Genomic DNA, 144,179 nt, shown 5'->3' with positions numbered 1-144,179 from the left:
TATATATATATATATATATATATTTGTCTCCCATCTCTCTCCTCTCTCCTCAAACTTTCAACTTCTCTCTGCTATCTCTCTCTCTCTCTCTCAACTTTTTCGGGTCTTTACTCTCTCTCTCCTATATATATATATATATATATATATATATATATCATCTTTTGCTGCTCAAAGGAAAAAAAAAAAAAAAGATTCAAACCAAATTGATTGAAGAAAAACAAATCTACTCCTACTTTAAATTCTTATTGTTAGATTGGGAAAAGAATCGATGGCGGCAATAGTGGTGTTAGATTTGTGGCAGTGGTTTTTTAATTTTGATTTTTTTTTTTTTTTTTTTTTTTTTTTTTTGTGTGCGTTTTGATTGTGGTGATTGTTAGGGTTGAGATTATGGCATTGGTTTGGGGTGACCGGGGGAGGATGGTGGTGGTTGGTGGCTGTTCATAGATAGAGGATAAAGGGAGACCAAAAATATTATCAGTTTGAGAAATACAGATGGTAACAAAGAGAGATTTTTTTTTTTCCACCCAAAGAGACATGATTGATTAAAACAAAAAGCAAAACAACGAGAAAGAAAGAGAAAGGAGAATGAAATTGTTTTCCTGGACCGGACGACGACGGTTTGCCGGTGAATGGATCACCGGCGGGTCTCTGGCAGCTTTCTCACTCTCCTCTCTTTTCTTTGCCGGAACTAATGAAGAAGAAAAAAAATGATAGGAAAAAAGAAAAGAAGCTAGAGAGAAAGAGAAACAGAGAGAGTCTGAAAGTTTGAGGAGAGAGAGAGACGGAAAGTTTGAGGAGGGAGGAGAGAGAAACGAAGCTTGAGGAGAGAAGAGAGAGAAGGGAGACGAGAAAAAATAAAAATATATATATATTTTTTCCTGATCTCAAGACCTGCCAATCTACAGTTCATATGCGAGAGCGCGCCGCTGCTGTTGCGAGAGCGCTCTCGCAGTAGCATTACCCATATCTAAATATACAATATACATATACAAGTAGCATTCCCCATATCAAAATATACAATATACATATACATATACTGGACGGTTGTTTAGGAGCTCAATGCCTGCTTAGGAGCAAGTTGCAAGGTGCAAGTCAAAAGTATATATGTACCTGTGCACAATTGTCATGCAGACTCATTTTTTAATGGGCATTGACCAGCAGCCTTAATTAAGTTGCCAGTCAAGAGTATATATGTACTTCTTTTCTTTCTTTTTTTTTTTTTTTTTTGAATTTTTGAAAGGTAAATGTTAAAGGGTTAGTTGATGTCGAGTTTCGAACCTATGCGCTCCAAGAGTCAAGAGGCATCTTACCAGCAAGGCTAGAAGACTTTGGCAGTATATATGTACTTGAGCACATGAATCCTCATCCGGACGGCTGTTTAGTAGCTCAATGTCTGTTATTCCTTGTAACTTAATTTGACAAGACAAGAGAGAAACAGACCCAAAATCACGTGCTCAATAACTGCTATATGAAGACATATTACCCAATGGCCCAAAGACGGACGTTAAATCTCTTTTGTTGACATGCTGATTTGCAATATCCGCTTCTGTTTTCTATGTAATCTTGGACGCTCAAACTACACGGCATCAAGTACATTCAAAAACCAATGTCGCTTTTTCAGATCAAAAATAAATTTCGCCATCTAAACTAACCTATCCAACCTTTATATATAGCGTTTAAATTTACTAGACTTGTCAACACCATCTTCAACAAAACCCATTGTTTTGCGGTGAAATTTGCAGAAGCATTCTGGAATTTTAGGTGGAGAATTGTAGATGCATTCGACCACAGAAATGAGTGGCCAAAGCAGGTCTTAAAATGTGGCATACTAAAGTCAGCAAGTAGTAGTCAAGCAATTCAAAAAGAATCCAAATTCTAGTGGCCGCTCTGTCACCAATTTTCGGTATGACACACCTCGCCGACGATAATCGAACTTCTCAAGGCACTTCCGTTGAGTTTTTTTTTTTTAACGAACATTTCATTACATTATATTATAATGTTCAAGAGCAGAGAAAATTGGCCTAAATTGTTTTTCACTACTATAAATCCACCACCCCACTTACTGAAAAATCACAAGCAACCTTCTCATACTAAAATGAGATACAGAAGATATATATAATACTTTGTTTGTACACATGTCTACTGCACCACCTAAACATGGTCAACCTCTCCATCTGCACCACCTAGAACCTTAGTGCCTTGTCTCTATGGTTTTTGGTTATTTAACCATCTTTGGTTTCATTTTCCACTGTCTCCCACGTTATAGGGTAATAAGTTTTTTAAGTACTGGCCATTAATTGGCCGGGGGTGTATTTCCCCGTCGAGATCTTACAAATGATATGTGTCTCATTTTAAGACTTTGTAAACCATAAATGGGCCCTCCCAATTTGGTGATCGTTTTCCATATTTTTGATCATTCACTCCTATTGGGAGGACAGTTTTCCAGACCAAGTCACCTTTGCCGAAGGTTTTGGCCCTAACTCGCTTGTTATATGCCCTTACTATTCGCCTCTTTTGAACTTGTATATGATCGAAAGCCCTTAACCTCACTTCATCTAGGTCTTCCATTTCGATTAGCATAGATTCATTATACTCCACAGGAGTCAAATTATTTTGCAATGCGAATCTCATCGACCGCACAGTCACTTCCATGGGCAAAACTGCATCATGGCCATAAGTGAGCATGAATGGAGTTACACCCGTGCTTGATCGTTGAGAAGTCTTGTATACCCAAAGTGTTTCTGACAACAGTTCATGCCACACCCTGGGATTGTCTTCCACCATTTTTTCAATGATGCCTTTTAACGTCTTATTAGACAACTCGGTTTGACCATTTCCTTCTGCAAAGTGCGGGGTTGGGCTTAGGAGCTTGATCCCGTACTCCGCTGTAAATGCCTTCACTTCTTTAGCAATAAGGGTTGATCCTCAGTCATGATTTGACTCTGGGATCCCAAATCTATGAATAATATGTTGTTTGATAAATCGAATCACATCTTCCTGGTGCACCGATTTCATGGGCACCGCTTCGACCCACTTTGTAAAGTAGTCAGTTACCACAATGATAAAACAATGTTGTTTAGAAGAAGGTGGATAAACTTTCCTTATCAAATCCATAACCCAGCCTCTAAAAGGCCCTGGTTTTATGATTGGCTGTAACTCAATCGCCGGGGCTCTATGGATTGGCCCATGCCTTTGACATGCTTGACATCCTTTGGCATATGTGATGCAATCTTTAAGCATCTCGAGCCAGTAATAAGCATACCTTCCAATCAGCCACTTCATTTTTATTCCAGCCTGGTGAGCACCACATATCCCTTCATGGGCCTCTCCCATCACTTTCATGGCTTCTTTCTTGCTGGCACACCTTAATAGTAGGTCATCTTTGATGCTTTTCCTAAATAGGTCTCCATCGATCATCACAAACTTAAGAAATTTGATCTTTAGCTTCTTGTCAACCTTAGGGTCTGGATTTTTGAGAAAATCAACGATTGGTGTTCTCCAATCATTCTCCTCTATATCCTCTTCCACCTCGATTGCAAAGACCTCCGCCAACAATTTTTCCCTCACTATGACTGAGGGTAATGATCTTTTTTTTTTTTATTCTGATCAAATTCTCCATTATTCCTTCTGGCACTCTAACGCCAGATACTATTTGAGCCAAATCATTGGCCTCTTTGTTATGCGATCTATAAACATGCTTGACCTTTATATCTGCAAATTCTTGTACTAATTGCATGGCTATAGAATGAAATGGTTTGAGGTGCTAACTTTGGCACCTAGAATTGCTGGACAACTGACCGATCACTGGACTTGAATCACCTATGATCTCAACGGTCTGTGCCCCTATTTTAAAGAGTAATTCAAGACCGATAATCAGAGATTCATATTTTGCTTGATTATTAGAACATTTGAAGTCTAGAAAGAAAGAATATGTTGTTTTCCTTCCATTCGGAGCAATTATTACAATTCCGGCTCCTTCGACGTCATTTGCACTTGATCCATTAAAGATTAGAGTCCAAGGAATTAGTTGAATAGCACACGACTCCATTGCATCATAGACTCCCGGATCAACATTCAAACATGGATGGTCGGCTAGGAAGTCAGCAAGTGTTTGGCCTTTACAGCCCTTTGAGGCACATATTGGAAACTGAATTCCATGAGGGCCAATGATCACTTGCCTATTCGTCCCGAGATTATTGGACGAGAAATCATATACTTAATTAAGTCAGTGGCACAAATCACATAAACTAAAATAGGTAGGATATATATTCTCAATTTGTGAGCAGCAAAATACAAAGCAAGACACATTTTTTCGATTGGCGTATATCGACGCTCAACCGGTATCGGAATACGACTGAGGTAATACACTGCCTGTTCTTTCCCTACTTTATTATCTTGGGCTAACAAACTTCTGATTGACTCATCTGCAGCTGAAATATATAACTTCAACGGCTGCTTCTTCCTTGGCGGCATGAGGATAGGAGGATTAACAAGATATTCCTTGATTGATTCAAACACATGTTGGTGATGTTTTTCCCATCGAAAGTGTTCCTCTGATTTGAGCTTTAAAAGCGGAGAAAAAGTATGGATCCTCCCAGCACGGTTTGAAATAAACCTTTCCAAGTATGTGATTTGACCAATCAGTTTTTGTAACTCCTTCTTATTACGAAGTGGTTGAGCTTCGATGATCGTCCTGGCTTTATTCTTGTCGACCTCAATACCCCTCCAATGCACCAAGAACCCTAGAGAGTTCCCTGCTGTCACTCCAAATGCGCATTTAAGTGGGTTCATCTTCAAACCATGGGCTCTCATTCTCTCAAATGATCTCCTCAAGTCTGCCAGATGTTTCGCCTTTGTCGCTGATTTCACCACCACATCGTCAATATACACTTCCATAAATTTCCCAATCATATCATGGAAGATTGCATTCATAGCTCGTTGATAAGTAGTGTGATACCCCTCGGATCCGAGACGCGGGTTGATCAGTTCCGAGCCCAAACTCAAGGGATATCAAATAATTAAAGTATTTTAAATCGAACACGGAATACAAAGTGAAATAAGAAATAAAATTAAATAGCTGGAAGAAACTAAAATAAAAATCTATATTCCAAAACCTCCATAGTTTATAACTCGTGAATCCTTCTAGAGAACCCCTAATAAAAAGTCTCGAACTGGAAATAAAATATAAAGCTAAACATAGAGAGTCGTCCTACGTAGTCGGTGGAATGGAAGTCTGTATATACTTTACACGATTAACCTCTAATTCTAGAACTGCCGAGCACCTGAAAAATAAAGGAGTGGGTCAGGCCCACATGCAAGTCCTGATCTACTACGATCCAAATAGTAATCTGATACGCAGATACATCCTAGAAAGACTCAACACTATCTAGAGTAGTCCATATATGTATATATATTACACACTATAGGACGCTCGCAAGTCCAGTAGGTCTGTCTCAGCTTGAATAGAAGGCAACATGCGAATACGCACCCGAAGGTGGACATGAATACCTAAACCTACCAGGGAACAACACCTATGTCCAGTTATCCATCCTAGGCGATATACGCGCCCTAACCATGGTCCTAAGATTCAAGCTCATATCATGGCATATATAATAAATATATAAAGTCCGTACTCCTAATACAAAATATCATCCATCTGTATAGTGGTCTGATATATGTATAACAAATCCATCCTGAAACCATAATAGGTCATTCTATTTATTTGATTGACATGACACAAGTAGGTGATGGACTTAACCTTTATGGTTAATGCATACCTTAATCCAAATTAGGTAGGACTTAGTGTTTTGAACTAATCCATTCCCAATATAGGTAGGTCTTAGTGTTTTGAACTATGCCATCCCTAATATGACATTGTCCCATACCGGTTCATATATATCCATATAAGTAGGACTTAACCTTTTTATGGTTAATCTAACTCATTCCAAATTAGGTAGGATTTAGTGCTTGAGCTAATCCATACCTAGTATGTCACCGTCCAATACCGGTACATACAATCCTCCAGTTAACATAGTTGACGCAACAATATTAAATAGTCATCAACCACATTCCATAATATGCATAAATACCATTTAATACATATAACAAGTCAATAGGAATTATTACAGAATCCAAACATCACATTTTAATCATTTAAAATGCTAATACAAATATATCAATTTATTCCCAATCAAGAATAGATGATTTCAAGCACTTACTATTCTTATACTTCTGTTTAAATATAATTAAACAATAAATTATGTAATACAGAAATTCCAAACTCCAGTACATAGTTTAATGTTCAAAACAGTCGATAAATCGATACAATTATAATAATTTGAGTATCCAATTTAAACCCAAACTAGGTATAGTTAAATATAAGTAATTCACAATACTTATAATACTGGAATAATATTCAATTATACATATTTAGATCATATATAAAAACCTTACCAGATTTCAGTAATTAAAACCAACAAGACAGTGTGCAAGCTACCAGTTTTCTCTTAGGTTCTTCTTACTCTATTCTTCAATCCAATTATGAAATTATATTTTCCCATCATAATACAAATTTTATATAGTCCTACACATCACTTTAAACCATTTAAACAAAGTGTAGAATCCAGTTTAGCCCAAACAGCCTTTAAAATAATCAAAACTGTGCGTTTTAAAAGAGAGCAGGCTCTAGAAAAATTGGAGCCTGCTCTTTTCCATCTAGAGCCGGCTATAGACTCTTTAGAGCCTGCTCTAGTACACCAAGAGCTGGCTCCACCTTCCTAGGAGCCGGCTCTAAGGAAATTGGGAGCCTGCTCTCCCTCCTCTTAGCAGCCTACGTCCGTTTCATCTTCGTCTTCTCCAATTTTTGTGAGTACCAGTCCTCTGTAGTACTTTTAAATCCTTGTTATAGGTTCAATCTTAGTCCTAGATAAGTTTAAACCACTGAGATCCAATCCTAACATGTGTAGGAACATAAGTTTTAAAGCCACGTTTACAGAACCTCCGTTAGAAATTTTTAAGCAAATTACAACAGATTTAATTCAGAGTAATTTAGTGAAATTAAATAATGTTCCAAGCACTTGTTTTAGAGTTCAAACTCAGTCCTAGAGTGATTACAAGGCATCTAAACATCCTACTAATCTCAATTAAAATAAAGCTTAACCGTAAACCACAGCAAGAACAAATAGCAAAATAACAACAATTTTTGCAAAGCAGTTAATTCACGAGAGTAAACGAAATTCATACATGCATATAATACTTGTTATAAAGTTTATTTAAGTCCATTTTATCCTTGTTTTAATCCCTGGAGTCTAACTAGGCATGCACAGAACACGAATTAACGGGAAAGAGAAAAACAAAGACTTGCCTTGAGACTTTGGATTAAAATCTCTAACTATCGTCTCTATCAACTCCGGCAACGTCGGTTGTGTTAAAATACCTCTGCTGCTCCTAATTTAGTCCCGAAATCCTCCTTGAATCCCTCCTTTAATCTCTCAGTTGCTCTCTGTATCTCACGGTCTCTCTGTTTTTACATAATTTGGCTTAGTTTTCTAAAACCCTAAACCACCGTATTGCTTATATTTATAGGTGAATCATGATAACCCTAATCCATGTATAATTAGAGACTAAGCCTTAATTCCAATCCTAGCCGGCCCATGAAATCTATGTCGGCTAAAACAAAACCCTCAACCACATAAATCCTAAAGAATTTACGTATTCTAACCTAACTCACTTAAGGCCATTTATTTATTTATTTCTTTTTTAAAAAATAACCGTGACATCAATTGAGTTAATTAACAAATAAGTAACAATAATTAAATAAATAACAATAAAAAAATTAAGTAATAACAAAACAGTTATATTAAATTAACAAATAAAACAAGTAAATCCAAATAAACAGGAAAAACTACAATTAACTTAATTAAAATGCAATTAAATAAAATAAATAAATTCCAGAACTGTCTTTTTAAAATTAGGGGTATTACAAGTAGCTCCGGCATTCTTCAAACCAAAGGGCATTACTACCCATTTGAAAGTGCCTATGGCTCCCGGACATCTAAATGCCGTCTTGTTAACATCATCTTCTGCTATGAATATCTGGTTGTATCCTAAGTGACCATCCATGAATGACAGAATCTTATTCTTGGTGGCTGCATCAATCAATTGATCGGCCATGGGCATCGGATACTCATTTTTTGGGGTAGCTGAATTTAAATTCCTGAAGTCTACGCATACCCTTATCTTCCCATTCTTCTTAACCACGGGAACAATATTGGATAGCCAATCACAATACCTCGTGGTTCAAATGAATCCTGCCTTGAGCAACCTCTCAATCTCTTCCTTTACTTTCATAGTCACCTCTGTTGACATACGTCTAGGCATTTGCTTGAAAGGTATAAAACCTTCTTTTATAGGAAGTCGATGCTCGACTAGTTGCCTTGGTAATCCCGGCATCTTAGTGTAATTCCAAGCAAAACAATCCTTATATTTTCTAAGCAACAAGATCAGTTCAGCTTTAAAATCAGGTTCTAGAAGGTCACTTATGTAGGTTAGTCGAGGCTTTTCTTCTGATCTCAAATTGATCTCCAACAAAGGATGCTGAACATCGGCCTTCAGATCCTCTAGCTTGGATGGAGCTGTATCTAACTCTTCTGACTGAATAACATCTCGACAATCCCCTGACTCATCTTTTTCTATGATTTCGGCCATATTGGCCGACATATCACTCTACAACATTGCCCATCATTCAGCGAGATACGCTCTCAGCCGTGCCATGCTAGTTTTAAATGCAAGCATTTTCTCATTCTCCTTTTGGGCTTGGTCCATTAACAACCCGTTGTTCATCAACTTCAACTATTGACCTTGGCTCACAGATAACATTTGGCCTCGATAGTTCCTTGAATAAATCAGATAAGTCCCTGTCTATCAGATTTTTCCTCATCGTCACCTTACCAAGCTTGCCATACTTGTCACACCCAATGAGCCTCACAGGACCCATTTCCTCCTCATATAAAACTACATCAACCACATGGACCTGAGCTTCGAAAGGCTTATTGTCTCCCTCCTTATATGACTTGAATTTCATCCCCATCCCAGAAAATCATGAACTGGTGGAGGGTAAAGGGGATGCAGAAATGTTGGTGCAACCAGTCACGCCCAATCAAAGCGTTGTAAGCCGCCCCTACGTCGACCACGAAGAATGCCGTCATAGTCCTACATTTTCCAACTGTCATTTCCAGGGTGACCATACCCTTGGTCCTAGTTCTGCCCCCAATAAAATTACTGACTGTCAAGTCAGTGGGAATCAAGTCATCTTTCGTTTTTTGCAGCAACCTCATGGTGTTCATCGGAAGGATATTGACCGCAGAACTATTATCTATCAGTGCTCGAGACATTGGCATCCCTTCTAGGAGCACCCTGATATAGAGTGGTTTCAAATGTTGAGACATTGCGGTAGAAGGCTTCTCAAAGATCACCCTGACTGCCTGATCCCTCCCAATAGTCACCAACTCATCACCGTATTGTTTAGCTCTTATCACAGCAACTTTCTATTTCTTATCTTAGGTGATCGACTCAGATGGGTTTTCGATGATCTCTGGAACTTCCTGGCCTTCATCCTCAATCACCTCAATGTCTCTCTCCATGGTGAAGGGTTGATCAGGCTTAACCTAAAAAATATGAGGTAAAGTAAGAACCATGTTGCAGTTTACAATTCCTTCAAATGAACCAAACTTAATACCCTTTGAACTATCATCCTGGTCATCTAGGTCGAGTTCATCATCACCAAATCCTGCTTCATCTTCAGCTTCCTTCATGGACGAAGACGCACATTTCTCTTCCGTGCCCCCATTTCCATCTGCACTATCTTCCTTAAATTTTCCTTTCGGATCACTTTTTGAATCTTGCTTAGCAGGTTATCTCCTAAGCAAAGTCACATTCTCTGGCTGTGGAGCTGAATATTTCTCTTCCATTCTCCATAACTCAGTTTTCATCCGCTGCCAACGTCTCACTTGAGTGCGAGACATGAATGCTGGCGAGATATCCCTGGCCCTAGAGAACTTTGGATGACTCAACCTTGACCATCGACCATCGTCAGTGGCCGGTGGCTTGACCATCGTCAGTGGCCGATGGCTTGACCATCCTTTGCCTATGGTTTGGGCGGTCAACTAATGTTCCAGCTTGGCGAGCCACATTTGAGTTAGGCTCCTTAGGCTTCCAGACAGCATGAGTTGGGTTCCTTGCCCGACTATTGGAGTTCACTTCTCGCCTTCGCTTATGATGCTCATTGGTATTAGATCTCCTGTCAGGCAATGTTAATCGGCTTGTCACAGACACCCTAGACAAGGGTAACCTAGGTCTATTTTCATAACGTGAACTTCCAGGGCGTCCCCGAGTATCGCCATGGATCCTCTCTCGGTCCCTTCCAATGTCTGTCTTGCACTTAGGGCATAATCCCTGCTTGATCAGTGCCAGTTAGGCTTCTCTCAACTCTTTTTCCAAGTCATTTTTAGACCTTGGAGTTTCCTCAACCATTGGTTTCTTTCCTTCAGCCTTGATTTCTCTGTTGGTCAAAGTATCCTCAAAATCAATTCTTCTTTGTGGCCTACTGGCCATGGAGATCTCGACCATATTACTGCTGACCAAGGCTGGGAATGGATCGCTGTCAACACTCATCACCTCTTTCTTCTTTTCTAAAAACTTCCATGTCCCCTTCTCGATCTGTGCCCGAATCACATTACAAAAGACAACACAATTATTAGTTGCGTGATTCCAGAAGTTATAATATTTGTAATCCTCTCGACCTTTGATCTCGTCAGCTGAGGGTATTTTATGCACCCCAGTGACTTTGATAATTTTATCAGACAGAAGGTGGTCAAAGATTTGTTCTGCTTTACTTATATCGAAAGCATATTGTTTGCCAGCCTCAAAGATATTCCTTTTAGCTGAAGATGATGAGGGTTGAACACCGCTAACAGTCTCTAAGGGCTTAGCTAAGGCTTTACATACATATGGTTTTTTTGAAATAATTTCAACAGCATCGACCTCTAGGTCGTCGTATACTGTGTTAACCATGTGTATTTCGTAATTAGGGTCCTTATAATAGGTCCCCCGAAAGGAGTTTTTCCTCTCGTTTTCTTCTCGTAGGATTTTTTCATACTTGGTGACCCTATCGGCTAATTGGAATAAATCTCCAAAAATGAGTACCCTCGAATTTCTTTCATAGTTCGAAGTCTAAACCGTTAAGAGCCAAGTTGACAAACTCTTCTTCAGGTAAAGTAAGTTGGCACCTATTTCGTGCCTTCTTAAACCTAGCAAAAAATGTCTTAACATCCTCATTTGGCAACTGATGGATCCTAGATAAGTCAGACATAGAGACTTCTGGTTCTTTCCTATAAAACTGATCATGGAACACATCCTGCATTTGTTGCCAAGTATGTATGGAATTTGGTGGCAAGTTTAAATACCACTTGAATGCAGTCTCAGTGAGAGTGTTGGAGAATAACTTCATTTTATACCAATCGTTGTTACTAAGCGGCCCACATTTTAACGTGAAATGGGCAATATGCTCAAGAGTCAATTGGTTGCCCTCTCCTGAAAAGGTTGCAAAGTTCGGCACCCAAAAATTTTGGGGAAGATCCATCCGATTTATCCAATCAGGAAATGGGTGCCTGAAAGTAGGTCGAGTGGCCCTTTTCAAAGCTGGTCCATATTGTTCTTGTATGACCTCAGCTAATTGCTCCCTAGTCATGACCATAGGGGGGGCTTGGTTCTGAAAAAGGACATTGGGCCAAGGGTTATGTCCTTCTTGCCCCCCCGGGTTCGCAGCCTGAGGTGGTAAGACTTGAGGTTGAAGATGGGGTGGTCGACCATTAGGTTGGTCATGATTTCTCCATCTTGGTTGTTGGTGACCATTCACTCCTGGCTCTACTGGATGGACTTGTGGTGGAATTAGAGCTACTAGTCGAGGACCATTAACCATGGGAGGTGGTTGGGCACCTTTTTCTGGTTGACTGACTTGTTGAGGAGGAAATTGGTCCATTTGTCTATCATTTTGGTTTTCTAACCTAGGCAGTTGAGAAATAACCTGCCTATCAATACGAGTCACTAAGGCATTAATTACCTCGTTCAGCTGTTGGAGCTGAGTATTAGTTATATGGGATGAAGCCACCAGCGGCTCCATATTTTTGTTGATCTCCCAAGCGACTTGGCATTGGGAAGCCTCCACTCTACCTTCAAATCGTGTCACTATATTGCTGACACTTTCGGCCTCCACTTGGTGGCTGGCCTGATGTCCCTCCTCATGCTTAGACGTAGAATCTTGTATGATTGGAGCAGGCTGATTTTCTTCCTGATCTTCCCTTTGAGGGTTAGCTTATCCAGCTGAAGTTTGAGTTTGTGACCTAGTCTCGATGACCATTCACAAATAAAACACTTGTCCCACCGGACGTGCCAAAGTTGTTTGGCTCACAAAGTGGTCTGAGGTCACTAGCCAATGAATGGCTGACCTAGAACGCGGGCGTGCCAGAGTCCTGATGGACTCGAATATTTCTTACCAAACTATTCCTATCGGGTCGGGTCACTGAACTAAGGTGATTCAGGTAAAAGTTGGGGAGTAGGAATGACCCTCTCCTTAAGGTTGCTATTGCCTTTAAGAAAGGACTTCAAACATTTAAGATAAATATCAATTAGAAGCAACTTAGCTGGACAATAAATATACCTGAATTTGCAAACCTTTCTTCATTGAACTTGACTGATTATAATGATGAATGAATTACAAACTCTTGATTGAAATGGAAACTAAAGTACTGAACGCATGAACTAAGTACTAAACTGATAGTGCTAAACTGAACTTGATGAAATAAAAGCTAAGTGCTAAACTGAACTTGATGAAATAAAAGCTGAGTGCTAAGTGATATGAATGCTAAAGGTTGATCTTTAGAAATGGTCTTGGACCCCTTCCTTGTGAGGCTTGAGTGGGTATTTATAGAGGCTTCCACTTGGTGTTGTCCTTTTCAAACCGTTTCTCTAGAAATTAATTGGTTGTAAGCTGAAAGTGACTCTTCTTAACCATCTTGCTGAACTGGTCAGGTTAACTGACTTACACATCCCTCTATAGGCAGACACAAGTATGTCTGACATATTATTTTTGACTAAATGGTGCCTTTTCTTTCATGCTTGATGATTTTGGTCTTCAAGCCATTTTCAGCTCTCTGCACCTGTCATGTCTGGCTTGATTTGTACATTGGCCTGGACTCATCTGATTACTGACAATTCTGACTTTCTTCATCAAATGTAAGTGAGAACATTCCATCTGTAGTTCTGAGCTTCTGACATTGCCAAGTTGTCCTTTTCTATTTCAAGTTCTCTTCACGTTTCCAGACCTGATTTGTTGGGTTCTTGAAACATTGGGATTCATAGCCAGTCTTCATTTGAATCACCTCAAAGATTTCTCAAGTGATTATGACCCGAGACTCCTGATCATAACCATATTTGGCTATGAGTCTTGATCATGGCCATAGTAACTAAGAATTTTGGTTAAGATTCGTGATCATGACCATTATGATCGAGAGTTTTATGATCATTGTGACCGTTGTTACTGAGAAAGTTGTGACTGAGAGGATTTTGGCCTAAACTCATGACCATGATGACTGAGAGAAATATATCGTAAACTCATGATCATTGTGACTGAGAGGATTTTGGCCTAAACTCATGACCATGATGACTGAAAGGATTTTGGCCTAAACTCATGACCATGATGACTAAGAAAAATATGGCCTAAACTCATGACCATGATGACTGAGAGAAATATGGCCTAAACTCATGACCATAGTGACTGAGAGGATTTTGGCCTAAACTCGTGACCATGATGGCTGAGAGAAATATGGCCTAAACTCATGAACATGGTGACTGAAAGGATTTTGGCCTAAACTCATGATCATGGTGACTGAGATAAATATGGCCTAAACTCGCTATCATTGTGACTGAGAGGACTTTGGCCTAAACTCATGACCATGATGACTGAGAGAAATATGGCCTAAACTCATGACCATGGTGACTGAGAGGATTTTGGCCTAAACTCATGACCATGATGACTGAGATAAATATGACCTAAACTCATAACCATGGCCATTGAGACTGAGAGTCTCAATCATGGCTGGTTATGAGCTCAATCCCTCATCTCAGTCGTAATGGCCTAAAAATTCCACTCTTCTTATTTCTCAGCCTTAAATCTTATCACCATGATTTAGAAATTAATCTTTCGCCCTGATGATCATGGGTTGACCCAAATTTCAGACCTCGTGGTTTCTAATCACGTGGCACATTTGCTTCGAATTATATTTTAGGTGTTAACAGTTATATTTCCATTTGAGAACTATATTGTTTGTTGCTTAAAGGAACAAATGTTTCAATTTAAAGCTAAATTGAGCTTGGTAAAAGAAACAGTCTCGGGACACGAAGGGGTGAAGTGTTCAAAGTAAAAGGAGGGTACGAGATACCCTAGGGTGAAAATCCTAAACCCTGCAGCAGTAGACCCATGATTTGGGTATTGGGAGTTGTTTCCACATTAATCGGTAGGGGAGTGATAGTGTAGGACGCTCCGGAATGATTGGAAGGTGTTCGTTGAATTGTACCAAAGAAAGGAAAAATGTTTTAAAACTCAGTTCTGAAAATGGGTTATCTCATTTTGTTACCTTGTTATTGATATTTTTCAACATGAAAAAGAATGAGTAATTTATGAAATGTCTGGCATTTGCATAAAACCTCATTGTAAGCATGATTACAGTTTCCCTGGGCATTGCTGTGATACCCCTCAGATCCGAGACACGGATTGATCAGGCCCAGGCCCAAACCCGAGGGAATATCAAACAATTAAAGTATTTTAAAGCGAACACAGATGACAAAATGAAATAATAAAGATGGAATAAAACTGAAAGAAACATTAATTATAAAACTTTCCATGCATAACTGAATAATAAAACTCCAATTCTCTAAAACTTCAAGGTTACAACTTGGGAATCCATTGGTGGACTCCTAACCAAAAGTTCAACTGAAACTGAAATTGAAAATAGATAATGCTAGAAACATCGAGAAAAATCCTACGTAATTAGATGAATGTGAGACTGTCCTCAACAAGCACGATCAAGCTCTAAGGCTGGAACCGTCCTGTACCTGAAAAGAATAATAAAGGAGTGGGTTAAACCCACAAGCAAGTTCTAATCTAACTGCAATCCATACAGTGACTCAATACGCAGATACACTGTAGACACCTCACAATATCTATCTAGTCCATACATATAAATATATCCACACTAAGGGATATTCACTGGTCTATAATAGGGGTCTCAACCTGAATAGAAGGCAACATACGAATACGCACCCAAAGGTGAACATGAGTACCTAGACCTAACAGGGTACACCTCAACCTATTATAACCAGTTACGCATCCACCACATATACGCACCCTAACCAACGAGTCTGAGACTCAAGCTCAGCTTATGGTACCATAAACATATATATAAAATCCATCCAAATCCAGGGTATGTAGTTCAAATATTTAATAAACTGACATACAACAAACCAACTGGTTAGTCACTCAACTTATTCAGTTGATATGTCTTAACCACCGTCCATTAATCCAGGAAGCCACTTAACTTAGTTGCAGTTGATATGACTTAATCAAGATTAGGATTCAATATTTATAAATCCATTCCTTAAATCCGTTAGTTTAGGTTTAGGTGTTTGGAGCTAAACCGTCACCAGTATGTCACCGTCCCATACCGGTGCATACAATTCTCCATATCCTTGTAAATTACATCATATATATAATAGTTTAGTAATTTACAATCCAAAATTAATATCCAAATAATTGCAGAAAGAATATTAACAATCTAGCAATTAAAATCCAGTAGTAATCCATGTAATTGCATCGAAGAATTAAATATTCTAACAATTAACATCCAACACATGCATAGTTCAAATTTAATAAAACAATGACCCTATCATGTATTTAAAATTTGTTCTATAATAATATTATAGTCCAATAAATCGCTAAATTAATTTAAGCGATCTAGTTCCCTCCATCCGGTAACAGAGTACTAAGTCATATACTTATATTTTGTTGTATCCTTTAGCACAGAGCCCTCACTATGCCACAAGTCCAATATATTACTTTAAAAAACTTCATCGTGCATCTAAAATAAATTTAAAATCATTTTATAGCACCCAAAACCGTTAGATTAAAATTAATCAACAAATCTCCTTTCAGCCATTAACTGTACGCAAAGTTGTCAAATAGCGTACTGTTAATTCTATTTAAAACTAAGGGGTAAATTTATGCAATTCAAGACCTTAGTTACATGTTAAACTTATTATTTAAAAAACCCAATTAAAATTTTAAAACTGTTCAATAACCCAGAATACCCAAACAGTGACTGAAAGTCACTTTTACGCACAAAACAAAGAAATAGCCTGCTCTAGAAAAGTGGAGCAGGTCAAGGTGACATAGAGCCTGCTCTACCACACCTTGGAGCCGGCTCTAACAGGTGGGAGCCAGCTCTTGGCATTCCAGAGCCGGCTCTCTCTCCCCCTGTGAGCTTCCTCTCCGTTTCAGCTTTGTTCTGACCTCTGTTCCAACTCCGGCCAACTACAACCCTTCTGTTTGGTTTCTTAAACTGATCTTAAGCATCTTATTAACACCCAAGAACATCCCAAAGGTTTGATAACAACCATTAGACCCAATCACAGAGATTAAATTTTGTTATCGAACTAACATACGATAGGAACAAATCTGAAACTATTTGATGAATTGAAACGGAACAAATTGCAACACATATTTAAAACAGAATAATAACAACCCTATGAGTTTTATATAACCCCAGTATTGTTCCTATATTTTGTTTACAGTAGTTGCAATCAAATACAGAGACTAAAGTTACAACAGAAACAACATGTTTGAAGGACTGAAAACTGGAACGAAACTTGTATGCACTGTAACAGATTTATTTTTAACACCACAGATCATCAATATAGCATAAGTTAAATAGGTAAATTCCAGTTACTGATTGATTAAACCCTAAAGATTATCTAGGTGCACAGAACACGAGCCAAAGAGAAGGAGAAAGAGAAGAACTTGCATGTGATTTCAGTTATAAAATCTCGGCGTCGTCTTTAAGTTTCCGGCAACTACTGAACACCGGTAAACCTTCTATTGCTCTGAATCTAACCTCAATCAACCTCCTTGGTCCTTTCTGTAAAATTCCCCTCAAGCCTTGCTCGGTTTCTCTTACGTCTCTGTTTTCTCTCTATGTTTCTTTCTTATCTTTGATACGTGAACAGGAGTGGTATAAAGACTTTTTAAAACCCTAAGTTGTCATAATGATATATTTATAGGTTTTAAACTAAAACCCTAATCCAAAATTTCTATCCAAGAAGGAAACACAAATACTGATATTCTCTACCTCAGTCAAAAACGTGAAACCCTAAAAGAAAAAAAAAACCTACGATAAACATTAATTTAATTAAATTTAATAAAACAAATAATTAGCAATACAATTAATTAACAAACCAATACAATCAAAATGTCAATTCATTCAAACAACAAGCAAATAAAGTTCAAATAAATTAACCAATGAAAACCAAACAAATAACACACACCATTAAATGATTAATTAAATAAAAATGCAATTAAATCAATTAAACAAATAAAGTTCAAATAAAATGCAATTTAAACAATAAATGAAATACCAGGACTATCCTTTTGAAATTAGGGGTATTATAATTGCTCACTCTTAACAATTTTTAGGGGTTGTCACCTGATGGTGGATACAAGGATACTAGCTTTGAACTTTGAAATTAGTTAGTGCTGGATGTGTTTTGCGTGAAACCGAGGTTGTTGTGCTAAAATGAAGATTATAGCATGCTCTATTCTATGAGTTTTGTTTCGTTTTGGTGTTGTACATAAATGTCCTACTACATAAATCATGCTAGGGTGTTAATGTATGTATATGGTTTGTTTGGGTAAGAGAGTTGTGCTATCTTTTGTGTATAGTTGGGTTGCTCTTCATATGTTTATCTTTTGTTTTGCATCTAAAGATGGTAACATGACCCTTAGTTGTATATGTTTTGCTGCTAATGTATGTATATATACTTAATGATGTATGTTGGAGGCTATTGCTGATGGGTTAAATCTATTTTGGAAACATGAAAGGTGTAATAACCCAGTTGTTTATAGATAGTCACATGCTTTTGTTGTTGAGAACACCATAGACTCTTTTGATGCTTGACATTATATTCTGCAAAACAGGGACCTCTATTTTATTGGAAAACAATATTTTATCAAGGGGTTTGTAATGATTCGATTGCTATGAAATTTTTACCACAGGTTCCTCTACACGTCTAATTACTCTCTGGAAAATTTCATAATTTTTGAATGAACGGTTATGTTTTAAAAAATTCAACAGTACTTGCTATTCATATATTATCGTTGTTGCGGAAGATTTTTAGGTGATTTATTTGATGAATTTTTTAGATTTTGTACCATCATGTTTACTATCTCAAAACAATATCCTTTCAATTTTCTCAACTCCTAATATTTTTTTTTAAGACCAAAGTTCAGTGTGACAGATTTTCGCACCATCAACGTAGTCAATTTCTGATAGGGGTGCAACTTGGGTTGGGTAACCCGAACCCAACCCGATTTTTTATTGGCTTAGGCAATTATTTTTACAATTAGGATTGGGCTTGGGTTGAAAAATCTCAACCCGAATTTAATTATGGTTGAGCTTGTGTTGAAGTGCTAGCAACCCGAATCCGAATTCTAATATTATTTTCATATGTATTTTTACTTTTAAATACATTATATATAATATTTAAACTATGATTACTTTTTTCTTTTCAACTTGTTTTGTTAAATCTTAACTTATTGTATGTTAACATTTAGGAGAATTAATTTTTTAAAAAATTGTTTGTAATTTATTAAAAATCTATAAAACATCTTTAAACTTTTTATTGTTTAAGAGTAATTTAATCAAAAACTAATTCAAAATCATATTAAATGTTCGGTGTAAAGATAAGTATTAACCCAAATTTTTTACATGGAATATAAACTCGAGTAGCAAGTCCAAATTTAAAAGTAGAAGGATGAGTTGGGCTTGGGTTGAGTAGTTAAAGTTGAGGATAGAGTTAGGTTTGGGCTTGGGTTTAGCATTTCATATGGTGGGTTGGGTTCAAGTTATACCTCAAACCCACTCGAGTTGCAACCTTAATTTCTGATCTAAAAAATATTTTCATTGGCATAGCTTTAGCTGCTGGGAAGGGTTCGGTCATGCTGCATTTTAAGTCTAGTTTCCATATCATTTTCGTTTACCCTATTTCGATTTAAAATGAATTTTCTACGGTTTTTTTTTATTAACCGCTACTCAATTTTCCTTCCAATTAGAATGAGTTGTCTTAACTTCTTTTGTAAATGTAATTTATCACGCCCTATCAAGGGCGGATCCAACCTTTATGAATGGGGTGGGCTAATTTTGGACTGGGCTAACTTTGTACTGGGCTACCATTACTATTATTATTATTTTTTTGGGCTGGGCTTAAAGTAGTATGGTTTTTTTTTTTGGTGGGCTGAAGCCCAACTTCGCCCACCCTTGGATCCGCCCTTGCGCCCTATAGTTTTGGGGTGTGACATTAGCATTGCTCATTTTTTTGATCCATTAATGTGAAACGTTTTGTTAACAAAGGAGTTAACTAGCGAGGTGACTTTGACTGTACGATGACTCGTGCTGATCTATTTGACAATCGTTTTCATTTTACGTTTATGTTTTTATCCAAGAAAACAAAGGGTTAGTCGGCCTCCTAATTGGTCCATGGCTGAAAATGAGATTTTATGTTATGCGTGGATGGCCATTAGCTCTAATGCAGTCATTGGTTCATACAAACAAAAGACGATGTTATGGAGTCAAATTCATGAAAGTTTTGAACAACATATTAGTGGTGATATGTAATACCCCTAATTTAAAAGGGATAAAAATTGGAATTTAAATGTTATTTTATGTGCATTTTTATTTTGTGGCTAAGTGTTTATGTGTCAAATTATTTATTTGTGTTTATTATTTGATTTATTTGAATTATTTGCATTAATTGAATTAATTGCATTATAGTGATTTAATTGAAATTGTTTGTTTGCATTTATTGACTTATTGGAATTCTAATGTGAATTAAACTACGTGAGTTTTTAAATATATTAAGTTATTTTTACTTACAAGTTTTGGGACGTCATCTGGTGTAGCCGACATAGAATTTAATCGTAGGCTTTATTATGGGTCGACTAGGATTAAGTTTAGGGCCTTGTCTTTATTATGACAAGGATTAGGGTTTTGGTATTAAGCCTATAAATATACCATTATACTTTAAGCTCAGGGTTTACGATATATCACATAGCATACACGTAGAGTTGTTCTGTAAAAACAGAGGGTAGAGGAACAAAGCATTGTAAAGATTGTCAAGGAGGAAATCAGAGAGGACCAAGGGAGAGTTATGGTGGATTAAAACAAAACCATGGGAGGCTTGAAGGTGGTCAGTGTTTGCAGGAAATTAGGAAGACGGCGACAAAGTTTTGAGACCAAAACTGCAGGCAAATTCTTCTCTTTCTCCTTCCCTTTGGCTTGTGTTCTGTGCATCTATATAGTCTCTAGGGTTTAATTGAACTTTAATTGGAAATTATATGTTTAGTACATGTTATATCAATGATCTGTAGGTGTTGATATCAATTCTATAAAACAAAATTTATGCATGCTTTCGTTTCAGCATTCTGTTATTGAAGTATGTTAAGTTAGTTGCAATTTTAGCCTCTGTAATTGTTTCCAACTACTGTAGATAGGCCATTGGAATGATACTAGGTATTCATAAGACTAGTAAGTTCAGTATTTAAGAGAAACAGAGGAACTGGAATGATCGGAGGTGGAGCAGATAGGCTGAAACGGAGCAGAACGGGGACGAAGGCTCTCAAATGAGGTGAGAACCGGCTCCATGGATGTGGGCAGCCGGCTCCCACACTTAAAGAGCCGGCTCTAAGACCTATAGAGCTGGCTCCAGGCTCAAAAGAGCCTGCTCTTTAAAACTTAGAGCAGGCTCTTTAATAGTGAATGTTCTGTAAACTTTTCTACGAACTGTTTCTTACTTTGGAGCATGGGAATGTTTCTGTTGATTCTGGGGTTTCACACAAGGATTAGAAGGTTGATTTTGGGTGTTATTAAGACCTTGAATTTATTAAATTTGATAAGGCTCCTAAGTTCAGTAGAATTGTTGTTGAAAAATAGTTTTAGTTTTGTTCTTAACACATGTTAATTCGGTAGCGAATTTAATTTCTGTAGTTGATTTTAATTGTTGTTTTCAAATCATTGGGCTGATCTTTGGTATTAATAAGACATTTAGGATCAGTTTTTGAAATCAATTGAATGGTGGAAAAAGGCCGGAAAAGAAGCAGAACGGTCGGAAACGGAGAAGTAACTGAACTGAGGCTCATAGGGGAAGAGAGACGGCTCCATAGAGGGAGGAGCCGCCTCCCCCATGAGTAGAGCCTGCTCTAGAGGAAGTAGAGCAGGCTTTACCTTTAAAAGAGGCTGCTCTACCTCTAAAAGAGCCTGCTCTTTTAGGATTAGAGCAGGCTCCCTTCATTTTGCATATTCAGTTACTGTTTTTACGAACTTTTTGCTACTGTTTGCGCACTTGGGGTTCTTGAAAAATTCTAGAACTTTAATGGGGGTTTAAATAATTAATTTAACATGTAATTAAGATCTTAAATTGCATAAACTACCCTCGTTGTAATAATGGAATTAACAGTGCGCTAATTAACAATTTTGCGTATGGTTAACGGCTGGAAGGAAATAAATTGTTTAATTTTAAATTTGACAATTTAAGGTGTTATATATGTTCTAAATTAAATTTTAGATGCATGAGGGAGTCTTTTAATTAATAAATTGGACTTGTAGAATAGTTTGTGGCTGGGTGCTTAAACAACAAAACAATATACAAGTATACAACCTAACTTGCTATTGACGGATAAAAGGAACTGAATTGCTAGAATTAATTTTTAGCAAATTCTTGGATAATATTATGATTTTAAATCTTATTTGAATGCATGATAGAATAGTTGTTTTATTAAAACTAATTTATTCATGCTTTGGATGCTTGTTGATGAACCGTTAAATAATACATGGTTTAACTTTTGGATTTAAATTGCTGAAATAATAAATATTCTTCTGCAATTGTTTGGAATGATTTCGGATTGTAAATTACTAACATGTATTTATATGTTGTAATTTACATGGTTTTGGATTTTAAATTGCTGAAACTTAAAACACTTTTCTACAAGGATATGGATATTTGGTTTTGGACTATAAATTACGTGCTTAATATTTATATGTTGTAATTTATATGGATATGGAGGATTGTATGCACCGGTATGGGACGGTGGCATACTAGGTATGGTTTAGCTCAAAACGCTAATTCCTACCTTATGGATTTTAATTGGTGAACAGTTTTATCTGTTTTATTAATTATATGGATTTTGTGGATTGTATGCACCGGTATGGAACGGTGTCATTCTAGGGACAGACTGATTCAAAATACTCAGTCCTACTTATTTTGGAATAAGGGTACGAATTATAAAAACATAATTCTCCTTATATTTAAGTCTGTGCAGTTGAATAAGCTGAACGACTTACTGGATCTCTTATATAAGTCTGTGCGGCTGAATAAGCTGAACGACTTATTAGATTTCTTATAAATGGATATGAATGGATTTTAAATATATGGTTATGGTACCATGAGATGAGTTTGAGTCTTAGACTCGTTGGTTAGGGTGCGTATATGCAGTGGATGCGTAGCCGGCTATAGTAGGTTAAGGTGTACCCTATTAGGTCTAGGTACTCATGCCCACCTTTGGGTGCATTTTCGCATGTTACCTTTTATTCAGGTTGAGGCCCCTACTGTAGTTCAGTGAATGTCCCTTAGTATGGATATATATAGAGATATATATATATATATATATATATATATATATATATATGTATGGACTAGATAGCTATTGTTGAGATATCTAGGGTGTATCTGCGTATCGGGTCACTGTTTGGATTGCAATTAGAGAAGAATTTGCATGTGGGCCTGACCCACTCTAATTTTTACAGGTGTTCGTTAGTTCCAGTCTTAGAGCTGGATCGTGCTGAGCAGATACAGGCATTCACTCCACCAATGCTGTAGGATTTTGTTTCATGTTTTAGGCTTTGTTTTTTTTTTTTTTTTCCAGTCATTTGAGTTCAGTGGGATATTTTAGGGGTCCACTAGATGGATTCCCGAGTTGTATAATTTGGAGAACGATTTGTATTCATGAAGTATCAGTTGTAATAGAATAGTTTTATTTATCAATAAAATTTTATTCTGAGGTTTCAGTTTTTGGATTATCATTGTAGTTTCTTTTCCGTAATTTATTTATTCCTGTTTTCTTAATTGTATTTTGTGTTCGTTAACTGCTAATTGGTTTGATATCCTCGGGTAATCGGGCGTGAGCCTGGCCAACCCGCATCCGAAGATCCGGGGGTATCACATGATGGTACACCTAAAAGAGTTAATAATGCTTGCTTGAATCGCTGGTCCTTCATACAACAAATAATTACCAAATTTTTGGGATATATGGCCCAGAATGAAAAGAATCACCCCAGTGGGCAAGACAACAAGTACAAGGTAAGTTATTTACTATTTTAAATTTAAGTGGTAAATATTTTAAAGATTTGGTTTTTAATAATTATTGATTGTTTAGATGGCAGAAGCTAAAGAACAGTTCACTCGTCAAACTCGCATCAAATTTAAGTTTGACAGTTGGAACATTTTGAAGAACAACTATAAATGGCATTTACACTATAAAAAAGAATCGGCATCCAATTACAAAAAGAAACAACAACCGAATAAGAGTAGAATCCACATTAATGATAATGAGCCTGTTGGTTACTAAAACCCATTTACTCCATCAAGTAACGCAGTAATGACACCAAGTTCGGCTAAATGATCAAAGCATATAGGCGAAAAGGATTCAACGGATGTTGAAGAATGTCAGTTACCATAAGGACGAAAAACGGTGAAGTAGAGACATAATAAGGATCTAGCCAATTATATAATGAATTTATTAGCAAATTCGATGATGCAACAACCCTTTATCAATCTCAATTTCAAAGTCTTGTAGTCGCCGAAATAGCACGAGAGACACACAAAACAGATAAAGAAAAAATAGATAACTGAGCTTAAAAATAAACTAAGAGAGATTCAAAACAAACAAATAGTTGAATAAATGTTAATCATGTAAACATATCAATTATCGATGCCAACACAATCCGCAAAAAACATGGCTAATTGAACGACAAAATGAGATATTAGAATTTACAAGTTCACGCATTAACTCAAGCTTCCCATATGATTAACTCAAGCTTTCCATATAATTGTTCTTTTTTCTTAGTTGATTTTAATAATGATATTGTATTATTATTATTTTTATTATTATTTTGTAAATTCATATCGTATTCTTTTAATTTTTATAATTCATAATAAATATTGTACTGTGTAGTGTTTAATTTTTTTTTTTTTTTTTGTATGATATAGCCTTCAGAAAAAAATTAAAAGAAAAAAATTATTAATTTTTTAAAAATATTAATATTTTTGGAGAGCGAAAACTCGTAATTAGAATACATGCAATAATTAAAATTTAGAGAGTTCAAAAAGTTGATGTGATTTTTAAAAAATGCTGACATGACAAACCGAGAGAGGCTAATTTTAGAGATGCTGTTGGACATGCTCTTAAAAACAAAATAGCTAGTTAAAAAAAGCTTTGCAGAGATTTTTTTGGTTAGTGTTACGGAATTGGGCCTCTTCGACAACACATGAAGTAAACGTATTTCGGATTGCTTTGCTACGCAACACTAGTCGTAACCAAAAATAAAAAATAAAAAATGCGAAACAAAAAAAAATTGCCAAACATGCAATTTGTAATTCGTCATCCTTTGCATCTACTATTATAAAGGGGCGTGAATCACCTGTAGTGAGGTTTCCATGCAGTTTCTTGCTGTAATTTTTAAGTGATCCATATTTGGCCACATTATTCTTTAGCTAACGGACACTAAAACCGTGTTTGGCCAATTACACCACTATTTATAAGTAACATTTCACCACCATTTATAAGTAACATCACAGAGTCTAAAAAGTAACATCACCATTTGTAAAAAGAAACATCACCACTTTTGTAACATTACCATTTGTAAAAAGGCAACATCACCACTTAAATAATAAACCATTTTCACCCTCAAAATAAAGTATGCACATAATGTAAACTAAGTAACATCACATATAAACATAACTCAATTCAACATATCATTTATGTTATTATTTGAAATTAAAAGTGGTGATATTTCCTTTTACAAATGACGATGTTATTTTTTAGACTTTGTGATATTACTTATAAATGGTGGTGAAATGTAAAAATAGTCTAAAAAGTAACATCACCACCATTTATAAATTTCATTGTCATTAATTCTCTCTGTTAAAACAAGTAGTACTCCTTTATTGAATTATTGTAGTTAATGCTTCTAAAAAAAATTGTATTTTTTGAAAATGCAAGCACTACAAGTAATTTCATAATTTGTTGAATATATGCTTAATTTGATTAATTTATATATGGAAATGCTAAAAATTATTCTGACCCTGGTTGATTTCTTAATTTTATTTGAATTTTCTTATTTGAGTGCTCAAAATAATGTCCAGTGTTAAAATTGCACAATTAGATCGATTTTTTCAATTGGGTGTCTAAAATTTAGGCCAAAACTTGAATTTGCTGAATTGGGTGTTACATATTTAGATATATATATATTTTTACATTTCACTACCATTTATAAGTAATATCACATAAGTCTAAAAGTAATATCACATAGTCTAAAAAGTAACATCACCACTGTAGGTGCAAAATTTCGCTCAACCAATAATGATTGAGAAAAATAAAACAACTCACTCAAAAAGCAATAGAAAATAAATAAGAACAATGTATAGAAAAGCGTATAATTCATCCATCCTTTTATTAGAGGTCTAGGCCTCTTTTTATACATAAAAATTGGTAGAATTTAGGTAGGACTCGCGTTACTTGTCCTCCAATTCTTCCCATACATGACTTTATTTACAAATAGAGTTATTTCTATTGTATAATATTTCCTACGTAGAACTTGCCTTGTATAGAACTTCCCATAAAAGAATTCTCCTTTTATGGTAAATCCTTCTACCGATAGGACTTGTTCAATCTTGGAAAATTGGACTGAATATACCTTGAACCAGTTAGGCTTGAATAACGGGCCGGATGTTTAATATTAACATGTTGGGCTGATAATCTCTTGATTCGGGCTACAACAGGGCTGAAGGTCAAATAACAATAGTATTGGGCTTGTGAACAGTGATTTTGGACTAGTATCAAATTCAATTTGGGCTTGAGCGAGGTGGGCTTTATAAACTTATCAAGGATAAGTTTATATTTATGATGACATGGATTATTTTCATTGGAGGGGATTTTTTGCCTCCACACTTTGCCCCCAATTCCCTTTAGTTTGACGTGGCAGTTATAACTAGAGGGAATTGAAAAATTGAGACAATATGCCCTGAAGGCAGTGACTTATATTTGTTTTCTTGGAAAATACGAAGACCCAAAATCAAGGCTTCTCAGGAGGTTGTAGTTGAGGTGTCCCCATGCTCAAAGATGATGGCGTCTTATGTTGAGTCTTCTTTTGTTCAAGCTATTGGTGCTTTCATTTTTTTAGATTGACGGCGATCACTCTTGGCGATTAGCTTGGGTGACTAGCCTAGATGAATAATGACGGTGATCGTCTTTAATGATCATCCTGGAGATCAACATAGTGTTTTTCTTGAACAATTAGCTTCAACTTTCCTAATTAGCATTCCGAGGTAATTTACACCCTCGACACTGCTCTGTGCTTCAGAGGATTTGATATGAAAACTTTAACTGTCGATTTCTTTGAGTTCGAGGTAATTTTCATGTCATTTTGTTCTGCGGTACTTTTGTGCCATGAGCCTAAGAAGAACAGTATTGTACCGGATGCTTGAGGTTCGAGGCGTGTAGTTCCTCGGCCATGAGTCAGAGAGGAGCTGTAATGTACCGGACTCTGGAGGTCCGAGGCATGTAGTTCCTCGGCCATAAGCCTCAGAGAAACTGTAATGTACTGGACTCTCGAGGTCCGAGGTACTAAGTTCCTCGGCCATGAGCCTGGGAGGAACTGTAATGTATCGGACTCTCGAGGTCCGAGGCCATGAGCCTGAGAGGAACTGTAATGCATCGAACTCTCGAGGTCCGAGGTAATAAGTTCCTCGGCCATGAGCCTAAGAGGAACTGTAATATACTGGACTCTTGAGGTCTGAGGTACTAAGTTCCTCGGCCATGAGCCTGAGAGGAACTGTAATGTATCGGACTCTCGAGGTCTGAGGTAGTAAGTTCCTCGGCCATGAGCTTGATAGAAACTGTAATGTACTGGACTTTTGAGGTCCGAGGTAATAAGTTCCTCGACCATGAGCCTGAGAGGAACTGTAATGTATCGAACTCTCGAGGTCCGAGGTAATAAGTTCCTCGGCTATGAGCTGAGAGGAACTGTAATGTATCGGACTCTCGAGGTCCGAGGTATTAAGTTCCTCGGCTATGAGCTGAGAGGAACTGTAATGTATCAGACTCTGGAGATCCAAGGCAGTAAGTTCCTTGACCATGAGCCTGATAAGAACTGTAATGTACTGGACTTTTGAGGTCCGAGGTAATAAGTTCCTCGACTATGAGCCTGAGAGGAACTGTAATGTATCGAACTCTCAAGGTCCGAGGTACTAAGTTCCTCGGCTATGAGCTGAGAGGAACTGTAATGTATCGGACTCTGGAGATCCGAGGCAGTAAGTTCCTTGACCATGAGCCTGATAAGAACTGTAATGTACTGGACTTTTGAGGTCCGAGGTAATAAGTTCCTCGGCTATAAGCCTGAGAGGAACTGTAATGTACTGGACTCTGAAGGTCTGAAGTAATAAGTTCCTCGGCTATGAGTTAAGAGGAACTGTAATGTATCGGACTCTCGAGGTCCGAGGTAATAAGTTCCTCGGTTATGAGCTGAGAGGAACTGTAATGTATCAGACTCTCGAGGTCCGAGGTACTAAGTTCCTCGGCAATGAGCCTGAGAGGAACTGTAATGTATTGGACTTTGGAGGTCCGAGGTAATAAGTTCCTTGGCTATGAGCCTGAGAGGAACTGTAATGTACTGGACTCTGGAGGTCCGAGGTAATAAGTTCCTCGGCTATGAGCTGAGAGGAACTATAATGTATCGGACTCTTGAGGTCCGAGGTACTAAGTTCCTCGGCAATGAGCCCGAGAGGATCTGTATTTAGGCCAGATAGTCTAGGCTTAAAAAAGAGAGAATATATTTTCTTTTCTTAATATCTCTTTAGGGCTGCTTATATTGCCCCCATTATGGAAGGTATTGCCCCTATGAAGAAAAGAAAAATATGTCTCGTTTAATGGCGGCGATGTAGATAATTTTCATATAATTATACGCATTGGCACTCTTTGTGCTTTACATGAAAATTTAACCTTCGACATATTTGAGTTCGAGGTAATTTTCATGTCATTTTATTCATCGACACTATTTTGTAATTTTCATGAAATTTTATTCCTCGTTGCAGCTCATTATGCGTTAAAGGAATTCTGAAGGCCTCGGACTCTTGAGATCCGAAGATAAATTTTATTCCTCTTTGCAGCTCTGTGTACCTTAGAGGAAGTTTGAAATCCTTAGCCTCTTGAGGTCCGAAGATGAATTTTATTTCTCGACAGCTCTGTGTGGCTTAGAGTAAATGTGCTGAACCGGACACTTAGGGTCCGAAGCCAATTGTTCCTCGGTGCTGAGCCTGAGAGGAAACGTGCTGAACCAGACACTTAGGGTCCAAAACGAATAGTTCCTCGGCGCCGAGCTTGAGAGGAATTATTGATTTGTATCGGACACTTAGGGTACGAAGCACGTAATTCCTCGGCTATGAGCCTGAGAGGAATTGTTGATTTGTACCGGACATTTAGGGTCCGAAGCACGTAATTCCCCGGCTATAAGCCTGAGAGGAATTGTTGATTTGTACCGAACACTTAGGGTCCGAAGCACGTAATTCCTCGGCTATGAGCCTGAGATGAATTGTTGATTTATATCGGACACTTAGGGTCCGAAGCAAGTAATTCCCCGGCTATGAGCCTGAGAGGAATTGTTGATTTGTACTAGACACTTAGGGTCCGAAGCACGTAATTCCCCAGCTATGATCCTGAGAGGAATTGTTGATTTGTACCGAACACTTAGGGTTCGAGACTTTTGTGGTTTTGGCTGCCCCCCACTTTTTAGGGCTCTGTTGCCATATATAGTATAATTGCATAATTGGACTATTTGCCACTCACTTGGGGATCGATCTTTATTACAATGCGAATAAATCAAACCCAAACATTAATCAACCTACGAACACGGAGCAAATGCAAAGTTATTCGTAAGCAAAGTTATCAGAAGCATGTAAAATGATTCACGTAGCATCTAGCAACTGATTAAAGAAAAGAAAGAATTTTAAGAACTTTTTATGTATCACAATTGAATTTATAATTAAAAATTTTAATTAGTATAAAGTATTTACTCATTCTTGTTTATCAAGTACATTGAAATTATTTAATGCATGTAATATTTTGGGACTTCAAGTAATAGACCAAATAGCATAGCTCGTGCATTCAACAATGCCTTTGGCCACGGATCTTTATGCAAGTATAAATTTTAGAAGTCAATGTAGAGGGTCAAACTTTTCTTGTAGTTGAGTAGTGATGAAGTTATGCATCTCTCTGAAGAGTCTGAACCAACAATATCAAGTGTTGTGGTCCTAAAGCTCTGATCAATTATCAACTTTCAGTGAACAATTAATGGATATAATCTAAAATTCTGATCAAAGTCAATTGTGAGCAAAACAGCTAGTGGATATAACTAAGATTGCAATGCTGAAAATCCTCGATGAGGGAGAAAGGGATGAATCCGTAGAGGATTATAATCGAAGAAAGAGAGACTAAAGAATCTGTTGAGTGTTGACATAAACAAAAGTTCAGGTGGTCTCTTTTTTATATCTTTACTCAAAAGAGTATACTGAATAAGCAATTTGAACTGAGTCATAAATCTTTATGTATAATGAGCGTCTACATGAATAACAAAATATGATTGCATCATGTGTAAATATATATATATAGTTAATATGTATTTAATTTTTAACAAAAATTCGTATCATGGAAAGCTTAACTCAGATTATAAAAATCAGAGTCGGAAAACTTATCTTATTAGAGAGATTTGCATCTGAAAAAGCCTAGGATGCTTGAAATGCCCGGCTGATGAGTCTGCTGAAGTTTGTGGCGTTGAGCAGCAACCCATCTTTAAAAAATTTCTGAAAGCCTTTATTTCGCCGTTAGCCTTGAAAAATGAAATGCTGGGAAGAACTTTGCCGACCTAAGAGACCGATTTCTTCAGGTTCTTGGAAGACCGAGCTATCTTGGAAGACAAAGCTTTGAATGCTCCAAAATAAGTCCCCAATTCAAATTGGCAATATAATTTTTTTTTTTTTTCCCTAGAACTGGGTTACCATAGAACCAGTTCTCAAATGAGGTTACAAAGTAGGCTTGGTTTTGGACTAATCCAAAACTAGGATAGCTTTGCTCTTGCAGCCAAACAGTGGCTATTAGGCTATATATAGTCTATATATATATATATATATAAACTTTCAGTCTACAGAGGAGGCGAGCAATGAGAAGCTCGGATGTGATGGACGACGGGCTATTCCGCTTGTGGGCGACGGCTAGGCGAAGATAAAGATGGCCGATGAGCTCGCGGTAGAGATGGACGACTGGTGAGATGAAAACCGCCAGCGATACAGATCCGTGAGCTTGGTGAGAACTTGCAGCCAGCGATGATGGAGATGGTCGGCGAGCTCGCTGCAAAGTTGGACGGTTGGTGAAAATGACAGTGATGGCTTGCGAGTGTGTCTGGACTTGATGGCAGCCGGCTCGGATGGATTTTGTTCCAGCGAATTTCGACTGAACTCGGCCGGTGAAAATGACGGTGATGGCCAGCGACTATGGCTGGGTTTGATGGCAGCCGGTGATCGGTGAAGGTGGCTGGTTTCGTTGCTAAGAGAAAGTTGAAGTCTCGGTGATTGGGCAGTTGCGTTGATGGGCAAAATGGGTTTACAAAGTTGTTTGTCATTGGCATTGTAGATGAGAAGGCCGAACTACTCGAGTTCAGGCCGAACTTTATTGAAAACCTGTTGCTTGAATGATTTTTTGCCGTGGAAGATCTCTTCCATGGTCATAGAGGCGGTGAGGACACAAGTCTCGCCCTCGATCACACCCAGGACGAGCTCTGTGACATGGTTGGAGTGCTTGCCATGGGGTGACATGAACCTAGCATACTTGAGCATGCTCTCATCATCCTCCACTTTGGGGCCGATGGTGAAGACCGCCGGGAGGACGAACGGAAGCTTCTCGACGCTCATGGCTTGCAATTCGAACGTGTAGTTCTCCCGAGTTAGGTCGACCTTGACACACTTCTGGCCAGGTCGTAACCACCTCTTCTTAGCAAGCCTGATGTATGAATCTATGATGAAAGATCCAGGGATGGCAAGGAGCTCAAACGGAGCAGCTGTGCGGTTCATGATGTGGATCTAGATCTAGAGAGAGAAACTAAAACAGGTTAGAGTAGCAGTATGTCTGCAGAGGGATTTTCCATTCCCGTGAGTGCAACATTGTAGCACGAAATAGTAAATCTACAAAAGGATTCTGAGACTCATTAATCATTCTCCCAAGCTAGTGCTTATATAATAATTATGCATGTTGGATTTGTTGCTCAATATCATATATATATATATGTAATATATATATATATATATATATATATATATATAGTATAATCAAAATTAACACGAAATCAAGATCAGAATACTTATCTGATTAATTTATGGCTTTTCGGACTCGGATAGACATCTGATTAGTAGGGCAAACATACGTGATGCCTCTTGGGTTTTCCATTCATCAACCTTGCTACGCATTATTGTCTGAAAGCATATTAAGCGACGTTGTTGATGGAAAGAACCTCGTAGGTCGGCTTGCGTTTTTGGACGTCGGCGCTTGTTACACCTTTGGCCATGATAGTAGTTGTTGGAGATGACTTCGGTTCAAATCCTTGATTTGAAGATTTTAATTTCAAGTCACGTTGCTGGATTTGGAGATTTTAATTTGCAGTGTTGTAACTTTGGTGGGGATATTTCTATACGATTCCCACAGACGGCGCCAAAGTGTAGGTGCAAAATTTCGCTCAACCAATAATGATTGAGAAAAATAAAACAACTCACTCAAAAAGCAATAGAAAATAAATAAGAACAATGTATAGAAAAACGTATAATTCATCCATCCTTTTATTGGAGGTCTAGGCCTCTTTTTATACATAAAAATTGGTAGAATTAAGGTAGGACTCGCGTTACTTGTCCTCCAATTCTTTCCATACATGACTTTATTTACAAATAGAGTTATTTCTATTGTATAATATTTCTTACGTAAAACTTGCCTTGTATGGAACTTCCTATAAAAGAATTCTCCTTTTATGGTAAATCCCTCTACCGATAGGACTTGTTCAATCTTGGAAAATTGGACTGAATATACCTTGAACCAGTTAGGCTTGAATAACGGGCCGGATGTTTAATATTAACATGTTGGGCTGATAATCTCTTGATTCGGGCTACAACAGGGCTGAAGGTCAAATAACAATAGTATTGGGCTTGTGAACAGTGATTTTGGACTAGTATCAAATTCAATTTGGGCTTGAGCGAGGTGGGCTTTATAAACTTATCAAGGATAAGTTTATATTTATGATAACATGGATTATTTTCATTGGAGGGGATTTTTTGCCTCCACAACCACGTTTTGAGGGTGAAGATACTTATAAATGGTGGTGATGTTACTTTTTAGATTACGTGATATTACTTTTAGACTTTTGTGATGTTACTTAAAAATGATGGTGAAATGTTACTTATAAATAGTAGTGCAATTGCCAAACACAGTGTTAATGTCTATTAAGTAGAGTAAAACGTGACAAAACCAAGTAAAAAATAGCATGGGAATCGCACAATAAGTGATTTGCGCCCATTATAAAAAGTGTCCAACCATGCAAAACACATTTTACTTGAAAGAAATAAATAAAAATTTATGTCACTCTGTTACTTAAAACACATTTTACTTTGAAATAGAGACACTGGTTATTTTGAAACAAAATGCGTTATATTTTTTAAGTAATAATTGTCAATTTTTAAAGTGTGGGTGTTTGTATGTGAATTTTTTTAATTTTATTTATTTATTATTATTATTATTAATATATATTTATTTATATACTTATTTTTTTTATGCACATGTGTGGGAAATGATGTGCCTTGATGCCACATGAGAAAAAAATAGGCGCCGTTGATATTTATGGATTGAGAAAAGGTAAGAGAACCCAAACTGCAAAAAACCCTAATGAGGGCGCCGCAGATATTTTCAATAAAAATATATATATTTATATAAATTATACTCTCCGAGTCTATATAACGCAGGCACTCGCTCACGACATACACTCTCTCTTTTTGTTTCCAAAACCCTAATTTTTTAGTTTCTTAGAGGTTGTAGCAGCCACCTCTAAAACCCTAGAACTTTCGTCGTCTCAGCAAGTCCAGTCTACTTGTTCAGATGGGTAAATCCACCAAGAAATCGGCCACCAAAGTAAACACTTACACTCGTCTCTCTTCGTTATCCTCCTTCCTGTCTCTCATGTTCTTCAGAAAAATCTACCAATCATGTCTTTATATATATACATGCTCGTTTTTGTACGAATAACAACCGTTTGATTTTGATGTAGGTTGCAGCTCCTGCTGCTGTAGCCCCACCTACCAAATCTGTAAAGAAAGGTTTGCTTTTTTTTTTTTGATTTCAGTTTACTATTCACTTGTTTTTGATGGTTTTTATTTTTTGTGTTTTTTTGATGGTTTTGAATTTGTGTTGTTTTTGATGGTTGTGAATATGTGTGTTATTGATGGTATGTACACAGGTAAGAGAGAGGCCGAAGAGTCGATAGAGAAGCAAGTGACAGCCAAAAAGCCGAAGATAGATGTTGGGGTAGAGCAGGCGATTGAAAAGAAGAAAAGCGAGGCGAAAAAGACAAAGAAGCCTATTAGCAAGAAAGAGGAAACCAGTTCTTCAGAGGACACCGATTCCTCAGATTCTGAGGAAGAACAGAAGGTTTAATTAACCACTCATTTAATTGCTTCCATGCCAATTTGTATGTTTACAGTGATTTTGATTACTTTATACGAATTCTACGTTAATTAATAGATATACTACTAGGAAATTAAAGCAGAGTTTGATAAATATTGCAATTTCATTCTAGAGTGTTTTTATGAAATACACTTCTGAATGAAAGGGTCTTGAATTTATTTTGAGTTTTTGTACTTAATTTGTTTTAGCTTATATGAGTTTATGCTTCATGCACTGCTTCTGGTAGCTTCACCAATGAAGATTTTAATTTTAATTTTCACGAATGATGCATTTTCCTATTTTCTTGGGTTTATTTATTTGTTTTTTAGAAGGTAGCTAGGGGGATTCATTTAAATTTAGCGACCCAACAAATACTGGTATAATATATATATATATATATATATATATATATATATATATATTTCAAAATAGAAAAAGAAAATGGAGTATATGAGGTAGAAGGTCATCTATGTAGGGCATGGTGCAGGCTTTTATGTTGACTGCTTCTGTCATTATGTTTTTCTTCTTTTAGTATATTTACTGAAGCAATGTTGATGTTTTAATGGTGCATTACCTAATACTTCAATACATGATCCCATTTTTTCAATGACAATATGATGCAAATGGTTTGTATAAATTATAAATTGTCAGGTTAAGGTCCCAGCTAAGAAGGTCACAATTCCAGCAAAGGCCGTCGTTAAAGAAGAATCTTCTAGCAGTGAAGAATCATCTTCTGATGAAGTAAGCCATGCATTGATTTATCACCAAACCCTCTTAGTTTTTAGAGGCTCATGTACTACTACATCACATGTTTTTAATTGTTTTAGCCTTCTTCAGAATTAACCTCGTTCCACTGTGGTTCAGGAACCTGCTGTCAAAATAGTGGTGGTGCCTTCCAAGAAACAACCATTGGCTGCGTCTAGAAACGGTGGCAAGAATTCTAGTAGTTCTGATTCTTCAGAAAGTGATTCGGAGGAGGATGAAGTGAGTATATGAGTTATGTCTGTAAGAAATGATCTCAAGTGTTTTTTGATATCGAGTATTTTGCTGGACTATTCTACTTATCTCATCATATGAAACATGTTGAATCCCATTTTGAATTCTTCTGACTTCTGTACAGGAGCCAAATGGCAAGGTAACAATTCCTTTTAAAAAAAAGTACCTGTAGCTACAGCTTAGAATGGCCTATTAGCAGAGGGATATTGAACAAAGGATCAGCCCTAGAATATAAAATAGGGTGTTCTGAGCAATTGAATATTTGGGTTCCACTGACATTCCTGGTATAGTGGATGCTATCACGCATAAAATCATACTCAATTCAATTGAGTTGTTTGACCTACCCTGGCCCCGTTGGTTCTGTTATTGGGAATATCCTTAAAAAAGGAACCTTTCCTCTCCTTGGTCATTTCGGATGTGAAAGTGCTTTTTATAAAAGCACTGCTCACTTTTCTAAGTTGTGAAGAGGGAGAGAAGGGATGTCATAACTGGGACTTTGAATAGAGTGACCCTTTTCATTTTACATATTGAAAAAGCAATAAGAATGGTAGGTGTTGAGCTTTTTGTCATGATCCTGTGTGGTTTCTGATATTAATCAAGTATTTTGCTGGAATATTTTACTTGTATCTAATGAACCATATTGTATCTGTAGTCTACATTTAGTTTTTAATTTTTCTTCTGACTTGTGTATAGGAGCCAAATAGCAAGGTTACAGTTCCTTTAAAAAAGGTGCCTGTAGCTGCAGCTAAGAACGGTCCATTTGCAGCTTCTAAGAAGAAAGATGCATCGAGTGATGATTCAGATTCAGATGACAGCAGCAGCGACTCAGATGATGTGAGTGCAGTGTTATTGGAGTTTGTTCTATTTTCATTTTGCTTATGAAATTCATCACTAAGAATGAGACTACTACTGTTTAAAAAGGTACGAGTCTAGTTATTCAAGTTCAGATTGCTCCTCAGATGGGTAAATCACGAGACTTGATCACATGTCTCGATCTAGTTTGGATATTATTGCCGGAAACTATATTAGTAACTGAAGAGAAACTTGGTTTAATTACCATTGGAATTACAGCTTTTAATTTATTGAGATTCTCATAAAAACTAATTGATCAGGATAAGCAGAAGAACACAGTCAAGGTGCCTTCGAAAGTGCCAGCCGCAAAAAATGGTTCTGTTGGGGTTCTTCAGAAGAAAGAAGAGTCAACTGAGAGTTCTGATGATGAAAACTCATCAGATGAAGAAGATGTGGGTATTAGGATTGCATTTATGTTTTGTCTGCTTATCTATTCCTGTATGCTGGTTTCACTGCATCTAGTACCTTCAGTTTAATTCCCAAATTTTGGTTACTAGATATGTATAAATTAGCTTGTTACTTGTGCATTGATGTAACTTTTTAGTTCTCACTTCATCTGGGCATATGCAGGAAGAAAATGTTGCACCACCAAAAAAGAAAGTGGAGTCTAGTGATAGCTCCTCTGACAGTGAGTCCGAGGAAGAAAAGGTGGGTTCCTCTTTGTAATTTTGTTGCAGCTACCAAATGAAAGTGATTTCTGTTAAACATTGCCTCCATTGAAATCTATAGATTTAGTCTGCAGTTTTTAGACCAAGTTTTACTTACTGAAATTCATTGTTAATACTTTGAATTATTATTCATTTGGCACAGATTTCATAGAGATGAACCATATCATTGCTAATACTTTGAATTATTATTCTTTTATTGTGGACCCATCATCTTCCATCCATATTTGCAGATTTGTCATCCTTGATAATGTTCTTTACCACTGAATCTCAGTTGATCATTGGCTGCATTAACAATATCTTAATCATCAGCTTGGCTAATCTTTACCACCATCACAAAGGTTGCTTGATTCATTTTCCAGTGATTTTGACTTGAGCTATCCTCACTGAAATTCATTGCTAAAACCACCAATACTGTATAGATGAGTTTCAGATCTAAAGACATCCATAATCACTCTGACAGTTAACTCGTCACATTTTAAGCATTTATGAATATCTCCTCCTCTCTCTCCCTCCTCTCTCAGTCCTTGTCTAATCTCAATGTTACTCCCCAGCACTCAAAATTTGTCTCAGGTTTACGTCAGTTTCTAAGTGTTGGACATAAATGTATATATGCCCTTAATCTCTAAATAACTGAGATACTTGTAAAGCTGCTTTCTGCTTCCATGCGCTATGGATAATACTGATTTATTTCTTATTATTTGTCAGGCCCCCGTGACAAAAGTTGTTCCTTCAAAAAGGCCATCTTCCACAACTGTAACAAAGGAATCAAAACAGGTACTGTCTTTCTCCTTGTTATACTTTTGTTCAGTGGCACAAAAGGGCCATGAAGCATATAATGGGATTGTGAATCTTGTGTTTGGCTTCTTTCGTTCTACTGGTTGTGTTGGGAGATTTATTACCCTTGTGATTTTTTGGGGCTGTTATCTTTGTGGTATGGTTTGTGCAGTAAATTTTTGTTGATAATACCCTCTTCTTGAACGACAGAAAAAGGCTAACCTTGAAGAAGATGACAGTGATGATGACAGTTCTGAGGAAAGTGAAGATGAAGAGCCTCAAAAGAAAAAGATGAAAGCCCCGGTATTTTGTCATGCACATTATATGTATTTATTATAAGTATATCAGTTATGTTTCTTGTGGCCTTGTTTAGTTTTGTTGTTCCTTCTAATTCATGCTCGTACTTAAATGCTGCAGCCTACCCCAGTTTCAAAGAAAAGCGACAGTTCTGAGGAGGGTTCTTCTGAGGAAGAGTCTTCCGAGGAGGTAGAAGAGATTCCTTCCAAGACTACAAAGAAAAATGTTAAGACCACTCCCTCAAATGATATGTAGTAAATTTTTTGAAGTATTTTATATATGATATTTTGTAGATAGAGCTGCTCAGCCGTATTGATAATCAAGTATGCTTTAAATTTGCTCTCTTCTGGCCAAATTAGGTCCCTATTTTATATATGATTTTTTTCTGAGAAATTGAAAATATTTTAACTGCAGATTTTGATATTTGAAGAATTGTAATTAATTCATGTTCTTCTCATTGTACTTAATTGTGGCAGCCTACCCAAGTTCTAAAGAAAAGCAGTTCTGAGGAGACTTCTTCAGGTGAAGAAGATTCCGAGGAGGAAGAGGAGCAGCAGCCTACCAAGACTCCAAAGAAAAATGTGAGGACCACTTCCTCAAATAATGTAGTTGAAATTTGAACTACTACATTGGACTTGTCGTTTTCCTTTATAAAATTTGAGAATGTTTGGCAGCTTCAGTATTAGATATATGCCTAAGAGTTTAGTTGATGATTGTTCGGTTAGTGTTCTGCTATAGTTTCACAATAAAAGATGTTAATTTGATAATTTGGTCTGATCTTATATATTTGCATAACACAATGAGGTGAATAAAATAATTATTTTGGATAGTGTTGCCAATCATATTTTTCAGATCGTCATTATTTTAGTGATTGAAATAGAATTGTGTTGATAATCATGCTTGAACATAATAAATGGCTTATAATCATACTTGTTTAAAAGAAGTGGCTGGATATTTTAGTTTGGCATGTTTTAAGATTGCTGGAACTGGACTTTGTGAATCTGTTGGTTGGCTTTAGAATACTTTCTTACTGGTCATGGTCAAACATGTACTTTTTTTTTTTTTGACAAGTGAATACATGCCTTTATACTGAACAAACTTACTTGAAGAATTTCTTGGCGCTCTTTGGTTTCACATTAAAAGATATTAATTTAATAATTTGAACCGATCTTATATAATCGCATAACAAAATGAAATGAATGAAACAATTATTATAGTTAGAGTTACCGATTCTATTGTACATATAGTCATTATCTTAGTGTGATTTCAACAGAAATTATTTTGGTAATCATACTTGAATATATTTAATGGCTTATATGCACAAAATGGTATGCATACTTATTTTTTTTCAAAAGAAGAGGCTGTTTTAGTTGTGCATGCTTCGAAGTTTGCTGAAACTGGAGTTTGTAAAGCTGTTGCTTGGCTTTAGAATTCCTTCACTTATTTGAAGAATTTCTTGGCGAAACAGGACAGGGATGTAGAAATGGTAGATGCTGCGCTGTCGAAGTCGGAGACCAAGAAAGCTGTAAGTATTGATTCTTTTGAAAAATATTTCTGCTTTGTTTATTCTGTTATCCACTTTATCATTAGTATGAATTATATGCCATAGAATTGAGATATAAATTGTCACAATTTTTTTATGCAGCCAAAAAGTCCTGCCACTCCTCAAGTTCAAAACGCAGAAGGATCAAAAACACTGTTCATTGGCAACTTATCCTATTCTATTGAACAATCTATTGTGTGAGTGTTAGCTTAGTTTTAATTTGACATAATTATCAGAACTGTTCTTCATCTGTCTACTATGTATTCCACAGGGTGGATTTCTTTAAAGACGCTGGAGAAGTTGTTGATGTCCGCTTTGCAGTTGATAAAGAGACTGACAGATTGAAGGGCTTTGGCCACGTTGAGTTTGCCACAGTAGAAGCTGCTCAAAAGGTATACTTGTCTCCTTTAACAACTCATGCTTACATGAAGCTTGTGGAAAATTTCTGATATGTCACTGTATGTGCCCCACTGGAATGGTGATATTTGGTTTGGACATTGACAGTTACTGTAATGGCTTTGTTGAATAGTGATTCCGCCCATCAATTTAGATCCTGTATATTGGTGTCCTGAATTTTTCATAATAAGAAGGTTTGTTGAATGGGTCTAAATATTCTATATGGTTCTCAGCACCACCACTCTGCTTTCCGTGACTAATGGTAGAGTCCACTAATTGGGCCCTGAATGCTTTTATGCTCACTTTATAATTATGATATTTGTATTTTTGCTGTTATCCCAGATACCTTCTAATTTTGTGTCCAGGCAAAACAAAAAAAACCCGCCCTTACTTCGAGCAGTAACTGAAGGCCCTGGATCCAAATATAGTCGTGTGGATTTAATTCATTTCAATAGAGCTACATTATGGTTGATAGTTTCAGTCATAACTAACAGACCTAGTAGCCTGATTAGATGGGTCACTAATGCTCCAAATTTATATTCTATATATAATGTTTTAGTCGTTCTTTGTGTGGGAACATTAGATTAAGAAATTTCCATACATTTTTGAAAAGTTTGGCTTCATTTAACACTTCTAAGGATCTAAATCTGACGCGTGTTAGGCACCAGCACCTTTCGGAGATTCTCTCATACACGTTCGAAGTTCCAGCTACTTGTAGAAACGAGTCTTGAGGTGTTGGATAAAAATTTCATTTAGCATAGAGAGAAATTATGATTCTTAAGGAAATCATATTGTTTATATAAAATTTATATACAGTTCAGCCATATTAAGGTGAAAGAGTACACTTGTAGTGGTATAGAGTTATCATATCATGTGTTTTACATGTACATTTTACATATACAAACACCGGATATATATATTTACTATGTTCTTATGTCTTTCTCTATGCGGAAGATCATTATTGTATAATTTTTAAGTGAAAAACAGCATGTTACAAACGTAGAAATTTTATTTTTCATATATATAGTGTAAAAATATATATTCATTTGTTTAAGCACCTATATATATATATATTGCTTGTATATGTAACATTATCGGGAAATTCCTTGATATCTTTGTTGTTCTTGATATGTTTGCTCGTAAAGAGGGATTTGAGACAACCAGTGTGGTGGAATGTGCTCTAATTTTATGGAATGTTTGTGCTTATGGTGGAATGTGCTCTAATTTTATGGAATGTTTGTGCTTATCACAGGCTATGGAGTTGAACAATCAAGATCTCTTAGGTCGTCCTGTGAGACTTGATTTTGCCAAGGAAAGGGGCTCGTACACTCCATTTAGCGGGTATAACTTGGGTTTTTGTGTTAAAAGTTGCCTGATCTACACTGAATATATTCATGATTTAATTTTTCATAACCATAAATTTTAGGAACGAGAGAAACTCGTATCAGAAGGGAGGGAGAGCTCAAGGACAAACAGTATTTATACGAGGTTTTGATAAAGAGGGTGGCGAGGATAAGGTCTGTTTTGCAAGCATATTTTCTGCTAGCGTTGGCCTTTCTTTACTTCTTCACACTTCAATATATTTGTCAATTTGTACTATTTATGAGTTGCAGATTAGGAGTGTGCTGGCGCAACATTTTGAGTCCTGTGGAGAGATTTCAAGGGTATCCATTCCACAAGATGACAATGGTGTTAAAGGGTTTGTATTCTTTTTCCAATTTAAATCTTGTTTGGTATAAATTGATCTTATTGATTATTGATATTCTTGTTCATGGATAGTTTGCAATATATATATTTTTTGAATAAAATTGCAAATCCGTGACAAAAAAATCCATATGTATATGATGCATTTTAAATACATTGCAATGTATTTGTTAATAATATCTCCATATTGTAGTTGTGGAAGATGAAGTAATATTTATTTATTTTTTAAAGCATACCTTGTGTAATGTACTACAATATGTTATGGATTCAATTTGAATCTTGCAAATACCTTGCTTTGACTATGCATCGAATGGAGTTCCTTCATAGAAGCCTTAAATGCAAAAGGTTTTCTGGAGGTTGAAATTGTTGTCAGGTATTAATTTAGTTTGTTCTTTCCATGATATTTTCTTTGTTAGAAAAAAAAAAAGAATCTAAGAATGAAAGTTCTTACTATTGACATGCAAAGCATGGATCTGCTATCGTGTGCATGAATTGTATGTGTTGTAAAATGTAATGGTGATGTAATAAATAGGGGTTATTGGGACGATATGGTATGTTGCAGTAAGTACAAAATTATTTTACCTTGTTAATTGAAGTAATGTGCATCATTAGTTTTTGAACCTCGTCTTTCAGAAAAGGAAAAAAAAATGAAGTGAAAAGTATGGTGATTGGTGAACTTGCAGTTTTGTTTGTGACATTTCTTTCAACTTTTTTTGAGTTTTTTAAATTTTTTTGGTGTGTGTTCTTTCTTTCCAAATTATTGTGAGATTTTGCTAAATTAAGAGTATAATTCCCAAGGCCTGCGGCCCAATGGTACTTCTCTCCTTCCAAAGTAGAATGTTGAGGGGTCCAAGTCCTCATATGGGCAAATAGCATAATGGCCATTGTATAATTTGTATGTGGGCAATAGTAGATCTCCCAACTCTTATGAAATTTCTTAACCCTTAGAATTAAATACAACTGAAAATTCAATATTCCTCTCTTAGTTATTTTTTCCAATCAGATAATTATATTAACTTGTTTGCTCACATGCCCTGAAGAACAATAACTTGCTTTCTCAGGAAAAAGTGATTTGGTTTCAGATCAAGTGTAATGTTAGGTGAAATGTTATAGCTTGTAGTTCAGTGAGTCTGTAGTTGTGGCCTTAGACAGGTGAAATAGGATTTTTGTACTACTGATCCACATACTTTGATTGAGACTTTAATTCCCAAGTGTAATTTTGATTATTATTTGCTTTTCATCATTTTTGACGGTTGCAGGACTGCTTACATTGATTTTCAAGTGTAATGTTGATTATTATTTGCTTTTCATCATCTTTTATGGTTTGCAGGATTGCTTACATGGAATTTATGGATGGTGAGGCTTTCAACAAAGCTCTGGAGCTTAATGGATCTGAACTTGGAGACTATCCTTTGACTGTTGAAGAGGCAAAGCCAAGAGATGGTGGTGGTGACAGAGGTGGTCGTGGTGGAAGGAGTGGAGGCAGGGATAGTGGTGGTCGGTTTGGCGGTAGACGTGGTGGTGGACGAGGTGGTGGTGGCCGTTTTGGAAGTGGTGGTGGCCGTTTTGGAAGTGGTGGTGGTGGCCGTTTTGGTGGTGGTAGTGGTGGCCGTTTTGGTGGTGGTGGTGGTAGAGGACGTGGAGCATTTACTAGTACAGGTATGCAGTTCTTGTACTTTTACAGATATTCCCTTGGAACACTTCTTCCATTGAATCTGCTTTGCTGTTCAGATTTGAATAAATTAATCTCGACTATCTACAAGTATAGAAAAGCGTGTCTAGAATTTTCGTCAATTGTCCTGTTTCTTGTCTGTTGTCGGAGTATTTCCTGCCTCCGGTTGTTTTGCTTTTTAAAAACTCGTCAAACGTAATCTTTGCAGGAAAGAAGACAACATTCGGTGATGATTAGGATCCTTCAAGGAGGGTATTGAAGATGCCTGTTCTGGTTTTGTTTACTAGTTTTTTTTTTTTTTTTTTGGTTCTCCTTATAGTACCTATTTTATTCTTTTCAAGTTTTGATGAGAGACAATGTGATATTTTGCCCATGTGGATTTGACTTCCACTTGGGTTTGCGTTCAGTAACTCTAGGGTAATATAGCCAAAATGTTCCTATTATATTTCGTTCTTGCATTTGGTATCTGTAGCTTTTGGTGATTATTCTTCTAAGCTATATGAGAAATTTTATGCCTGTTTTGATTATGTGGTGGTGTTACACGTGGGGTTTTGCTCAGCACCGCAGAGGGGTATATCAAGTTCTTGCAGTTTTCTATAGCCTTTGGTGGTCTCATGTTTATTTGTATTTTGGTTCCGATGGCAGGTTAAAATCCTTTTTCATTATAGTATTTGCACATCCATCAAATCTGACAATTGTGCCCTTTTACCAAGATTTTGGCGAGTTTTTACTTGAATGAATGTACTGATTATTTTATTGAAGAGTTTTGAGAAGAGTAGAAGACCAAGCAGCAAAGTTTTAACCAAATGACAATTTATTCGGTGCATTTTTACTGGTTATTTTATTAGAGAGTTTTGAGAGAGTATACATGGGGCAGCAAAGTTTTAACCAAATGACAATTTACTTGGTGCGTTTTTAACTACCATGATTTTATTGCAAAGGTTCTACGACGCTTCTTTCTCCCTCTCCATATGAATATAAGCTGAAAGCTATTTCCAAGCTTGCTCAGGCTCATGTTTCAATAATATGGCACTCTCTATAAAATTAAATTTAAGGATTTACTAGATATTACATTTTCTCTCCCTTTTAGATAACAAGTTAAGTAATTCTAGTAAGTATAGCGAAGGTATAATTCATAATCTGCAGATTTATCTGCATTGTTAAAAAACAACAACAATAAGAATAACCAATCCAAATCCGTCCGTGGAAATTTATCAGAGCAAATTTCAATCTAAATCCTCGTGGGCGGCTAATGGTAGCTTTGAACCAGTACTTTGGCTTGGGGACCCCCTTGTACATAAACAAAACTGCAATCTGAACCGGGGTTCAAGACCTTTAGCCATTGAGGAAGCTCATAGGTGCCCTTTTCTTGAGTTGGGGAGAGACCATATAGAGACCCTGTGAGGTTTTCAACTCTCAACTTCAGATTGGTGATTGGTTTCTGAGAAACATTCTTGATTATCACCTTGTGCCGGTAATAAGTTGTTCTTCCAATACTCCATGAAGATGAAATTGAGTGAAGGAATTCAACTGGGACAGCTGCAACAAATTTGGTTTTGTCTTTTTCAGAATGCCTAATAATAGTCATATTAACTTCTTTCAATTTCAGTCACAAAGCTCATTTGGTCCACTAGGAATAGTCCTTTAAAATTTGAATTTATGTATGATAGAAGCTAAAACTCGTTGTGTAATTCCCAAATTGGAGATTGGGGTGTATCCCATATACGGGCATATGCTAAAAGAGTGTGAGAGCGGGATAACATTTAAGTTACACAGAACGAGAGTGAGAATGGGAGCGGGCACCCATTTAAAAGAATTGTGTGATTTTGAAAACCTTTGGTCATGCAAGAACCAATTATGGTCAAGCAACTATCTACTAACCTGATTTTGAGTTGGATTGTTCACTTTCTTTGGCGTACAGACCTGTAAAATCAAAGGCAAAATAGATTTTATGATATGCTAATTGAAAAATATGTGCATCGCACATTTTATGGCACACTTATGGTTTTCATGAGAAAACAATTCCTTCCCCCATCCTCCTTTCTTTTCTTGTCTGCTTCTTTTTCACAGCAGCCAAACAGGGGATGCTGTCATTAGTGTCCTTTGACATGACGCAACATGAACTAATATGCATTGAACCATATATAAAAATATATGGGTTTATCCCTATTAAGTGTTCAGGACACTATGACATCGAGGTTTTCTGATACTCACTTGGTGTTGTTTGAAGTGGCATTGGTGAATTTTGATGATACACACTCTGCAACTTAGAGAAGAGGCCTACCAGAGGAGCACAGGCAGTAAGTGTAGGCTCGGTTTCTTCGTAATTGGAACGATCATCGGAGAACTCATCATTCTTGTTGGGACCTCCCACCAGGGCTCCATAAATGACATTAGGATTTCCCTCAGTGCGATGATACCATGTCTCGAATCCTTCCACACAACCAACTGATGCCCGGAGAACGGATATGGGGGCAATGGAAGCACCTCTATGGTGAACATGAAGAGGATAGTGTTGCCCATAACCAACCAAGTAGCTTATGGACTTGGGGTTCTTGCCCAGAAAATAATCAGCCTGCAGTAAAGAAATGCTTATGTTTTAGTGTTGAGTGGGCAAGACTAATCCCCTCCGGGACCCGAGTGTCGGGTAAGTCAAGAAAAAAACTATAGGATTCTTTAGGATGTAAGTACCTGTGACTTAGCAAAATTGAATAGCTCATGAGGTTGAATTTGGGCATCCGGACATCTGAGCACAGCATTTGCCTCGGAGAGATAACCGGAGTAGACAGCAAGAAGAAATGCAGCAGAGGAAGCATATTGCATGTTGTTCCATTCATGCAAGTACAGTAAGCCCCCTGATCATAAACATATATATATATGTATGTATCAGAACAAAAAGAAAAAAACTTAATTTCAACACTTCAACAAAAATGGCAATTGAAGTACTAACCAGGAGTCATGGGGACATTGTAGCCATCATTCTTTTGCATACAAGCACAAGCAAAAAAATCTGCTTTGGCATGATATTGCTGCAGTGTTGAAGTGTATGCTCCACCATGTCTCTCCAACAAAACCTGTAAAAAGCTTTGAATATGTTACTAAATTTTCTTAGTTGAATTAGATTTTGTACTTCTTTAGGCGTTACAGGATTGTGATTACCTTAGAAAGAAGAATTTGTACTCCAGCATATTTGTTGTCCCAGGAAAATTCTCTGACTGCCCATCCAGTTCCACCCATAGAGACAGCGTTCTCCGCGACATATCTCAGATAGTACTCGTCTTTGGTTGCTCGGAAGAGCCATGTAGCAGCCCACAGCAGCTCATCCTTCACCATAAACAATATTGAGAAAATCAATACAGAATATGGCAAGAATATTCAAGGAAGGAAGGAATGTTGAATGCATTAATGGAGTCATTAGAGACTAACCGAATAACCAGACGAAGTATAGAACTCCTTAGCACAGTCTATGGATTCATCATACAAGCCTCTAAATCTATCAGCAAATGAGAAAAGCTGCAGCAAATTGAAGAACAATATCAGTTGAAATTTAGAGTATTCTTTGAGGAATTGCTTAGAATTCAGATGGACTATTATAGAAATGTAGACACACACACACACATACATATACAGACACACAACATTATGAGCAATTCAGATGGACTAGTATAAAAATGTAGAATTCCATCTGGTTGCATTTACAAGTTATTTATATATATATATATATTATTGAAATTGTTTCTACATACATGATTAACTTATTAGTAAAATATTTTTATATATTAATATGAGAGTATCAAGTTCCTGATCATGACCTGTTTTGCATGCACTAAGAGAAGATCAGAGTAGGAAGAGTTGTAAGGCCTGAATGCTAGAGAAGCTGCAGCCATGGCGGCTGCAGTTTCGCCGGCAAGATCGGAGCCGGGGTTATTTGGATCAATTTTGTAGGCAGTCCTGGGAGTTGTCATGTCCTCGGCTCGCTCCCAACAATAATGATCGGATTCTCCATCCCCTACCTGAATTTATCGCACCAAATTAATCATCATATACAAATAAAATTATATAAACCACCCATTAGTCACGAGCTACAAGTAAACATGCAACCCAAAAAAAAAAAAAAACTGTAATTTTCATATTATTCTCATGATTAATAGCTGATCTTAGTGGTTTTTTTAAAAGCTAAAAGATTATAATTTTAGCTGTTTCTCCTTCAATTATTTATTTCTTAGTTCTTTGTTCTTAGTTTTTGGATCTTAATTTTGAAAGTCATTAAAACTGTGGCTAATTAGGGCACTTGCCAATTAACACCATGCTGTTAGTAGGATAGTTGGACATTGAATTTATAATTCTATTTATACAGAAATCCACATTCTTAGATAACTAATAAAAATATGACTATGCTCATGCTCAAAATAAACACCATGACATTTTTATTCACCATTAAGTTTACATGCTGGAAACTTCTCAAAAAAAAAAAAAAGTTTACATGCTGGAAGTCCATTAAATCTTTGATCATGCACAAGTCTAGTAATGTTTAAATGAGATTGATCTGTAATTGTAATTTTATTTGTCAAACCATTACTTATAAAAACAAAAACAAAAACAAAAAAATTAATTTGGTCATTTTTATTTTATTTGGAAAAATTAAGAACAGGGTACACACACACATTAATGATAGTGAATTGACCCCAAACAAAAAATTATTATAGAGAAGAGAAGTTGTTTGGACATTTAATTAAACATTTGAGTTTTAATGATAGTGATGGCATATGAACAACTATTTATGAAATAGGTGACCAAACAATTGAATGTTAATTTCTTGTCTCTGTACACGCATATTGTTGCAGTAAGTAGGAAAAATATGAATGCTAGTAACCAAATAAAAAAATAAAAATACCTGTCCCCATAGAACATTAGGCTGAGTATGTGCTTTGATGAAGTAATCAGTTCCCCATTTGATGGCACCCAAAGTGTGTCCCATCTGGTTCTGACTCACAATCTCTTTCCTGTACTCAACTGCTCCCCATGAAAGCATTGTCACTGTAAATGCCATTGGCAGCCCAAACTTCACATGATCCCCTGCATCATAATACCCTCCCACCAAGTCCACCTACACACACACACACATATAAATGCACACCCAAAAAAATACACTTCATAACATAATACCAACGTATATATACATACACATGGATATATATAATAAATAAAAGGGATAGGCCAGTGCACAAAGTTCCTGTCATTGTGGGGTCGGATGTATACAATCTATCCATTGTGGAGTCTGAAAGGGGTCAAATGTATGTAGTCTTGCCTTTCAGCCTTACCTCCAGCATGGAGGAGCTAGCTATTTCTAGTTTCAAATGGAGCAACCTTAACGTGTGCCAATGCCTACCCTCGTGTGTGTGTGTGTGTGTGTAATTTTAGAGAGGGGGAGAGACTCACTCCTTGAAGGAAGCCATCTCTAAGTCCAGAATTGCCGCGCCATTTTACTCTTTGATTTACAGGTAGTTTGCCGGACCTTTGAGCCTCAAAAAACATCAAGCTTTTGTCAAGGGCATCACCGTAATTAAAGCTACCGACAATGGTTGCCTCAGAGCCTATTATGGCAGCTGCTAACAATGCCAAGAAGACAATAGTGGATGAAGCACACATCGTCATCGTCGTTCACTCGGACTTGTTCTCCGTGTCTCTGAAATGAAGCTCACTTAGATTGTGTCCCTCCCACAATCCTGCAACTTATCAAGCATTCCAAAATACATACATACATACATATATATATATATAGATAGAGAGAGAGAGAGAGAGAGAGAGAAGAAAATTGTCTAATTATTGAGAGAGAAATGCAAAGGATGGTAGCCTTCACGTTTTTGAGAATTTAACCGAAGATACATAGAGCTCAGCACGTTGAGTTGTAACTCGTACGTGGTGGTACATTACGCACACACATATATAATTTGTTGGCTATGATGTGCTGCATGCACCTGCATGGTGCTATTCATGGAGTGGCCGACACGTCCGCATTTGAACGATTGAAGCTAGAGCGTTTGGACTTTGAAATAATGAATTGAAAATAGAAACAGGAGAGAATCAAAAAGTCAACGAACAGCACGTTGTGATAGGCGAATTGATGGGCTCGTTTACTGGGTGGGTGGGAATGGGGATGGTTTATTTTTATAGAAATCAATAAGCTATTATTGTACATTAACATTGTGGTTTATGTTTAGTTAGCAAGAGATCTGGACTGTTGATGCAATGTCCAAGTCAAGTGCATTCATGTATAATTGTAACAGAGGTCATTTGCCTCATTGGGATCACAACGGTGATCAGAGTAGAGTCCTCAAATGTCACTGTGTGAGAAAAAAGAAATTTTTGACCCGGATAAAAAAAATGATTAGATATAAATGGGTGGGTACATAGTACTACCCAATAACTTAAATTTTTGGATAAATTGACAAGTACTAATCCAGTTGGTATCAGAGTTAAACCCAATCCTTGATTCGGTGTCTCGCCAAACGCCCGGCCCGAAAGGCATCCGGAATAACACTCCGAGTAGGCAGAGTGGCCCGAACCGCAACAAGAACGTTGCGAATTTGGATAAGGGAGAATGTAATAAGGGTTATTTGTCTTACCTCAAATCCGAATGAAAAAGTGATTGAATATAAATAGGGAATATATAGTATTATCTAACCGTTTGAACTTTTGACTAAATAAACAAGCGTTACAATATGAATTTCTCATTTATTTTTAATGCTTTTCAAGAGAGCTCCTCAGGAGAAATTACTAGTCTGTTTTTGGGCGGAGGAGTTGGTCCCAATCCTAGTCGCTTGATGATGTATAACTTACAGAAATTATGCTTTTTACATGACAACATTGGAAAGATTAAAGGAAAATGTTTTCTTGCTTTACCGTATCCTTTATTGGTTAGGTATATACTCCTATATACATTACCTACTTCCCAAATTAGATATTTTATTTGAACTGTGACTCATTTCGATTTTTCAAATAAGACATTTTTTTGGAACTGAGCATTATATAAGGAAGTGAAGTAAAATTATCCTCAAAATTTCTACATGGTCTCTGGTTACCAACCAATCACGTGTCTTTAAATACATAAATACTTATCCTTTAATATCATTTACCATATGTTGTGATTATCCATTAATTATCCAACTATCCATCCTCTTCCAACTATCATTATCCTCATTAATTATCCAACTATCCATTAACCTCTGCCTCTGCTGAACCATACATCTCTCTTTCTCAAATTGATTGAAATTTAATTCCACAATTTTAGTTCAATTGAAACCGTATATAACCGTGTATATATCGTGTATATATCATCATCTCTCTATATGTTAATATATAAAGATTGAATCTTTAAAAGAAAATGAAGGTGTTGAGTTAAACTGATTCTTTGAAGAACCTATCATAATGAAAAAGGGTAGTTTTATCCTTATATATATATATATATATATATATATATATCTTTTTTGATGTACCATGAAAATAGGAACAATTTTTTGACAAGTGGGCAACATGTACATCGACTTCATTTTCGATTTAAAATTTAGGACGACTATGCCTAAGCGATTTATAAAAATAAGTGTCTATTTGTTTACAATTTAGGCTACCACTTAAACTATTTCCCACGGTTTAAAACAAATTAAAATTTTAAGAGCGTAATGGAGGTGCTAATTAGTTATCGCAGAGTAATTTTAGGTTTTAAATATTTTATTAATGTTAAATTTACCTTCATGTTCTCACCACTTTTCCTATGAGTTACAGAATAAATTACTAAAACCAGATTAAACCTGTTGATCGACTCTCTATGTGTTATAAATGGATTTTTATTTTTAATTTACTCCAATAAGTCAAAAGTTTAAACTAACATTGCACGTGAATTCAAATAATATTAACAAAATATAAATAAAATAAACACTATATAGTTCATTTGAGTTTATAATCAACTGTCATGCATCCTCCCACCATAAATAAAAAAGTAATGATTTGGGCACGAATTATAATCTCCTTTTCCTAAATATTTCTTTTTCATAATTCATACCCTTCATATTATTTTATTTCACCAATTTTATCTATACAATTTTATATTTGTACTTCATTTACCTCTCAACATGATTAACATGAAAAGATTTTACATGTAATACTTGGACGAGAACGTGTTAGGTTTTGATAATATCTTTTACCAACATACCTGACAATATTTTAATTATAGATTAAACAGCTCAAATTAAAATAGTCGAGTGAAAATTAAATTAATAGCGAATTATCTCAACGAATTTCAAGTTCAGAGAGACAAGACGACAAAGTGCAGGAAATTCAAGTTTTAGCAGTCTTTTGCTTAAATCATTAGAAGATAATTGATAGATCGAAATTCCAAGAAAATATTCAACCTTTTTGTTGTAAAATCGGTTCAGCAAGGCCTTAAGGACCAATTAAGAAAGCAGTTGATGAGTCAGGAGCATCTTTGAAAGATTCTCAATCTTCTGAGCAAGACCCCTTGAAAAGGCTAGCCTCATTTTTTGAGTCATCGAAGTAATATAATTATTCCAGTGAATATAATTATTTTCTGCTTATCATCTTTACACATGTTTTATATTTTGATTTTAGTATTTTTACAATATGATATTAACATCCATTGTCAAAATGATATATTACTTTTTTGTGAAATACATAATTTCTTATATGTGTTTATATTATCTTATATTATATATAAATATATGTATATATATATAATCTTGTATAACAGTATTATGTATAGAAGATAATTAATATATTTAGCACTTAAAATTCAGTGCTTTCAAATTATTTTATTAAACAACACTAAGGTACTGTTTGAGTACTAAAAATTTCAAATACTTAATTTTAAGTGCTGAAAATTTAAGTCACACAATCTCAACAAGTGTCGTTCTGAGCAGGGGTGGACCTTGGAGCTAGCATATGCTTATAGGGGCAGCTCCCACAGCCCTGCTGGTCCACTAGAATATTTTTTTTCTATGGCCCACTAGAATATTTTTTTTCTATGCCTATTATTTGTAAAAATTGACCCCAATTTTTTTTTTTTTTGATAAAATGCTTCCTCTGCCCATGGGGCTCATGAGTCCTCTAAATTTTATTTTATTTTATGCATATAATTTGTAAATATTTATAAACCCCCTAAAATTTATAAATTACTCCCCCTAAAATAATCTATTTCTAAAAATCACATTAATTCTTTATTTCTTTTCCTTCTTATTTTTCAAATTTCTTTTTATCATTTTCAAAAACTTATGCATTCTCTTTCTCCAATTAAGACATATATATATATATTTTTCCTTCAAAGTTCTCTCCCATATATATTTTTTATTTATTTTTTCTTCTTCTTAAAAATTCCCTCTTTCTTCTTAAATTTTTTTTTTTTCTTGCACTCATGCATAATTTATGTGCAATTATTTCTTTTTTTCTCTTCTTATTTATTTTTGATTCACTTATTATTCTAATGCACTATTGTTACACTATTATATTTTCGACCTGTTTTCTTGTTATAGTTAGTTAAAAAAAAAACTAATTAGGCTTAATATGCCCCCTAAACCAAATTCCTAGCTCCGAGCATACTTTCGCAAACGATTTCATTCCCAGTTTTATTATGCGTAATTTAAAATTTACCAATTTTACAATTTTGTTTTTAAACCCGTAGTTGTTTTATTTGACTTAGGCCGGGAGTTTAAAGGTCAGGAAATTGATTGTGGCTGAATGCAGAACCCGTACTGTAAAACAGTGGGGCCACATCATTGTGTTTGACGTACTGGGTTCACTTAAAGACTTGATCCAATTCCGATCTTGGTTGTGGGCCGAACTGGTAGACTGGGGTGGGGTCACAAACTTCCTGACCAGATTGGATCTTCCGCCGGGTCCATTATGGAATTAGAATGGGAGAACCCATAATGTGAAACAGTGGGGCCACATCATTGTGTTCGACGTTCTGGGTCACTCAAAGACTTGGTCCAATTTCCATCTTGGTTGTGGGCGGAACTGGTAGACTGGGTTTAGGGGTCACAAACTTCCTGACCAGATTGGATCTTCCACCGGGCCCATAATGGAATTAGACGGGGCTGGTTATCAAGTTTTGTTAGTTACAAGTATATATATCATAAGTCATAACTAGAATAAAAATTAGTAATAATGTAATATATTTCTTTATATATATATATATACCACTTAGTACTATTAACATAATACTTATAAATTTGTTACCTAAAATTAGAAGAAGAAAATTATTTAAATATGCACGTTAAAAGTAGAATTTTAAGAAGTAGAAATAGAAGAAGAAAGAAGAAAAAAAAATGAGAGAACTTTAAAAGGAAAAAGTTAAGAGTTTCAATTGAGGAAGGAAAATTTAATTTTTTCTTTTAAAGAAATTTAAAAAATATGAAGAGTAAAAGAAAAAATAAAGACATAATTTTATAAACCACAAAATTTAAGAGTAGGCACTACAAAGCTAGGCCACCCCGGGCCTTTATTAGCTCCGTCCATGCGGTAATGTATAAGGTATGTATGGCTTATCCAATAGATCCAACAAAAACTCTCACAACAAAACTTCCCCAAAAAAAAAAAAAACACTCCAACAACAAAACAAAACCTAAAATAAAAGATGCCAACAAGAGAGATGGAATCTGGCAGTTTCCATGACTTCTGCTACCTCGAGAGACTTGCCAAATTTAGGGAATGGAGGAACTACTTTTAAACTCGAAATTCACAAGACATCTTGTTAGACATTTTAGTTAAGTGTGACAAATTTCCGTTTCAAAACTATTGAGTTGTGAACAAATTTGAGGGAACTATACCTTGAACCTAAATTAGTTTAGTACATCACACATTCGTAATATTGACATCAATTTCAGTTGATGGTTAGCGCTATTAATTAATTAATTTATTTATTTATTTTTCACCAAACCAACAAAAATATACGTTAAACACCCATGCTTCTCGAAAGAGTTGTAAAAATTAACCTAATTTCATAATTGTAGGCATCACTCTCATTTAAGTGAGTTTTTGGATGGCACATGTGACCCATGAGTATATATCTCTTAAAAGTATGTTTGCCTTGGACTCATTTAGGGCAATGCCTCATATTACATACTCTTAACTCGTTGTGAAATGTGGAAATTCAAATTTCTAATGGGAAAATAGTAAATGTGTGAATTTCAATTCGAAAATAATAATAATAATAAATCAATCTAAATATGCAAGAACTACATGCAATTTTATTTTATTTATTTTTTATTATTTTTAATTTTTTTAAAAAAATTAAAACCATTCGAAATCAACTCGTTCTAAGTCAAGAATTAAAAGTATAAAATCCTCTAAACAAACAAAACTTATCAAATTACTCCCAAACTGGCAAACTTAACCATTAAATGAATAGTAAAATATCAAATTTAACCTTACTATTAAATGTTAAATTATAAACTATAATTATTATTTTAAAGTTACAAAAATACTCACATCTCCCAAGCACTTTGAAAGTCAAAAATTGATTTAACAGCTTTAAATTAATATTTTAATGAACACTTTGAAATATTTTTGTAATTTTAAAATAATAATTATAATTATTAATTTAATATTAAATAACAAGATTAAATTAGATATTCTATACATCAATCACAAGTTCGAAATAACTTGATAAAGTTTTGTTAGTTTCAGAATTTTGTTTTTTTAATGATTTTAGCCCTTTCAATAATTTTAATTCTCCCATCAAATTTTAACTTTTATAGAACTGTTAACGAATTTAGTCCCCAACGCCAATTTGTACAAAAAAAGTATCACAACTCCCAACTCATCAATAAATTCCCATTTTAATTGAAGCCCTTTGGAAAAATTGAACATTCAACGCTGAAAACCACCTTCCTTAGGTTCACTCGTTTCCAGTCCATTCCTTTACACACACAATACAAAGTTACAAAACACACACATACATACATATATATTTTACACGCATATGACACATCCCTTTCCCGGAAGAACAGGGCGATCCAGAGAGAGAAGACACGAGTTCAACGACACCTTCCAGATCTAGGCTAGGGCTTTCCCCTACTTCCAAATTCGATCATCCGATTCATCAATTTGTTCTCTCAGATCTCGTAATACATACATACATATCATATATGAGTCCGTAGATCGATGTATAGATCGTATTGGGGATGCAGATGGAAAGAGAGAGACGATGCAATGGAGGATTAGGAGTAAGAGATTATTATGAGGAAGATCAGATGGAACCGATGCTTCCGGTTTCTTCGGTGTCTTCCTCTCCTCCTTCATTGCCTCCTTCTGCCTCTTCATGCTCGCCCGCCGGTGGTAGTATTGGTGTCGGCGGTGTCAGTTATATTGAGCATCCTGTATCTAAGATGGATACGCTCGCTGGCGTTGCAATCAAGTACGGCGTCGAGGTAAATAAATTGATCATCAACTCAATACCTTTCCTTTATATGCTTTTCTCTGGTTTGTTTTTCACTTTTATTTATTTATTTATTTTTGTTTCATGAATATGGCGATATTGGTTGTTCAGGTAAAAAAAAGAAAAAGAGAAAAGGGTTATTGCCATATAATTTATATTTTTGTATATAATCATAACAATGAGTTCTTCTAAGTATTGTGTTATGCAGTAAGTACAAATATGCATTATGTCAGTTCATACTGGTAGACAGTGCTTTTAAATGGGAATTTCGGACTCTTGTATGTTTGGTTGCTGAGAAATCTTAGGGAAGGGTCTTATAAAAGAAAAAACAAAACTTAGGGAAGGATTGAAATGTGAATTTTCATTATTTGGGACATGAGGAAACAATTTTTTTTTACTTGCACAACTATTAGGATTAAGATTATTTTCTCCTTGTCAGGGGAAGTGGAATATCAGAATGCATTGAGATTCCCTATAATCAATTGGGATAGAATGAATTGGGTGTACCCTCACTTCATCTCTATCTCAATTTATGTTATGTGTAACTTTTTCTAGTGTCCAGATTACTGGATGTGGTGGATGGCTGCCTCAGTATGACTGAAAAGTTGGAGTCTGTAGTTGAAGGGACCTTTCATTGTACACAAACATTGTCCAATGTTTCTGATAATGATATAGCTTTATATTTCTGTTTCTGAGTATTGGGTCTTGATATATTTGACTTACCAGGCGATGTTCTTTTGTTTGATTCCCCTTGAAAGTCTGATTGTAAGCTGGCTGATTATTATTATTATTATTATTATTTTTTACATGTTAGGTGGCTGACATCAAAAGGATAAATGGTCTGGTGACAGATCTCCAAATGTTTGCACTCAAGACGCTGCACATACCGCTGCCAGGGAGGCACCCTCCATCTCCCAGTTTGTCAAATGGTTTAGATAATATAGGGTATTTATTATTTTGTTATGTTTCATTAGTCATGTTATTATGCAATTCATAATAAACATTCCACTTTCTTAGGAACTCATGGGTCTCATCTAAACTACATTCATGTTCTCATGCAATGCACATCCATGATTTTTGGTTAATCAACTGTCTTGGTTGTTGTCGTTGTTGTTAATTTAATTTAATTTAATTTTTATATTATTATTTATGTACATCTAGCTTACTATTGTCGGCAATTATCTTACTCGACCTTTTTTTATTTACCCACATTATAAGCTCAAATATACTGTCACAATCCTGTGGCTCAGCATCAAATTTATTGTATTGACTTGATCATTTGTGAGATATACATGTCAAAGACTATTGCTAGCATCATTTGGGGACGATAAAATAGGCTTGAGATAAAACATCTTGTTTAAAAGTTTAACAATTTTTCCGAATTTAAAAGAAGGAAGTGTATTTTTTTTTTCCTATTTGAAACTGAAACAAACACTTTTTTCCCTACGGGACTTGAACCTTCGACCTTTTATTTTAGAAGGCGGGGATGCTACAACCTGTGGTGGTAAGAAAGAAGTGTTTTGTTAAGAAGAGAAGGCCGAAAAAGCCACGGTTTGGGGTGCAAAGAAATGACAGGATGGCTATGCAACTGTGAATAGATAGTCCCATCTAAAAAGAAAAACTCCATATTAAATAAGGAGTTCTATTATTGACTTTAAGTAGACTGTAGCTTTTCAGACTGTCTAAAACTAGCTATCAAGTTTTCGTTGTGTTTTAATTATTGAGAATAGTTGCGGTAATCTTAGGAATTAAAGTTATGTAATGAGGAATCTTTTTATAAGTATAGTATTAGGAATAAATTTGTAACCAGCATGAATTTCTGAAAGACTCCTAAGTTAAGTTGTGTCACGTTTCTGCCTCCTTGACTGATATCATTTTCTACTTTATATAGTCCTTGTGTTAACTGATTTCTGCTTCATTCAAATTAATTGATTGATAAGGTTCTTATATATAGTTGATGTGATAACTTAGTGATCCACTTTGCCCATCGTTAGTGTGTAATGTTGTAGTGTTGGAATTAAGATTAGGTACATTGGTAGAATGCAAATACGCATATCTTTTTCCTCTCTAGATTAGTAATGGATGAATTGTACCCACTGCCTTTATGATATGATGTGGTAAGGACGCATTTGAAATTAACAGGACAACTATGGTAGATTTGTTTTGAACCTAATGTGAAAATGTGCACAAGTGGTATAAGGAAAAGTGGTAATTCTAATATGTTGGTAAAGCACAGCCCTTACTTTTGAAACCATGCAAAAGTCCGGCATAAAAAAAAATCGTAATTCTAATAGGCTGGTAAAGCACAGCCCTTACTTTTGAAAGTATAAAAAATAGGTAAAAGATATCTTAGAGGCTGATATATCAAACTGTGAGTGACTGTATAAATTCTAGCTGGAAAAAATTGTTAAATGTCAATAAATGCATTCATCTTAGAGTAGTGTAGTCCTATATCACTATTGAAAAAGGTTACTGGGGATGGATGGATTGCATAATTGAAGTTTGTTGTATGGGTTTCCTTACTTAGAAACAGAACATGGACCCCAAAATTTTGAAATTTTTGGGATTAGGATGGCATGAGTAACACAACAGAGCATGCAGAGAATTTCAGCTCCAATTTTGGTCTTATGAGTTCAGGGTAACCGTCAGACTGTAATTCAATGAATTTTATTTTGTGATTTTATTGGATATTAGGAGGAAACTAACTCCCTTTTGGTGATTTGTTGCTGAACCTATATTTGACTTTTGGTAGTGATTTGGAGGTGGAATATGTGAAACTAGCAGTGGCAGAAATTAGATAATCCTAGTGCTATTAGTGTGATGCAATTGAAAGTGGTTTTCTTGGCAGAGTGGTGATTGTTGAAAGGGAGTGGCAGCAACTTTTGTGAAGATGGAGTGGTAACTGTGCTGTTAAGTTGGAGCTAGGATGGTGTTTGTGGTGTTTTGGGGTTATGGTTGTCATATCAGATGGAAGTGATTATAATAACAAGGTGTTGTGAACACAGCGGTTGTGGGGGGAAGGGTGATGGTGATTCTGCCTAGCTGAAGGGGTTTTGTTGCCATTTAGAGAACATATTTATGCCAGTTTCATATCCAAACTCAGAAACAGGATCAATACGGAACCATTTCTTATTTGGCACCGGTTATGAGGCCTGTTGGTACACAGTGGAGATTGCATGCTGGGACCATTTAAGTATAAGAGATGAACCTTACTACGTTGAGAAAGTAACTTCAGAAATATCTATTAGCATCTGTTAATTGTCTGATTGGATTCGGAGGTGATCAAGACATCACCATCATCATCTTTGCTAGCCGCATGAAATTACTTTTTCCATTCTTTTCTTTTACAAGCCATGTCTCATATTATATATAGCTTTTCTAATAATTTCTAATTATTTCATCTCGTTTGAGATTTGGTCGGCCTCTTTGTCTTTTACCTTCTATGCAAATGAATCTTCCTTTCTTGTTGGAGCATCTATGGGTTTACATTGTATATAATAATACCACCTAAGTCTACTTTATCTTATGTTATCACAAATGGGAGCTAGTTGTAGTTTTCCTTCTACGTTGATTATTTCCTATTTCTTCTAGTAACACTTATCATCCATCTTAGCATTCTCATTTCAGCTACATGAACTCATTAACGCCTAAAATTCTGCTTTATATAATATAGTTGACTTAATAGCTGCCCTGTAAATTTTTTCTTTTAATTTCTTTAAAAAAAGGATACATCTCGCTTGTTTCCACTTTGTCCAATCTGTTCCATCTTACTGTATGCTTACTATCTATTTCTCCATCTTTTGTATTATTACTGATCGTAAATGGCAAAAATGATTATTTCAAGTAATCCTTTGGCTTTGAACTGTAATAGTTATATTATTTTCTTCTGTTACTTGATTAAATTTGCATTCCAAGTATTCTGTTTTACTTTTACTAATTTTTATGCTTTTGCTTCTAAACCAATTCTCCATGTTTCTAATTTCAACATGCTTCATGGGCTGTCTTCTTTGATGTCATTCATTATTTCAATTAAGACTGTTATGAATAGATGTGGGCTTAACACTGATCCTTGGTGTAATCTTACTTTTATAGGAAAATCACTAGTTTCTCTGCACATCATAAAAACTTCAGTTCTTGTCTAACTATACATATCCCGAATAAAATTTTAAATTTTTTTTAAGCACTTTTTTTTCTGTACTTTTGTAAAGGCCACCAATTACGTACTTTAGCACTCCATCATATGTCTTTTCTAAGTTTATGAAAAGTATGTGCCAGTCCTTTTGTTTACTTCTACATTCTTCTACTATATATGGTCTCCATAGTGGATCTACCTGGCATAAATCCAAACTGATTATAATATATTGAAAGTTTCTATTTTTAATCTCTGTTTGATTATCCTTATCCATAGTTTCATGGTATGAATCATTAATTTAATTCCGCTATAATTTTCAAAATTTTGTATATCATCCTTTATTTTGTAAAAGTGGTACCATACTGCTTTTTCCCCATTCATTTGCCATTCTTCTTTAGTTAGCATTTTGTTAACTTATAAGTAAGTACTTTTAGCTTTTAAATACTATTATCTATTTTAAATATGTTCTCTACTCCCTTATTATTAATTCCATTTATCATTGCTCCTTAGTTCAAGTCCCACGCGTCCCATGTCAAATGTACCAATTCTGAGGCAGCCTGGTATGTAAGTTTTGTTACTCAAGACAACAATATCATTTTGGTTCGATAGATGGTTGAGTACCATGTGAACAGGTCTTGTAACCATGCCATTAAGAATTCTTTGAAGTTGAGAAATAAAGTTGAGTTCTTAATGGTCTCTTTAATGGAGTTCTTGGAGAAATAAAATTGAGATTCAAATGAGAGACTATTCTCTTTCATATCATTAGGGTTTGATTGTTGAGTCAGCCTGTGGAATTTTAGCCTTTTTGCTAGAAATTGCAGAAATATGTTAAAATATCAAATTTTGCGATTTTCATCCTTGATGGTGTCTTTAATGGAGTTCTTGGAGAAATAAAGTTGAGATTCAAATGAGAGACTATTCTCTTTCATATCATTAGGGCTTTGATTGTTGAGTCCATAGCCTGTGGAATTTTAGCCTTTTGCTAGAAATTGCAGAAATCTGTAAAAATATCAGATTTTGCGATATTCATCCTTGATACTGAGTCTCAATTGGGCCTGTCAGTACTTGTAGGCTTGTAGCTATCAGATTGTGTCTATCAGGCTACATAAATTACACAGGTGTTCTCCCCATGTTCTAGACCACTTTACTCTTTTGTAGGAAACCACTCACTCAGTTTCCCCGAGTGGATATTGCTTGAAAATCTCAATATTAATAGGTAGTGCAGCTGTGGATAACTATCTTTTACATATCATTATGCATTTATATGGTTCATTGATACTACCTGCATGTGCTGTCAAATACTGTTGTACCTTCTTGTCATGATGCACTGTCTAGATAATTGATTTATGTAATGATTAAATTAAAAGTTTTGAAGTGTTATTTTTATCTTTTCTAGATATATTTGTATGGTAGGAAAAGAAGCTGACTTAATAATGTTAGTCGAGTATTTTCATGTACCTTTTCTGATAGCCTACCTGGAGTCTCTTATTCTGGGTGTCTATTTGCATGATTTTACAAGTGGCTCAAGGTGATGATGAATCTTTTTGCAGACCAAGCAGCTCTGAGCAGACCCCACCTCGCCGTAGGCACTCTGATTTGTTTGAATCACTCGAGTCACTGAAAGTGGATTCTTCTCCTCAACGGAAGGTCTCTCCGGCCATGAGCACTTTACAAGGGTATTATGGTCTTAAAGCAACAGATAAAAAAGCTGCATCTGAAGGCTGTGAAATGGCTGTTTATTGGAAAGGAGGTTCTCAGTATTTAGAGGATGAACTGTTAGCTAAACCTTTTCCTTCTTCTCACCCACCCCTGGGTCATCATGGAAAATCTAAAAGCGTATCTAATGGTTTCTTGTCAGAGAATGGCGAACTGGCTAATGGCATGTCAGTTGCAGAAACTAGAGACGGTGACTCTGATAGATGGAATGAGAAGTTGGTGAGAAGGCGTCAGAAATCTGAAGCAGACTTTGCTTCCCGCACCCCGGAAATGCTGCTGAAGGAAGATAACAGCAATGGTGGCGGATTTTCAGCTATAACAGGAAAGGGCTTAGCCCTGAGACCCAAATCTGCTAGTCGAACTTCTTCGGGAGTTGATGCTGAAGCCGGTTGGTTGAACCCTATTCCTGTCGGTTTAGGCGATTCTCTTTTGGCTGACAGCTTCGTTGTGGTAAGGAAGTCGTCAAGTACACCCAGTTTGCAGGACCAGGACAGTAACACAACCTCTTCCGTCTGGCAAACACAAAAATGGTGTTTGAAGCCAGAAATTCAGACCGCCATTGCAAGGCCAATCTTTGATGGCTTGCCGAAGCCAATAACAGGTCGAAGAAATAAAGCTGCACTTGATTAAGTAAAGTAAAATTATGGTCAGTAGATCCAATTTATTTACAGATTTTGTTTCATATTCTGATTATTAGAGGGAAATTGAGAGGGAAAAAGAAAAAGATTTAAAAGTTAGGTAATGAAAATCATTGATCATTTGGATGCTGGAACATTTCCTTCTCTCTGATAGACATTCCATATAGAGTGGCAGTTCCAAGCTAGAATTAGAGGATCAAAAGCTGCTATGTGATTCGCCATACATTTATTTGTTACAGATGTTTGTTATTTCGGGCATTTGCATAACCTAACTGAGAATGTATTTGTTCTAAGAATGGTGGAAAAAATGTTTGTCTATAAACCTATTTATTTAATGCTGTTGATAGATTCATTTTATTTTTGTTATATTTAAATAAATGTGAAATTGTGCACGTTGAATATCAGTGATTTATTTAAAAATTGATTGGGTTTTGTAGTAGTTGGATGTTGCTAGTTTGGCAATTAAGTCCAAACTGGGCAGGCAAATTTTTCCTTGATTTGATGGTCAAGCTTCAGCTGAGCTTTTACTCTACCAACAAACTAGATAATCTAATATATAATATTTCATTAAAGTATTTATTCGTTTAAAAATTTTCTGACTCTGACAATGTTATTGTATGGAATACTCTTATTTACCATCAAAAGTAATTGGCATAAATACAAATTTAACAAGTTAGAAAATAATTCAAACAAACGGGTGAAATACGGCATGAAATTTTACATGAGAGCCAGGTGAAAGCTTTACGTGTTGCAACCCCCTTTATTTATTTATTTATTTATAAATGGGTAAAGTTTATACAGACAAGGGTTTCATTATGTTATATCAAACCCAACCTAAACCCACCTAATTTAATGTCACTACCACCAACTAATTATCATGACCCCAATTACACACTCAGTTTATCAATCAATCAATCGATCATATTGATTGCAAAAAAGGTTCATCGTATTAAAATTCCTACAATTTTTTCTATGGGATTTCAACTGAGAAAAAAATCCACCGAAATAATTTAAACGACGTTTCCGAAGAATGAGAGATGGTAAAGTAGAAATTAAAATAATATAACAAAATATGATAAAAGTCAAAAAAAATAATCACGACCAATGAGAATATTATTTTCCCTTTGTTCTCTATCCTTGTGACATGAAAATAAAATCCGGACTGTCCCGACATTTTGACAAAAACATCAATCTCTCTGGGTTTGGAATTACATTTTGACCATTTGAATTCGATTGGTAAAAAATAACCCACTTTCTACAACTCAAGCGAGTTGAGTCAACCAACATTTAGGAATCCCAATCTGAACTCGGCACAAATCAACCTCACTCGAGCTCAACAACGCTCGTTAACCCATAACATATTGAAAATTGTATTAGAAGCCCCTTTTTCCACTAAAAGCAATTGCAGAATTACGCAGTGTAAGTGTTGAAAAACTTGTGACTGCCAATCAAATATATATATATATATATATATATATATATATATATATTAAGGATCAAGCATGCATGTCCATCACAAAAAAGTTAACTCTGCTGAGGCTACATTTAAATCTTGTTTAGGCTCTGTTACCTTATGTAGCCTGGCCTATAACAGCGGATGCTTGAGGTCAAGAAGAAAGCAATTTAAGTCCATTTCGAAATCCATCTCCATATAGGTAATGAATGCTTTGAAGACAATCATTCTAAAGGACAGGTGATCCACAGAACCAGAGAAACTTTTGCCAAAATCTGATGACGATGACAATGACAAGGTGGTGACAACAAGGCCTGAGTGAAGAAATCTGCCAAATTCCCCAAAACCTAAAATTCTATCGGGTGCTCATCCATAGCGTTCCCAAATTTATATCATTTTATGACAAAGTGTAAGAAAATAGACATCATAAATATCTATAACTAGCTAAAGTAGCCAGACACTAGAAGTGATACTCCATTACTAGGCTAACTTAAGTCTTCCTCTGCAACTTCACAGTTTCCGTTCAGGTTGTAGAAAGTGAGGGGACTTGAACATCATATCAGAAATATGAATAACCAAATCACCCCGCCAGAAGAAAAAGAAGAATCACAACCTTCAACAAACATTGATAAATTGCAATCAAAAGCCAACACAGTTTTCCAATTATATGTAATTAAAATTATCTTGTAAGTCAATATCCAATGTAAAAAGAGGTGCGTTGTGGATGTAAAAGACTTTAAATAGTGAGCACGTGAGCAAACCAGAAAGGTGTAGGATAAACAAATGCCATTCAAAATATTGCTCAGGAAACTAAACAAGAATCATTCCAAAAATATATATAAATAAATGAGACCAAAAAAAAAAAGACATTTCTTATGATTCCATGGCTAAAGTGTATACAGTACGAACAAATCAACTAATTGGGAGCACACAAGACATGAATAGTGTGGTGTACCATGCTACAATGCATCATAAAAAGGGCACACTGAACTTTGACAAAAGCTTGGATCCGATGTGAGATTAGGATGCCAGGCATCTTTTTCAGGGTGAAGTCTGAATAGCAACTTCTAGCACTGTGTCAATAAGAAAGCTTTAAAAGTGTTATGTATTTTTTCCTGCTATTTTCCATTTTCTATGATTAGAGTTTCACTGAAAGGAGAAGGTAATGCCCACAAAGTCTGTACAAGAAGAAAAAGCACAATTGCAATTTAACTTGTATAACCTAGATATAACAGCAACAAAATTAAATATCTCCAACGTCTTCCAAAAGGAAGTACTTCCTTGCCATAAATATGCTTCAGTCTTACAAGCAAAAGTTCTACATAATTTCTTGCCCAATTATTTCATTTCTCCAAATGCACTAAAAGACACAAGAAACACAACTTCAAACACTACGAATTCCTCTACATTTGGACTTCAACTCAAAACCAGATCAAAAGGATTGAGGCAAAACACAGCAAATCTCACTTGCACTATATGAATGTCCATATAAATCAACCTGCAATGAATGAAATGACAATTCACAGACTTCATCGTCTACTTACGCAGTCCATCTAAAAGGAGTACCCAATTTTCATGAAGCTTTTCCCAATTATTGCATGCCCCAATGCTTTTCTCATTTCACCATATATAACATTTGGAAGCAGCACAAAAATCCTAGTCTGAAAAAGAAATTTTATCATCTGAAGCAGAAAGATTTTAAGAAAACAACCCAATAAATATTTGAAGAAAATTGGTGAATGTGAAGACAGAAGAAAGAAGCCCTAATTGTGCATTATGGATGTGATCTATTTATGACAACCCTAAGGCCCTAACAGTGAAGTAAAGGTCTTTTCCAGCAAACTGCATGCATTAGGTAATAAATGAAAGATAATGAACCATTGGTTTTGTGAGTATTAGGAAACATCACCAAGTAGTGTTATTTGTCCAAAGTGTATGCTAGAAAAGAAAGTCATCTAATGCTTCTTTGTCGTTACGCTTGGGACATTAAGTATTTACTTGTTGGGATGTATTGAGCCTTACATTAATTACTATTTCTTTGTATAATACCTAGTCATCTAATAGCTAATTTATTTGTGTGTACCAACAAGGTTTAATTGAGTAGTTAAAAAATATTAATTGTCCAAGGAAACAAATATTTTGACTACTAAAGTGACTACTAAAATTCCACCGACCAAGTTCACTGGACAACCCTCTCATGTCACCAGATAAAAAATGTTAGGATAGAATCATTCTGTTCGCAGTGTTGGCAGTTTCGTGATCGAAACGCGTGTAGTAATTGGTTGAGTCATGTTGGTTTGGAATGGGTCAGCCTGAGTCATCACTTGACTACAACAGCCTTGACAACTTTGATGGACGACTACATAAGGATGGCATGGAGATTGCAAGATGAAATGGAATCAGTGGTCTTAATCAACTTGGATCACACATATTAGGACAAGCCAAGTCTTAATCAGCTTATGCCTAGTGCTCGTGTAGAGAGTGTGAGAGAAGGAAACATACATCCGAGGCTGCAATTAAAAGAGAGTATACAGCTCCCTAGCATAATACATATAGGAAACTAAGCACATAATCCAATATGAAACAAAGCATTAATTATAAATGACTAAAAATGAATATTCCACCAACAAGAACACATGGGGAGTTACTGCAGTCAAAATTAGAACATTTTTGCCTTTCTGGAATCATAAAACATTTTATACTTGAAATCAATTGATGATCATTATATGTCCGGAAAGTAGTTTCGATAAGCTGATCATTATATGTCCGGAAAGTAGTTTCGATAAGCTCTCCAAAGAAAATAGGGGAAAACTAAAGTAAGCATCAAGATTTGTGTGAATAAGAGATTGAGGAGTTTAAAGATAAGTTTTTTTTCAAAGGAGGAGGGGAACTGAAGCCAGTGGTGTTTTAACGCAAAATTTTGTCATATTCTCTGTTACATAGCATGGCAAAACAAACAACCAAGAGAGAAGTTGAAAACGTAAATTAAACATCAAACCTATATAGTCAAAAGTAAGGAATCAAATGCCTAAATTAAATGCTAGAACAGCGGTCTAATTTAAAGTAGACTAGAAGGGAGGAGTTATACAGTCAAAAAGTGGGTTTTTATCTCCATTTCACAGTCATTTTTTACTCTTAGACACTAGTTTTATCAAAAATCAATAAAAGAATAACATTATGAATTTATGAGGCAGTAAATTAGGATTGCCAGAATCGGTATACGAATCGGGAGACCGTGACTCCAGCAATCCTACAGGGATTTCTCAACAGTTTACCATCCTGGGATTTATTGTGGGATCAAACTAGATTCAATATTTTTGAAACGTAGATTTATAAAATTGGTAGTTAAGCACTTCAACAGTGCAATGAAACAAAATAAATGTCCCATGACTTTGGAAAGTAAGGGAGGAAGTTGCTGACGGGCAGAAGTAAAGAGGACCCCACAAAAAAAATTCCAAACACTTTATCTATGGGCCAAATAACAATGTTTTAGAAGAGGGAAAAAATTATATATTTTTTTAACATGTGGCGTATCCAGAGTCCATGGAGAATTTTAATCTGGGCCCTTGACACTCTTTAGAAAGTGAAATCTGGTGGAAATAAGTAAAGCCCATTTTTATAGTAATCCTTGCTGCAACATATCAATGCTCCAATGACAATGGCAAGCTCTTTAGACTTGTCAAATTACGTCATCAAATAAGTGCTTAATTAAGTACATTTAATAAAACAAGCACTTGATCCACTCAAAATTAAGTGCTTAATTAAGTTGTCAAAAAGCACCTTACATCATTAATACACACGCACATAGTACAATTAATTCATACAAAAACACCCACCACCAAGCCTTTTCTTAATTACTTGGGGTCTGCTGTACGAATCTGTTGGGACTTGTGTCTGAAATTTGAAGTTTAATTAAGTTTCCATTTTAGAGTTGTATTTTATTAGGTAATTTCTTATTTGACAAGTCATGTGCTCCAAGGAATTATAATCCTTGCCAAACAAGGAATTGGGTTTGGAACTCTATAAATAGATACCTAGGTTATGGGTTGAAACTTATGAGATTGAGAGAGATGTAGTCTCATAAGGGAGTTGATGAGTAGATGTAATTTAAGGGTTGCTAGAGTAGGTAAAACACCGGTGGCACTAGTAGCTAGGAGATAGGCTCGTAGAGTGGTACACGGTGAAAAGCCATGTACACAGTGTTGGTACTATTCTGTTGTAGTATCTCCACGAAAATCATAGTGGAATATCTTCTCATCCGTAGATGTAAACCAGTTTTGGTTGAACCACGTTATATCTTGAGTTTGTGTATTTATTCTATTGTCTTTCATTGGATCTCGTTGTTCGCGCGCTTCCTCTACCCCAACAGAATCCTATGTTTCCATTCTGCTCTATTTAAAGCCATAGCCTCAATCAATCCATACACTATCATATCTTTCTTTACTAACTCTACCCATATTAACTTTGGTCTTCCTCTTCCCCTAATATTACCCTCGATGTGGAATATGTTATTTTGGCACACTTAAATGTCTTCTTTGCACATGTCCAAACCATTTTAACAGATTTTCTCTCATTTTATCTCCAGTTGGTATTACTCCAACCATCTCCCCGAATGTGATCATTTCTAATTTTATCTTTTCTAGTCTAACCGCACATCCATCTCAACATTCGCATTTCTGCCACACTCACTTTATGCAAATGTTGTTTTCTAGCTGCTCAACATTAGGTACCATAAAGTATGGCTGGTCTAATAGCAATTCGATAGAACTCCCCTTTCAATCGTAAAGGGATACGCCCATCACACACTATACTAGATGCAATCCTCCACACCTAGTTCTGACATGTCAAAAAAAAAACATGCAAATTTTTTGATAATTAATAATGTATTAGAAAGTGTTCAAAAGGAGAACATGTCCAAAGAAACTACACAAAGGCCACAAGGGACCCTAAGGACCCAATATAACCCAAAAAACCAACTGATGTACAATATCTTCCCATAACTCAACAAAAAGAGATCTGATAAAAGATTTTAAAACCCCAATCGAAGATTCCTCTCCATCAAAGCATCTTCTATCCCGCCCTCAATAAACACCACCAAAGTAATAAGGACGCCACCCTCCAAAGATCACGGATTTGGGATCCCACAAAGCACTCTCTCCAAACATCAATCAAGCCTCTTGCTGATCCGGGCATGACCCATTGAACTCCAAAGAGACCAAACAAAAGGCTCCAACAATCATGAGCCACTGGGCAATGCAAGAGGAGATGATCAACTGACTCTCCCCATTGCTCTTGCATATGCAACACTAATTAACAGTGATCCGTCTTCTCCTCCTCAGGAGGCTCCAACCATCATGAGCCACTGGGCAATGCAAGATGAGATCATCAACTGACTCTCCATTGCTCTTGCATATGCAACACCAATTAACAGTGATACGTCTTCTCCTCCTCAGGTTATCAAGCGTCAAAATCTTGCCCCAACTGACAAAGCGAAGAAGGCCACCTTGAGTGGAGCCTTGGAACACCACACTGCCTTCCACAGGAAGGCAGGCAGGAAAAATCCGATTGACATCTAAACAAGGAACACACATCAAACCTCCCCTGAGGAGAAGGCACCAAAGCAAGAGAATCCGAACCTTCACTGTCAACCTCCTATCGATACAGAAGCTCCAATAGCACTTTTCCTGCATTGGCACCTCAAGGCTTTGCCAATGTAAACTGCTACAGCATCATTCATTGAGGGCATCATTTGAAACCCTCCCTTCCGCGGACACCTAAAAGATTAAACCTATCAAAAAATTTCAAGCTGTAGCAATATATTTGACTGCCATGGGTTAAAATAAAATATTATGGGCCTTTGACATTATGGAAAACTTATACTTTAAATATTATTTCCTACTTTGGTAACAATCCAATAATGTGCTACCGTCACTTATATGTTAATCTAATGTAGGACAACAATGCAAACATAGAATATCACAGCCTCAAATTAGATTTATGCGGGATAATGTCCTATGGAAGCTTAAACAGGTTATGCTTAAAAGGATGGAAAAAATGGTGTGGTATTTATGGACGAAAAGGTTTTCAAATTAACTTCGCATTCAAAGTGACTGATTGCAAGAGTAGAAGATAATTAGTAGTTACTTTCTGAACAGAAACTGATGATTTACTGGAGTATAATTATAGAAACCAAAATTAAACTCGAAGCTAGGAGCTAGGCTTTTAGGGCAAAGAGCTAAAGAAAATAGGTAGGAGATGGATTTAAATAACAAAAATCGAAAAAGAGTTAAAGAGAGGGAGGTTAGAAGATGAAAAAATAAATTAAAGATTTTTTTTTAAAAAAAATATTCTTCTACACCTACAATTCCTTAGGACTCACCTCCTCGTATTAGGCTGCAGCCTTTCAAAATTGCAAACTCAACTCCCTAAGATTCAATTCTACTGTATAAAAAGAACCATGATTTATTTCCTACTGTCTAACTTCTACGTCTATAAGGAACCTTGGAATTCTACTTACCAAGAAAACTTTACTTATCAAAAAGGAAAAAAATTACCAAGAACACTTTACACGTATACTAATCCCACATATAAAGACACATTAGCAGGACTCGAAACAAGACCCTTTAAACAACTACTGAAGCCCACATCCAACATAAATTAGAATTGCCGGAAAACCCTTGTTCTTTAACCAAATAGCATGAATTGTACTATACAGCAAGAATATCAACTTAAAATAAATATAAAATAAGTCACAATTCGAGTCTAAATTTGAATATATCAAGCACTACATCATTCTCCCCAATCGCATGGGGAAACCTATTCTTGAATTTTGTAGTTTTAGGAATCCACGAACTTCAGACTTATACATTACTAGACCTTTTGAAAACAGTCAAGAATATCACAAATTAAGTGTTGAAACTTCACAATGATTTTTTTTCCCCTTTGAAGCAATAAAGATGATACTAGAGCCATCCCTTTTGCTCTATTGTTCAATATCTGGAACCATAAAAATAACTTTTTAGGTACCTTGTCATTAAAAAATAAACATCCTTAAATTAGGAACAAAGCGTTCAGATATATTCTTACCTTTTCTTTAACTTCCTCAAGCTTAATGGCATTGAAACTGAAGTAGATCAAAGTTGGAGGATTCTAAAAGTTGTGTTGTATCATCAGCCAGAATCTAAATTAAATCCTCACAAAGAATACTTACTGCAACATTCTCCAAAGTCTAAAGTAGCCATTAGCAAAGTCGCAGATATTCCTGTAGAATCTAAAATATCATTCATGGATTTTTTTTTTTTTTTTTGTTTAATGTAGCCAAGTCTTCTTGTTGTCCTCATGGTATTATGCAAAAGATGAATTTTAGCAATTTAACAGAAGATGAATTTTACCAACTGATTGACAGGTACGAAAACCCTGAAAGAATGTTGTATCGAGACCCTCTAACTCAGGTACCACACTAATGCTGGACAACACTACTGCAGCATACAAATGGATTTATGGTGCAGTAAATCCATCAAAAGCCTCCATGTTTAGGGTTTAAAAATTGGAAAAAAAGTATTAGTTTAACATGAAAGGAGTCCCAAATTGGCTTGGTTTCAAGGTGATTGATTGCTAGAGTTGCAAAAATTAGTCAATGAATATCTGAACATCAAGTAAACTTGGGGTTCAGATTCTTAAATCAAAGGATCAATCGGTAGAAAAAGGGTTAGGATTATGGAACTAGGGTTCTGAGATGAAAACAAAGAAAAACATGCTGGTTATAATTAAAACAACAAAATCGAATTCCAAAGAATGGGTACACACCCAAATTACTTAGGACTCACCCCCTAAGGACAGGCTGCATCATAAATCATGTTGTCTCACATCTCAAAGCTCAATTCCATCAATAGAAGATAAATTTGTGCTACTATAAGGACTCTAAACTCCAACCTTTAGACACTATTGTGTTGCCCAGTGGAATGGGGTAGCCTCAGAGTTCTGCGGTTCCTTAGTTCAACCTAATAAGATTGAAGTCCTTACACGAGCGTCTCGTCCATCGGTATATTTATAGGCTGCTAAAATTCTACTTCAAATGGGACAGCAAAATAAGAAACCTAAACTTAACCTCCAAAAAATTCTGGAGCAACTAAATACCATGCATAAAGATCCTATAACATAAATTAATCCAAAATGAGACATGTCAACTACTACAGCCCGTGTCCAACAAATAATTAATTTACTAAAATTCCCTCCGACTCCTAGCACCTCCTAATAAAACAATATATAAAACCAAAACTACAGCATATTAACCTTAAAAAAAAAAAAAAAAAATGATGGCACACAATTTAGCTTTAAAACCTGATTACATGTTAAATCCCTAATTTTTCCTCCTCTATTCCACATATTCTAGATCATAATACAAAGTTCTCTCTTTGGCAATCTAGAAAAATTGTACAAAAGGGAACTTTCGGTAATGCCCAATTCAATACGAGGTTTGCCAAGTGGATGCAATGCTGTAAGGGAGGTTAAGTGGCATAAGACACTATGAAAGTCTCCTTCAGTGATCGCTTCGTCATAATGTAGGAAGAGATGGAAAAAATTTTGTGAGGAGAGGAATTGAATTATCAACAGTGAGTAAAAATGGAAGCTCTCAGCACTATCCCTCTCTTTATGTACGGCATGATTCTGTTTCTCTTCAAGAATTAACAGTTCCGGGACATGTGAAATAAATAACAATTGGATGAGAAGGAAAAAGTGATACACATATTCATTAAAAAAGCTTTGCAAACTAAGACTTGTTAGGTGAGAAGAGACTGCTCTGCAAAATCATTTGATTTTCAACATATTCCATCACTTAACCTTTTTAGGGGAGTAATCCAAGAAAAACCCTTGACTAAAGACCAGAGACTGAAAACCCAATCCTCTACATGCAAGTACATTACTGCTGCAATAATCACTAAATTCACTTTCACAGAGGAGATAATAGAAAAGAGCCAAATAAATATACAGTAAAGTAGAAGGTAGTTGGAAATCCAGAAAGGAACAAGAAAACTAGAGTGTTCTGTCCTTATCACAAAATCAACTGAGAACAATTGGAGCTATCAACATATCTAAGTAGAAAAGAAGTAAAACGTAATACAACATCTAGAGCATACACAAATATTTCGCATTAAAAAAGTAAGGAAAACTGGTAGTAACACCCATTGAAAATTGAAATAAATTCTTTTATATAATATATCTGGTATAATTACAAGAGTTAACAACAAACGTATTGAGTGAGTAACATGGGCTTACACTTGGTGCAAATGTCTGCAGGATGCATTTGTTGGGGAAATTACAATATCCAATCCTGCCAAGGGTCTTCAGAAGTTCTCAACACCTCCATTTATGGGTGGTTAAATTTAAACCAAAGCTGAATCTTTCTTTAGATCAATATGAATGTAAATTCCCTACTTGAAAAACTGCCCACTGCACTGCAACAATTTTACCGAAAAACAATTAATCACTTTAAAAGATAAGAAGATGTATGGTCCGAGCATGAACTGTGTGCTCTACAATGGCACAAAATAGTTAGTCCTTGAGAACCCATTAAGTAATAGTTGAAGTAAAGAAACTAATAGAGGTCAGGCAAACCTAGACTACAGGACCTTCACATACATATGATGAGAAAGAATTCCTATTTAAGCAATTTATTACTACAGCTCATCAAAAGAATACAAGCCATTACCAATTTCAGTGTGTGTCCCATTACCAAATACTAACAAAAGATAAGGTAACCGATCTCCAGAAAGAAAACACAAACCTAAAATGTTCACTTTCACTCCAGTAACAGAAGGATAAAAGAACTCACCGGCGAAAAATAACTTAGCTCCAGGATGACTCTTAAACTGGCCTCCAACAATTAAGGGCAGATATGTCTGGTCTACTAGGCATCATCTGAGAAACACCGTGACCTGAGGAAAATCCAACCACAAACTTATTCCTTCTCCACAACTGGGTTCAAGTGGTAAAGTCAATGAAGCAACTTTTCTACATGCCAAGATCACCTGGAATTGGAGCACCAGCTGGCAGCGTGTGTGGGCCAGAGGGCTGGAAACCAACATTATTTGTGGGCGGCCTTTCAATAGATGGCCGAAAATAACCTGCCACGGTAAATTTTGTTAAAACAACTGTCAACATGCACAAGTGTTTTCAGCTCAACCAATAAACAAATTTTTTTCTTAGTTGGTACTCACACACACATGCCTCCACCGAGGCTCAAACCCCTGACCTCCCTTTGGGAAGTAGGAGCTTGGTACCGCTAGGCCACTGACTGTTGGCAACCAATAAACAAATTTATACTACTATATATATTAAGCCATGATAAGATCTGCTCTCCAGCTGGTCTATTAATGTCAAAATTTCTCCTATTATACGTAAATCAAAGCATAGTAGAAAAGGAGTGAAAATAGAGTGGACGGAGCAGTCACTTCCCTCTCCTATTTTTCCCATGTTCCTCCCTTTGCTCTCACCTACCCCACTCTTTTTTCTACTCTTTGCTGAAATTGCGAAGTCTATCACGGCACATGAGTTGAAATCAGGCGCATTGCACATGTACCACAAACAAATTACTAATATAGTCTCAACACAAGTGTGCGTGTGTTTTGGGGGGGGGGGGGGGGGGGAGAGAAGTATGGAGGAAGAGCATCAAGGTATCCAGGGCTCTCTACCCTTTGAGATGTATGTATATATATATATATATATATATATTCGATAATTACAATATGATCCCTAAACTCTCACTTATGCTCTCATCCTAACAGAAACTATCACTAATTTAGGATATCAATCTGATACTAACCAATACATACTCATGCTTGATGCAGAAAGCACCAGGACATATGACGCTTGAAACCTATAAAATTGCAAGTTAGTCCCACCAGGGAAATTAAATATGACATGCAAGAACATGTGAAGCTAAGTAACAATGATAACGGATTGAAGGAATAGTACTCCATTGTGTCTATCTTTGCTGAGACTGAGACTTACAATGACACTAGCAGTCTTCCCTCCCAGATCCCAATGTAGGTGGAAATATATTGCATAATACCCTTATGTTAGTGACATTGGGCAGTTGCCTCGGTATGCAAGGTTCACTAATAAAATGATTTTGTGCAATTTCAAGGTTAATGTTAATACGTCATATAGTTATCATAATAGAAGAAAAACCACACAGCAGTCTTCCTTCCCAGATCCCAATGTAGGCGGAAATATATTGCATAATACCCTTGATCTTAGTGACATTGGGCAGTTGCCTCGGTATGCAAGGTTCACTAATAAAATGATTTTGTGCAATTTCAAGGTTGATGTGAATACGTCATATAGCTATCATAATAGAAGAAAAACCACATACCCTCCTGTGGAAAGGATGGGCCAGAACATGATGGAGTTCTCCCTCCATTCATCCACACAGCACGCTGATTATCGGTGTTAAACTCACTTGTGGACACCCTCCATTGTTCATCAGCAGCATATCGCCTTGGCCCGTCATGAAGGTTTGGCAATGAGTATGGTCTGGGGTAAGGATGCTGTGGATGTTGCTGCATTGGGGGATTTGAATACGAGTAATGACCGGATGGGGTTTGAGGAGGCGGGGTGGGATGGAAAGGTCTTTGTACAAAAGGTGCATTACCAGGTTGAGTATGCTGCTTGGGCTGAGAAGCATGGGGATTTGCATACAAGTCACTATGTCCATAATCAGATGATCCGGAAAAATTGAATCCGGAAGATTCCCTTGAATTGCAGACTCCAGCTGGCACAATGCAAGTTGGTTGCTGCGGAAATGTTTCACTTCTAACAGCAGCATCAATATGACCCTCCTGAGAAGCATTTGCAGACATGTGGACAAGTTGATTGTCAACAAAAGACTATATAATATAACTGGTCCTAGAACCATAGAAAAGCAAAGAAACCACAGCCAGAAGACTTACATTAGGTGTGCTGCAATGTTCATGTAATATAGGCGCTTGATAAGGCAATTTTGGTGATTGAGGGAGATGTAAGTGCTGTGACATCATTGAAGGTTGAGGTGGTAAGGATTGAGGATGCAATGATGGTGGAGGGCCTGAAGGTGGTAAAGCAAGTGGATGGGGCTGCAATGGAAGTGGTGGGGGTGGGGGTGGGGGTGGTGGTGGGGATGGGGATAATGGTGGAGGAGGTGGAGGTGAAGGTAGCGGTGGTGGTGGTGAAGGCGGCAGAGGCGGGGTTGTAGGAGGAGAATCAAAAGGCAAGGGGGGGGACCCCTCAGGTAAAGGTGGGCATTGAGTGGAATTGGTTGATGCTGCTTCCAAGATCCTATCAGAACCTTCCTGCTGTGAATCAATTTCAAAAGAATCGCTTGTAAACAAAGATCTTTCATCCTTTGGATGTCCAGATACATCTTCCATTTCAAGCTCACCATCCACGTCCTCTAAGATGCAGTGGCGTCTGTCATTTGGAGTGACTGTACACGTTTCAGGCTCTCCTATAGCAGGGGTTGCTGCTATTGGCGATCCATCAACATCTTCTTTACATAAACTAATTCGAAGATCATCCTCCTCTTCTTCGTCTTCTTCTTCAAATACATGAGAAGATAAAAGGCCGGGTAACTGAAAAGTAGCATTGCTGAAACAACCAAGAAAAATAAAATGAGTCAGTAACTCCGACTCCAATGAGAACAGAAATTTTAGCCCTAGTATTATATATATATACACACAAGTATCGGATGCACAGAACCATACAATACAACATAATTTATCGAAATTATCACTCTGCCCCTCCCCCCAAATACAGAATAATAATAATAATAATAATAATAATAATAATAATAATAATAATAATAATAATAAATTCCCCTGTTCCCAAGTCAAAACCAAAGCCCAAGATTCCTCATTTACATAATCATGCCCCCTGAATTATCCATTTCCCTTCCATCCACACCTCAAATTATTTAAAATTTTCAACAATATTCTATAAATTTTCCTAAGATCCCCACGAATCCTGAAACATGCTTAAGTAATGATTAAATCAGATACTGTATACTATCTAATTTGAATAGATAACAGAATTCACCAAGGATCTGTTGGTCTAGTAATATGGGATTAGCCTTGAGATACCTCAGTTGCTACAGGTTCATAACATGGGAGTGGAATACAGGCTCAACGATTTTCTATAGAATGGAAGAAATATACACATATATTATCTAATCTAGTAACTATATCAGATAAAAGATTAACTAGATACCAAGTGCAATGTGAAAAAAATATTTTAATTAATATGCATATCGATAATTTTATTGACCATTCTATACTATTAAAAGATTAATTATATTCTCTAAAATGTGTACTTCTGAACAAAATAAAAAACCAAATAAATAGAAGGGAACAATTTTTTAAAAACCTTCTCAAAAAATATTTTATGCTGAGTTTTCCATGTTAATAAGTATTATTATGTGATTTTCTAACAAAATTACTAAAATGATTATATTCAATCTACTTATCTCTGAAATTTTTAGTAGCGAAATAAAGAAATTAAATATATAAAATTTAAAGACCTCCTATCAACATTTAATAATAGATAACTTTCAGAATTTATGTAATAGAGAGCACATTATTATTAAACTATTATAGTACAAGTCAGAGACAAATTTTTGAGAGAAAACTATATATTTTAGTAGGATATATACACCATTTTCATTAGATTCAATAAAAAAATTACCTCAGTAACGCATTTTTTGTGGATGCTTAGCAGTAATAACGGCCAAAACACTAACAACCACATTAAACAATTATCATAGCAACTGACTTTGAAAAGAATGACAAATAATACTGAAGATGAACAGCAGTTGAGCAAAATTTTCATACCTCCCATACTCATCAACAAGCATGCCTTCCATCTCTCTAATTGGATCATCTACAGCACGCTCAGCACGAGAGGGACGCCTGAGGAAAAGACCAGCAGATGTATCATCATTCGTAACTCCAATGTCATCCATATAGCGCCGAAGAAGAGATTCAGGTAAGATCTTCCTCTCAAGCCATAATCGCAAAACCTAAGACCAGAGGTAAATTCAATTATCTTGAGAAAAATAAGAAACCTCCTACTAGTAAAAGAGAAAAATTACCTTGAGACATTGACGACGATTTTCACGAGCAGAAGCCCCAGGTGGAGCAGCGGCTCCTAAAAGACGAGGTAAAGCAGCTTGCACTGTTGGGATATACGAGGCACCAGCAATACCTAAAAACATCACAGAAAATAAACCAGCAAAAGCATTCAAATCAATTTGCTTTTCTACAGGATGATAATAGCACAAGGATCGGCAAAGTTTTTAGTTTTTATTTCTTTTTTTCCCTTTTTATTTTCTTTTTCTTCTTTTCATTTTTATTTTTTTGGTTGTGTAAAGTACTGAACTCAACTCAATAAAGCCTTTTCCCAACTACTTGGGCTGGCTACCTGAATCATGTTTGGCAAATAAGCTCTATCTATCGTTGAGTATATAGTATAATATTGATACAAGGGATGATTATCATTGATCACGACGAGAGGGCAACAATAAAACCACAGCCAGCACAACCTCTATCATGAGAACCAAATTGTCATTGACAAATAAATTCTTTCTCAAGCTACCTTTATGACTATGCGAGCATTGAGTAATAGAATCCACAAGAAAAAATAGGTCCACTTTGCGATGAAAACTAGGCTCACTTTCCAACTTCCGGATGAGAAGTTCCACAACCTGCACAAAATCAGGGGTTTAATTTTTTTTTTTTGATAAGTATCAGGGGTTTAATAGTTCTATGTTCATCCAAAATATGTCCTCCAGAAGAAATCAAACATATGATCATCATAAAAATAAGGATCACTGAATTTTTCCATCTCTGAGAACAACATGCACAAATTTTGAATACAGCCACACAACAGAAACCTTCATTGTCACTGTAAAAAATAATATTAATAATTCCCATCAAGTAAAAGCCAAACAGAGCAGTCTGCACTGTTTCTTCAGAAATTTTGTGGACTACTCTAGTTTTTTTTTTGACAATTAAGGTTGTATAAGAAAAGAGGGGGGAACGCATCCCACAAAATCTACACAAGGACCAAATAGGGCCTCTAAACTCTCAACATATCCATACTATGTTAGTTTTTTTAATCAGTGGAACCATCAATTGACAATAGAAACAGTAAAAGGAGACTCAAGTTAATGAAATCAATCACAGTATCATAGATAATAACCACAAAATGATTCACCACATTGTCCAACATTATGAAATAATATGCTCATCATTTGACCTGAGATAATTCCAACAATTTATTTCATATTTGTTTGCATAATTTTGTAACATTTCAAAAGAAAAAATATTGTCCTTCATACCAATTTATATAATTCGGACTAGTTCTTAAGCCCATCAGATAACACCATAATTTTAGATGTTTCACAGCCTTCACTGCCAGCATCGGTATAAAATACCAAATTCGACAGGTCAATTTCTACAATGTATGATAAAACATGCTGCTACTGGCCACAAAGGAGAATATCATCAACAAGGGAAGCTTTAAATTCATTACTTGATAAAACTACCTCCTTATTAACTATCTTTCTTATCATGACCAAACCCAAGCTTTTTAAACAAGTTAACTAAAATCTTAATGATGAAGGACATACAAGCCTTATTTACCAATGAAATAGATTTATGATTGAAAATATTTGAAAAAAGTCTTGCCAAAGAGAATTAGGGAAAGGAATATAGACGGTAGAAGAATTTATCTAATACTAAGATGGAAAAGGATAATAAGAATAAAACATAGAAAATAAGACGGCGAATATAATAACAATAAAAGGGAAGCAGGAAAAGACGGTTATGTAAACAGAAAGGGTGGAAAGAAGAAAGAAGCAAAGATCACAATGGTAGAGCGGTTGGCTGTTAACTGACTGGCCGTAGGTTCGAATCCTACTTGGGGAGATTACTCATTCTGAACTCTTTAATTCGGAATGAAAGGGCGTGCTTTGACCGTAAAGAGTAGGTAACCCGTTCCCTGTCTTTGTATCCCAATCCTAGTTGAGTGCTAAGAAGAGATGATTATCAACTTGAAAGGGCCGGGGTGAGGTGGCTAGCCATTCATAGACTTTCATTTTACCGGACTCGATGCCCAGAGGATTGGAAGATGCTTTTCTATGATAATTAGGGTCACTATTAAATAAAATTTTGTTTGACCATGAACTTTGGAGGGTCATTTTAATCAATTGCTATGTTTTTATTCAGATTGTTTCTCCTCCATTCCAACTCTTCATTCACAAAAAGCTTTACCAAAAAAAAAAAATCATATAAAAATAAGATTATCCAAATATATATGTAAACACTGAAACTAGAGTCCGTTCTATATGTGGTCATACTAGTGAGTTTTCTATAAACAAGGGATTGTACCAAGGATCAGTGTTAAGCCTATATTTATTTTGCAATAATTTTAGATGAAATAACCAAAGACTTTCAAGGAGACCCTCCATTGTGCACGTTGTTTGCTGATAATAAAGTGTTGGTGGATACTTCTAAAAAAAACTTTAGCGGTAAAATTGTAAATAAGGATAAATGTATCAGAATAAAAAATGGTTGAAAATTAGTAGAACTATAAAACCAAATATATGGAATGTAAATTTAATAAAGATTCAGATGTTCATATTTCAATGATCATACTTCAAAACCAAAGACATTCAAAATAACCACCTTCAACATATATATTGTATAAGTAATGATTGCATAGAAAAGCACTCAAAATGGGAGCGCATCCCATATACAATTGCAGAAAGAACAAAAGATCCACAATGGCCTCAAGCAATCCAAAAAATACACGAGATCTCCAAAGATTTACAATGCCTACCATGTATCCAAAAGAATAAGGAGCTAAGAATATAGAATTTGAACGCCAAAATAGGAGTCTCCTCCCCTTTCAAAGGATCTCCTATTCCTTTCCCGCCATCAACCCTATCACAAACAAAGGGGGCCAAACCCTCCAAGCATCTTGTGCATGCTTTCCCACTATGCACCCTCACCAAGGTAACCATTTTCAATATTTAGGATCAATGATACAAAAATATGGAGAGATAGTGATATATCTAGTAGAAATATATCAGGATGGAAAAAATGGAGAGAGGCCAGTGCAATCTATGTGATGAACGAATAACAAATACGACAAAAAAAAAAGGAAATTATATTAAACAGTTATCAGGCCAACTACACCTATATGGGACAAACTGTTGGGACCCTTAAAACATCTAGTATAACCTGACGGTGCTGGCACAAAAAATGAAGTTCCACTTCCTAAGAGAATTTATGTGATGATTAAGCGCACTTTTTCTTTAATATATATATATATACACACACACACACACACGCACACCATCATGCAAAGCATAAGGGGTGTACCCATGTAAATAAGATGTACGGTAAGCTATGTAGCATGGATACGGACATGGGATACGTCGACACGTCAAATTTTTAAAAAGTAGGACACGAGTACGGCGTGGAATAGGGTACACAATAATATAAATTATTATTATTATACATATATTCAATAATAGTATCATAAAACTTTAATTCATTTATAATTTCTATACTAAGAGTTGCACTGAAATGAATTAGAAAATAAATTTTTGTTATTATTGTAATAATTTTTATATCATATATACCATTATTTACTACTTTGTCATGATAGTATTCATAATATTTTCAAGATTATTGGGTAGACTTGTGTTTGAAATGCCCCAGAAGTGTCGATGAAGTGTCCGGGAAGTGTCGGCCAAGTGTCTGAAATAATAGAATTAATTTTTATTTATGGACACGTATATGAAGTGTCGGACACGTATCCGAGGAGTGTCGGTGTCCGACACTGGTAGGGCTCCTTTGCAGAAGTGTCCGTGCTTCCTAGACGGTAAGTATTGAACATTGTACTCTCACCTACTAAAAATACTATATAAGAATCAATCGAAGTAGATGATCTCCCAACGATTCTAAAAGAGGAAAGCACTTAACATCCTAATCTTCAGGGTCGTGATATATTCCTCTTCCCCCCATATACAACACAAAGGCATAACGGAGATGCCTAAAACATCCTTGGGTTTCTGGTTCATTCAATACGCTTCCAGCTAGAGAGTACATCTTTCATGTAACCCAACACCACTTATTAGTTACCAATAGGCAATAACAAGAACAAGAGGGGCAAAAAATTCCTAGCTAGCAGACAGCAATAATCAAAACTAAACCGGGTATAAACAAAAACCCAAGTTTAATAAAGGGTCTATTTTAAAAAAATATATAGCAACCAAACTGAATCACACATTTGCCATCCCAAATTGTGGTAACTCAAAAATACTTTGTACCTTTGCATATTAAGGGTGCGAGCAAATATTTTAACCCATAACATAATAAAACCAGGGACCTATAAGTAGTGTTGACACTTTCTGTTGTACCAAGAAGACTTCTTGATTGGCATGCAGGTTATTTTCCTTCTCTCGATCGTCCAATAAAACCACCACATTGCCAATACGACTTCTTGTTTATACTAATCTGAAACTTACCTGTCATATATTCTTGTGCCGAAAGTGTTCACTGCAAAATCAATGACTACAGAATTTTCAATCATGAAAAATGTGTTGGTGAACATTATATATCTTGCAATGAGCCTTTTCCCTAAAATTTTCACTTTTTTGCAGCAGAAAGAATTTGAAATCAATTTAGTATAGAAGATACTTCCTCCATCCTCAAACTGTTGTCCACCTTAAGTATCATAAATTCATCAATATATCTTTTTACCAACTTCTTCACCCTTTTAAACACAAATAATTGAGGTAAAATGGATGAGTAAGGTATAATTTATACTGTTAAGGCAGTACAAGTGATTCCTAAAGCAAAATGCTTATTCAAAGTACAATCTTACTTCTCAATAATTTTTTATTTTTTTACTCATCAGTATGATCTAGCAAGGCAGAGGGAATATTTAATATAGCCATGATTCACGATTTCACTTCATGAAAGCAATAGAAAGGTTCAATCAGGGGGCAGAATACTAATCTGAAAACGGGATTAATAGCATAAAATTTGTTTCATACTCAATGTTTTCTTTTTTGCCGACCACGTAAAATACGGGACAAAGGTAAGGATGACGATGATGATGATGAGCCAAGGTTTTCTTTTTTATTTTATTTTATTTATTTATTGTGTGTGTGGGGTCTAAAATCAAGTGACATTAACTCTGTTTCATTGACATCGGAAACATATTTACCTAAAAAACAGAAAAGGGAACATCAGAAACATTTTAACTAAAAAAATGTGCTCTGTAGTTGGCAGCTGTCCAAGTGAAAGTATCACATATGCACCACCCAAAAATAAATAAATAATGATGATAATAATAAATAAAGGTAGATTACCTAATGCATGCCCAGTCTATAGGTAATGGGGCGCACAATTTTTCCAATGAGCACCTATCTTAGATCTCTCAAGGCAGCTGACTGCTAGCAAACATCCTCTATGATGGTGCCTCAGTCAACCACCTAAACAGCTTCCTCACACTGGAAGATCGCACAAGCTTGCCCTAGATAACCCTAAAATCTCTCCAGCTATCCATGCTACTTGATTTTCATTATGAAATCCTCAAATTTGTATTGGCCTTGTAGTAAACATTATGACGCATTGTTGCCATCTATAGTTGAGAGTACGCTATATAAATTGGCAGTTTAAGAACTACAAATTACACATACAAGAAAAATGTGAAAATTTGATGAAAAGAGTACAATTGTAGATATGAAACAAAATTATCATGAGTTTTGGTTAATCTCAAGGACCGAATTTTATAAAAGAAACTACAATAAAACTGGCAGTTTCCTGACAACTAATTTTATGTCAACTTCCCAACTCCATTCGAGCTCAGGATGAACAGATTTGACACTTAACTGCAATGGTCAGAAGTTATATGAAGATAATAGAAGGCAGATGATTTCACACTGAGAAAACAATCACCGAATAGACAAGAATAAATATTGAGAAACTAAACAATCTGAATCTGCAAACTTGCTAGTCATTAACCAATTATGAAAAGAACATCTAGAAAATAAAGTTCACCAATTATGAAAAGAACATCTAGAAAATAAAAGTTAAAAATAACAAATTAACTACCTCATTTGCAATGCCATACTTTGCACAGTCAATTGCAAGACGAGTTGCACGTCCAATACTTTCTTTAGTCCTTGAAAGTGTCTCTATCATTCCTTCAAAAGCATCACGAGCAACAGCTGCCTCAGTACCACCACTCAGTGAACCCCCAGCATTCCGATGTCCTGAACTAACTCTTCTCTCCTCAAGCTCTTCAGCATCAGGTAGATTATTTGAAGAATACTCGTGACCATGAGTAGATGGAGAAGCTAAAGATGTGCGAGGATAATAACCCTGTATATCTGGTTGCATCATGTCACTGGAGCCAGATAAAAAGGGCTGAACTGCAGAGGCGGGGCTGGGGTACCTCCCAGGCAGATCATTAGCAAGTGCCAAAAAGGAATCAGGATGGCCATGAGAAATGTTTTGCGTGTGAGCTTGTCTTCTTTTTGCTTGAGCAGCCGCAATAAGATGCTTCATGGACGTAACAGAATCAGCAACCTTAGAATCCATCAATGAACTCAACTTATTGTCTCTACCATCTTCCAGTCTGATTTGACAAATCCACCATAAACATCAAAATAAATGATAAAGAAAGAAAAATTAAACTAGGACCTAGGGAGAATCAAATTAAAGCATACCTTTCACCAGGTAAAAGATTATTCTCCATATTTAATACTACAGGAGGAGCAGAATCATTCATCCGTGTATTTGACTTCGGAGTACTTTTTTGTCTCTCTCCTGAAGATAGTGGCTTACTTCTTTGATTTGTTGGTTGATTTTGAGAAGAATTTAAGCCATCAGAAGCCTTTCCTGAGCTCTTACTAGACCCAGCTTGAGATTTTTTCTGAATACTAGTACCACCAGATAATTTAATCGAGGGCTTATTGACTTTATGTGGTTCAACTAGCGGTTTGGCAGCAGCACCCGACAAAGGAGATATTTTAGGCGAAAGCAGTACTGATTTAATCTCCTTGGAATACACTCTCTCGGATTCTGTTTTACCAGGGCTAAAGGAGACTTGTGGAGCAATTGCCTTTTTAGGCCTCTCATCTACAGTTCGAGGGGGATTAGGTGACAATGAAGCATTAAGTGGTTTGGTAGAAGGTAGGCATTCCTCCGAAGGGCTTTCATCAGCTCCACCTGAGCCTCTTACACTTGGTTGATCATGAATAGGACTTTCATGATGTGGATCAGTGTTCTTCTTCGTAGAATTTGATACACAGGAAGGTGCCTGAGACTTTTTGACGGACCCACCATGAATCGGAGTCTTTGGGTCTTCATCATCATCATAATCAAACAGGCGAACAGCTCTGCGTTTCGTGTGCGATTGAGTCACAGGGGATTTAACATTATCAGAACCTGAAACGTCATTTTTGTGAGCAACAGAACTTTTTTCCTTTTTATCTTCGGGAATTGTAGTTGCGGAATCAGACATAGCCTCTAATGCCCGGCGACGGCGTTTAGTTGGTGGTAGAACATCTTCACCACCAGGAATATTGGATGCAATATTACCAGTAGAAACTCTTGACACCACACGGTTTTCAGATTTCAAACGTAATGTAGAGCGTTTAAGCTCTGCATTAACTGCTTTGTTGTCGAAAACATTAGAACTTCGAGAATCACTTTTTCTGTTTGTTTGGATCGGTACCCTGGTAGTTTCATCAGCCACATCTGCATGTTTAGACCTTTTGGCAGGATGTGAAACTTCAAGCTGGGCCCTCTTTTTCCCGTCAGAAAGGTAGCCCTTGGCCTGTTCATCGGAACTGCCATCTGCATCCTTCTCTGAATCATCTGCCAACTCAACTTGTCTTTTAGCTTTCAGTAATTTCTTCGCTTTCTTTCCACCAATTACATCTAGATCTGATTTCCGAACCACTGGAGATGATTCCTTCACGCTGCTGCCTGAGTCAATTTTTCTTTGTATTCCATCTTTAGTACGCTCGATGGTTTTAGGTAAATCAACATGACCACAAGCACTATCATACCTCGATGACGTGAGAGCAGATGAACTACTACTTTTGCGTACTTCAAAAGAACCCTCGTGTTTCTTCTTTGACCCAATAACCATCTTCTCTGACTTGTGACCATTTGTTAGTGACTTCTGTCCACGAACTGATGCAACCAAAGGTGAACTCTCTTTTTTATTGCATAACAGGCCACTAGAAGAATCTTCTTCTGCATCAAATAAATTATTATCCTGACTAAAATCCAAGCCCTCGGTAACTTTTGAGCGTTCAGAGCGGAAAACTTTGTCTTCTTCATTGCTATCACAAGAGACTTCTTCCTTCATACAGGAAAGATTATACGGACTGGATCCAGATAACTCCTCCTTGTTTGATTTATAAGGACCATCATTGAACAGTTTATTCTTTTTCTTAGAAGATATCACTGGAGAAGAACTGTCATTAGCATTACATGATATATTAGGCTTTATATCACGGCATTCCATCTCACCTTCTCTATGCTGCTCCAACCCAAACCCATGATCACTCAGCCCTCTAGTCTCTGTTTCTTCTTTTGGTACATCTGTACTAATCCCAGCTTTTAAGTCAATCTCTGCTGCATAATCTTCCACCTCATCAACTGAAGGAGCCTCACACCCAAGAGCTGATCTATCAGTATCATCTCTCAAACCACTAGAATTTTTATGTTGCAACTCTTCAAATGCTTGACAGATTTCCTTTACAGCTTGGGCGAAGTATTTAACTGTTTTACCCTGGCATCGAGCTGACAATTTACTCTTTGACTCACTAGTGAATGCCTGAATATCCCCAGGGGCAACAAAAGCTCTTTGAAGAAGGGAACAAATTCAGAAGGTATAAATCAGTAGCTATCCGCTTAAAAACCAAATGATAAGAAATCACTCAGCTGAATAAATTTAAAGAATATGGTTAAAATTGTTCCTGAGGCAAATCAGCAAGCAAATTAACCATAACATTGAACTCCCACATTATGTAACCCTCACAGGCAGGAACAATTTAAAGTTCAAATAACCATATTCAACATTCCACCAATGAACTTCCAAATAAAAGCCAAAAGCTGCACAAAAAAGATATTCAAGCAAAATGAAGAATGAAAACTCTGACAACATAATTTACCTGCATGTGATCGCTATGAAGTAGAGTTGTCCAATTTCAAATGAATGTAATAGAGTAATAGAGGAGCTAAACATGGAGTATATGATTATTTTTATTCCAAATTAGGTACAAAGGACAAGGAGAAGAATATAAAACTTGCTAAATTAAAGAAAAGATCTAGAGATTTTGAATAATATTAAAGGTCTTAGTGAGAGATGACGAAATTAAAAAAAAAAACTTGCTTAGAGAAGTTGTTGAATGAAAACCATATAGACGGCATATGTTAAGAAAAATAAGGTAACCTTAAGAGAAAAACATTTTTTAGCAGGATCATGATACGAAAGGTAAAAAAAACATTAAATAAATGAAATCGGGATAGGCTTTAGGAAGAGATTGCATTCCTATAGAAGCTTGGAAAGGTTTTGGTGATGATGGGGTGTCTTTGCAAACAAAATCATTCACTAATTTAATAACTAAAAAATGTCTCATTAGTATTAAAATTATTTCAACCTATGTACAAAAGTAAAGTGGATATTCAAAGTTATTCAATTTTTTACAGTCTCAAATTATTGAGGCATACTATGGAACTCTAAGAAGAGTTATTGAACAACGGCCAAGGCATGAAACAACAATGTCCAACTATCAATTTTGGATTTATGCCAAAAGGTCAGAAATGGAAGTCATTTTTCAATTAAGGAGATTAATTAAAAATATATATAGAAGAAAAAGAAATATGAAAATATGATTTTTATAGATCAAGGAAAACCTACTGTATTGTTCCTAAAAAAATAATGTAGTGGGTCTTAGAAAAGAGGCAGTTACTAATAAAATATATTGATGTGCTAAAGGACATAACAATGACCATATTAAGAACAATTGCAGAAGAAACAAGTAAATTCCAAATTATTGTATGCTTATATCAAGAATCTGCATTAAGCTTGTATGTTTTTTATTAATTGATCCAGTATGTTTTTTACTAATTATCGATGAACTAATAGAACACATTTTGGATGAGAAATTCATCTTGTATGTTATTTGTTGATGATATAGTTTTTATTTATGAAACTATAGCAGGGATAAGTGTTAAATTGGACGTTTGAAGAGGAATTCTAGAATTAAGAGGGTTTAAGATAAATAATGCTAAAATATAAAATGTAAAATGTGACAAACTAGAAATACAAGTAGAGATGCAGTGAAAATTGAGAGTAAAGACTACAAAGGGTAAAAGATGTGAGCACTTTCATAACAAACGCTAGATTATGCAGGGAGAGAGAGAAATTGGAGACAATATTGATAATAGAATTAAAGCATGATGGGTGAAATGGAGGAGTGCTTCTACTTCTAGCATCCTGTGTAATCAGAGTAAATTTTTTTTTAAAAAAATAATGCTATTATACCAGTCATATTTATGGGACGCGGCTTAAAAACAACATTTTCATAAAATCAGAATAGCCGAATGTGAATGTTGAGATGGATTTGTGGCAAGACAAAAAAGGATAAAATTAGAAATATACGCATTATTAAGTTGGTTGAAATAGCACCACTAAAAGACAAAATGAGTGAACTAATTAAGATTTTCGGTCGTCCAGACGGCAACATCTGTACCTGTCAAGAAAAGTGACGTAATCCTTATTAATAGTGACGTTAAAGGAAGGGAAAGAGCAAAGCTAATATTGGGTCAAAATACCTAAAAGAAGATGGTTGCATGTGGCTTAACTTGTTAGTACATTAAATTTCGTTGGTCACGAGTTTCCTTGGAAGTCTGTTTGGCGTTCTAAAGCTCCTCTTCGAATCGCATTCTTCGTTTGGACTACCCCATTGGGAAATTTTTTGACATTGGACAATTTGAGAAAGAGAGGCAACATCATTGTTAATTGGTGTTGTTTATGTAAAGCTGATAGTGAATCCATGGATCATATTCTTTTGCATTGTCCTGTGGCGTATGATTGTTGGAGCTTTATTTTTTGCATGTTTGGCGTTTTTTGGGTAATGCCTTAGCACTCCTCACAATTGATTAATGCTTGGAGAAGGTGTTCTGTTAAAGAACAAGCTCGTGATTATTGGAGGATTGTTCCGCATCGTGCTGGTGGTGTTTGTGGCGTGAGAGAAATAACAGATCGTTTGAAAGAAAAGAATCGTCTTTAGCTAATTTAAAAATTCATATTCTTCGTTCTTTGTTCTGTTATGTAAGAGGAAATGCATGCTCCTCGATTGATGATTTCTTTGATCTCTTGGATTCTATTGGTTCTTAGATCTTTTTTCTTCTTGTATTAGGGACGCGTTCCCCTTTTGAACGTTTTTCTAATATATTTTTACTTATAAAAAAAAAAACTTGTTAGTACATTAAGTCGTGTGTTGGCAATCGATACAAAACTTGGTTGTTATTGAACAAAATGTCTATGAGTCTATACATCTGCAAGGAAAGACAATGAATATGAAACAACAACGAAAATGACACAAAAATGTCATCAAGCTTAATGTAGTGATTAGGAAAGGGTATTGAACAAATATGAGTCTATATGTTTGCAAGGAAAGACAATGAATATGAAACAACAACGAAAATGACACAAAAATGTCATCAAGCTTAATGTAGTGATTAGGAAAGAGTAAATAAAATTCCTTAGCCAGCATAAGCAATTGGGTCAATTGCATTAAAATGAATTTAAGCTAAGCTAAGATTTTGAGAACAATAACTTCGACCAATTGATTTCTTGGATCCATCAAACTTTGGCTTGTTTTTTAAAAGAAAAACAGAATGTGACGACTGGAGCCGAATCGATTGGAGGCTTCTGCAATACTTTGTTCAATTGAAGTTGTAGCTCGATTGATTGTCAACAGGCAAATTTTTATATTTTGAGTTTTATAAAATATGATTGAAATTAAGTTTCCAATTACATTTAGAACTCTTATAATAACTATAAATGAATGGTTATAGTTGCAAAATTACTAGCTAAAAGGAAATTTTAAAACAACAAATATACTAGCTAAAATAGTAACCAAACCAAAAAAAAAAAAAAATTCAAATTTATATAACAAATAAATGTCAAAAAGAACATTTAGATTTTTAGCCATAGAATCCATGATTGTGATGACCTAGAGAGAAAAGAATATAATAGCATTTTAAGACAAATGCCATGTATGGTACATTTTGTCAACATAAATGGCACAAAATCAAGTGAGAGAGCAACAGAAAATAATTAATGAACTAATAAGCAAAAATACCCAATTTAATTTTTTATATTCATATGAACATCCATGCAAACTATTTCATAAATGGAAATATGAGAAGTAGATGCAAGAATACTTTATTTGTGTTGGTCCTTTTGTTACCAACAACCTCATCTACCAAGTATTTTCCATTCAACTCAACTCGAGAACCCTCTTTCCCAACTATTTGCGGTTACCTACATTATTTATGTTTTGCCCATTCTGCTATAAGGCTATAAGTGAACTCAAACCAAACGCTACTATATGTTTCTTTACCATCTTGGTCCAAATGAGTTTTGATTTGTCCCTCCCCCTAACAACCTTCAATGTGGACCATATAACTCTTCCTCATTGATAAAATTTTAGATCTTCGCTGCACATGTCCAAATCATCTAATCCGGTTTCCTTTTATACTATCCCAAAAAGATGCTACTTCAACCTTTTCGAGTTACAAAGTTTTCTACAATGGAAATTTTATGTTAGGCATTCAGAATTCATTTTCTGTTCAAGAAATTATCTTCACTGGGAGTCCTATCCAGTTAAAACCAAAAAATAGATGTTTGAATTCAGAATCATACAACCATTCAAGTCATTTACTACAAATAAACATTTATATAAAACATGAACAAAGAGAACTTACATTTCTGCTGTTCCAAAGAATTGAACAAAATATTTCTTAGGGTCAGGAGCTCGATCCCAATCTTCAGGTCTACTAATCTGAAAAAATTCAAAATCCACACAACTTACTTAAAAAACTAATCATGTAAGTTAGAAGATAGCCATATCCCACATAAGCAAGCAATTAATGCCAATGGAAAATGTAAATCAAACTAAATAAATTTAAAACAAAGATAGAGCACTAATGCCAAGCAATGTACATATAAATAAGTCCTTGACATCTAATTCAACAAGCTTGGAGCCAAATCAAACTGATGAACAAATAAAGCTTCTTACACCAAATCTATATTTTTTTTTTTGTTGGGTGGGGGGATAGTACAAGAACTAATATAAATAACACAACTACAACCAATTACAACACAAGCGGAAAAAACAGTAACAACAAAAACTCCAACAAAGTAAATGATAAAAGACTGAAACTTTTCGCATTAATTTATAGCACCTCTTAATTCAAGAAGTAAACTTGAGTTTCATACACAAAGTCAAGGTACTTGTTCGGAGTCTTCGTATGAGGTGTGCAAACCTACGAATGTAGTGTACTAAGGAGTCAATCACGCAACAAAGTCAATAGCCAATCCCCCCATGCCCCATGTGAAGAACCCCAACTTTCTCTACCACATGCACACCCCAACCAATGTCATATCAACCTAGCAATTTCTTTAATGCTTGAACTCTCTAACCAAGGTCTCACATTATCTTACCCTCCATTATAGATAAACAACCCATTGGTAAGATCAACGAAGGTAAATCACACAAGTCAGTAAAACAAACATTATGACAACCTAATTTACATCAACAAATCAAACAAATTTAGTATCCTAAAGCACCACAAAACTAATCAAAGCATTGGTAAACCTAATTATCTAAAGGGAAGTAAGCATATATAAGCATAACAAAAACAAGGAACAATACCTCACCATTAAATCATTCAACCAATTCATAGAAATTAAATCAAGCAGGCATACGAAAGGAACTTTCTTAACTGAATTGACACCAAGGAGTGAAGTAATTTTTTTTTCAGTAAGTTGATTAAAATAAATTCAATAACCATTACCTCAAAAACTAGTATAATCCCACTAAACCAAACCATATTTGATGCATTGATACAATATAGAAAAGGTTAAATAGATAGATCAATAACGAAACCCTGCAAGAACAAACAACCACCAACATAATATACCTCAAAAGGCTCATCAATAAAATTTGAAAGTGACTTCTTGCGTTAAAAGTAATAAAGCATATGACGCACAAAGATCCTAGAAACCCAACAGTCAGAACTCGTATACCTCATAATGATTCCCCACAAAACCCAGTCGAGTTGCATTGACTATGTAAAATCACAAACCATATTGGACCAAATTCATATAAATATTAAACCTAACCAAATCCAATATATGTATAGGCCCCCAAAATATATATATACACAATTAAATTGCCGAAAAGCTTACAAAAACCAGCCCTAATGAACCTGCAAACAAAATCTAATTTTCTTGTGTAAAACCCAAATATTAACAGAATTGATGTAATTAGAATACGTAGATTTGAATTGAAGTCGAAAACCTACGAAAAAAGAGAAAAGAGTTGGGCATAAAAACAACATTGATTGATCAGAAACTACACCTTTGCAGGCCAAGCAGGGAAGCCCTTGACCTTGGCGAGGACCAGATCGCCCAACCTCAACTCACTTGTCGACTTCGCACCTCTGGCTCCACGTTTACGCCCGGGAGCCATGGCGTCGAAAATCCCTAGGCAACCAACGACGACGTCTTCTTCTTCGGAGGCCGTTTCACAATCAAATTGAATCAACTAAAACCCTAGAAAAACCCACCATCATACGCTGGAGCGTTTCCAGACAAGAACGACCGGAGTGATAATTGCCGGAAAGTGGAGTCGTTAGAGCATCGAAATCAAGAAACTCGGTGGACACTGTAAGGGACGAGATGGCTACCGCATTCGAATTCTACAGAGAGAAAGAGAGAGCGAGAGAGAGACAGAGATTGCAGTTGCAGAGGTAAAGAGGAGGATTGAGGCGGTCGATGAGAGAAGAAAGTGTGTAGAGAGAGAAAGAGGAGAGAGAGAGGGAGAGAGTATTATTTGTTAGGGAATTTCCTCGCGGTAGCGGAGGCAAAGGCAGTATGGTAAGCCAATGACGCGTAAACCCCCCATGGGCCATGGATTCAAACCATGGTTAACGATGTCGGATCTTTGTTGTGTGTATTTAATGGCCAATAAAAATTGGACATGTGTTCCAAAATTTATAAAGTAAGTAAAACAAATAAAAATATTTTGTATGAGATCTTTAACACTAACCTACAAAATTCATAATTTATATGAGAAAATAATATTAATAATTTAATATAATATTTAATTTAACAAAAAAAAAAAATCTAAAATAATACCGTATGCTATAAACATTGAGATTATAAGTTACATCGTTTACATACGTGTCAACACATTTCAAGAAATTCATTATGCAATTAAATAAATTTCATAATATTTAAAATTCCTCTGTTTTTACGAGTTGTGAATTAATGTCATTTTTGTAGTTTAGTAAAATCAAATTGAACAAAAAAAAAAAAAATTGCTGCTTATTTTTATATGTTGTCAAATTCCATTCCAAAGTTAAATTTGTAAAGTGGTGTGTGAACAAAGAAATGCAATTGGGTTGTATTGGTCATGAATCCTTGTGGGTCACTTTGCCAATGAAAATCAAGTTGATTGAAGATGGATATGAAACCTAGAAAGGGCATACAAGAGTGATAGAAGCCCGACAAGTGTGCGACGTTACACTTTTGGAACACAATGACATTGTTATGTAAATTTTTACTTTTAAAAATATATATATTATCAATTAATAGAAAATTAATACTTAGTTCAAAACAAAAACAACACTCGTCTAACCCTAAATCTCAAATTAGTGATTATATCGTACAGAGTAATAATTTATTTAAAATATAAGTATTGAGATATATTCTTATGTTGTATTTAATTACTTCTTTAATTAAAACAGTTTAATAATTGTATTAGATTTATAATATTATAAAAAAATACCCAAATATTACTTATTGTATATAAAAATATAATTTTTTTTTACCATATCCTAACCGTACTCGTATTCGTGTTTCCTAAGTATGTGTTGAGCAAGTCGATGTTGGTAAAAATTAGTTTAAGAAATTGAGTGCAGATGTGAAAAAGTTTGGATTGAAGCACTTTGAGTGAGGCAACTGACTTCAAGGCCTCTTTTGATGTCTTGGAGATTCTAAAACGGACTTCTATGGGTTAAATTCATTTTAAGGTTGCTTTAAAAGCTAAGCCAAATGCCACCTTAATTTAAGGTTACAAGTACAACTTAAAGAGCTTACAACAAATGTCGTTGCCCAAACAAAAAAAAATTAGCAAACCAAGTATTTAGAATTTCCCAACGACGAGGGGTACGAGAAAAGAGGAAATTTGGCAAACCAAACGAGCATCACCGATGCCACTCGTTTTTATTAAAATTTCAAATGTCGTTGCCCAAACAAAAAAAAATTAGCAAACCAAGTATTTAGAATTTCCCAACGACGAGGGGTACGAGAAAAAAGGAAATTTGGCAAACCAAACGAGCATCACCGATGCCACTCGTTTTTATTAAAATTTCAAAAGCATTCAATTTTCTGAAATTCTGACCTAAAACGATTAATTGAAAGCTCTCACAGTATTTGGAAAAGATGTCTTGCATGGATGCATTCACAATAAACACGAGTTTATTCATTCACTCCTATCAATAATTGCCAGCGTCCTAAAAGAGTACAAACAATAAAAGACAATAACAATTATTGTACTAAATATGAACCAGAAAACATGTAAAGTTCTCTTTCATCCCCAAATGACATTGTTATTAAATTTAGTACTCCGCATCAGTATTTTTGCAGTTCTATTTCTGATCCAATATTTTTCCAAGTATTTTTCAAAAATTACTTACTATGTTTGGCGGCACCAAATAGGCGCCTTGAATTTAGGATTGGAGAAAGTTCAGTATAAATTTTGAACTAAACTTCTCCGATCCCAAATTTAGGGCATCGATTCGGTACTCTCAAACACAACCTTAGGATCATTCAATCAATAGCACCACGAGTTGCATGTTCCCCTTTCACATGGCATTTATAAAATGGTGTTTACGAAACTAAGAGATGGAAGATGATCTTGGACAACAACGATATTAAAGCAGAATCAAGCATAGCAAGCCCATGTTGGCATAAAAAATCATTTATCAAATTGGCAAGAATTGCCTAAATCATAGAATCTGCTGAGGAGGAAATCAGAAGATAATTTAGCCTGTTCCTAATGGCAATTTATAATCTCAAAGCGACCATTAGAGTAAAACTTGACTTCTAAAAAGGGATTCACTTCCATACTCACCAGTGTTAACTCCTAAATTAAATAAACAAACTTCCCGTTAAGCACACAGTTGGAGACATTGCCAAGGAACCAAAATAACTGCACAAAAATAAAAAATTTAAAAACAGTTAGTTTTCCAAATTAATATAAAAATAAAAAAATCAATACTTATTCAGGCTAGTAATTTTAACAATTCCGAACACTGTAATGTTGTTCTTGGTCAAGAGATGGTAATCAAATGTGAATCAATTTTTATTCTTTATTTTTTAATTTCTGGTAAGGAGCATGGAAAAATAATTCAGAGTACACAGACTAAAAAAGTGTAATGAATAACAGTAGGCAACTGGATAACAAAATAATGAAAATTGGCTTAAGCTAGTTTGGCTAGCAACAAGAGAAAAATAAATCTCCAACAGAAATAAACGTGTTATTCATATAACATGTCCATAAATGTTGTTTCAGTTACTCTGGTCAATTAGCTAGCCTTCTACAATTTCTTTTTCTCATGGTCGAGTACCACTCAAATACAACCACATGTAATTTTTGTTGCTCATCATCCACTAGTCCCAGCATTGGGATGCACCAATATGCGCCAATTAGAATCCGTTCTTTGTAAGATCACTATGCTGACAACCTCTTGGCAACAAGAGATTGATGAACATCAATATAGGCTTCCCTCTTTGATTGCTTTTCTTCTTTTGAAGGGAAGTCAGTCTATTGAGGATTCCAAGGGCGGTAAACCCCAAGAGGGGCAACATGTTACTCATGACTCTATCTTTTCTTTGAGAAAAGCATTAACGGGAAAATTGGAAATTGAGATGACATAAGTAATACCAATAACTAAATCTATCTCCGGCAGCATAAGCGGGACAACCACTGAGTGATGTCCATTTCATAAAGCAACTAGATAAACGCATTTGTATGCACAGCGCCTTTCATGGTAATGTGGTGCTATTAGTTCTTTTTCTTTTCCTGTGTAAAATCCTCGTGATATTAAAGCGCCATTTCTCATTCTTTTACTCTGTATTGGAGCTCTTCTCTGTTCCTTCTTCCTCTTTGAAATATATCGTTCTTTCCTTTCTCATGTCTGACATGTATTCTCTTTCTCATATTATTTCATCCAAACATCAATGCTTATTGCACACAAGCTTTGGACAAAAAATGGAGATGGATTTATTGTTGCACTTGTATGCTCTTTCCAAATGAGGCTGCAAATGTTTTTTTTCTAAACATAACCAAGCTTTTCCCAATTTCTTGGGGTTGGTTACATGAATCTCATGTTTCCATTCCGCTTTAATTAAGGTCATAACCTTAGTCAATTGACACGCTATCATATCTTTCTTTACTAACTCTACCCACGCTATATTTGGTTTTCCTCTTCCCTTAATATTACCCAAAATGTGAATTATGTCACTTTTTCTGACCAGTGCATATAGAGGTCGTCTTTGCACATGTCTAAACCATTTCAATAGATTCTCTCATTTTATCTCCAATTGGTGCTACTCCAAACATCTCCTGAATATGATCATTTCTAATTCTATCCTTTCTAGTCTTAGTGAACATCCATGATCCATCTCCACATTCACAATTCTGATACACTAACTTTATGCAAATATTGTTTCCTATCTGCCCAACATTCACTACTATAAAGTATGAGCGGTCTAATAATTGTTCGATACAACTCTACCATAGCATGAAATGCTTTAACATCAGCTGTACACACAGGTATGTAGTCTTGGTAGTGATCTAACTCTTCCCATTTACCACATAGAGTGTGGTAACATGTAGCAAGAGTTTGGTCTTCCTGCTTGAATCTTGAAATTTGTTGTTGGAGTTCATACAGTTTTGCAAAATTACAACCCAAGGAATACATCTCTTCCACAGCCGTCCATAGCTCTTTAGCTGTTTTCACAAACAGAAACCCTTTGCTGATCTGTGGCTAGATGGACTGCAACAACCACGTCATAACTAGAGCATTATTTGCACTCCACTCTTTGAATGCAGGATCACTCTTGGAGGGATACGTAACAGTCCTTTCGATATGGTCAATCATCCTACGACCAGTGATATGCATACAAGCAGATTAAGCCCATTCCATATAGGTCGTCTCATCCAGCCTAACAGTCATAATACAAAGGCCTGGATGGTGATCGCTACTACCTCCCAATATTGGAGTCAGACTAGGAGAAGGCCCAGCTTCTTTTGAAGTCACCTCTAAGCCAGGCATTTTATCAAACAATTTCTAGGTATACAATCCTCAAAAACAAAAACAGTAACAAAATACGTAGAGAACCACCTCTAACCACAAACTTCAACTAAAAAGATTACCGTCTTCTGAGATGCATAAAAAAGCATCCACACGGTCACCACACAAACCCTAGAAAGCAACAAAGTAGACCATACCAGAATCGCGAATGACGAAGAAAAAGCCGTTGTTGCAGAACCCCATCATCATCGTCTATATTAACTCATCGTGGTAGTTCATCTCCTAAACCGATGGTAAATCCCCCATTCCCATAGTGCTGACAGTGATGGTCATCAAGAAACTGCCTACATTTTTAGTAATTAATTGAAGTAAATAGTGGAATGTTTATCACAAATTGTCTCACTCTGTTATCAGTTCAATTTAAAATTGATATAAACCCCCCAAAAATAATTTAAAAAATCCTTTTAGGTGTGATAACATTGAAAAATAAAACAACTAGAAGTATTTAAATGTGACAAACAGGGGTTCAAGCATGCATGTGAGTGAGCTTTCGGTGTTTGTTATTGATTGACAAAAAATTCAGCACTGCAATAACTGATTCCGCTGTGTCTTTCCTAAGACTCCTGGTATTGTTACATTGTGACTATTAGGACCCGAATCCTCACCAGTGGATAGTAGGACCTATTCCGTCCAGTTTGGGATGTACGTTACAAAAAGGTTGGCATGTTTAGCAAATATCCCTACCTATTTGTAAAAAGTACAACCAAAACTGTACGGAACAGAATGTACTGTTCACAGGAAGGGATTTTCTTCCGTGACTATTACCATTAGATAAACCAATACTGCAATTTCAAACCTTGGAACCAACAGGAGATAATTCTCTATATAGTCATTCTTTTAGTATCACAACCAAATCCCTACTCCAACTTCCACCAAGTAATGACAAGAATTATGCAATTTAGAACACTTGTCTAAAAGCACATCTCATTCTGATATTCCAACTCATTGTACTACCAAAAGATCTACCATCAGTTGAATGTTTGTATGCTACATTTATCCCCGAACAACTCTCCGGCTCATCGTCCCTCCCCGCAAAATTTTGTGTGTAATTACTTGGGCATAAGAAAGCCATAAATTAGTCCTCATTAAAATGAGAAGAAATGCCAAGGAAAGCAATAGATAGTGGATAATGAGTAAGCTGGTTATGGAAAGAGTGTAGCTAAGTAGATGATCACCTAAGAAGATCCTTCATATAGCCTAACTCGAACAATGAGGAGAACAGTCCTCAAAATTGATGAAATTATAATCTTCTAATCATACCAAATTTATAACAATATGAAAAGGCTTCGCAGAAATTCCAAGTTGAGCCCTTTAAATCATAACATGCTACTAATGTTTCGGGATGCTTCACAAAGCAAGCTTGAACACCTAAATACCTCGTAAATTAGATTCATAATCAATAAAATGTCCAATCACAATTCAAATTAACTAATTAAAATTACATATATAGGCAAAAAAATGTTTCATGCAATATTCTCATATATGTTAACATATGCATAATCATTCAATAAATCGTGGCTATCATATATGTTAACATATGCATAATCAAATCTCTACTATCATGGTAAGTCATTCCATAAATCGTGGTTATCATTTATGCTAACAGTTCTTATTCAAACCCAGCTATGACCCATAATGAGGATAAATAGCAAAATACGATGCCTGTTAAACACAAACATGATGCTAGCCCAATATAAATTGGCTGGAACAGGGCACAGGCTGGTAGGCCATAGCCGTGAACTGCACCAATAGGCCTCAAACATATTTATAAGCAAGCTCAGGTGTGTGCTATTCAATGCCCATGCCTAAACCCAAAATTCCCCAAACCATATAGCAGTCAAATATTATAATCTTCATCACTTTGGTGTCTGTAATAGCTAATTTACAATTAAATAATCCACAATTCATAGAACCAAAGTCAAATACAGCACAAAAATAAAGAAATAAAATAATTAAAAACACACTATCAAACATATTAAATTTAGAGAACTATAAAATAACAACAAATCAAATAACATGATTTCAACTGATTGCTAAAGGTGATAAAAAGTTCTGTAAAAAGAATTTTGGGTCTCGCAAAAATTTTCAACAATATGTAAATAGAGCACCCAAGAAAAAAAGGAAACAAGAGATCTTACCCTCAAATCCTACTTTGCACCTTTATCTTTGCCCTCATTCTCAATGGCATCAGTCACCAGAGCCATTGGCCTCTGATCAATAACCTCATCAATTATTCCAAACTCCTTTGCTTCTTCCGGGGTCATAAAATAATCCCGATCCATATTCTTCTGAATTGTCTCTACAGACTGTCCAGTATGCTTTGAGTATAATGCATTCAGTGAATCCCAAACCCGAACAATCTGCTTGGTGTGAATGGTCATGTCCTTAGCCTGTCCACTATAGCCACCCGAAGGCTGATGAATCATAATTGTCGCATTAGGGAGAGCCCGCCTCTCACCCTTTGCTCCAGCAGCCAAGAGGAGAGAACCCATGGAAGCAGCTTGACCCAAACATATAGTATTGATTGGAGAACGAATGTACTGCATTGTATCATAAATAGCAAGACCTATATAAAAGAGCACAAATAAAAAACATAACAATATGTCAGTGATTTATTCAAACTCATTATTGACATATCTCATCAGAATCGTCTACATAGAAAAGATTAAGAAATTAGGATTTATGTTTTCATTTTAGAGTAGAAAAGGAATCAACTAATAAATAGAAACCCTTGAAAAGCAATCATACTAAAGAACAAAAAAAAGAAAATATCAAATCAAACATTCACACTAAATTGTAAAACCCTGCTTAAACAAAAATGTTTATAACCAATATAATATATTTATTAAGATTTAGCAAATCGTTAACAAGATATATCATTATAATGACCATTGCTAAGAATATATACATCTTATTAGAATATTTACTATTTAACATTGAAATTGAAAAAAGGGTAATCAGATGGTAAAGCATGACAATGTGAATTAGAGCTTGAGGGCAATAATCGTGTATAGGTAGTACCAAAACCTAGTTTAGTGCCCAACTCATCCTTCCAAAAAATCTGAATGGAGACCATTTTAGGTAATAGTCTACTGAATGAAAAGAGTTAATTACAACATAATTAAGGACTACAGTAACAACAATAGGAAGAAAAACAAGTGAATTTCTGATCACGTTACATCAAGGATCAACCTCAATTATGGATGAACAAGCAAGACACATTCAGGATGTGAATGCCTAGGAAGCAAGGACACGCCTAAAAGATTGAAGTAAATGTGTTGGATATGGACACATGTTGAGCACGGTCTGATGGGCCGACAGGTATGGGACACACCTAGGGCTGCAAATGAACCGAGCTGTTCGTGAACAGCTCGAGTTCGGCTCATTAAAAGCTCGCCTCGGATCGTTCATTTAGTAAACGAGCCGAGCTTGAGCTCATTTCATAAACGAGCCTAACCTTGAACAACTATGGCTTGGCTTGCTAATCTCGTGAAGAGGTTTTTTTTTTTTTTTTTAAATATTTCAAATTTTGCTACCAAAGTTTTGGCCCAAACACAGAGTTTCTAAAGGTTCATGTAGTTGTTAGGTGTTTATAAACTTGTCCTACATCCATTCCACTAGCCCAGTAACCCATACATTCATCATAACCGTTGGATTACACTTATATTGTACATGATTTAACTATAAGAAAGAATAGAAAGCCTAAGTTCCCAACTCTTCTTGGAGACAGCAGCCACATGAGACCTCTCAATCCATCGCAGATCCAGTGTGGGCAGCTACTCTACCGGCTACTGATGTAATAATCTTACTCCAACAACAACAACTACAAGGTTGTTACTCTTTCTCTCTCTCAGCCATTTCATTCTCTCTCAACCATGTTCTCTCTCTTTCACAACCATGTTCTCTCTCTTGGCAGCCTTTTTTTTCCTTCGTTTGATGGAGTTATGAGAAGAAGAAAAATACAGACTGATTTGCGGAGATGACAATGATTGAGAGGATGATTTCTGGTATGCGACGAGCTCGCCCAAAAACCGTTCTGAACTTGGCGAGCCGATCCCGAACAAGCCAAAGCTCGGCTCGACTTGGTTCATTTGCACCCCTAAACACACCAAAAAACATGTCCGATTTTTTTAAATAAGTGGTAACGCATGGATACACTGTGAACACACAATAGATACATCGCGGATACATGGGTGGAATTAAAACGGAATCTTTGATAATAAAAAAATCAGAAAAAAAATGAGTTCACGTATAAAATACAAGGAATTCTTTGAATATCAACCAATTATATTTACCTAATATTTGTTGGAAAATGAGTCTATATAGCGGAAGCAAAACCGAACCCATTTGTTCTTGTAGAAATCAAATTCAAGAGGCATAAAGAGATAATAATCATACTTTAGAGAGAGAAAGAAGTTATACCCTTGGGCAACTTGTAGATTACCAACTATGATCTCCTTCTCCTTGCTCCAAGCTCTCCTCCAATGGCTTCCTTACCCCCAAGTCTTCACTCCTACGGCCTCTTATGAAAGCCCCAAGCCTTGGATGAGTGGGATCCAAAGGAATATAGGAAGAACCTGGAGAGAAATGTGTGTTGTGCGGAGAGAGAATTTCTCATAGAGGCTAGGGCTAATAACCCACAACACACATATATAGAAATGCCCAAGGGGTGCCCCTATCACTTCTTTCACTCCAAGTTTTACTAATCTAACCCCCGGACTTGGGCTAGGAGTGGGATCTAGTTGGGCCCATCCCCCACTTGGCTCCAATAGGCTCTTTACAAGACTAGTCAACTCTTGACCCAATTAAATAACCCATTAACTATTTTTGACCCCGCTATATAAAAATAGTTGCACTCCAAGTAGTAAATGGTAACGCCACACCGTGTTAAATTATGAGATGACCCCTCTATGCATAATTAGCTATTGGATAAAAAAAAATGTCATCAATCCAATTACCAATTAAACCTCTATTTTGACTTATTGATTAATTTGACTTGATCATACAAAAGTTTTTCTTCAAGAAAATAATATATACTTAATAAATAAACTATATAATAAACCATTTCATCAAAACCACCAAACCTGGATTTCTGTGATCAAACTAATCAAGTTAAAATAAATATTTTAGCACAGATACCATCTTGAGTATATATGTTCCAATGACAATAATCAATGGTTACCCAAAATACTTGGATCTTAGACCCTAGAGCGGCAGGGCCCACAGAAATAAATCAAAGCAACCACTAACCAAAAGCAAGAGTCCATTACTCTCTCAGGTTTAAGTCACTGGTTATAACATTAATAAGGAGTAAATACTATAACGGCTATCGTAATTTCTCAACTTATCCTCGATCGAATTCAATGTGCCCAACACATCAACACGCATGGTTCTAAAATTTCCATTCAAATGATTGAGACTAACAAGTAGAAACCAACATGTTACATTCTTCCAGATAGAGTGTCCAAATTCTATCATAGAATCCAAACTAATTTTATGATAATGTAATATATGTGATTTATATTTCTCGTGCATGAAACTATTTCACACACTTAAATCACATTACATAATCAAAGGACAACTTGATTCATCTCATGAACCACAAGCATTCACCATATATGTAAGCATAACATTTAATTAACACATATTTCATTAATCATAACTGTCAAATACAATCCAAACATCCGCTTGAAGGGCATATAATCCCAACACTTTTTACGCTAAATGCTTGCTATTCAAAGAATTCAAACTCTAAGATCAAAAAGAGGAAACAGAGAGTTTTTGCACTTCGAAACTCCTACGAACGAACATTGAAGCTTGAGCACCCACGATCTTTCTTCTTCGTTGTCTTAATCAAATCCTCTTTCTCTATCTCTTAATTTTCTTTTCCCTTTTTTCATCTTCTTGCCATGCAAATCCCTTTCTTTTCCCCAACAAAATCTTAATTCTCCCTATTTCTTTTTCCCTTTCTTTTTCTTTCTTTAACTGATCCTCTCTCCACGAACAGATCATCTTTACTTTTTTCAACAAAGCCCTAAAAGCGTTTTTAAAATTCTGATCAAACTCTCTCTCTCTCTCTTTTCCTTTCTTTCTCTCTTTGTACAACTACATTCTTTTTTAATCTATTTTTTTGGGTTTTGGTTGCAACATATTTTACATAGGTAGTTTAGAAATTGTAGAACAGCCCATTCTCTCTCTTTCCTAAGGGAGTTTGGAATTAAAAGTTGGGGTACGATTAAGAAAGAATTGAGGAGGAAGTTTATATCAGAGTATTGCCAACAAGATGCTTTTATTATGTTTCATAACTTCAAACAAAAGGAGCTATCCGTGGAAAAGTATACAACAGAATTTGAAATCTCATGATGCGTTGTGATCTGTTAGAACGAGAGGAGCAAACTATTGCCGCAACTTCGGCTGGAAGTTGGTAAAATTGTTCAATTACATCCGTATGGAACCGACAATGATGTATTCAAGCTAGCAATCAAGGTGGAAAGGCATCTCCAAGAATCACATGGAGGTTGATCTTTGGGTCCTAGAGACATTTTTAACCGAGGGAGTGCTTCCACTTCTAACACTTCTTCAACAAGGGAACTAGTTCAAGACCAGCTCTCAAAAGTGATTGCATGAGTAACCATAGCCATCCCAATACCTCCAATCTAACTCTCCTGTGTTTTAAGAGCCAAGGATTTGATCACATAGCTTTTGAATGTTCCAACCGCAAGATAGTTTCACTGGTTGAAGAGGAAATTGAACAAAAGTCCCAAAAAGAAACACCCAGTAAGACTCGGCGAGTGAAGAGAATATCACTTAGGGGATCAAGGAGTCTCTTGTCATCCATAGAAGCTTAAATTCAGCCCCTGTAGATGAAGCTAATCAGCTTAGTAACAACATTTCCACACTTGATGCACCTCTCGTGGCAAAGTATGTGATGTCATCATTGACGGTGGGAGTTGTGGTGGCTCCAAAAATGGTAAAGAAAAATTGCAACTCAAGACGGAGAAAGATCCACAACTCTATAAGCTCTCATGGCTTCTCAAAGGAAATGAGGTAAAGGTAAATGAAAGATGCTTAGTTCAATTTCCCATTAAAAAATTAAATAAAGATAAAATTTAGTGTGATGTTATTCCATGGATGCATGTAACTTACTCTCTCGCTCACTTTTTTTTCTTCTTTTTAAATGAAATAATTATTGCGATATCTCCTTTTTTTCCTAGTTATTGTTATATCTCCTTTGTCATTGTGATTTCTGGATCTTTATTATTCTTAGGTTGATAAAATTTAATATTGGTCTCGTAATATAATTTATTATTCATAGCGTCTCCATTGTGTCTGTGCCTTACTTATTTAGGATTTGTCTTGTAACTTTGTTTATGTTGTGTTTTACCTGTGTCCATGATTTGTGAATGTTACTTACTGATAATGTTATTTGAATTAATGATTTAAAATTAGAATCCCATTGGACATATAATAAGATAATCAACTAAAATGATTCCATAATACGCATCAAAATCATTGCACCATTGAGAAAGAGTGACATGGTAGATGTTGGGATTGAGATATGAAGGAACAATATGATTATGCGTCGAAACTTAGTTAAAATAGCATGACATAACAGAGTTCATAAAACCAATCTCAAATATTTGGGGCAAGACTTTGTTAATGGAAGTAGCTCTTTGTCCATATGGCCGAGCTGAAACTCAATTGTAAGGTGGGATGAGACACCTTTAATTGAGTTGGACACAGATGAAGAACAATTTAGTATAAAATGAGATAAACCCTAGAAATCAGTAACTTATAAACAATTGAATTACAAACAGAAAAGAGCAAATTTGCAATATTGGTTTTTTTACCCTTTTTTTTACTTGACTAGAGCCAATTTTAATGATTTTTGCATATCTCATTTCAAATATTGGAATCAAAACAGTAACATCGTGGTTTATCAAAGAAACGCCAAATTAGATCTAAAATTTCAAGAAATACGCGATTTAACAATAAGGAATGAATGAAATCTAAATTGCAATTTTTGACCTGCTGTGACAGCGCCGCCGGGGGAGTTGAGGTACATGTGAATGGGTTTGGAGGGGTTTTCAGATTCGAGGAAGAGGAGCTGAGCCACCACGACGTGGGCCGTGTCGTCGGAGATCGGGCCGTTTATGCAGATGATTCGCTCCTTGAGAAGGCGCGAGAAGATGTCATAGGCACGCTCTCCTCTAGACGAGTGCTCGATCACCATTGGTACCAGACCGTAAGACCTACGAGCCGTCGCCGCCATGGACGGCGAAGTCAGTGATTTGCTGATTCCACCCCATAGCTTGCTCAGACTACCCGATATTAGACTCCGCATGGCTACAGCTACAAACGCAGTGGGGAGATAGAGCGTGTGGGATTTATGAAAGGGTTTATGAATTATGACTTATGGCAGCGGAAGAGCGTGTGAGCCAATGCGGTATTACTGCATTTGCCACTGGTTTACGAGTGTGTTCCTTTTTTAGTAATAAAGTTAAAATGTTTTAATATTGTTTCAGGTTAAATAGACAAAGAAATCCACTGAAATGTTCAACTCGTTCGAACTCCGAAGTCAAGGGTTTCAATCCCTCGACCATTCCAATAAATAAATAATAAAATATAATTTTAATTATTGTTCGGTCCACGTAGGATATCAGAATTGTTATATGTTGAATGTGTTCTAAAATACACAAAACTGGAATTCGATATATATAAAATATTAAAAGTGATTTTAAAATCAATTAATATAATTTTTTTTTTCTGAATTTTCTATCTTTGCATATAAAAATAATTTTTTTTTCCTGACATATAAAAATGATTTATTTACCCTTCTTTTGTAGTCTTCGGGTGCTTGTGCATTAGTTTGTCATTCCATTCATTTTTTTTTTTTGTTACGTAATATATTTAAGATTTTAAAAAAATAAATGTATATATATATCCTAAAACGAAATATACAACTTACTCTTAATTATGAAATATAAACTAAGTGAATGTGTGATTTATTTTGTTAAGATAAACTAATGGAGTAGTACTTAGTTGAGAGGTGATTAGGCATTGGTAAGAATGATCATAAAACTCCACTTAACCAAAATAAAAGGATGTGACATTTTTAAGTGGAATGTGTCTTGGAAGGGTATGTAAATAATTTATATTTTTTATTTATTTTTTCAATCGAAATGGAACAACTATGTTACTCGAACCAAATATATAAATTAAGGTAAAAAATCAAATAATATTATTATTTTTTATTTTATTGAATTTTTTATCTTCGCATCTGAAAATTATTTACTTACCCCCTTTTTTGTGGTCTTCGGTGCTTGTGCATTAGTTTGTCATTCAATTCAACTCTTTTTGGCCAGGTAATATCTCTTAAAATGAAACTTATTCTTAAAATACGAAAGATATAACTATAAATGAAAGATACAACTTACTCATAACAAACAAATGAATGTATAATTTATTTTGTTAAGATAAACTAATAATAATACTTAGTTGAAAGGGGATTAGGCATTTGTAAGAATATTCATGAAACTCCTCCACTTGACCAAAATAAAAGGATTTGACATTTTTAAGTGGAATATGTCCTGGACCTTGTAAATAATTTAAGTTTTTTTTTTTATTTAAAATTTTTTTTTTTCAATCGAAACGGAACAACTATGTTATTCAAACCAAAAACATAAATATGGTAAAAAATTAAATTATATTGAGCCACTTGGTGCATTAAAGTAGATTTTAACTCAATTTATATTATAGGTCCAATAAATAATATTTTTTCATAAAAAAATAATTTTGGAATCATTCCCAGAGAAAAGCCTGAAATCATTGTAGAATTTTAACGGTTGGTACTCAATAAATATATATATATAATTGGTCAGACAAATTCAATTACATTTACAGATTAATATTTAAAAAAAAAAAACAGATAAATCAGCTTAGCCTAACTAGGTCACTAATTAGCATGTCTAAATCGAAACTTGCTTAAGCTGATGCTCACATGGTAGTGGTCCATCACCGAGGCCCAGTTTGGTTGGTGGGGATTGGAAGGAAAAGAAAGAAAAGGTAATGGAGGGAAATCAAATGTTATGTTTGATGGAATATTAATTTATAAGGATAAAAAAAGGAAATGGAGGGATTGAAAAAAATCAAACTATATATGATAAGTTGGATTTGTTCCTTCCCAAAATGAGAGGAAAGAGAAGGAAATACTATTTATTTAATAAAATTTTGTTAATATTAAATTTGCCCTTATTTTTATAAAAGAAAAAATTTATAAAACAAAATATAATAAAAAATTTATTATAATTCTTTTCTTTTATTTATTTAATTATTAAATAATAATTACTATCATTTCCTCCCTTCTCTTTTATTTATCAACTAACTATATTCTCTCATTTATTTATCAACCAACCATACATCACCCTATCGGCTCAGCCTAACCAGTTCGGTAGCCGAACAGCATGGTCCTCACTGAGGACATACTACAAACACGTGCTACTACGTCATGAATGACTTGAGCGGAGGAGGACTCGAGATGGATTGCAGCGGATGGCATTTGTCTTCCGACTCTTCTTCGATATAGAATCAGACCTCACCAACCATTGACGAGCAATGGAGGGCACGATTCAATGCTCAGCCAACTACGTCCCTCTGTCCCCAATAAGTTTCCTGGAACGATCGGCGATCGTTTACAGAGACAGACTCTCTATCGTGTATGGGAATCATGTCAAGTACACCTGGAGAGACACTCTCCATAGGTGTATCAAGCTCGCTTCTGCTCTCACCCACTTGGCTGTTTCTTCAGGGGATGTCGTACGTCTATTTTCCTTCTATTCCATCTATTCTTCGCACCATTTATTTGATTTCTGTTTTATTTTCCTTTTTGTTATCTATTAAATGTCATTTCTTTTTTTTTTTTTTGCTAGTTTAATTGCTACACGTTCTTCCTCTTTTTTTGCTATGAAATTAAATTATATAAAATCCCAATTCGGTTGGAAATTGTCAATCTCATACTGTAATTGCTCTACAGTTGCTCTTCAGTGTGCAATATATTGTTATATATGCATACACAACTTTAGGAAGAAGCCTTAAAACCCACATTGGACTTTAGTAGTGAGCTAACAATGTTGATGCATATTATATCCAGGTTTGAAATTCCAAGTTGTCAGGATTTCTTTGCCCTGGTGGTACCAAAATATCTAATATCTTACAATTCCCATCAAGTATCCATTTTCCATGAATTATCCCATGTTTCCAATTTTTAGGGTGTAGGGGTTCTTTACTGGAACACTGATTAATATTTGCTCTAATGGTTGTATTTGTAGTCTGAGGCTATTGGATATTACCCAATGGCTCACGATGAGTTTTAATCATTACAGGAGACCTATCCTGCTAGGTTATGATGGACTTAGGCACCTAAGAGGTCCAATCCATCCTTAAATCATGCCTCTGCTTTGGCGTGGTGTGCTAGTCTTAATATAAACATTAAATGCATTTGGCCCTCAGTAGCTGCGGTAGTTTAGAACATTAATGTTTTGTATCGACACATTAATTGTGATTGTAAGGGTATCTGTTGAGGCATGCGGTTCACCGCCCCTTTGGATAGGCCTATTATCAAAGGCAGACAAGTTCTGACTTCTCATTCTCCAATCCAAAAATCCTTCTAAGTGTCCCAAGAGAAGATTGCAAGTACTCGAGATGACCCTACCTTCATCTCTCTTTGTACTACACAATTTTATATCAGAGTGTTTATGATATTAAGCATCATTGGCTTAGCATGATAATAGGGCTTTGTTTAGACTCGAGAAATATGTTATGCAATTTAATGACCTAGCGTGCCGCCAAGGTTTTGTTACGGCTCAAGGGTTGTGCTCTCGAGGCTTGATGACCTATCATATTGCCATGTTTTTGCTTATACACAAAGGCTGCTTTTTTTAGATTTAATGATCTGACATTGTGCCAGGGTTTTGTTAAAGCTTGAGGGTTATGTCCTCAAGGATCGATGACTTGGCATTGTATCAGGGTTTATTTTGAAATCGAGGATTGTATCCTTGAGTTTTAACGTGACATCATGGTTTCAAGAGTTTGTCCTTTCGAAGTTTGATGACCTGGCGACAGGGGCGGAGCCAGGATTTTAGTTCAGAGGGGGCACAATGCACTTGTTGAAATTTTTTTTTTTAATAAATATGACAAATAGGAAGTATAATTTTTTTAAATCAAAAAGGCAAATAAGAAAAAAATAGTTGTAAAATAATATACTAAATAAATAATGTAAAAAAAATATAGTTACAAATATAAGAATCAAAATATTAATTAATAATATTTTAATTAAATACAATCACAAATGTCATCGATAAAAAGAAATAAGTTAAAAAAAAATAAAAAAAAATACATCAGTGAAAAAGATTTTTTTTGAAAAAGGAAACAAAAATTAGAAAAGGAAAAATATATTGTACACTTGAAGAAGGGATATATATAACTTTTGTTTTTTTTTTCAAAAGGAAATTAGAAGAATTTGAAATTTTGAGGGGGGGCACTATTTAAAACTACCATAAAAGTATATGTATATACCAAAAATATGTATCTATGTATAGTAGGTTTGAGCAAAGTGAGGGGGGGCACGTGTCCTCTCTAGGCCTTAATTGGCTCCGTCCCTGCTTGGCGAAGTGCTATGGTTTATTCTCTTGACTTTTCAATTTACCACATTGTCGTCCTCGTGGGCTATAGCTGGGTGCTATTTTCTGTATTTTGACTTTTCAACATGCCCTGTGGCTAGCACTAATTGACACCTACACAGGGTTTTTCTCCAGAGATAATCAACAAGTTATTATTCAGAATGTTTCCATTTTCATTCAGGGAAAATAAATTTTCCATTTTCATGACTAATATATGTTTTCAATGTCTTTGGATAGCCAAAGCGCGTGGCTGAGTGGTGTCTCCTTTATTTTCAATCCTCTCATTTCAAAGGGAAAGGTAAGAGGTTCAACTCTCCCCAAAAACATTGTGGGAGTTCTTTTTCAGGACACAAGAAAAGGAAAAAAAAAATCTTTTCAAATTTCATTGAATTAGAAATCCTATTATTAAATATCAAGGGTGCTGGAGAGACTGATTGGACAAAAGCCTACAGTAGAACTAAGCATATAGAGGTGGACCGTCACTTCATTCGAGAGAAGATCATCTCTGGTCAAATTTGCACTCCATTTGTCACAAGTTCTCAGCAGCTTACAGACATTCTTACAAAGGGCGTCACTAAGATTGTGTTTGAGAATGCATTGTCCAAGTTGGGCGTTTCAGATATCCACGCACCAACTTGCCATAATGGTATGACTTACCATAATAGCAGAGATGTCATATATGCTAACATACGCATAGTCAAATCTCTGCTATTATGGTAAGTCATACCATAAATCGTGGTATCATATTTGGTAACACTCCCCGTCAAGTTGGTGCGTGGATATCTGAAACGCCCAACTTGGACAATGCATTCTCAAACACAATCTTAGTGACGCCCTTTGTAAGAATGTCTGCAAGCTGCTGAGAACTTGTGACAATTGGAGTGTAAATTTGAGCAGAGATGATCTTCTCTCGAATGAAGTGACGGTCCACCTCTATATGCTTAGTCCTATCATGCTGAACGGGATTTGCTGCTATGCTAATGGTAGACTTGTTGTCGCAGTAAAGTGAGAATGGAAGCGACACTGGAAGGCACGAGTCTGTCATCAAGTTTTTCAACCAAAGTAACTCACCTACCCCAAGAGTCATATCCCTATACTCTGCCTCTGTACTAGATCGAGAGACAACATCCTGCTTCTTACTGTGCCAAGTAACCAAGTTACCACCAATAGTGGTACAATAACCTGAAGTAGACCTCCTATCTGAAATTGATTTTGCATAATCACCATCTGTCCAAGCCTCAACACGTAAGTGACCATGATTGGCAAACAAAATACCACGGCCTGGACACCCTTTTAAGTAGCGAAGGATCCGAATAGCTGCATTAAGGTGAGGGGCACGAGGAGAGTGCATGAATTGACTCACGACACTCACGGCATAAGCAATGTCAGGTCGAGTCATGGATAAATAGATGAGCTTCCCCACAAGTCGTTGATACTGACCAATATCTGACAACAACTCCCCCTTAGAATCAGTCAGTCGATGATTCTGCTTAATCGGAGTATCAGCAGGACGAGCCCAAGTTGACCAGAAGCAGAAAGCAAGTCAAGAACATACTTGTGTTGAGAGATGAAAATGCCAGTCTTGGAGCGAGCCACCTCAATGCCCAAGAAGTACCGTAAGGGACCAAGATCCTTAATCTCAAACTGACAGCCAAGATAGCTCTTAACCTCATTAATTCCGGTAGTATCATCGCTGGTAAGAACAATATCATCGACATACACAATGAGAGCAACTGTCTTACCGCCTGAATGACGTAAAAACAAGGTATGATAAGCTGCACTTTGATGGAAACCAAACTTGAGCATAGCAGTGCCAAAGCGATCAGACCAAGCTCGAGGAGACTGCTTGAGGCCATACAGAGAACGACGAAGACGACGTACCATACCTGAATGAGCAAGAGAATGAAAGCCCGGAGGAGGAACCATGTACACCTCCTCCTGCAAATCACCATTGAGAAAGGCATTCTTGACATCTAACTGATATAGAGGCCAAGATCGAATTGCAGCAACGAAAACTAATACACGGATGGTATTCATCTTGGCAAAAAGGGCCAAAGTCTCCTGATAATCTATGCCATAAGTATAAGCATAACTCTTGGCAACCAATCAGGCCTTATAACGAGCAACTGACCCATCTGGATTATGCTTAACTGTAAACACCTAACGACAAGCCACAGCCTTTCGTCCAATAGGAAACGGAACCATGTCCCAAGTCTGATTTTTCTCAAGTGCTTGTAGTTCTTCTGTCATAGCATCACGCCATTGAGGTTATGTTAGTGCATCTGCAACACTAAAAGGAATAGGAACCGAGGCAACAGAAACAAGAAAACTCCGATAGGAGGGTGAGAGAGCATAATCAGAAACAAAATTAGAAATAGGGCAAGTACAAGAACGTTTACCCTTTCGAAGAGCAATGGGGCGATCATCAAGCGAAACAATAGTTTGAGAAGGCGGAGCTAGTGCCGAAGGAACAGGGCAGTCGATCGTGGGAGTAGAAGCTTGTACCTGTTGTCTCCGACTATAAACCTATGAAAAAGGAACAATTCCCCCTGCTGGAGGGGTATCACGAGGAGGAATCATAGAAGAAGTAACAGGTAATGGTAGAGGAGTTGAAGACGGAAGAAGGTGATCATCCATTATATTTAATGGGAACCATTCACTCTGAGAACCAACTGAACCACTATAGTATGGTGTATGCTCAAAGAAAGAAACATCCATGGATATAAACCGCCGACGACTGGGAGGATGGTAACACCTATAACCTTTTTGAGAGTGAGAATAGCCCAAAAGCACACACTTCAAAGCCTTGGGGTTAAGCTTTGTACAAGTCTGCCCCAACTGCTGAACAAAGCACACACAACCGAAGACTCGCGGAGGAATAAAAAAAAGAGATGAATTGGGATGTAAGATTAAGAGTGGGCTGCAAAATTAAGAATCCTAGAAGGAGTCCTATTAATGATGTAAACAGCGGTAAGAACTGGATCTCCCCAAAATGACTGGGGAACATTCATGCCAATGCAGATTGCTTTGGCTAAGTCAAGGATGTGGCGATTCTTTCTCTCAGAACGACCATTCTGTTGAGGAGTTTTAACATTAGCCATCTGATGCTCAATCCCAAATTCTGTACATAACCGTTGTACCTCCCCATAAGTGTACTATGTACCCTGGTCAGATCGGAATTTTTTAATGGTACGACCGTATTGAGTTTGAACCATTGTCATAAATTTTTTAAAAATGGTCTATACCTCATTTTTGGTTTTCATAAGATAAACCCAAGTAACAAGATTATGATCATCAATAAACAATACGAAATATCGAAATCCAAGACTAGAAGTAACTGGGCAAGGACCCCACACATCTGAATGAACAAGATCAAAAGGTGTTAAAGCAGATTTATTACTACTAGCAGGATAATTGGAACGAACATGTTTAGCCATATGACATGTTTCACAGGATAAATCTGACACTGCCACGTTACAAAATAAGGAAGGAAATAAATGTTTCAAATAACCAAAAGAAATATGTCCTAAACGCATGTGCCAACACATAAGCTGGGCTTTATTAGATGAAACAATATTAGAAAATGAAGCTGAATGTGCTTGAGGTGACAAAGGAGCATCCAACAGGTATAAACCGTCCATTTCACGCCCACTACCAATTGTCCGTTTCGACACCAGATCCTGAAAAATACAATGAGAGGGAAAGAACGTTACACTACAATTTAATTGTTTGGTAACGTTACTAACAGAAATAAGATTTGTAGTCAACTTTGGAACATGAAGTGTATTTGACAAAGTTAATGAAGGAGTAACTGATATGTGACCCTTCCCAGCAATGGAAGATGGAGAGCCATTCGCAAGGCGGACCTTGCGTTGGCTAGAGCAGATACTATAAGATTGGAAGAGTGAGGACATACCAGTCATATTGTCTGAAGCACCAGAATCAATTATCCATGGTGTTGAAGATGTAGATATGCTATGTGCAAACGCAATAGTACCTGAATGGGCATAAGTGGAGGTTGGCTGAGATGATGCCTCCATTTGGTTGAAGAATTGCTTGAACTTGTCTAAATCAGCTTGAGTCGAGGTAACTGGGGCAGAAGATGTAGAGGCAGGGTTGTCAGGAGTTGACAACGAGACTAATTGTGTAACAGAATGTGCAGAGGATCAAGGTTGTTGTTTCTGTTGTGATGGACGTCCATGTAGAGCATAACAACGAGATTTGATGTGACCAATTTTTCCATAATGATCACACCGTCCACGTTGTCGTCCCAAAGGAGGACCGGTGGTAGTGCTCTGAACTGATTGGGATGGTGAAATTCCAGAAAGGTTGGGAACCTGAACTGCCATAGCAGAACGATCAACAGAAGCAACACCTAGTGGATGAGTCCGGCACGTAGGAGTATGCATCCTCAAGAGTAGGGAATGAAGATAAGCCCAATAAATAAACATGAGCATACTCAAACTTGTCGTTCAACCCGGCAAGAAACTGAAACACTCGATTCTTCTCCACAATTCCTGCATATAAAACTTCATCATCTGGATCCTTCCAAGAGTGGAAGGAATCATAATATGACATCTCCTCCCAAATAGCACGAAGCTTGGCGATGTAACTTGAAACTGTCAAGTCACCCTGAGAAATCCTGGTGATATCTCGCCCCAGCTGGAAAATTCGTGCATTATTCTGCCTCTGAAAATAAGTGCATTGAACTGAATCCCAAATTTGCTTTGCAGTCTTCATAAACATATAGCCAACAACTATGTTTCGTTGCATCGAATTGACTAGCCAAGACATAACCATAACGTTATCTGCAAACCACTGTGGATATGCCTTCTCTGACTCAGCTGACTCTTTCTCAGAATTAGTAATATAGCCAATCTTGCCTTTGCCACCAATGAACATCTTGGCAGACTGTGCCTAAATTAAATAGTTGGAACCATCCAACTTCACTGTGATGATTTGAAGTCCTGGATTTTCTGATGAGTTGGTCGGAAAAATGGCACCACCACCCATAGAATGTGAGCCAAGAGAATTAACAGTTGAGGACCCTGAATCTGCCATAATCTGTCGCATGACATTAAAAAAACTCCAAAAATACCACAAATTCTGTTAATAAATCAAAGGGTCTCCTTAGACTATAAACAATAATAATGTCTCCTCAGACCATTCCAGAAAAATCCAAATACATACCTTTTTTAAGGAGCGCTACCCGCTTACATATAGCCAGACAGCCTCCTTCTTAATATCTGGAACCTCTTTGTAGACTAATTTATTTATTTTTTTATTTAGGTGTTGGAAACCAACTATCCCAATTTACCCAACCCTAGAATAGTGAAAAAGAAATTGTAAAACTTAAAAATACCTATTTTCGATCACAAAACAGTAACACAGAAAAACATGTGTAGGCAACGTCACACGATGTCACAAACAGCCTAAGGTAGCTGTCGCACAAGTAGTAAGGCTGCTGAAAGGTGTGGAAAGGTGTTGGCTCTGATACCAAGTAGAAATATATAAAAAGAAGCGAAAGGAGATAATTGCGTAAAGGCTTGAATGATATGAATTACTCATTCACAGCTTTAGTATTTATAGATAAAATGAGCACATGTTCATATTACAAGAAAGGAAACTAAATCAAATCAAAATCAAATCACAACTTATTCTAAAGCATATTCTATAGCATAGTCAAATATTTGTTATTATGGTAAGTCATACCATAAATCGTGGTATCATATACATATGCATAGTCAAATCTCTGCTATTATGGTAAGTCATACTACAAATCGTGGTATCATATATGCTAACACCTACTTTTGTTTTTCCTTGGATAAATTACACTGAAACTCCATGATGTTTGCCCTAATTACTGGTTGATTGAAATTTTTTAAAACCTTAAAAAACACACACTGGCATTTGGAGTGTGATACCTACCAGAGTTGTTGAGTAATTGTCGTGTCAGACATTTGCCACGTTATGAAATTACGTTTTTACCCCTACCGACTAACTAATAAAGACATCTTTAACCTTATATATGATGGGAAATAACCAAAGTACACATTAAAAGTTTTGTTAGGACAAATGTACCCTTTCACAACATATATAGTTTTTTTTCTTTAAATATAATTATATATCATATAAATATTTAATATACATACTAAATATAAATTTCATTTGTAAATCTCAAAATTTTCAAAAATTTCCAAATCACATGTTTTCATACATAATAAAACATTTTAGATGTGATTATGCATATAAAAAAAATGTCATTAAAACATTGCATATATTTAAAAAATTAAACATTGAATTAGAAGAAGAATGTAACGACCCGAACCCGGAGGTCCGAACCGTTAGCCGGGTCCTGACTCGGACCCGAGGTTTCCTAGGTCAAACTCATCGTTTCTAGAGTCAAACATCATCATCAGGATCGAACCTAGGTCAAACTCATCGTTTCTAGAGTCAAACATCATCATTAGGATCGAACTAAGCTTTCCCAATGGCTCCAAAACATGCCCTGAGACTCAAAAGTGGAATAACAAGGAAAGAAGGCAAAGTGGAACCAACCAGTGCATTTCGGTCGACTGATGGAGAGCTTCGGTCGACTGAAGCACACCCCAAATAAAACCAAAAGTCCAACAGTGAGATCCCGAGAGCAGCAAGATGGTTCGGTCGACTGAACCCCATTTCGGTCGACCGAAACAGGAGATGCTGAGAGCAAGTGAACGGTTCGGTCGACCGAACCCCATTTCGGTCAACCGAAACAGGAGATGCTGAGAGCTTGCAGGAGGTTCGGTCGACCGATGTGCCACTTCGGTCGACCGAAATGGCTCCTTCGAGCCCTGAACAATTGAGGTGCTACTCTTTTATAAATGAATGGAAACTGAAATGGGAACTTTGGAATGGTCCGAACTCTAACTAAACAATCAAAAATGTATCATCAACAATCATGGACTAGAGTACTAACACATGATCACATAATCACCTTGCAACATCATTTGATACTATTACATGAGTTTTAAACTTAGGCTTTACATCATGGACAATATACATCAAAATGGATTCAAGCTTCAAGTTACATTAACCTTTACATACTAAAATGAACTTACCACATCTGTTATATATGCTTACAAAACGAGTTCAAGTTCTACAAAATTTACTTCCAAAGTACTCTTCAAGTCCCCTCAAGCTTGAGGTGGATTTTCATCCGCCAATTCTTTACCGTGACCTGAAAAATGTTAAGTAGGTGGGGTGAACAATTTGCTCAGTAAGTGGCGCCTAAGACGCACCTCTTGAGTCCCCGTGAATCCAATACAAAGAATAGAACAATGGGAATCGGGGTCATACAATGTCGGGAAGAATACAACATGGTTTCCAATCTCAACATAAATAATATGATGCAATGAGGATGCAATGCATGCCGATGTCGCTCCCCATTTTCACATTTAAAACCATCACTTTCAAATTGTTAATATAACCCGCCCTTTGGTGACCCCGCAGCGACACGAGAAAAGGATTAGCTAGTGTCCCTGACCCTTGGTACCTCCGCGGCGTCATTATGGGCCCAGCTAGCTCAACCACGCTAGGGTGACTCCCTAGTTCCCTCTAGGCTATATTAACACTCCAGCCCTTTGGTACCCCCGCGGCGACCGGGTTTTCTCAAAACCGATTCAAAACAATTTTCTCCCAAAAATCCCTTTTTACTTTATCCAAAACATTACCCATCATGCAACCCAATGATGTACATGCATGTCTCGTACTTTTAATGTTATAATAATGAGGGATTTTCACATAACACCATGAGGCAATCTTTCATCCATCATTCATAGCATGTTAACAGCATATTAGGCATAAAAATTTATCACATAAGCATGCTTTTCACATAATACATTTAATACATGTCCTCACATAACCACATAGACAAAATCAAATCACTTTAACTACAATTAGCACAAATAAGCATGTTAAGACACAATTCAAGTAATTTGACTCACAAAAGTGCAAGAATATGCGGATTAGAAAACCCCTACCTCTTAATTGTGCAAAACCCTTGAAATGGGTCAAGAATTTCGAAACCCAAAGGGAGAACCAAAGCTGAAATTGTTGGTACTCACGCGTAGAGCTCGTCGTGCTCTCCGTTTTGCCTCAAACGGCACATAAAAATTCCAAGTAATGAGGATGGAATCTTGATTCAAAGCTTGGTTCCAAAAAGAAAAGAAAAGATGAAGAGAAATAAGAAGAAGAGAGAGAGAGCTACGCGAGAGTGAGAAAATTTGAGACAAAATGTGGTCTCAAGACCACTTATGTGGTTAGTGGTGGGGCCCACCAATATCATTTTATTTTTTTTAACTTTTCTTTTGATTAAATTTCTACACCAAACATACAAATAGATGCACCACCACATAAATACCACTTAATCCACATAAATTAAAATGCACAAAATGCAATTGGACCCAATCACAATCCCGTACATAAAACGTGAGAAGATGAAATTGCCCTTGCGTTAATAAAATTTCTGAAAAATTGAAAAATGCTGAAAATCAGAAACATCACAAAGAAAGTTGGAAAAAAAAAGGTAATTTTTTTTTCAACAATTGGGTGATAGACAACGAAGAATCAATATAGTTTTGGTTATAAAGAATGATAGATGTTGGAGAGGTGATGTAGTTCCGGCTCAGTTACTAAACATGACCAATCAATTCATGTCAATTTCATGTGGGTTTTGACTCTTTTAAGTGATAGTAATAGGGCTACTTGTTGGGGTAGTAATGAGTTTGCATCTACAATTAAAGTTTGTTTTTTTTTTTTTTTTTTTTTTTTTTTTTTTTTTTTTTTAATATGTTAATGTTGACTATTGTAATTGGAGGCAATCATGCCTGTGGGTTGAATTCAACTGTGTTTGTAGTATGTAAAGGTAATTCAGGTCAATTGGATGTTCCTTCATCTAATTTGGTTCGTGAGTATTTTGGGTTAGCTCTTGGGGCGAACCATAGTTGTGCAATTCAAAAACCAACCCTTTTGGTGGTTTTTGGGGTGGATGGGGTGGAGGTGGGTGGTGAAGAGAGAGAGAGTGAGTATATATATATATATATTGGGTTATTAGCATGGGGGATAATATGATCATTTCAGATACACATTGTTTGATTAAAAACTTGTTAACGTGATTGATTAGGGTTTACCTTTCATCTATTAACATAATTAGCGTAGTTGATTTATTAGCATAATTAGCGTAGTTGATTAGAGCTGACTTTGTAAACTTAATACTTACCTTATATGTATAGTATGTGTATAGATATGTACCTCCTTGTGAGAAGAATAAAAGTATCGTAAGATTTTTCTCTAGTTTTGACATGGTATCAAAGCCTGCACGATTAAGGTTTTTATGATTTACCTTAGCAGTCAGTGAGTCACCAATTTGTCTAAACTCTACCCATACCCATACTTACCGTCACTCTATAATACCTAAAATCATACCTGCCGCTGGCTATACTCTGCTTGCCGGTGGTTTGTCTTTCTCTTCGCCCGATCAGTTCTTGTCATTGGCCTTCTCTTTGCTTCCAATTGACTTGGTTTATCGATTTCTTGCCAAATTAACTATTGATTTCCGCTGCGGCTTATCGGCAAATCATTGATTTGACTTTACCCAGACCCTCTCGGCTTGATCTGAAGGTGTTGGACATTTGTTTTCGGGTTGACTCATCGCCAACTTCATTCTTCTCCTTTTGTGTTGTGAGTTTTTTGGGTTTTCCCTACTGCAACTATTCTTTTTATTGAATTTTGCAATATGTGTTGCTATAATTTTTGGGGTTTACAATCTGTGTTACTGTGTTCTTTAGTCAATATATATATATATATATATATATATATATATATATTATATAGTGCTACAAGTAATGGGTGACTTAAAAGATAAAGGAGATTCAACTTCTGCCTCTCCATTGTCTGCCTCAGTTACTGATCAGGACCACTTGTCCTTACAAATTACTCCAGATAAATTAAATGGTTCCAATTTTTCCACTTGGTCCCAAAGTGTGGAGTTACATGTCAATGGCTCCTGAAATTAGGGTTGTATTTCTTCCCTTGCCCATTGTCCATGATGTTTGGGATGCAATTGCTCAAACATTTTCTATTGGCAAAGACGCTTCACAGATGTATGAACTCCGTTGCCGAGCACATGAGACTTGTCAGAATGGTAAGACTAAGACTTTGACTGAGTATTATGATGCACTTCAAATTATTTGGCAAGAATTGGATTATCTTCGTCCTTGTTCCATGAAATGTGCAAAAGATGCGGCTACAATGAAAAAACAGATTAAGGAGGATCGTTTATATGAATTTTTGGCTGGTTTAGATCCCAGTCTAGACCAAATTAGGAGCCCAGTATTGGCTCAGGATCCGCTTCCAAGTATTCAGAATGCTTATGCTTTTGTGTGCCGTGAGGAACTTGGTTAACTAACTATGATGGCGGGAAAATTTAGTGATGGCTCAGCTATGAAAGTGGGATCTTCTCCTAAGATTGCATCAGTGATTCCTTCTGCTCGTACCATTATTCCCCTAGGTAGGTCCTCTTCTAATTCATCTGATTTCAAATCCTCTGATACTCAAGAGATGTACCTATTGTAATGGTACTAAACATGTTCAAGAAACAAGCTTTAAGCTACATGGCTATCCAGATTGGTATGTTCAGAAAAAACATGTCCAGAAAAAGGGTGGGAACTCTGGGTCTAAGGCTCATCATACTTCTGGTGACACTGACACTCAAATTGCACCACAACTTTCTTTGCCTTCTTCGGTAACCCAACCTTCTCAGCAAGTTTCTCAGGTTGATGCTTCTACCTCTTTGGTCAATACAGGTAATTTGGGATATGCCTTAAGTATTTCTTCTGTTCCTTGTGGTCAATCTTGGATCATTGATTCAGGGGCTTCCGATTATATGACTAATAACCCAACTCGGTTTGTTTCAAAATTTAATCCTTCTAGGAGTAATGTTAAAGTTGCTAATGGTTTGTCCACACCAGTTTTAGGAGCTGGTTCTGTTCCTTTGTCTCCTTCTATATCTCTTTCTTCTGTTTTACATGATCCTTCCCTTTCTAATAATTTACTCTCCATAAGTCAAATTACTAAGAATCTAAATTGTTGTGTAACATTTTTTCCTACCCATTGTGTTTTTTAAAATATTCTTATGAAGGAAACAATTGGTCTTTGTGGAGAGAGAGGGGCCTATACGACTTGGATTTGAGTGCTTCACCTGCTTTCAAGGTTGCCAAAGTGTACCAAGTTGGAGTAGAGGAATCCAACGCTAGAGAAGAGATTTGGATATAGCATCGAAGACTAGGATATCCATCTTTTCCTTATTTGCAACGTTTATTTCCTTCGTTATTCTCTAAAGTTTCTCTTTTAGATTTTCAATGTGAACATTGCATTTTAGCAAAACACCATTGTGCTTCATTTCCTTTAAATTTTGATAAAAGTGATGCCTTTTGCACTTATTTATTCTGATGTTTAGGGTCCTTTTTCGGCTCCTTCTCACACTGGTGCACAATGGTTTGTTTCTTTTATTGATGATTGCACACGAGTGTCTTGGGTTTATTTGATGAAGAATAAAAGTGAGGCGGCTTCTATTTTTCCAATTTTCCACCAAATGCTTCATGCACAATTTGAGAGTATCTCAAACATACTCTTGGTGCCTAATTCCAGCAACATGGCCTTGTTCACCAGACTTCACGTGTCTCTACACCTCAACAGAATGGTATAGCTGAGTGTAAAAATCACCATCTCCTAGAGGTGGCTCGATCTTTATGCTTTGCTATGCGTGTTCCCAAATTTTTTAGGGTGATGCAGTACTCACGACTGTATTTCTTATAAATTGCATGCCATCCAGAGTTCTCCAGTTTCAAACACCTTTCCAAGCCTTGTCTCGATATCAGTCTCTTCCTTCCCGTCTTAACAATCCTCCTAAGGTCTTTGGATGTGTTAGTTTTATCCATGTTCATCCGCATCAACGAAGTAAAATGGATCCCCGTGCCTTGAAGTGTATCTTTGCGGGTTATTTTGCCACCCAAAAAGGATATCGTTGTTTTCATCTTCCTATCTGTAAACTCTTTGTTTCTATGGATGTTACCTTCTGTGAGAAAGAAGCCTATTTTTCAAGGGGAGTTACTGATACTTCTCTTTAGGGGGAGATTGGGAGTTAGTTGGAAGAGAAGTCTTTTTTGGATGAAATACTAACTGTGCAAGGGACAAAGATAGTACCTGAAAAAAGGAGAAAGAGTTAAGGGTGTATGTGAAAAGAAAAAAGGTACATATGGATAATCAAAGAAATAATGAGGAAGGCACTGAGATAGGTTCGGCAGAGTCCCCTCTTGAACCATCGGACCAAATGGCTCCTTCTGAGGATATTCTTGTAGATCATCTAGAGGTAATTCGTACTATTCCTTCTTCTCTTGAGCCTAACCTTTCCTTTGAGTCTAACCTTGATATCCCAGCACGTCATTCTGAGATACAAAATGAATCTCAAGGTCCTTGTTATCCTGTTCGTCCTAATCAGGGTAAACCTCCTAAATTGTTTACTTTTTTATCTGGTAATGTTATCCAATACCCTATATCCAATTATGTATCATCTCACCGGTTGTCTAATTCATATAAGACTTCTACAAATCAATTATCCTCTGTGTCCATTCCTAATAGTGTACAGGAAGCTCTTGGCAATCCTAAATGGAGAAGTGCTACAACCAAGGAGATGAAAGCTCTTCAGAAAAACTCTACCTAGGATATGGTTGAACTACCGAGGGTAAGAAAATTGTAGGTTGTAAATGGGTGTTCACCGTGAAACATAAAGCAGATGGCTCCATTGACAGATATAAGGCTCGACTAGTGGCTAACGGTTATACACAAACCTATGGGATTGATTACCAAGAAACTTTTGCACCAGTGGCCAAAATAAACACCATCCGGGTCCTCTTGTCCTTGGCTACAAATCTAGATTGGCCTCTACGTCAGTTTGATGTGAAAAATGCTTTCCTACATGGAGAGTTGGATGAGGAAGTCTACATGGACCCTTCTCTAGGGTTTACTACTTCTTGTGATGTGGATAAGGTTTGCAAGTTGCGAAAGTCCCTGTATGGACTTAAACAATCTCCAAAGGCATGGTTTGATAGGTTCACACAATCAATGAAAAACTATGGATTCAAACAGACTCAAGCTGATCATACTCTATTCTTCAAGAGAAATAAGGACAAGATTACTGCATTAATAGTTTATGTGGATGATATGGTGGTTACTGATAACGATGACAAAGAGGTTAGAAAACTCCAGAATTATTTAGCCAAGGAATTTGAGATGAAGGATATGGGTACTTTGAAATATTTTTTTGGGTATTGAGGTGGCCAGATCAAAGCATGGTATTTTCCTGTCCCAAAGGAAGTATGTCTTGGATTTGTTGACTGAAAGTGGGATGCTAGCTTGCAAATCAGCAAATACTCCAATTGAGCAAGACCACAAGTTGGGGGAATTTCCAGATCAAGTTCTCACAAATACGGAACGCTACTAGAGGTTAGTTGGGGAACTAATCTACTTATCTCATACAAGCCCGGACATCGCCTACGCGGTTAGTGTGGTGAGTCAGTTTATGCATGGACCTAGTGAAGCTCACATGGATGTTGTATATCGGATTCTCAGATATCTAAAATCTCTCCTGGTAAAGGCCTAATGTTTTCTAAACATGGACATCTAGAGTTTGAGGGTTACACATATACTGATTGAACTGGATCAATAACTCATAGAAGATGAACTTCTGGATACATTACTTTCGTAGGTGGAAACTTAGTAATTTGGCGGAGTAAGAAGCAACATGTGGTAGCTAGATTAAGTGCAGAAGCATAATTCAGAGCTATTGCCCATGGGGTTCAAAAACTGTTATGGATAAAGATCTTGATGGGTGAATTGGGTTTCTGTCCCTTGAAACCTATGAGTCTTTATTATGATAACAAGGCTGCCATTAGCATTGCACATTACCCAATTCAACATGATCGTACCAAGCATGTTGAGGTAGATAGACACTATATCAAAGAGAAACTAACAGGTGGAATAATTAGCTTGCCTTCTGTAAAGACCGAGGACCAGCTAGCAGATATTTTGACAAAGGCAGTATCAAGTAGAAGTTGCAATACTTCAATCGACAAGTTAGGCATGCGAGACATCTATGCACCAACTTGAGGGGGAGTGTTAACGTGATTGATTAGGGTTTACCTTTCATCTATAAACATAATTAGCGTAGTTGATCTATTAGCATAATTAACGTGGTTGATTAGAGCCGACTTTGTAAACTTAATACTTACCTTATATGTATAATATGTGTATAGTATATATACCTCCTTGTGAGAAGAATAAAAGTATCGTAAGATTTTTCTCCCTATTTTTCTCAAGTTTTGACAAAACTATTAGAAATTGAAGGGGGCAAAAGAGACATTTAACATGACATCCTATCGGCGTTCTAACAGTAACGCTGATAGGGATTGTTTGTGTAGGTTTTAGCAAAATTTCAATCTACCTGTAACTAGGATAAACCTAATGAGGAATCGGTGTAACTTCTCCTTCTTCTATTTGTTTAGTACTCCGTATTAGTATTATTGTTTCGGCATTTTTTATCCAAATATTTCCATGTTTCGTATGGATACACTCAATGAAGTCTGTTCTAATTATTTGGGATCAGCTATTTTTCGTATGGATAATTTCCTATTTTTATTTCTTGAAGCTTCTTTGGGAATGCCTGGGATTTATTTTTTATTTTTTATTTTTGGGCAAAGTTGACTAATTTTACCACTCTAAATTCTAGTTTAAATTGATTTCACAAAGTTTAAGGGAAAAAAATGAAGAAATAAATTGAACTATTGTGCCCATCATAGGAATGGGATATTTTGTAATGACTTAAATGATTTTCTCCAACAAATAAACAGGTTATAAAAAGTTTGTTATTGTACTGATTCACATTGTAGTCTGTAGAGGCTATTCATGAGTAAAGGGGAGAAAATGGACTCCCTTTATACTGAAGGATTTTTAATCGTAGGTTGAATTCCTGAAATTTAATGAACTAAGAGAAGGACACAATAACTTCTCTAATTTGGCTTATGGGATGTAGCGATGAAAGTTATTCACGTTTCCCTTTTTAAATGTATAATATTCCTGTTCTTGGTCCTCTTTCATTTTCGTTCACGTTCTGTTTGCTCCATCAAAGTTTCTCCTGTTCCCTCTTTCTGTCAATTGCTTTTTAAGGTAATTAAGCATCCTTGAAAATGTAAATAAAAAACTTTTCTTTCCTTTTTCTTTCTTTATCATTTTCCTCACATTTCTCTTCCTTATCCCATTAAAGTACTGATGAACCATCTCGTCCTTCAGAATGCCACATTCTTGTTCGTAGTCTTTGCATTAAGTTTATAACTGTTGAGCAGGTTGCCGTGTTGGCCCCAAACATTCCAGCAATGTATGAGCTACATTTTGGAGTTCCAATGGCTGGAGCAGTCCTTTGTACACTTAATATTCGTCATGATTCAGCAATGGTGTCGGTGTTACTGAAGCATTCAGAGGCCAAGGTCTTATTTGTAGATTACCAGCTTCTAAATATTGCTAGGGGAGCAATAGAAATTATATCTAAGACAAGCACCAAGCTGCCTCATCTAGTCTTAATTTTGGAGTCTGATAAACCATCCACCAGCAGCAGTAATGTGGTCTCCACTTCTGGAAACTTGGATTATGAGAGTCTTTTAGCAACGGGAAAACCTGATTTTGAGATCAAACGGCCGAATGATGAATGGGATCCTATTTCGCTTAATTATACTTCAGGCACGACATCAAGCCCAAAAGGTGTCATTTACAGTCATAGAGGTGCCTACCTCAATTCTTTAGCCGCTATTCTTCTTAATGATATAGCCACAATGCCTGTATATTTATGGACAGTTCCAATGTTTCACTGCAATGGCTGGTGCCTTACTTGGGCTGTGGCGGCACAGGGTGGCACAAATGTTTGCTTGAGGAATGTCTCTGCAAAGGGAGTTTTTGACAGTATTGCTAGGTACCAAGTGACCAACATGGGTGGTGCACCAACAGTCTTGAACATGATAGCAAATGCCCCGGCTAGTGACAGAAACCCACTTCCAAGGAAGGTGGCAGTAATGACAGGTGGTGCCCCGCCACCTTCGCAAATACTTTTCAGGATGGAAGAATTAGGTTTCGGTGTTACTCACTCGTATGGTTTGACAGAAACTTATGGTCCTGGCACAGTTTGCACTTGGAAACCTGAGTGGAATACACTGCCTCCTCAAACACAGGCAAAGATCAAGTCCCGTCAGGGCTTGCACCATCTTGGCATGGAGGATGTTGATATTAAAGATCCGGTTACCATGAAGAGTGTTCCGCCTGATGCAAAAACAATGGGTGAGGTTATGTTCAGAGGCAACACTGTTATGAATGGGTACCTGAAAAATGACAAAGCAACACAGGATGCTTTTAAAGGTGGGTGGTTCCGAAGCGGGGACTTGGGGGTTAGACACCCTGATGGTTACATAGAACTAAAGGATCGTTCGAAGGACCTTATAATTTCCGGGGGAGAGAATATCAGCACAATTGAGGTGGAATCTGTGCTTTTTACTCATCCTGTGGTTCTTGACGCGGCAATTGTGGGAAGGCCTGATGATCACTGGGGAGAAACACCCTGTGCATTTGTGAAGTTGAAGGATGGATGTAATGCCAGTGCAGATGAAATTATTAAGTACTGTCGCGATCGATTGCCGCATTACATGGCTCCACGAACTGTTGTTTTTGAGGATTTGCCAAAAACATCAACTGGGAAGACTCAAAAATTTATCCTCAAGGAGAAGGCCAAGGCCATGGGGAGCCTTCCAAAGAGCAGAACCAGCAAACTGTAATGTATCTTCCACTGGGATATATATTGTTATTTGTAAGCTTATACTGGCATTTTTTTGATGCAATAAATTTGATCTTATTGATTTAAGTATTTGATAATCGAATGTAGATATGTCCAATTGACTATGTACTCATAAATTTATAATATATTGTGGCTGTTGCAAATTTCTAGCAACCATTGATTGTTTATTAGTGAATTTCCCAAGTTAATTCCAGTGACTGGGAAAAAGAAATATCCAGAAATTTATTTAAGGGGCACCTTGAACATGGTAAAATAAATATATGTAAGAGCAAAGCAATATGGGTTGTTTGCTCAGACGGTTTGCTTTGTCAATATGGGCTGTGGCAGTGCGCATTTGGGCTATCGCCTACTGGGTTGTCCCTTGCCACCTTTTCTTTTGGTAAGGTAGGTGTTGTACTTGTGGGATGGATCATTGGGATTGGAGAGGCACTGGGGTACTGGGCTAGGGTAGTGGACTGACTTATTCTACATCGGATCCGGATGGGGATGGAAAAATGGAATGAGTATATATGGGTTAGGTGTTAACCCTATCTAAGAGTTTGAATTTTTGGGTCGGAATTTTTGGGTCGGATTGTAAAGTACCCGACTTATTATAACTTGAAATAGGCTAGCGGGCTGGGCCAATGGTGGAACCTAAATCCAAGCCCTACTTACCCTCTTAGATGACCTGGCTGGATAGTACAACGGATATATACATAGAAATCCATTCAAACGAAATCATAAATATATTTAAAAAAAAAAAAAAAATTAGAAAAAAAAAAAAGAGAAAGAACCTCACTAGTGGTTTGGTGCACAATTCCCCCCTCCTTTCAAAAGTGAGCATTGTCAACCCTTATTTTTTTCAAAATGTGCAAATACAATTTTGAAAAAAATAATTAAAAAAATCATATTTTGCCTTTTTTCATTCCCATTTTGCCCTTCTCACATTATAATAAAAAAATAATATTAAAAATAACACCTACCCACAGTGCCGCCACCACCACCCACTGCCACCACCTTTTCTTTCCTCACTTCCTTCTTATATATACATGCATATATATATATATATATATATATATATATATATAGGGTAAAGTACAAAGACACCCCCTGAGGTTTGGGGAAAGGCTATGCAGAGGAAAGTTCGCCTATTTTTGGATAATGACACCACTTTAAGTTTAAAAAATGGACAAAAAGACCCTGAAGATGGTGAATTAACTTTATTACCCTTTGATATAAAATTAACATTGATTAAACCCTAACCAAAACCCATCTTAAACCCTAACCCGAACCCGCATGTGTAAAGAACCCTCTCCCCTTTTCTCTATATATGTACATTGAAGAAATTGGGGCATGTTCTTCTGCTCTATGCTTGTACAGAAAAGATACACACACTACATCTTCATCACCCCTCAACGCATACCCACCCCGACAACCACAACCACCTTCATCCCCACCCCCAAACCACTGCCACCATATCTACCCCAACAACCACCTATGCATATTCTGGCATGATTTAGCACCGATACCACTACCATCCCCATCTCCACCATCACAACCACCACCATTAACTCATCCCCATCATTTGGGGCATAATAGGAAAGTGTGCAGGTAGATGTCGTGGCCGAAATTTGGGGTTTGGCTGTAAGGTTGTTTACAATATACATATATAACTACTCTGATTCTCTCAATTACCCACCAACGTCGTTCAACGACAACCAATTGGCTGGAGATTTTGAGTTTAATGGTGACGAGGAAGGTCTTCAGGTACTTGCCCTATGATTTGGCCTTTTTAAACTCGTGCATTGCATGGTTGTCTGGTCGGGTGAGACGTTATCGACCTTGGTCGCCGATCGAAGCCAGTCGATGCCGGCGGGTTGTAGGAGCCACACGTCGAATGGGGACTTTTGCTTTTTGGAGAAGTAGTTTTGGCAACAGAGAGAGAAAATGTCATCGAGAGGTAAAGCCCAGCCATTGGATCAGGTGTGGAGGTCAACATGTTTGAGAGATCCGTCGTTGATTGCCTCGTCCCTCCATTCGGTGGTGGTATCGGCGGCGGAGGCTTGTTCGGTGATGGAACTCCATTCGGTGCCAGAAACAAGGCCGAGCTCCGGCAAAATCGAAGAGGTGACAGTGGCAGAGCTCCGGCAAGGTCAAGGTCGGGGGTGGTGGTTATTGTGGTTGTGTGTGTGTGTGTGTGTGTGTGTGTGTGTGTGTGTGAAAAGGGTAAATTGGTCATTTAAATATTTTGATATTTTATAATTAAAATAAATAAAATAGTGAAGGGTAAAGTGGACTTTTCACATGTTTTAAGACTTTGTTTGGATGACAAATTTCACAAGGGAGTGTGGTTGTCCAAAAATAAGTAAACTTTCCTCTGCATGGCCTTACCCCAAACCTCAGGGGGTGTCTCTATACTTTACCCATATATATATATATATATATATATGGGTAAAGTATAGAGACACCCCCTGAGGTTTGGGGTAAGGCCATGCAGAGGAAAGTTTACTTATTTTTTGACAACCTATATATATATATATATATATATATATATATACTAATGGATCAAAAATATTCAAAGACCAAACTTTCCAATGATGGCACGAGAAGAGGTTACTGGAGGCGAGTTGATTCCAACAAGGATAAAGGAACGACGGTGAGGAGAAACTGAAGAACGCGAGGATGAGGGAATGATGGTAGCGAATCCCCGGGTCGGCATTCGCCATTGACAGAATACCAGGATCGGTGTATTTTTTTATGAAGTTCTCATCGGCGAACTTGGAGCCGTAGATAGACTCGCCACCAGTGTAGAGGGCTCAGAAGTTCTTGGCGGTGCGGGGAGTAGTGTAATACCTCTAATTTTAAAAGGATAGTCTCGGTATTTAATTAATTGTTTTATTGAATTTTCTTTGCGTATTTGCTTATTTGATTAATTGGCTAGTTGTTTATTTAATTGAATTAGTTGTTTGATTGTTTATTTAATTTGATTAGATTAATTATTTGGTTAATTGGTTATTTAATAGAATTAATTGGTTCGTTGTTTTTGTTTTATTTAATTGCTTATTTATTTTATTTGTTTTATTTATATTGATGCTTAGGTGGATTTAGTTTAAATACTGAATTATATGTCGTATAATGGTTTAGGGTTTTCTTTTATGAGATTAGGGTGGCCGACTTGTTTCTTTTAGCATAGGTTGTCGTCTCTTTTCTAACTAGAAGTAGGTTAAGAAGAAGCCTATAAATACATCATTAGGGGTCTGCCAAGGGGTTTTAGAACCCTATTCCCGTAACAGTGGAGGCAGAGAGAGAATAGAGGAAGGCTTTACAGTAATCGGAATTCGTCGGAAAAACTTAGGAAGACGACGCTGAGATTTTGAACCGAAATCTCCCAGGCAAGTTTTATAACTATCTCTCTCCCTTTGACCTGTGTTCTTTACATGCCTAATACAATTCCAGGAAGAAATAAAAGTTAAATTAATCTGGTTTGCATGTTATTCGATTAAAAACAGTATGTGTTCATGAATTGGTATTTTGCTTGTTTTTAAACTGCCTTGCATAATTTTTGTTCTAATTAATGTTGAGTAATGAATAATGAATTTAAATAATTCTGGAACACACTAGGGCTTAGTATTAACCAGTAGGAACCTTGGATTGGAGGAACAAAGTAGCCGGACACTGCCGGAGTTGAAGAAGACGATGGAAAAGGGGAAGAGCCGGCTCTTTTTTGAAGGGAGCAGGCTCCCCTAAGCAAAGAGCAGGCTCCCCTTTGTAGGGAGCCGGCTCTATGGGGCTTGGAGGCGGCTCCCTCAAAGAGGGAGCCGGCTCCTTCGTCAATTTTTAATTTTTTTTGGTTTTATGCGATTGTTTGGCCGCTGTGCTTGGATTATTGAGTTTCCAGGTTCAACTGAGGGCTAAACTAAGGGTTTTCAGTGATGTTTAGAACCTTATTAAAACTTCAGAAGGCATGGAAATACATAATATACCGTAAGAGGTTAATATATGGAACAATATGAAACTCTTAAGAAAGTTTGCATGTTGGCTTTGATGCGGATGATTCAAGTTGCTTATTTTTAAATTACCAATTGATTTAGGGATTTTATGTTTAAATCAGGTCACAGTGGTATAAAAATAAGCATGTCAATTTATATAATTTCTGTTATGCTTAATAGGAAATTAGTTGATGTTTATAAATTATTGTCTATTATCAACTTACTGGATATTGTGGTGTAGTTTCAAGTAAGCATGTTAACTCTGATATTATTATTGTTATGCTTATCGTGGTTTAAAGGATGATTACACTTATTTTCTGCGTTTTAAATTGTTGGAGAATCATCTATCGGTAGTATAGAACAAGCATGTTAATTACATATTCTTGTTATACTTGTTATAGATTGGTTGATATTGATATTTATATTGTTATCTGTGTTATCAACTACTGGATTGATGGATTATATGCACCGGTATGGGACGATGACATACTAGGGGGATTAGCTAAAAAACGCGAAGTCCTACCTACTCTAGGATTAAGGAGTGGATTAACTATTAAGTTAAGTCCTATTGATTTATCGTGTCAAGGCAACGAATAATTGAGCGGCACTGATATGGTTTCTGGAAATATGTAAAATTATGGTACCTCGATATGAGCGTGAGTCTCAAGATTGACGATTAGGGAGCTATAAGCATTAGGATGCATAACTGGCTATGATGGTTGGAGGTGTACCCTGTTAGGTCTAGGTACTCATGCCTACTTCAAGTACATTTTGCATGTTGCCTACTAGTCAGGTTGAAACCAGCCTGTAGTCCAGTGAGAATCCTTTAGTGTGGATATATATATATATATATATATATATATATATATATATATATATACACACACACACACACACACACACACACACACACAGACTATATAGTTATTATTGAATTGTTTAGGATGTACATGTGTATCGGATCTCTGTTTGGATTATAGTACTATAGAACTTGCACGTGGCTTAACGTACTCTTATTTTTCAGGTATCAGGCGGTTCCGGTCTTAGAGCGTGATCGAGTTGAGCAGAGACAGTCACTCATTCTTCCGATTATGTAGGACTGCTTCTTATGTTTCTGTTTTACCTTTGGATCTTATTCTAGTAGTTTATATTCCAGTTTGGGTTTTTATTAGGGGTCCACCAGAGATGGATTCCCGAGTTGTTTAATGATTGGAGGATATTTATGGAGGATTTGGTTTATTGGATTTTATATCATTTAATTTTAAGGATTTTTTATTAGATTTCTTTTCATCTTTATTAATTATTTATTATTCCATTTTGTATTCCGTGTTCAATTACATATTAATTGTATGGTATCCCTCGGATCTGTGCTTGAACTTGATCACCCGTGGCTCTAGAATTGAGGGGTATTACAAGTGGTGTTGGCTTACAACTCCATCATGATCCGGTCGGCCGGTGCACTGCCAATCGCCACGTCAAAAAATACCTTAGGGTTTGCCATTTTCAGATCTAGCAATCTCTCATAATTCAGTATATATCTGAGGTTGCAGTGGTGAGTGAAGAGAGAAAGAAAGAAAGGGTGGACGTGGGTGGTGGGATTGGCCTGAAACGATAGAGAATGCGAACGATTATGTTAGTCCCCTTTGCGCTGCCTCATGGAGGAATGACTTGATGATGCAAACGACGGCGATTTGTGGTGGCTCAAAAGTTCTCGGCGGTGCGTGGAGTGGCGTTTCTGATGTAGCGACCCAAATCCGGGGATCCAAAACCTGAGGACATACAAGAGTACTATGGTCATTTTTCCTTACGTTAGTACTTTAAAACTCATCAAGGGAAAAATGGTCATCTGGCATGGTCAAATAATACTTTGGAACCTAAAATGGTAAAATAGTTATTTAGTATTCTATGCTTTAGGTGAATTCTGGGGGTAGTTATGTAATTATACCAAAATTTGGGGTCAAGTAGTGAATACTGGATCATCTGTGCGCACACTTGGTGGATCTATATGCACAGATAAGCATGTGTGCGCACACTTGGTCCATCGTATCGTTAAGATGGCCATTTTAGTATATTGCAAAGTTGAGGGACCATCTGTGTGCACACATGAAGGGATCTGTATGCACAGATGAGAGCATCTATCCGCACAGATAACCATATGTGCGCACAGATGACTACCAGATCTGATTCAATATCAATGTGATCGAATAGATCACTTTCCCACCCATTCATATGTATCCCAAACACCAGGATCATGAAAATATAAGTCCATAAACATCGAAATATGAAAGATTAATATATATTTACATCCATTAATCATGCCATTTATACGTCGTTTAAATATCAAACTATACAAATCCTTATTACACAATTTCAAAGGGTTTAAGTACAAAGGTAAGGTCGACATGGCCGTAAATACAACATCATAATACAATGAAAATCCTAGCGTCGTCTAAGTCCGTGAATGCAAGTCTTACGCCAAATCTTCTCCGGTTTCCTAAAAATGTTAAGATGAAGGGTGAGTTCAACAGCTCAGTAGGAAATACCTAAAGCACTGGTTTTGGACTCCCTTGAGCTGACAAACAAAGAGTAGGGTAAAGAGAAGTCGGGATTATACTTGGGGAATTATCAAAACCATAATCCACACCCATTCATATTAAAAGATCATCATCACATAATCAACCATTATCAATAATGCCAATATGCCATGAAATGCAATGCCATCCCGGCCTAACGCAACACACACCGAAAATCGTTAACCTACTTTACCAAGATGAAATTGATTAGCTGTCCCTGGTTCCAAATCCGGCAACCATTTGGGGCTTAGTAATCAACGTTGCACGTCAAAATCCGGCACACGCTCCTTCTAAGTTGAATTAGCCCTGGGCTCATGAAACCCGGTTTCTTTCACAAAAATCATTTATTTCAAAAAACTTTTCCCTTTTGAAGACATTAAAAACATTATTTCTTTCCACAAAACCTTCCAACACAATTTATAAAACAATTTCACCCCAATCCTTTTACGATGCCCATGCCATGAATGAAATCAACATATATATGCTTTGCTACCTTTTCAATTTAACCATACATGTTCATCATTAACATCAACATCATCATCGTCATCATGTATATATATGTAATCTCAATAACACAAATCATCACAAGGCATATTCTTTAAACAACTTCGCAGCTAAGTATATGTATACACAACTAACATCATCTTTGAACATACTTTTTTCATATAAACACATAATCAACACCTTCACTTCGAGATTTATCATTATAAACATGTTTGGCAAGAAATCAAAGAAGCTCAACAAAAGTTAAAAACTTAATGTTTTAGACACTCTTACCTTAATAATACAACTCCAAAGCCAAGAACTCCAAACTCGACCCTCACTAAATGCATGCAAGATAGGTACCAAAACGAAGCCCTTGCCACGATCTATAACTTCTCTAATTATGGCTCATCGCAAATTCTTCTCCTTCATGGAGAAATCTTAGAGAAGAGGTAAAAGAAGAAAAAGAAAAGAAAAATGGAGAAGAGATAGAGTGTGTGCCGAGGGAATGTCATGAGATGATGGAATGAAATCCAACGCTTGACTTTAGCCTTAAAATGTGTGGCCCAAATTGAGTCTTCCACTTTGAGCCACCAAAGTACTAAACTAACCTTCCTTCTTTAATGAATCCCACATATGCCACAAAATATCTTTTCCTCCATTAACTCCACAAATATATATATATATATACACAAAACACCTCAATGACCCAAAATGAATAATAATGCAATAAAAATATATTGGTCCCACACTATGCGTAAAACGATGCACGTAAAATAAATAATAAAATAAAATAACGAAAATCCGAAAAAATTCAGGATATTGCACTTGAAGAAGTTCTCATCGGTGAACTTGGAGCCGTAGTTGGACTCGTCGTCGGTGCCGTTTCCGACGGGGAAGTCACCATCCTGGCATATGAAGTTGGGGATCACATCGTGGGAGCTAGAGCCCTTGTAGTGCAAGGGCTTACCGCTCTTACCAACGCCTTTCTCGTGCTATCAACAGTGGCAATAGTGCTTCGTTTGGTGCCATATATCTCATAAATAATGTTGTTTCAGGGTTTTTTTATTTTTTTTAATTGTCTAAAATGTTAATTTTACATTGTCTAATTTTTTTAACATTATTTTATTTTATTTTGTTGATAAGAGGGTATTATAGTCTTTTATGCTAACAATGGGGTATTTGAACTAAATTGATAGTATAATAGGGTTTTATATTACATAGAATTTTTTGCACTATATTTATAGTATATGTGAGTGTTTTGCACTTAACCCTTAAAAGAATAATGCTACCTTGGTCTCGTGATAGTTCATAGGTTTTTATTTATTTTTATTTTTTTATGATATGTATTCGAGAGGAAATCTGGCTCTTACATGATATTCTTTTTGTTTTTGTCTTCATTTGAGCAAATTAAATTATTATCGTTAATCATCAAAACTACAACTTAATGATACCTCTTCACATTTTAAAATGGAAGGTGGGAAGTGTGTTATAGTCTTGATAGAGGCAAAAATACTAGGGCTGCAAATGAACCGAGCTGTTCATGAACAGCTCGGGTTTGGCTCGTTAAAAGCTCGGCTCGGGCTCGTTCATTTAGTAAATGAGCTGAGCTCGAGCTCCATTTTCAAGCTCGTTTAGTAAACGAGCCAAGCTGGAGCAACATTGAGCTTGGCTCGCTAGGCTCGTGAACAAGCTCGTTAAGACAAAGGCTCATATGTTTACCATTTTACATTAAAAAGGTTTGGTCCATATAAGTATAAGTTTGACCCAACACTTATCATTTTATTAATAAGGTTCAAAAAGGCCCAAAGTGTTTAATTCTTGAGCCCATGATCCAAATAAGGATTCCTCTCAAATCCTAACCATTAATTTTATTTCATCTGAGCCGTTGTTTTCTTTACTCATGTTAAGAGATACTCCCTCCGTCCCATATTAAGGACTTGTTTGGCATAACTTTTACTTTTGCTTTTACACAGAAGAAAAAGTTATCACTTCCATTTGATTTATGTGTTAATGTAACGACCTGGGTTTTGATTCAACCCGGTGGGTCAGTGATGAACCGAGGATTGACCCGATAACGGATCCAGATGCGGAAGCAAGGAACAAAACAATGGTCTCCCAAGGAACAACATACCTCTAAGACGCTAAGATGACCTTCCATGAGGTCAAGGAACCCGAAGGAATAGCGGGTGAAGGCAAGAGATAGGAAAATAACAATTAAGCTCCAAGGGGCAAAATAGTCATTTTAGAAGGTATGGATTCAGGTACCACTGAGCACACCACTAGAAACACAACGAAAAACTAACCAATATGGATTCAAGAATCGCATGATTCGGAGTCCGGTCGAAGAAGAAACGATAAGACGAAGGAAGACGAGCAAAACCCGTTAATCAAGGGCAAAATGGTCACTTTACAAATGAGAAGGGAGATTTGACTCTAAGTAAGTCAAATAAGGCCTATATAACCTAAACTAATCATTTCACAACATTCTAAGAGGTTCTAAGAACTTTGGACAAGAATCCCACAAGAAGCCCTTTCCCGGTTCAAACCAAATCCCGACATTATTTCATTAAAACATAAATAACTCCCACTGTGCTTTGAATCTGAGAATGGCATTGGTACCATTGGAAAGTTGACTCAAAATCCATGAATTTAGGCTCAAGAATCACTCAATTTGGGTTAGAAATGAAGAAGTTATGGTCGTTCAAAGTCGGAACAATAGTGCTGAAACTGAACTGAAGAAGCTGGAGCATAAAAGCTATTTAGGTCGACCGAAATGAGCCATCGATCGACCGAAATGACCAAAAACTGAAATTAAAACATGTTTTTGAGGTGTGGTTACTTCGGTAGACCGAAATGAGCCATCGGTCGACCGAAATAGGCATGAACAGTACTTTTGGCTACTGGAATGAGTGATTTTGATGCTCAAATGAAAACCAAAAGGGCTTCGGTCAACCGAAATGGCATTTTGGTCGACCGAAATGGCATTTTGGTCGACCAAAATGACTAGAGAAAGTGCAAAAACCACTTGTTGTGCACCGAAAGCTGAAAGTATACTTGGAATCCCCCATGACATGTTCAATTTACATTATATGCTAAAATGTGATGATGTGAACATGCACGCAAGTGTAATATGGTAATTTAAACATGTTACAATGGTCTATGGCCTCATTACACTCCGTTTACAAAATTTGACATGTCAAACCTCTAAAGTTGGAAAAGTTTACATTTCAAAGACATGACTTGAAATTTAAATACATACACTTGAAGTTTAAAGTCTATGGCCCTTGGCCTCATGTCATACATATCAAATAGATCCCAATTAGTGTGTCTAAGTACACTTTACATACATTAAGGCAAAAAGAGCATGTTGAATCTAACTAAGTGTTGCAACATTAAAAGAAAAACTTAAACATGCTAACACTTGCATGTGAACAAGAATGCTTTAAAAGGAACTTCAAATCTCCAAGTCACCCAAGACAAGTGTAAATCTCCGAATCTTGAATCCTGTACCTGAACAAATCCCCCAGTAACTTCGGGGTGAGTAAACAAGTTTACTCGTAGAGAATGAGCATGCATTGACTCGATTTCTTTAGAGATTTTTAGGACTAACATGATATAGTTCAAAAGGGATCGTGCCACTTAACGTCTATGTCAAAGGTTAGACTCAGGGAGCATCCTAAGCTACCTATGCAATTGAATTAAACCATGACCTACAAGTATACATGCTCAAGTATGCAAATCAATATCAAAATAGGGTATATGATATACAAGCATACATTTACAAGTATACTAAACCATAGTAAAACATGATACACGATTTACAAGTACACATGCTCACAAGTATACTGAATCATATTAAACGGGATAAGCAATATCTAACACACATACACAAATATGAGATATATACAGAGAACTCATAGATCAAGTATACAAACACAAGTATACTAAGCTAAACGAGATGCGCATAAAACAAGTATACATGGCACAATACACTAAATGCGATCTAAACTCATGGAGCAAGTATACAAGTTCAAGTACACTAAAATAGGCTTAAATACATAAACAAGTATACTAGTCCAAGCATACCAAATGAGATCAAAATAAATGAAGCAAGTATACAGTTCCAAGTATACTAAATGAAATCAAATACACGAAGCAAGTATACAGTTCCAAGTATACTAAACAAGATCCAAATACACAAGGCAAGCACCAATTCACAAGTTACAAGTAATCCATGATTAGCTACTTGGAATTGAATGCGAAAACAAATAGTGGAAAGACTAGGACATGCGGTCACTAGACCAAGCAAGTATTTTCGGGTAATTACGACCCACAATGCACTACCTAGTGCGCATGTGCATAAGTTATTCCGGGCTATTACGACCCACAAGGTATCATTTAGTGCGCACTTATGACTTAGATGACTTAGAAGACTCTTGTCTCTGTGCTAGAGCCAAGCCCTAGCCATCACATAAATTATATCCTCACAAGCCTTCCAAAATCAATAAGTTCAAAACTTATACAAAATCAAATGTCAGTTATCACGTTCCATGCATGAGTAAGGTTGAATTCACACAATTCATGTCCTAGAATTCAAGTCTAGATAGCATATGACATGTCATGTCCTCAATATGCAATTTATACATATAGTAAGAATATTTTTACAACAATTGAACCACATTACCATCCTAAGCCACAAGTACTAAATAAGTCACAATTTGGTAACTAGCTTCCAAGGTAAACAATTGTAATATTCTAACAAGCTATATACCCATACAAGATATATTTACACAAGTTATACAAAACAATGATATTACATATCATACTAAGTCCAATTACCATTTCAAGATGCCTCAAATACTAATTATACATCAAATTAGTAATATGCTCACAAGGTGATTAAACGGACTACATTTCAAGGGATTATCAACCTATTACATCCAATATCAATTTAAGTGACCAACATACTTAAAATAAAATTAATTAAGCTCATTAATTAATTTTTCTCTAGATTTTCAATCAACTCCAAATGTTCTCAATTTAACATAGGTTAAAGAATTCTTTAAGGCCTACTTTAATATCACATTACAAGTTGATTTCATACTTGTTTCAACTATGTGAATTAAACTTTCATAAAAGATAAATATTAAATAAATTTTGCAATTTTTATTCAAATGCTCCAAATTTAATATATGTTAACAAGTATACCAAGACTTAAATTACTAGCATGCCACACTTTAATTCCAAGTTGCATATCATCATGAGGATTAAATCTTAAACAAAGAAAATAATTAAATGAAAGATTTCAAAACCTAATCAAATATTCTAGATTAAATATATGTGAAACTACATGACATGCACATCAAGAATTTCAAGTCGGAATTCTAACGGGATGAATAGTACACTTGAAGCAATTTAATTAATTAAATATTACTAGATTTCAAAACACTTCCAATTTCTCTCAAATTCACCTATGTTAAGAGCATGCTAAGGCCTAATATAATATGCTAACACATATTGATTTCAAGCTAGTTAAGGCCACACGATTTAATATTTTATTCAAGATAAATATTAAATAAAATCTTCAATACTTGTCCAAATGATCTAGATTTAATATATGTCAATCAACATATCAAGGGGTAATATTCCATCATGCCACATGATTAAACAAAGTTATGGACAACCGGAAAAATTAAATCCTTCACAGGAAAAATAAATAATAAAATCTCTAAATTTTGTATCCAAGCATGTAATCAAGTTGTATAAGCATCACAAGCATAGAATATAGCAAGAAAATAAATTATAACACCCCTTACCTCAATTTGAGATGAAAACCTCAAAGGCCCACCGAAAAAAATATGTTCCGAATCCGCCGAAACCGAAGGGTTTTTTCGAGGACAACATGATCTACATGAATCCGAATGAAGCCCCATGAAAATCATAACTTGACCTCAATCCCAAACTCAAGAAATGATCAGAAATGAATTCTAATAAGGGGGAATGATAGAACACGTCGAGGGGAACAATAAATGTAAAGGCCGAATGATTTCTACCAAGGAAATCAAGTGGAGGAGAAGGAGAAAGGGTGGCAGCCAAGGAGCTCCCATGGCTGCCAGCCAAGAGCTGGAGAAGATGAGTGAAAAAGTGATTTTTCACTTTAGGGCATCCTATTTATAGTACGTCTCAAAAAGTGCCCCAAAAGGGTCCTGCCAGGTCCGGAAAAGTGGATTTTGAGCGAACGCGCTCAAACGGCAAAATTCCTTGAACGAAAAAGATTTAAAATAAGAAAATATGAATAACGGAAGAAACGACGTCAAAAACCAAGTCCCGAGCAGAGAGTTATGCTCCGAACAAATTCGACGGCAATCCGGTCCAGAAATTCTGAAACTGGAGAAAAATGACCAGAAGGAAATCCTATGAATTTATGAGTCAACGAAAAGTAAAAACGAATCCTGTACGAGATATTTTGCAATAACTTTCGTTAATTGCACAATGGCCCCTACAAAAAGGGTTAACTGCAAAACTGCCCCAGAATGAAAATATCTTCCAAAAGATATTTTCTTAGATACCCCTGAAATAAAATATCTTCAAAAGATATTTACAAAAAATACCCCAAGAAAAGAAAATAATTCCAAAGAGTTGTGCATCCATACCCCTATGGACACCGGGAGCAACCAGAATACTTTCTTGCAAAAGTAATGATACGTATTTCGAGAAAACCACTGAAGATGAAGACACATGAAGTCAAAAACCAATTCCGAACACGAAAAGTGAGGTTGTGCCAAAAACTGACAAACAGGGAAGAGACAGAATAGGGAAAAGGACGAAATAGTGTATAGTATCCGAAAAGTGAAAATGCGAAAATGATTCGATTCTCAAAGGAAGTTGTCAATCCACATGAAAGAGTCTCAGAAATCATTTCTGATCACTCGAGATAACACTAAGCGACAAGAAACAGAGCTCAGAAAAGAAAATTAAACAGAAAAAAATTATCAGCAAAATTTCAAAAAAAAAGAAAGGAAGTCAAATAACCGGGTCATTACAGTTAATGTTTGGGAACTGTATTTTAAAATAGCTTTTAATGCAGAAGATTTTTTTTTTGTCTATTTGGTAAAATATTTGTTAAAGCTCTTCTATTACTAAAATAACTATTTTGCCCTTAGACAACTATTATTAAAAAATTAAAAAAAAAAAAAAAACAAAAACATTTTGGCAACATAAAGTAGTTAAACAGGTTTTTATTTAATTATTCCCTAAATATCATACCAAAAAAAACCTTTCAACAATTTCAAATTATCAGACCAAGAACATTTATAAAAATGTTGCTCACACAAGAATTTTCATCTCCAGTAATGAAGATCCACCTCCTCCACATCTCCAGTATTTTCACTTAGGACCTGCTACTTCAAAATTGAAATCATGTACAAACTTGGATGGATCCATATTAGTAGACAATGAATCACATTATCATATTGAAACTTTTTTTTTTTGAAATTTTTCCTGCCCTCACTTATGTAATGTGTACTGCTCATTTCAATCCATTACTTCCACAGATCCAAATTCATCATACAATAGATCCAAATGCATCACAGAACATGACCAAATTTATTTGAAATAAACAGTAGAAGGAAAATGATGCAAATTTTCTTATAATTACTAGTACACATTGCTCTCAATGGATTGATGAACTGAAACTATTTTGTTCATACAAACAAACACACAAAAGAGAATTTACATGTATCTAATTGAAGAACAATTGTTACTAAAAAAAAAAGATTTTACACACATCATAACTAGTATATGTATACAGAGAGAGAATTTTGTCATCAAAATCAACTTCAAACTGAAAACCCAACGTCTCGTTCTCAATCTATGAACGTTGTGTCAAACTCTGCAACCGATTTCATTGAAGAGAACGTTGGTGGAACTGATTCGGACTCGTACCACGAGGAATCGCCGGAGCACTACCAGTCAATTCTAATCAATTAAACTCTGATCAAAATTCACATGAATATTCTGATTTGTATCCTATGCCAAATGGTTATGCCGATGTTTAGAGAACATGATGTCACTCTTTATCTGACCGATAACAAAGAATCGGAAGAAGAAGATGAGATGATGAGAAAGACGTCTGATTTGGCGATGCTGAGAACAATCAGAAAAAAAAAAAAGAAAAGAAAAAAAAAACCCCAATTACGAAATCACCAAAAAAAAATCGGTATGTAAAATACCTTGAATATGGGATAATTCTTCATCCCAGTAGAGGCCGCTGACTGGAAATGAAGAAGAAAAGGAAGAAGATAGCTTACTTGTGGAGAAATTTCAGAGACCGTCATCTCTAGCAGGGCGTAATGTTGTTGCTAGGGTTTCGGCATAGCATGTGGTGAGGAAGAAAAATGACGAGTTATTTTATAGGGACAGGTTTGAAATTTTATTTTTGTACTGAGTAAAGAGAAGGATACGCTTGGAATTTTAAAAGTTTCATTAAAACACCCATTAGCTTCCCGTGTTTTATTAGAAAAGTGTTTTGAAAAAGCTCAGGTTACAGCTTCTCCAAAACGCTCTTCCAAAGTTAAAAGCTCTAAAAAAAAAAACACATGTCAAACACTACTCAAAACAATTTTTAAGCTCCAAAAGTCAAAAGTTGTGTTTCAAAAGTCAATCCAAACAGGGCCTAATAGTCCATTATCTCATTTTTTACTGTCCCATTTTAGTTGTCCCATTTCAAAAATCAATACACTACTTTTTATTACATTCCCAATTTACCCCTAAAAGATTAAACTAATTAAAATTTCAAAATAAGTGGATCCCATTAAAAATAATTTTTTTATACTACTAATAATAAACCTGTCATTATGCATCTTTTCGTACATTACCTTTTAGAGAAAGGCAAATTTGGAAATGCATCTTTTGCCAATATAATAAAGTATCATAAAAGTTGTTGCCTTAAAAACTGTGAATGTGGAATTGGACTAGTATAAAGGGACAGAGGGAGCAAGAATTAACCTAAAGCTACAAGTTAAGGACGGCTATCCTCTTCGGCAGCACCAGCACATGATTCCGTCGGCAACCCTCTACTACACAACTATCTCTATCTCTCTCTCTCTCGTGGATCAGCTCCACCGTATGAATCTACTAGTAGCCCTCCATGCCATAACTCTCTCTCTCTCTTGAAATATCTATAAATCGAGGCCACAAAATCAGGTATTTCATCTTGAATTTTTGTTCTTTATTGAGTCGATAAAAGCTTGTAAGGTTTGAATTCATCTTGAATACGTGTCTTGAATTTATTTATTTATTTATTTTTTCTGGTCAGATATTAAGATCGGCGTTCACGGGTTCTTGAATAGCTGATCATCAATGTGTAACCGAGCCCGAGCTTGCGAAAACTTTAACGAGCCGAGCCCGAGCACCCCTCTGGAGATGACGAGCCGAGTTCGAACAACCCAAAACTCGGCTCGACTCATTTGCAGCCCTCGGCAAAACTATGATCTTGGACCATAATATTAGCTAAGGTGATGATGCAACATGGGCTTTATACCAAAAATGATGCAACTTGGGCAATATTTTTTATACCAAAAATGTGCTAAATTAAAGGTGAGTTCTTAACAACTTTGTTCAGACCAATCTCATCCTAGGTTACTCGATTAAAAAATATTTGTTTCAGTATATATTAATCCAAAGTGGGCCATATGGAGTGAATGACCAAGGTGTGTAACTGTGGATAACCAAAGGCAGAGGGATACGTAAGAGTAGGTACAACCAAATCCATTTAGTGGTGTAGGAAATGTATCCATTTTAAAATGTGTTTCTTGTGATCTTATCCAATGTTTTCTTGATTTGAGGAACATCTTCCACAATTAAACATCATATCAATAAATAAAATACATAAATCTCTAAAATTTGTCACATTAATCAGACAATCAATATATATATATATATATTTTCACACCAGACATGAGACACCCAAATTAGACCGCAATGACTGGGGAAAATACCAAGTCTAACACGTGCTCCCAGGTCAACATCACGTGACGTCCCCAACTGCAAATTAAATGATAGTAGGACATGGAAAATGTTTGGAGCATTATGAGTTACTACCACCCCATAACTG

The 144,179-nt window shown here is 36.2% G+C and overlaps 8 protein-coding genes across 13 annotated transcripts; 3 read left to right on the top strand and 5 right to left on the bottom strand.

Annotated features, from left to right (window-relative positions):
* Window positions 1-2,925: 2,925 nt before the first annotated feature.
* On the bottom strand, window positions 2,926-4,932 carry LOC132278189 (uncharacterized). Its single transcript, XM_059779998.1, has 2 exons — window positions 4,410-4,932; window positions 2,926-3,572 (listed from the first exon to the last, which is right to left on the bottom strand). Exons 1-2 carry the CDS (start codon window positions 4,930-4,932, stop codon window positions 2,926-2,928), a joined length of 1,170 nt encoding a protein of 389 aa, XP_059635981.1.
* A 6,283-nt stretch (window positions 4,933-11,215) lies between these two features.
* LOC132278188 (uncharacterized) lies at window positions 11,216-12,178 on the bottom strand. The gene has a single exon (XM_059779997.1). It carries the CDS (start codon window positions 12,176-12,178, stop codon window positions 11,216-11,218), a length of 963 nt encoding a protein of 320 aa, XP_059635980.1.
* A 21,518-nt stretch (window positions 12,179-33,696) lies between these two features.
* LOC132276118 (nucleolin 2) lies at window positions 33,697-43,825 on the top strand. Its single transcript, XM_059777390.1, has 20 exons — window positions 33,697-33,865; window positions 34,002-34,050; window positions 34,191-34,381; window positions 35,048-35,137; window positions 35,261-35,380; window positions 36,086-36,226; window positions 36,505-36,636; window positions 36,815-36,892; window positions 37,618-37,686; window positions 37,897-37,989; window positions 38,104-38,208; window positions 38,460-38,564; window positions 39,452-39,508; window positions 39,629-39,723; window positions 39,798-39,918; window positions 41,175-41,263; window positions 41,349-41,439; window positions 41,536-41,621; window positions 42,957-43,285; window positions 43,507-43,825. Exons 1-20 carry the CDS (start codon window positions 33,833-33,835, stop codon window positions 43,533-43,535), a joined length of 2,103 nt encoding a protein of 700 aa, XP_059633373.1. The 5' UTR covers window positions 33,697-33,832; the 3' UTR covers window positions 43,536-43,825.
* A 652-nt stretch (window positions 43,826-44,477) lies between these two features.
* On the bottom strand, window positions 44,478-59,512 carry LOC132278186 (endoglucanase 5). Its single transcript, XM_059779990.1, has 11 exons — window positions 59,477-59,512; window positions 57,130-57,211; window positions 48,738-48,925; window positions 48,193-48,405; window positions 47,111-47,311; window positions 46,725-46,811; window positions 46,458-46,622; window positions 46,249-46,372; window positions 45,990-46,153; window positions 45,491-45,873; window positions 44,478-44,872 (listed from the first exon to the last, which is right to left on the bottom strand). Exons 1-11 carry the CDS (start codon window positions 59,510-59,512, stop codon window positions 44,548-44,550), a joined length of 1,968 nt encoding a protein of 655 aa, XP_059635973.1. The 3' UTR covers window positions 44,478-44,547.
* On the top strand, window positions 56,698-62,589 carry LOC132276119 (uncharacterized). Its single transcript, XM_059777391.1, has one exon. The coding sequence runs from the start codon at window positions 61,385-61,387 to the stop codon at window positions 62,222-62,224; it is 840 nt and encodes a 279-aa protein (XP_059633374.1). The 5' UTR covers window positions 56,698-61,384; the 3' UTR covers window positions 62,225-62,589.
* A 695-nt stretch (window positions 62,590-63,284) lies between these two features.
* Window positions 63,285-92,906, bottom strand: LOC132276117 (ENHANCER OF AG-4 protein 2). Of its 6 annotated transcripts, none has more exons than XR_009470837.1 (13): window positions 92,409-92,906; window positions 90,751-90,827; window positions 84,465-86,615; window positions 83,848-84,373; window positions 78,311-78,419; window positions 77,808-77,920; window positions 77,548-77,735; window positions 75,637-76,309; window positions 75,060-75,525; window positions 73,714-73,809; window positions 73,518-73,620; window positions 72,962-73,140; window positions 63,285-64,298 (listed from the first exon to the last, which is right to left on the bottom strand). XR_009470837.1 is itself a non-coding variant. In XM_059777388.1 (12 exons), exons 1-11 carry the CDS (start codon window positions 92,517-92,519, stop codon window positions 73,550-73,552), a joined length of 4,581 nt encoding a protein of 1,526 aa, XP_059633371.1. In that variant the 5' UTR covers window positions 92,520-92,906; the 3' UTR covers window positions 72,871-73,140; window positions 73,518-73,549. The 6 variants fall into 6 exon arrangements, 2 of the variants coding, with proteins under 2 accessions (XP_059633371.1, XP_059633372.1); XR_009470839.1 differs by lacking the exon at window positions 63,285-64,298 and adding an exon at window positions 64,556-65,183; XR_009470840.1 differs by lacking the exon at window positions 63,285-64,298 and adding an exon at window positions 65,214-65,346.
* Window positions 92,907-95,017: 2,111 nt separating this feature from the next.
* Window positions 95,018-105,864, bottom strand: LOC132276116 (ATP-dependent Clp protease proteolytic subunit 2, mitochondrial). The gene is made up of 3 exons (XM_059777386.1): window positions 105,460-105,864; window positions 99,570-99,997; window positions 95,018-95,264 (listed from the first exon to the last, which is right to left on the bottom strand). The coding sequence occupies exons 1-2, from the start codon at window positions 105,773-105,775 to the stop codon at window positions 99,579-99,581; spliced, it is 735 nt and encodes a 244-aa protein (XP_059633369.1). The 5' UTR covers window positions 105,776-105,864; the 3' UTR covers window positions 95,018-95,264; window positions 99,570-99,578.
* Window positions 105,865-107,840: 1,976 nt separating this feature from the next.
* Window positions 107,841-127,191, top strand: LOC132276115 (butanoate--CoA ligase AAE1). Its single transcript, XM_059777385.1, has 2 exons — window positions 107,841-108,246; window positions 125,546-127,191. Exons 1-2 carry the CDS (start codon window positions 108,046-108,048, stop codon window positions 127,016-127,018), a joined length of 1,674 nt encoding a protein of 557 aa, XP_059633368.1. The 5' UTR covers window positions 107,841-108,045; the 3' UTR covers window positions 127,019-127,191.
* Window positions 127,192-144,179: the final 16,988 nt, after the last annotated feature.

The sequence above is a fragment of the Cornus florida genome, unplaced genomic scaffold, assembly GCF_030987335.1.
Source record: "Cornus florida cultivar Cherokee Brave unplaced genomic scaffold, ASM3098733v1 CherokeeBrave_3.0.0_Hap2_Chr10, whole genome shotgun sequence".
Lineage (NCBI taxonomy): Eukaryota > Viridiplantae > Streptophyta > Magnoliopsida > Cornales > Cornaceae > Cornus > Cornus florida.
Note: the sequence above shows the minus strand (reverse complement) of the source record. Positions and strands in the feature narration are given on the sequence as shown.

Coding starts and splice junctions, on each gene's coding strand:
- LOC132276117 (XM_059777388.1), bottom strand. CDS start 92,519: ATGGCTCCCGGGCGTAAACGTGGAGCCAGAGGTGCGAAGTCGACAAGT. Junction 77,921..78,310: donor ATGCTCGCATAGTCATAAAG/GTAGCTTGAGAA, acceptor TGATGTTTTTAG/GTATTGCTGGTGCCTCGTAT. Junction 77,736..77,807: donor ATCGTCGTCAATGTCTCAAG/GTAATTTTTCTC, acceptor CTCTGGTCTTAG/GTTTTGCGATTATGGCTTGA.
- LOC132278189 (XM_059779998.1), bottom strand. CDS start 4,932: ATGAATGCAATCTTCCATGATATGATTGGGAAATTTATGGAAGTGTAT. Junction 3,573..4,409: donor TGCAGATGAGTCAATCAGAA/GTTTGTTAGCCC, acceptor CATTACCCTCAG/TCATAGTGAGGGAAAAATTG.
- LOC132276118 (XM_059777390.1), top strand. CDS start 33,833: ATGGGTAAATCCACCAAGAAATCGGCCACCAAA. Junction 33,866..34,001: donor CCAAGAAATCGGCCACCAAA/GTAAACACTTAC, acceptor ATTTTGATGTAG/GTTGCAGCTCCTGCTGCTGT. Junction 35,381..36,085: donor GTGATTCGGAGGAGGATGAA/GTGAGTATATGA, acceptor ACTTGTGTATAG/GAGCCAAATAGCAAGGTTAC.
- LOC132276119 (XM_059777391.1), top strand. CDS start 61,385: ATGATTTTACAAGTGGCTCAAGGTGATGATGAATCTTTTTGCAGACCA.
- LOC132276115 (XM_059777385.1), top strand. CDS start 108,046: ATGGAGGGCACGATTCAATGCTCAGCCAACTACGTCCCTCTGTCCCCA. Junction 108,247..125,545: donor CTGTTTCTTCAGGGGATGTC/GTACGTCTATTT, acceptor ACTGTTGAGCAG/GTTGCCGTGTTGGCCCCAAA.
- LOC132278186 (XM_059779990.1), bottom strand. CDS start 59,512: ATGGAACAGATTGGACAAAGTGGAAACAAGCGAGAT. Junction 46,812..47,110: donor TCTTAGTGCATGCAAAACAG/GTCATGATCAGG, acceptor AATTTGCTGCAG/CTTTTCTCATTTGCTGATAG. Junction 44,873..45,490: donor GAGTATCAGAAAACCTCGAT/GTCATAGTGTCC, acceptor GACTATTATTAG/GCATTCTGAAAAAGACAAAA.
- LOC132278188 (XM_059779997.1), bottom strand. CDS start 12,178: ATGGAGCCGCTGGTGGCTTCATCCCATATAACTAATACTCAGCTCCAA.
- LOC132276116 (XM_059777386.1), bottom strand. CDS start 105,775: ATGCGGAGTCTAATATCGGGTAGTCTGAGCAAGCTATGGGGTGGAATC. Junction 99,998..105,459: donor CGGCGGCGCTGTCACAGCAG/GTCAAAAATTGC, acceptor TCTTTTATATAG/GTCTTGCTATTTATGATACA.